Source organism: Mustelus asterias, assembly GCF_964213995.1.
Source record: "Mustelus asterias chromosome 26 unlocalized genomic scaffold, sMusAst1.hap1.1 SUPER_26_unloc_35, whole genome shotgun sequence".
Classification (NCBI taxonomy): Eukaryota; Metazoa; Chordata; class Chondrichthyes; order Carcharhiniformes; family Triakidae; genus Mustelus; species Mustelus asterias.
Window position 1 is genome coordinate 1 of NW_027590104.1, and position 122,107 is coordinate 122,107.

The window sequence follows — 122,107 nt, forward strand, 5'->3', positions numbered from 1 at the left end:
ATCACCTTACATTGATCTAAATTCAACTCCATCTGCGATTTGTCAGCTCACTGGCCCAATTGACCAAGATCCCCTTGCAATCCGAGGTAACCTTTTTCACTGTCCACTATGCCACCAATCTTGGTGTCATCTGCAAACCTACTAACCATGCCTCCCTATCTTCTCATCTAAATCGTTAATATAAATGACAAATAACAGTGGACCCAGCGCCAATCCTGAGGCACACCGCTGGTCACAGGCCTCCAGTTTGAAAACCAAACCTTTACAACCACCCTCTGTCTTCTCTCATGAAGCCAATTTTGTTTCCATTTTGCTAACTCAGCCTGGATCCCGTGAGATTTAACATTACTCAACAACTTACCATGAGGTACCTTGTAAAAGGCCTTGCTAAAGTCCATGTAGACAACATCAACTGCACTGCCCTCATCTACCTCCTTGGTTACCCTTTCAAAAAACTCAATCAAATTTGTGAGACATGATTTTCCACTCGCAAAGCCATGCGAGTCCTTGCGTCTCTAAATGCCTATAGATCCTGTCTCTCAAAATACCTTCCAAAAACTGACCCACCACAGATGTGAGGCTCACCGGCCTGTAGCACCCAGGCTTTTCCCTGCAGCCCTTTTTAAACAAAGGCACAACATTTGCCACCCTCCAATCTTCAGGCATCTCACATGTGATTATCATTGATTCAACTATCTTTGCTCGGGGAACCGCAATTTCCTCCCTAGCCTCCCACAGCGTCCTGGGATATACCTCATCAGGGAATTTATCTACCTTGATGTGCTTTAAGACTTCCAGCACCTCCTTCTCCGTTATAGGTACACTCCTCAAGACATCACTATTTATTTCCCCAAGTTCCCTCACATCCATGTTTTTCTCAACAGTGAATAATGATGAGGAATATTCATTTAGGATCTCCCCAACTCTTGTGGATCCGCACATAGATGACCCTGTTGATCTTAGTGAGACACAACTCTCTTCCTAGTTACTCTTTTGGTCTTTATGTATTTGTAGAAGCTCTTTGGATTCTCCTTTGACTTATCTGCCAAAACAATCTGGTGTACCCTTTTTGCTCCCCTGATTTCTCTCAACTCTACTCCTAAACCCCCTATACTCTTCAAGGGATTCGCTCGATCAAGCTGCCTATGCATGTCATGGTCTCCTTCCTCTTATTGACCAGGACCTCAAGAACCCCAGTCATCCAGGGTTCCCTACTTCTACCAGCCTTGCCCTTCACTCTAAGAGGAATGTGCTTACCCTGAACCCTGGTTAACACACTTTTGAAAGCCTGCCACTTATCAGACATCCCTTTGCCTTCCCACAGACTCCCCCAATTCACTTTTGAAAGTTCCTGCCTGATATCTTCAAAATTGGCCTTGCCCCAATTTAGAATTTTAAACTTTGGGCCAGATCTATCATTCCCCATAGCTATCTTAAAACTAATGGAATTATGGTCACTGGTCCCAAAGTGATCCCTCACTAACACTTCTGTCACCTGCTTTTCCTTATTTCCCAGGGGGTGAGGGAGGGAGAGAGGGAGAGTTGGGGAGAGGGATTGACAGTTGTGGAGACAGGTGTTTGTGGAATCCACGGGAGTTAACAGAATGCAACTGGGGAGAATACAGGTCAGTTTTAATTTAATCTGAATCAATGAAGTGTTAACAGATTATGGGCAGTTTTGAAGACAGTCACAATCGATATACAGTCCACAGTGAGATTGGTAACACATCCCTTTTCTCTCTCCACTCCCTCATGTTGTGGGGACTCGCTGCAAGTATTTTACTGGTATGCATGGCTTTCAGAATTTCAGAAATCGAGGAACACAACCAACAGTGTGTGTGACAGAGAGAGATTGAGAGATTTAGAGAGAGAGAGAAAGAGAGAGGGAGAGATTGAGAGAGACTCAGAGAGTGGGTGAGAGTTCTGCAGTATTTCATGCTTCTCGCTGGGACGGAGATGGACAAATTGAGCAAGTGTGTAACAGAGAGAGTCACAGAGAGACGGGGAGATATTCACCAATTTAAACATGATTGTGGATTTGCAATGGACCGCAGGCTGTTTGAGATTCATAAATAAGTATATTAAGCTGGAACATTACGGCAAATTGGCACTTATTAAAACTTGAACACAAAGAAAACACAGACACAGAGACGCACACACAGACACAGGCATGCAAACATGTAGGCAGAGACACAAAGTGTGACTGATTAACACTTAGATTTCTAACAATAAATGCCCTGATTAAACTGTCACTGGATGGTGGGGTTAACCCAGCAAACCCACACAGCTGGGTCAGGATCAGAACTCACCTTCTGCACTCACTGAAACACTCCTGTATCACCTGCCTTATTGCAATGGGATGCCGCGTTTGGGAGCAGGACAGGGACATGGGGTGTGGACAACTGCACATGTGGAGGATAAGGACGAGGCATCTATCAGAGAATCCACACAAACCAGGGAGAAACAAACAAGGAAACACATGCTGAAACTGAGAGATTGCTGTGTGGAAAGATTTAGAAATTGTTGGGAACATTGACCCAGTGAAATGTTGCCAATGTGATCAGAATAGATATGGTAAAATCTTTCTGCAGCATTAAGGCACGCAGTGTACTGAGTGGAACAATATTGTAGCATTCCAAAATAAACTACATTGGGCTTTGTACTGTCTGAATGCACCTGCTATTAGTCTGTGGTTCTGCAATTTCCTCACTGACAAAAACATGAATACAGTCTGTTTCAATGATTCGAGCTTTCAACATGAGGTGCGCTTTGGATGTCAATGAGAATATAGGACAGGAGAAGGCAAGGAAGGGAAGCTTCTGTTAGATTCTGAAATCTCCCACACAGCACAAGATAGGCACACAATCACACTCACAGCCACAGACTCACACTTAGACTGTGCTGCAGGCAACGGAATATGAAGGGAAATTGCCAAAAGCTTTTGCTGGGGACAATGTGGAGGGAACTTTACTCTGTATCTAACCCTTTGCTGTACCTGTCCAGGGTGTGTTTGATGGGGACAGTGTAGAGGGAGCTTTACTCTGTATCTCACCCCGTGCTGCACCTGTCCTGGGAGTACTTGATGGGGGACAGTGTAGAGGAATAATTACTCTGTATTTAACCCAATGCTGTAGCTGTCCTGGGAGTGTTTGAAGGGGGACAATGTAGAGGGAGCTTTGCTCTATACCTATCCCCATGCTGTACCTTTCAGGGAATGGTTGCTGATCAAAGAGGGCCTGGTGGTTTGAAGTGCATTTGCTTCAATGCGAAAAGTTTTGCAGGTAAGACAGATGAATATCGCAGCTGTAGTGCAGGAGGACAACTCGGAGTGCTCAGACAGGGAAACAATGTGGGAAGAGCTCAGGAATAGGAAGGGTGTAGTTACAATGTTGGGAGTTTCCTACACGCCTCCCAAGGCCTGCGGGAGATAGAGGAACAGATATGGAGGCAGATTTCGGCAAGGTGTAAAAGTAACAGGGTTGTTGTGAGGGGTGATTTTAACTTCACCTATATTACCTGGAACTCACTTCGTCCTGGGGTAATGCGGCAGAGTTTGTAAGGACCATCTAGGAGGGCTTCATCAAACAGGATGTAGATAGTCCAACTGGAGAAGGGGCCATACTAGACCTGCTATTGGGGAATGAGTCCAGCCAGGTGGTCGAGGTTTCAGCAGGGGAGCAGATCAGGAACAGTGACCACAACAGTAAGCTTCAAGGTACTGATGGATAGAGATAAGTGTCGTCCTCAAGTGAAGATGCTAACTTGGAAGAAGTCTAATTACAACACTGTTTGGCAGGAACTGAAGGATGTAGATTGGGGGCAGATGTTTGAGGGCAAATCAACGTCTGGCATGTGGGAGGCATTGAAGTGTAAGTTGATAGGAATTGAGGAACGGCACATTCCTGTAAGGATGAAGGATAAATATGCATTTTTCGGGAACTTTGCGTAATGGGAGACATTTTGAGCCTCGTCAAAGGGGAAAAGGAAGCATTTGTCAAGGTCAGGAGGCTGGAAAAACATGAAGCAAGTGTGGAATACAAGGAAAGCAGAAAGAAACTGAAGCAAGAAGTCAGGAGGGTTTAAACGGATCATGAAAAATCATTGGCCTGCAGGATTCAGGAAAAACCCAAGGTTTATATAATATATATATATATATATATATATATATAAATCCATACGTGGAGCCGGAAGAAATGGGTGAGGTGTTAAATGAGTACTTTGCGTCAGTATCCACCAAAGAAAAGGGCTTGGTGGATGATGAGTCTGGGAAAGGGTGTGTAGGTCGTTGGAGTCATGTTGAGATCAAAAAGGAGGAAATATTGCAGGACTGGAAAACATTAAGGTAGACAAGTCCCCAGGGCCTGATAGGATCTACCCCAGAATACTGAGAGAGGCAAGGGAGGAGGCTGGGGCCTTGAGAGAAATCTTTCTTTCCTCACTGGCTGCAGGGGAAGTCCCAGAAACTTGGAGAATAGCCAATGTTGTTCCTCTGTTTAAGAAGGGTAGCAAGGATAATCCAGGTAATTACAGGCAACCCTTATGTCAGTGGTAGGGAAATTATTGGAGAGGATTCTTCGAGACAGTTTTACTGCCAATTGGAAATAAGTGGACGTATTAGCGACGGGCAAGATTGTTTTCTGAAGGAAAGGTCGAGCCACAAGATCTTGATGTAGTTTTTCGAGCAAGTGACGAAGATGATAGATAAGGCAAAGGCAGTGGATGTTGTGGACATGGACTTCAGTCAAGGCTTTGACAAGATACCTCATGCTGGAATGGCAAAAAAATGGTGAAGTCACACGGAATCGGAGGAGAGCTGGCAAGATGGATACCGAATTGTCTTGGCCTTAGAAGGCAGGGTGTAAGAGTAGGTGGCGGCTTTTCTGATTGGAAGGCTGTGACTAGCGGTGTTACACAGTTCTGGGACCTTTGTTCTTCGTTGTTTATTGCAAATGATTTGGAGGAAAATGCAGCTGGTCTGATTAGTAAGTTCGCAGATGACGCAGAAATTGGTGGAGTTGCAGGAGTGAAGAGGATTGTCAGAGGATACAGCAGGATATTGACTGGTTGGAAACTTTGGCGGAAAAATGGCAGATGGAGTTTAATCCACATAAATGTGAGGTGATGCAATTTGGAAGGTATAATACATGTAGGAATTATACAGTTAACGAAATAACCATTTAGGAGTATTGACAGCAGAGAGACCTGGGCGTATATATCCCCCGATCAATGAAAGTGGTAACACAGGTGGATAAGGTAGTCAAGAAGGCAGACGGCAAGCTCGCCTTCATCGGTCGGGGCATTGAGTTTACAAATTGGCAGGTCATGCTGCAGCTGCACAGAAACTTAGTTCGGACTTATTTAAAATATTGATGTAGAATTCTGGTTGCCACACCACAGAAGGATGTGGATGCTGTGGAGAGGGTGCAGAAGAGGTTTACCTGAATGTTGGCTGCTCTGGATGGTATTAGCTATGAGGAGAGATTGGATGAACTCGGTTTGTTTTCACTGGAACAACGGAGGTTGAGGGGCGACCTGATAGAGGTTTACAAGATTATGAGTGGCATGGATAGAGTGGAGAGTCAGATGCCCTTTCTGAGGGTAGAGAAGGCAAGTACGAGAGGACAGAGGTTTAAGGTGCCTGGGGAAAAGTTTAGAGGAGGTGTGCAAGACAAGTTTTTTACACAGAGGGTGGTGAATGTGTGGAACGCACTGCCCGGGCAGGTGATGGGAGCAGGTACGATAGTGGCATTTTAGGGGCATCTAGATGAATAGATGAATAGGATGGGAATGGAAGGATACGGGCTCTGTAATTCCATACGGCTTTAGTTTAGACAGGCATCATGATCGGCGCTGCTTGGTGGGCTGAAGGGTCTGTTCCTGTGCTGTACTGTTCATTGTTCTTTCTTTGTTCTTTGTGTTTGCGCGTGGGAGATCACAGAATCAAACAGAACCTTCCCTTCCTGACCTGCTCCTGCCCTGTAATCTCCTTCACATCCAAAGGGTGTCTCCAATAAAAAGCTTCAGTTTTTAAATCTGGGAAATCACAGAGAGACAACACTGTATTCACATCTTGTTCAGTGAGAACATATCAAAATCACAGACCATTAACAGTTGTATTGAGACAGGACAAACACCAAAATATAGTCTATTTGGAATGTTACAATATTGTTTCACTCAGCGCACTCCGTGCCTTCATAGAATCCCAACAGTGCAGAAGGAGGCCATTCAGCCCACACAGTCCGCACCGACTACAATCCCACCCAGACCCTATTCCCAAATACCCACACATTTCCCCTGCTAATCCCCCTGACACTAGGGTCAACTTCGCACGGCCAATCAACCTAACCTGCACATCTTTGGACTGTGGGATGAAGCCGCAGCGCCCAGAGGAACCCTTAATGCTGCAAAAAGATGTTGCAATATCTATTCTTATCACCTTGACAACATTTCACTGGGTCAAAATTCTCAACTGTTTCTAAATCTTTCCACAAAGCAATCTCTCAGTTTCAGCATGTGTTTCCTTGTTTGTTTCTCCCTCGCTTGTGTGGATTCTCTGATAGATTCCTCGTCCTTATCCTCCACATGTGCAGTTCTCCACACCCCATGTCTCTGTCCTGCTCCCAAACGCGGCATCCCATTGCAATAAGGCAGGTGATACAGGAGCGTTTCAGTGAGTGCAGAAGGTGAGTTCTGATCCTGACCCAGCTGTGTGGGTTTGCCGAGTTAACCCCACTCTTCAGTGACAGTTTAAACAGCGCGTTTATTGTTAGAAATCTAAGTGTTAATCAGTCACTGTCTGTTTCTCTGCCAACGTGTGTGTGTGTGTGTGTTTTCTATATGTGTGTGTCTCTGTGTGTGTGTGTGTGTCTGTCTGTCCATGTTTAGGTGTGTGTGTGTGTGTGTGTTTTCTATATGTGTGTGTGTGTGTGTGTGTCTGTGTGTGCGTGTGTCTCTGTGTGTGTCTGTGTCTCTGTGTGTGTGTGTGTGTGTTTTCTATATATGTGTGTGTGTGCATTTTCTATATGTGTGTGTATTTTCTATATGCGTGTGTGTGTGTATATGTCTGTGTGTGTGTGTGTCTGTGTGTGTGTCTGTGTGTGCCTGTGTGTTTGTCTGTGTGTGTGTGTTTTCTATATGTGTGTGTGTGTCTGTGTGTGTGTGTCTGTGTGTGTGTGTCTGTGTGTGTGTCTGTGTGCGTGTGTGTCTCTCTGTGTGTGTGTCTGTGTGTCTGTGTCTGTCTATCTGTCCAGGTTTCTGTGTGTGTGAGCTTCTGAGTTCGCAGTGCCAATTTTCCAGAATGTCACTCCATGATGTAATTGGCCATGAATTCTCAAACTTCCTGCGGCCCATTGTAAATCCACAATCATTTTAAAATTGGTGAATCTTTCCCTGCGTCTCTCTGTGTGTCTGTCTCCATTAGACACTTGGTCAATTTGTCCGTCTCTGTCTCTCCCACATTGCCACTCTCTCACATGCAGAGCTCCCGCTCTCTCACACACAGACTAAAATCTCTCTGATACACACACCCTCTCACAAACACATTTTCTCACACTGTCTCACACAATCACACACTGAGTCCGTAAATCTTAAGCTCTCACACTCACAGACAGATACACATTCATACACACATGCATGCAGTCTCACAGTAACAAACTCTGACACACACTCACACATCGCACACTCAATTGGAGTTTAAAAGGGTGAGAGTGGATCTTATATCAATGATAAAGTTCTAACAGGATTAGACAGGGTTGATTCCGAAAGAATGTTCCCGATGGTGGGGGCTTCCAGAACGAGGGTTCAGAGTTTGAGGATAAGGGGTAATCCTTTCAGAACTGAGGTGAGGAGAAATTTCTTCACCCAGAGGGTGATAAATGTGTGGAATTCACGACCACCAACTCTCCGACACATACCCTCATGCATAGACTCACTCACACACGCAATCTCACTGAGAATCTCTCTCTCTCTCTCTCTCTCTCTCTCTCACACACACACACACACACACAAGAGAACACGCAAACATACACACAATCAAAGAACATACAACAAAGAACAAAGAACAGTGCAGCACAGGAACAGGCCGGTCCTCCAAGCCTGCGCTGATCATGTTTACCGATCCAAACCAACCGATTATATCCCTCTATTCCCCGCTTGTTCATATGCCTCTCAAGATAAGTCTTTCATGTGTCTGAAGTAACTGCCTCACTTGGCAGTGCGTTCAAGGCCCCCACCACCCTCTGTGTAAAAAGCTTCCCCTGCAGATCCTAACTGAACCTTTCCCCCCTTATCTTGAACTTGTGCCCCTTGTAATTGTCATTTCCCCCCTGGGAAAAAGCTTCCAACTCTTTACCTTTTCTACACCTCTCATCATTTTATAAACTTCTATCCGGTGGCCCCTCAGCCTCCGCCTTTCCAGGGAGAACAATCCCATTTCATTCAATCTCCCCTCATAGCTAATATCAGGCAACATCCTGGTAAACCTGTTCTGTGCCCTCTCCAAAGCCTCCATGTCCTTCTGGTAGTGCGGTGACCAGAATTGGACACACTATTCCAAATGTGGCCAAACCAATGTTTTATACAACTGGAACATAATTTGCCAAATGTTATACTCGTTGCCCTGCCTGATGAAGACAAGCATTCCACACGCTTTATTCACAACCTTCTCCACCTGTGCTGCCACTTTTATAAATCTGTTGACCTGTGCTCCCAGATCTCTCTCTGTGTCTGTGCTCCTGACGGTTCTGCCATTTATTTTACAGCTCCCACCTGAATTAGATCGACCAAAATGCATCACCTCGCAGTTATCTGGATTAAATTCCATCTGCCATTTCCCCGCGCAATTATCCAGCCTATCAATATCTTGTTGTATTTTCTGACAATCTTCATCACATGTAAACAGATCTGTGTGCGTGTGTACATTCTCACACGAATACACATTCTCATATAGTCACTGACACACACACACACACACACAGGAAACGCACACACATGATCTTTCACACATATGCTGACAGAAAAACAGAAAACCATGAACACACATGCACACACTAACAGACACACAGAACATTTTGCATGCGCGCATGCACACACACACACTCAGACGCACACACACACACACACGCACACGCACACACACTCACACGCACACACACACACAGACAAAAACACACACACATACACACATACACACATACTCACACACACACACGCACACACACTCACACTCACACATACACACACTCACACACACACACTCACACGCACGCACACACACGCACACACTCACACATACACACACACACACACACACACACTCATACACACACACGCTTCGCTCTCCCATGATTATTTACGTCCTCCCTAATTTAAAACACGAGGATGACCTCAGTGAACAGCCGGTCTCTGTAATAAGATGCCCAGTGTTATGAATAAAATTGATGCCCGAAGTAAACATAAAAACATAAGAACATAAGAACTGGGAGCAGGAGTCGGCCATCTGGCCCCTCGAGCCTGCTCCACCATTCAATAAGATCATGGCTGATCTTTTTGTGGACTCAGCTCCACTTACCCGCCCGCTCACCATATCCCTTAATTCCTTTACTGTTCAAAAATCTATCTATCCTTGCCTTAAAAACATTCAATGAGGGAGCCTCAACTGGGCAGGGAATTCCACAGATTCACAACCCTTTGTGTGAAGAAGTTCCCCCTCAGCTCAGTCCTAAATTTGCTCCCCCTTATTTTGGGGACAATCCCCCGACAACAACAGACCAACTGTCAATTCCTAATTTTAGGAGCTAACACACGGACATGTTCAAATCCCCATTCTCTGTACACTCCACACTGTCAGACCCAGAAACAACATTGTGCCTGTTTGATGACAGTTTCTGATTAACTATTATAAACACTGCAACATAAATGATCCAAACTAACTGAGTGTTTCCTGATGACGGCCGCATGGATGGGAGAAAATGAAGAGATTAGCCGCTGTCAGGAGGATAGAGTCAGTCTGGTGAAATGGAGCAACAATCTCACCCACCCTCTCAATCTCACACTCACTCTCTCAATCTCTCACCCACTCTCTCAATCTCTCAACCATTCTCTCAATCTCTCACCCACTCTCTCAATCTCTCACTCACTCTCTCAAAATCTCTCCCTCACACACTCTTCTTTCCCCTGTTGCTCATTTTTCAACAGAAAAACATTTCAATAAAACCTGAGCACCACATAAACCCCGAAAATACTGGCAGCAAGTCCCCACAACACAGGGAGTAGAGAGAGAATGGGGATGTGTTCCTGATTTAAATGGGGATTGCATATTGATTCTGTCTGACTTCCAAACTATCCTCAAGTATCTTAACACTTAATTACTTTCAATTCAATTAAAACTGACCAGCATATTCTCCCCGGTTCCATTCTGTTAACCTCCCCGCGACCTCCCCCGCGTTCAATAAACTCGGCGCATCTGTCAATCCCTCGCCCCAATTCTCACTCCGTCGCTGAGTTTCTCCATTCCTCACAACTCTTCATACTCAGTCATCACCAAACTTCCTCCTTCACCCCGTCTCCCCATCCTTCACTCCACACCTCACTATCACTCCCTCTCTCACCCCGTCTGTCCCTCCCTCACCCCGTCTCCCCATCCTTCATTGCACATCTCACTATCTCTCCCTCCCTCACCCCGTCCCTCCATCCTTCACTCCACATCTCACTATCTCTCCCTCCCTCACCCCGTCTGTCCCTCCCTCACCCCGTCCCACCATCCTTCACCCCACATCTCACTATCTCTCCCTCCCTCACCCCGTCTGTCCCTCCTTCACCCCGTCCCTCCATCCTTCACTCCACATCTCACTATCTCTCCCTCCCTTACCCCGTCTGTCCCTCCTTCACCCCGTCCCTCCATCCTTCACTCCACATCTCACTATCTCTCCCTCCCTCACTCCGTCTGTCCCTCCCTCACCCCGTCCCTCCATCCTTCACTCCACATCTCACTATCTCTCCCTCCCTCACCCCGTCTGTTCCTCCTTCACCCCGTCCCTCCATCCTTCACTCCACATCTCACTATCTCTCCCTCCCTCACCCCGTATCTCCCTCCCTCACCCCGTCTCCCCATCCTTCACTCCACATCCCACTATCTCTCCCTCTCTCACCCCGTCTGTCCCTCCCTCACCCCGTCCCTCTATCCTTCACCCGACATCTCACTATCTCTCCCTCCCTCACCCCATCTTTCCCTCCTTCGCCCTGTCATTCCCTCCCACATCCTGTCTCTCGTCCCTCACCCGGTCCCTCTCTCCCTCATCCTTTCATTCTCCACCTAGAACATGGAACATTACAGCGCAGTACAGGCCCTTCGGCCCTCGATGTTGCGCCGACCAGTGAAACAAATCTAAAGCCCATCTAAATTGCACTGTTCCATGATCACCCATATGTTTATCCAATGACCATTTAAATGCCCTTAATGTTGACGAGTCCACTACTGCTGCAGGCAGGGCATTCCACGCCCTTACTACTCTCTGAGTGAAGAACCTACCTCTAACATCTGTCCTATATCTATCATCCCTCAATTTAAAGCTATGTCCCCTCGTGTTAGCCATCACCATCCGAGGAAAAAGGCTCTCACTATCCACACTATCTAATCCTCTGATCATCTTGTATGCCTCTATTAAGTCACCTCTTAACCTTCTTCTCTCTAACGAAAACAACCTCAAGTCCCTCAGCCTTTCCTCATAAGACCATCCCACCATACCAGGCAACATCCTAGTAAATCTTCTCTGCACTTTTTCCAATGCTTCCAAATCCTTCCTATAATGCGGTGACCAGAACTGTACGCAATACTCCAAATGCGGCCTCACCAGAGATTTGTACAGCTGCATCATGATCTCCTGGCTCAGAAACTCAATCCCTCCACCAATAAAAGCTCACACTCCGTACGCCGTCTTAACAACCCTATCAACCTGGGTGCCAACTTTCAGGGATCTATGCACATGGACACCGAGATCCCTCTGTTCATCCACACTACCAAGTATCTTCCCATTAGCCCAGTACTCTGTAATCCTGTTACTCCTTGCAAAGTGAATCACCTCACACTTTTCCGCATTAAACTCCATTTGCCACCTCTCAGCCCAGCTCTGCAGCTTATCTATGTCCCTCTGTAACCTGCCACTTCCCTCCGCACTGTCTACAACTCCACCGACTTTAGTGTCATCCGCAAATTTACTAACCCATCCTTCTACGCCCTCATCCAAGTCATTTATAAAAATGACAAACAGCAGTGGCCCCAAAACAGATCCTTGCGGTACACCACTAGTAACTGAACTCCAGGATGAATATTTCCCATCAATCACCACCCTCTGTCTTCTGACAGCTAGCCAATTCCTGATCCAAACCGGTAAATCGCCCTCAATCCCATGCCTCCGTATCTTCTGCAATGGCTTACCGTGGGGAACCTTATCAAACGCTTTACTGAAATCCATTATCATCACATCAACTGCTTTACCCTCATCCACCTCTTTGGTCACCTTCTCAAAGAACTCAATAAAGTTTGTGTAATCTAACAATTAATCCAGTTCCCCTGGATTACTGCTCTGTAACATGTCACTTCGTACTCCGACAATTAATCCAGTTCCACTGGATTACTGCTCTATAACATATCACTGTGTAATCTAACAATTAATCCAGTTCCCCTGGATTCCTGCTCTGTCACATTTCACTGTGTAATCTAACAATTAATCCAGTTCCCCTGGATTACTGCTCTGTAACATATCACTGTGTAATCCGACAATTAATCCAGTTCCCCTGGATTACTGCTCTGTAACATATCACTGTGTAATCTAACAATTAATCCAGTTCCCCTGGATTCCTGCTCTGTAACATATCACTGTGTAATCCAACAATTAATCCAGTTCCCCTGGATTACTGCTCTGTAACATATCACTGTGTAATCTAACAATTAATCCAGTTCCCCTGGATTCCTGCTCTGTAACATATCACTGTGTAATCCAACAATTAATCCAGTTCCCCTGGATTCCTGCTCTGTAACATGTCACTGTGTAATCTAACAATTAATCCAGTTCCCCTGGATTACTGCTCTGTAACATATCACTGTGTAATCCAACAATTAATCCAGTTCCCCTGGATTCCTGCTCTGTAACATATCACTGTGTAATCTAACAACTAATCCAGTTCCCCTGGATTCCTGCTCTGTAACATATCACTGTGTAATCTAACAATTAATCCTGTTCCCCTGGATTTCTGTCTCCTCTCACATCCTGCTGCTATCCTCACTGTTTACCAAGTTTCAACTCCCAGCCTGTGATCCTCCACATCCTTATTGTTCATCTCATTACAACAATCTGTCCATGTCCTCTCAGTTACCCCCCTCACTGTCTCCATCTCCTGGTGTCTCTGTCTAACTGCACCCAGTTACCCCCTCACTGTCTCCATCTCCTGGTGTCTCTGTCTAACTGCACCCAGTTACTCCCCTCACTTTCTCCATCTCCTGGTGTCCCTGTCTAACTGCACCCAGTTACCCCCTCACTGTCTCCATCTCCTGGTGTCCCTGTCTAACTGCACCCAGTTACCCCCTCACTGTCTCCATCTCCTGGTGTCTCTGTCAAACTGCACTCAGTTAGAATACTCACTGTCTCCATCTCCTGGTGTCCCTGTCTAACTGCACCCAGTTACCCCCTCACTGTCTCCATCTCCTGGTGTCCCTGTCTAACTGCACCCAGTTACTCCCCTCACTGTCTCCATCTCCTGGTGTCTCTGTCTAACTGCACTCAGTTACCCCCCTCACTGTCTCCATCTCCTGGTGTCTCTGTCTAACTGCACTCAGTTAGAATACTCACTGTCTCCATCTCCTGGTGTCTCTGTCTAACTGCACTCAGTTAGAATACTCACTGTCTCCATCTCCTGGTGTCTCTGTCTAACTGCACTCAGTTACCCCCTCACTGTCTCCATCTCCTGGTGTCCCTGTCTGACTGCACTCAGTTAGAATACTCACTGTCTCCATCTCCTGGTGTCTCTGTCTAACTGCACTCAGTTACCCCCTCACTGTCTCCATCTCCTGGTGTCCGTGTCTGACTGCACTCAGTTAGAATACTCACTGTCTCCATCTCCTGGTGTCTCTGTCTAACTGCACCCAGTTACCCCCCTCACTGTCTCCATCTCCTGGTGTCTCTGTCTAACTGCACCCAGTTACTCCCCTCACGTTCTCCATCTCCTGGTGTCCCTGTCTAACTGCACCCAGTTACCCCCTCACTGTCTCCATCTCCTGGTGTCCCTGTCTAACTGCACCCAGTTACCCCCTCACTGTCTCCATCTCCTGGTGTCTCTGTCAAACTGCACTCAGTTAGAATACTCACTGTCTCCATCTCCTGGTGTCCCTGTCTAACTGCACCCAGTTACCCCCTCACTGTCTCCATCTCCTGGTGTCCCTGTCTAACTGCACCCAGTTACTCCCCTCACTGTCTCCATCTCCTGGTGTCTCTGTCTAACTGCACTCAGTTACCCCCCTCACTGTCTCCATCTCCTGGTGTCTCTGTCTAACTGCACTCAGTTAGAATACTCACTGTCTCCATCTCCTGGTGTCTCTGTCTAACTGCACTCAGTTAGAATACTCACTGTCTCCATCTCCTGGTGTCTCTGTCTAACTGCACTCAGTTAGAATACTCACTGTCTCCATCTCCTGGTGTCTCTGTCTAACTGCACTCAGTTAGAATACTCACTGTCTCCATCTCCTGGTGTCTCTGTCTAACTGCACTCAGTTACCCCCTCACTGTCTCCATCCCCTGGTGTCCCTGTCTGACTGCACTCAGTTAGAATACTCACTGTCTCCATCTCCTGGTGTCTCTGTCTAACTGCACTCAGTTACCCCCTCACTGTCTCCATCTCCTGGTGGCCCTGTCTGACTGCACTCAGTTAGAATACTCACTGTCTCCATCTCCTGGTGTCTCTGTCTAACTGCACTCAGTTACCCCCCTCACTGTCTCCATCTCCTGGTGTCTCTGTCTAACTGCACTCAGTTACCCCCCTCACTGTCTCCATCTCCTGGTGTCTCTGTCTAACTGCACCCAGTTACCCCCTCACTGTCTCCATCTCCTGGTGTCCCTGTCTAACTGCACCCAGTTACCCCCTCACTGTCTCCATCTCCTGGTGTCTCTGTCTAACTGCACTCAGCTACCCCCTCACTGTCTCCATCTCCTGGTGTCCCTGTCTAACTGCACTCAGTTACCCCCCTCACTGTCTCCATCTCCTGGTGTCTCTGTCTGACTGCACTCAGTTTGAATACTCACTGTCTCCATTGGAGAAATGACAGACACGAATAAACACCTAAAAGATCAGCGAACTTTTAAATGCAGTCTGAATCTACAGTTGTGCCAGTCGTATGATTCGAAGTTGTACCCAGTTTGTACAGTCATGTTTTTAAATCTGCTAAATTTACAGCTCTCTGAAATAGTGAGAGAATTTAAAACAACAAATGGATTATTGCTCACGGGTTCACCACTTCAGAACAACCTGCACGAACTCTGGGCTCTGCTCAACTTCCTCCTCCTGGATGTCTTCAATTCGTCTGCAGTAAGTAATGAGAAAAACAGCTTGACAGTGACTGTACCGTTTGTCTAAGGTTCAATTACAGTGTTTCAACCTATTTCTTTTTGGAAGGCATGAGAGAATGCTGCAAAGTTGTGTCTTTTTCATTTTTGAAGCGAGTGTCAGGGGAAGCTGTCCAACTTGCTGGAGGGTGTTGTGTGACACCATTGTTCCTTGCATTGGGAGCAGCCAGGGAGCTAAATGGCCGCAGTCTGTGTATTAATTTGTCCACCTGCCCACATTTTCTGAGCACTATATTCACCATATGTGTGCCGATGCAGTGTCCAATTGGTGATGTCTGCTCCTCGAACCCTTCAAACTGCTATTGACCATTCCTGATGCTCAGTGTCACATCTGCCTTACACTGCGAAGCGGATTTAACATGCTTGATGTTTCCTTCAGCAAAACTGTCACCTTGTGTCACAATTCTAAACTTACATTAAAAGCATGCTGGGGTGAGAGCTTACTTTATCCAGATCTATCTCAATCCACAAATTAGCTGTCAGAAGTATTTTAGTATTTATTTATTTTTGTTAAAGTAAGAAAAGCTATGTTTCTAACTGAATGCCTAACTGCCCATTCTTCCTGTGTGGGTGTCCTGTAGCTTGTTACAGAGATGGGAGTAGGTGGTCCAAGGAAAAAAATGATTTTTTTCCATGTTGAATTGCTCACCTGCCGACCAGCTGAAACTGATTTGCAATTGTTATGAGCAGCTGTGCATCTGTTTTATGAAATCATTTGTGAGCGATCTAATTTGGATGCTACCTTTTTAAATTGCCATTCTTGTTCTTCTCGTGATAAACAATGTAATCATTGAAACCATTGGATGAGGCGTTGATGGAAGTAACACAATATGCTAAAACGTTTGGGGTTGGCATGACTAGAGCCACTTGTTGTTCTTTGCAGGACTTTGATTCTTGGTTTGACACAAAAAACTGCTTCGGGGACCAGAAGCTGGTTGAGCGATTGTACATGGGAAGCTTCTTATCTTATCTGTATTCTGAAACCGGGATGTCATTAAAATGCAAAGTTATTTCGGGCCCATCGCCTTCAGAAATATTATTCACAAAGTTGTATATTTGTGTGATGAAGTGATGTGCCTTGAGAGTGTTTGGGGCTAAATTGAAGAAACAGCAAGGTTTCTTTTCTTCATTTACTGGGTGTGGATGTCGTTGACTAGACCAGCATTTATTGGCCATCCCAAGTTGCCCTACAGAAGGTGCTGGTGAGCTGCCTTCTTGAACCACTGCAGTCCCTGAAGTTCCAGGTACATCCACAGTGCTGTTAGGGAAGGAGTTCCAGGTTTTTGGATCCAATGACGGTGAACAAGCAGCGATATGTTTCCAAAGTCAGGATGAGGAGTGACTTGGAGGGAAACGTCCAGGTGGTGGTGTCCCCAGGTACCTGCTGCTCTTGTCCTTCTAGCTGACAGTGGCTGAGAGTTTGGAAGGTGCAGCCGAAGGAACCCTGGTGAATTCCTGCAGTGCATCTTGTAGATGGTACACACGGCTGTCACTGTTCATCGGTGGTGGAGGGAGTTTGTGGAAGGGGCAGCAATCAAGTGGGCTGCTTTGTCCTGGATGGTGTTGAACTTCATGACTGTTGTTGGAGCTGCACTCATCCAGGCAAATGGAGAGTATCCATCACACCCCTGACTTATGCTTTGTATCTGGTGGAGAAGCTTCGGGGAGTAAGGAGGCGAGTTACTCACCGCAGGATTCCTGGCCTTTGACTTGCCCTGGTAGATTTAGAACTGTTAATTCATTGATTAAAAATGTGATGGCAAAAACTGAGGGTCTATATTCTACTAACTGTTTATCCCGCGCAGTGTTAAATTTTGAGTTACTGCGTGTGAATTACAAATTAATTTGACTTTTATGAAGTGATTAAGAACATAAGAAATAGGAGCAGGAGTAGGCCATCGAGCCCCTCGAGCCTGCCCCACCATTCAATAAGATCATGGCTGATCTGAAGTGGATCAGTTCCACTTACCCACCTGATCCCCATAACCCCTAATTCCCTTACCGATCAGGAATCCATCTATCCGTGATTTAAACATATTCAACGAGGTAGCCTCCACCACTTCAGTGGGCAGAGAATTCCAGAGATTCACCACCCTCTGAGAGAAGAAGTTCCTCCCCAACTCTGTCCTAAACTGACCCCCCTTTATTTTGAGGCTGTGCCCTCTCGTTCGAGTTTCCTTTCGAAGTGGAAAGAATCTCTCCACCTCTACCCTATCCAGCCCCTTCATTATCTTATAGGTCTCTGTAACATCCCCCCTCAGCCTTCTAAATTCCAACGAGTACAAACCCAATCTGCTCAGTCTCACCTCATAATCAACACCCCTCATCTTTGGTATCAACCTGCTGAACCTTCTCTGCACTCCCTCCAAGGCCAATATATCCTTCCGCAAATAAGGGGACCAATACTGCACACAGTATTCCAGCTGCGGCCTCACCAATGCCCTGTACAGATGCAGCAAGAGATCTCTGCGTTTATATTCTATCCCCCTGCGGTATAGGCCAACATCCCAATTGCCTTCTTGATCACCTGTTGCACCTGCAGACTGGGTTTTTGCGTCTCATGCACAAGGACCCCCAGGTCCCTTTGCACAGTAGCAAGTTGTAATTTTTTTCCATTTAGATAATAATCCAATTTGCTATTATTTCCTCCAAAGTGAATAACCTCGCATTTGTCAACGTTATACTCCATCTGCCAGATCCTCGCCCACTAACTCAGCCTGTCCAAATCTCTCTGCAGACCTTCCATGCCCTCCACACGATACGCTTTTGCATTTATCTTTGTGTCGTCAGCAAACTTTGTTACCCTACACTCAGTCCCCTCCTCCAGATCGTCTATATAAATGGTAAATAGTTGAGGCCCCAGTACCGATCCCTGCGGCACGCCACTAGTTACCATCCGCCAACCAGAAAAGTACCCATTTATTCTGACGCTCTGCTTCCTGTCGGATATCCAATCCCCAATCCACGTGAACACCCTACCCACAACTCCGTGTGACCCAATCTTCTTCAGCAACCTTTTGTGAGGCACCTTATCAAACGCCTTTTGGAAATCCAAAAACACCGCATCCACCGGTTCCCCTCCATCAACCGCACCAGTCACATCTTCATAAAAATCCAACAAGTTCGTCAAGCACGACTTTCCCCTCATGAATCCATGCTGCGTGTGCTGAATCGAACCATTCTTACCCAGATGGCCTGCTATTTCTTCTTTAATGATGGATTCCAGCATTTTCTAGTTCCACCACTTCTTGCAGACATGACTTACCTGCGATCCACTGGAATTAAGTGGTGGCTCTATTCGTGTAACGAGAATGGTTTCTGCCCAGTCCAGCTGCATCCCACTTAGAATGGATTAGAAATGTTAAAGGGCACAAAGCTAAATGAACATTTACCAGGTGTTCTTGCATTCAGTAAATAGTGCCTGAAGTAAACATGGCATTTAAGGTGCTGGAATAGGCAACTTAGAAATTGATGAGACGAATAGATAATTATTGCCTTTCACTCGATGTAGGCAACTACCACAGGTGTTTTTAATTAGGGTGGACATTTTACCCAGATCTGAATAATTTGAATCACTTCAGATATTACATAATATGGTGAAGGGGGAGAGATTTCTTCCGCTTCATTTACTCTCAATTATTTATTCTGTGGCCATATATTGAACTCCTCAGTTGACCTTGGTAACAAGGCCCATTCAGCATCCCCACGGGCTGTTCCAATTGCTGATCCCGACCTTGATAAGAACATTTCAATTGATGCTGGATCTCTAGTAGAACTGCTTCCTGATCAGGAAGACTTGCTCAATTAAAGTGTTTTTATCACATTTTGGGAGGTGCAGGGTAAGGGAAATAGAATAATTTTTATTTGCTGAAATGTCTATCCACTATTTGAGAAGCTGAAACGGGTTGGGGGAGAGGAGGAATGGTAGGTTACAATTACTCTGATTTATCTCCTCTTCTGTTCACACTACAAGCTCCATTTCCTAACCATTCACTCCAAACCTCTGTCTGGTTCCTGTCTGTCTGAGGCTGAACTAAACTATTTGCAATTGTGATATCCTAATTGAGCCTGAACTACATTTCCAACCCCATATTCTTAATATTACCAATACCACCACCATAATATCGCCCGCCCTTGTTCAAACCCTTAATTAGCACGAGGTTTTCCTAAACAGCCTCCCACCTTGCACCACGTGGAAGATTCAATTCATCAGAACTGCTGCTGACATGAACCAAGTTCTGTCCACTGCTCCATTTGTGCATCGCTGATGGTCAACCTTCAGCTGTTTAGCCCAAAGCACTGGAATTATTTCCCTAAATCTCTCTGCCTCTCCAGCTCATCCTTATTTAAGACACTGCTTTAAAAACTCCTTGGTCACCTCTCAATGGGTTTTTTGGTAGCTCGGTGTCAAATTTGTGTGATAATTGCCCCTGTGATGATCCTGTAGACATCTTATTATCATAGAATCCCGACAGTGCAGAAGGAGGCCATTTGGCCCATCAAGTTTGCACCAACCCCACATATTTACCCCGCCAATCGCACTGACACCAACGGTTTATTTAGCCTAGCCAATCAACCGAACCCGCACATCTTTGGAATGTGGGAGGAAACCGGAGCAGACACGGGGAGAATGCGCAAACTCCACACAGAGAGTGACCCGAGGCCAGAATCGAACCTGGGTCCCTGGCGCTGTGAGACAGGAGTGCCAAACACTGTGCCACCATGCCACCTATGTTAAAGGCGTTGTAGAAATGTACATTGTTGAGGAATGAGGAAAGTGAATTTAAGGTTACTATCCGCTTAATCCCACTTAGTTACCCCACCAACCTACACATCTTGGGACACTTAAGGGGAAATGTAGCATGGCCAATCCACCTAACCTGCACATCAGACTGAGAGGGTAAACTGGAGCACCCAAAGGAAACCCACGCAGACACGGAGAGAACATGTAAACTCCCCAAAAACAGTCACCCAAGGCCAGAATTGAAGCCGGGTCCCTGGTCTGTGAAGCAGTAGTGCTAACCACAGCCACCATACCGCCCTGATCTAGTATTGTGCAATGAGGTAGGGTTAATTGGTAATCTCATAGTAAAAGATCCACAGGCAAATATTCATATCACAATTGAATTCCATATGATGGTCTGCAAGTGACATATTTCCACAATCATCAACAAGAATCTTGTCCCTATCTAATTGGTTTTAGGTTTGAGAGGAGAGCCTGCTGAGGTTGATCGTGAACATTGAAAATTTTGATTTCTTTCTTTAAATGTTCATCAATGAAATTGGGAAATAAACGCTCTGCAAGAAACATCCATCTGTGGCTTATTGAGAGCATTAACGATTGTGTTAGATTAAGAGAAGAGGCTTATCATATGACAAGGAATAGTAACAAGCTTGAGCATTGGGAGTGTTTTTGAAACCAGTAAAATGCCACAGAAGATTGATTAAAAATGGAATATGAGGGTAAACTATAAGAGCTTTTACAAGTATATACAAAAGAAGATCACCAAGTTACAGGAAGGATTTAAATAAGGTTCAAAGAGTGCAGAGAAGGTTCACAAGGATGTTACCGGGACTTGAGAACCTGAGTTACAGAGCGAGATTGAATAGGTTGGGACTTTATTCCCTGGAGCGTAGAAGATTGAGGGGAGATTTGAGAGAGGTGTATAAGATTTTGATGGGTATAGATAGAGTGAATGCAAGCAGGCTTTTTCCACTGAGGCTCGGGGAGAAAAAAACCAGAGGGCATGGGTTAAGGGTGAAAGGAGAAAAGATTAAAGGGAATATTAGGGGGGGCTTCTTCACGCAGAGAGTGGTGGGAGTGTGGAATGAGCAGCCGGATGAAGTGGGAAACATTTACCATTTAAGAAAAACTTGGACGGGCTGATGGATGAGAGGGGTGTGGAGGGATATGGTCCAAGTGCAGGTCAGTGGGACTAGGCAAAAAATGGTTCGGCACAGACAAGAAGGGCCAAAAGGCCTGTTTCTGAGCTGTAATTTTCTATGGTTCTATGGTTACTGTATTTTCTCATGAAGGGTTGGATTCCAAGGTCTGATCTGTTCTGTTGCAGAATAAAGCTGTTGACAATCTAATCTGAAGTTGCAGGTGTTTTCATCAAGTGAACATTCAGCCCACACCTGTAGATGTGCTTCAACCCATGGCTTGTTCAGCTGTTTTTGTTGAACCTGTGCTTCAGTCCACAGAACTGTTCAGGGCAGCTTTTGTAACATTGCATTATTTTGCTTGACCTTCTTGGGCATCATCAGTGTGTAAAAAGCATGTATTCTCACCTGAATTAGGTATTGAGACCCTTCCTCCTCCCACATATTAAAGCTGAGGTAGAAAAGAGCCTGCCGCCAAAAAAGGAAGTCAAAATGTATGTCGGCCTGAGCAAAATGCAACGGGAATGGTGAGTGCACAACTTGTGAATCTTAATGTGTTGCATTGTGAAGTACGGCATCATCTTGCAAGAACTCATTGAAATTGTCCTGCACTTCAATCAACAATTAGAGCATTTGTAGAACGAAGGGAATAGATTCACCAGTGTAAGCGAGTGTGATTTTACCCAATGCATCAATAATAGGCTGACTCCCTACTATTGACCATCTTGCTTCCGTCTGATCTGTAAGATTTTTGTGTTTGGAATTCTAACTTCCCTCAATCATTTCCATTATTTTTTCCCGAAACAGAAGATCATCATTGAATTCAGATTGGACGATTGCCATTCAAGTGTGATTATTACAGTGCTTTCAAACTACTTTGCTCTCAGCTTTGGGCTTTCTTCTTTCAAACCCCAATGCAGCCCATTATTGATACCCACCTGATCAGGTACTAGTGAGGTGTCCCCTCCAAACTTATTAACCATGTCTATCATGGTTGGTCAAGGAGAACGCTGCAAAGCCCTTCAAAATAAGACTGCACCCGATGTAACACAATGTCATTGCCTCACGATGATGCCAGGATCGCTGCCACAAATATAAAACAGTCACTAATCAAACAGGAATTTAGGAGAAGATTCAAAAAAGAAAGTGGCAGAGTGGTTAGTGTGGAACTCACTACCACATGGAGAGGCATGACATTGATGCATTTTAGGGAAGTTTGTTAAACATAGAATGGAAAAAGAAATCGAAGGTGTGAGGAGACTCTTATCATGAACACTGATCTGGAATTGTTGATCGAAGTGGCCTGTTTCTGCGTTACAAATACTTAATCCCAGAGTACTTCATATTGCTCGCATCCAAGTTAGATGAAAAGGAATATTCCCATCCCTTCAAACCCTGGCCACCTGGAATGAATTGTACTTTATATCAATGAACAAAATGTCGAGTGTGTATTAGTCGTAAGATATGGGTTTCTATATCTGTGAGGCTTAGATGGAGCACCCTGTTCCCTGGTAGGTGAGAGGGGTTGGAATGTGGATCCTAGACTTTGTCCGAGGCACCTATAGAACAAAGCATTCATTTTAGGTTGTAATTGCTTTCTGTTGAGCTCCATTAAAAAAATGAATTTATCTCCAAGTTGGTGTGATGAGTTTTAATTCTGGCCTTGCTGACAGGTACACCAGGATATTAATGAAGGATATTGACATCCTGAACTCCTCAGGGAAAATGGACAAAATGCGTCTATTGAATAGACTGATGCAACTGCGCAAGTGCTGCAACCACCCCTATCTGTTTGACGGAGCTGAACCTGGCCCACCTTACACCACTGACACTCACCTGGTAGTTAACAGTGGCAAAATGGTGGTACTGGACAAACTGCTGCCGAAAGTGAAGGAGCAAGGTCAGCCGCAGGCCTGGTCAAGGCTTTTGTTTCCCTTTCTGTCTTTCAACCTTTCTATAGGAAGGAGACATGGAGTGATTTGATAGTTTCGTGGATACTTGAGTAGCTCGGACGGGGTGGGGGTGGCCAACATAAGGCATAAGGCCCAAATTAACGATTGTCAGACCGTAAAGGGAAATTAATTGAAAATATTCCAAAATGTGTTATAAATTAATATGTAATAAACTCTGGAATCAGCAATGGTTTTAGTTATAGTAGGACAGGCAAAGAAGCTTACTGAGATCTCCTTGAGGAGATAACCAAACTAAAACACAATGCAAATTAGGTTTTAGAATATGTTCAACAAATCTGTGATTAGAGAGTAAATATAGTAATAAAGTTCACGCTTTGTGAAATAGATGACATTGTCTCAATGGATTAAGAATTAGCTTAATGTTAATGTTCCTACTTTGGGAGGATGTAGGTTTGGATTCAGATTCGATTGGAAATTCAAAGAGCATGCCAGTCACTCGAACTCGAATCCATGACCAAATTAGTTGAGACTCTGGAGACCAGGAGGAATTGAACAAAAACTACTGTGTAGTCCAATCCATATAGAAGGAAATCGGGTGGAGTGGAAAATCAAACATCCTGGTATATAGATTGGCTGTAAACAACCGCCTGCATGGTTATTTGTGCATTTCCGAGTGCGATGTCAGACTTTGTCATGCTCTGGAGCACTCCTGTACCTGTGCTGTAGACTGATCAAAAATAGAACAGGATTTTTAGTAAATGAAAGGGGTTTGTGATGTTTAGCCTTCGTAAGCATGCAAGGATTTCCACGACAATGTCTGCAAAAGAATTTGAAAATGATCACTGATGACACCATGGCAGCATTTGACCTGTGCAGCAAGGTACAGCAGATTGCATGCTGTGATGTTATGGGTTACAAATCAGCACAGGTTTTAATGAGTTAAAAACTGCTGAAAATACGCAACTAATCTGGTAGCATCAGCGAAGGGTCAACTCTGACTCTTCAGAACTCCCCTCTCCACAGATGCTGCCTGACCTGCTGAGTATTTCCAGAACTTTGCTTCCATCTATTTAGCTTTTATTTCACAAGTTTTAGTGACTGTTTAAAACAATAGTGTGTCTTGATCTGAAATCGCATCCTGTTTTAGTCATTCTGGCCTGCCACACGCCATCCACTGGGGCTGGGGGCTCCCAAAAACTGGCCGATTTACCATCAAATATTCTTCATGAAGAGAGTTGGATCACAGGCCTCTGTAATGCTTGATGCGCCCCATCCTCCTTCCGAAGGAATAGTTACAGGAGCCAAATATTTTGAAATTACGGGCTAACGTGTTTTAGCAGAAGGTGAATGGAATAATTACATGGTTTGGGATTGCAGCTATTTTTTGATTAGGGTTTAATTTTTGCTGCCCAATCTGCAGCACCGTCTCGAATCCACCTGGAATATAAAACCTTTGAAATCATTCCCATCAATCAAGGCAGCTGGGTCACATGGACAGTTCACATTGTATGAATTATAAAATTGGAGTTGGTTATGTGTGTTCATTTATGCCTCCTGTACTATAACTAGTTTACGAGATTACTCTGCATCCTGCATGTTACCACTGGAATTTGGTTTCCATTATCCACATCAGTAGATGTAGGTTTTTGAAGCATTTGCGTATCTGCGCTGTGTTCTTGGCTACCGATCAACCGATCACCCTGATGAATGATCTTCTTTTCCACAGGTTCTCCGGTGTTGATCTTCAGCCAAATGACCAGGGTGCTGGATATCTTGGAAGATTATTGTATGTGGAGAAACTACGAGGATTGTAGACTGGATGGACAGACACCGCATGAGGAGAGACAAGTATGTTTCTTGCCCTGTGCTTTCAAAACTGAGTTTGTTTGAGGAAAGTTCCAACCTCTTAAATTGATCTGAGGCTCTATTATCTAAGTAAGAATTCTAGACTTAAGGTTACAAAACTGACTCAAGGTTTTCAAACAAGAAATATGAACATTCAATTTGAATCTAGCATCTATTTGTATTTTTAAAAATGAAACTTTCCAACAATTATTAAAAAGATTGGTCCCAATCGCTTGTTCAATTCTGGCATAACTTTTCTCTCTCATCCCTCCACGATTCTAGTTCTGCTTTCAATAGTCCTGGGAGCTCAACGTTTATTTTCATGTTAAGCACATGCGCTGGTGGTCTTGGTATAAATCTAACCACAGAAGATGTAGTAATCCTATACGACTCAGACTGGAACCCTCAGGTAGACCTCCAAGCTGTGGTAAGTTACTGAGCGATTAGTTATTTGTGTTCTGAAAGCCACGTACTGTTGAATATATAACTATTGTTGCTGGTTTTAACATCCAAGTGCACTGATCAAGCGACATTTGGTATTTTACTGCCACTGATAACCCCTCAAATCTTCCGTGTGTTGCTCCCATGGTTTCTTTAAAACTCCGCTCGAATGAACTGGTGGAAATATTTCAGCAGAGGCCTTCAGTTTGCTTCTCTTTATGTGAATGGAGCGTGCGGTTGTTTTCAGAATTGGCGTGGTATGATTTCAGCTGACTGGGCATCTTGTTTCTCCTCACCAATTAACTTCCAAATCCAATTGAGAGTTTGGAAATGAAATCCATTTCAAGTTTCAGTAATGCTGAGGTGTCACTATAAGGATCTGCCTTCCGTGATTCAGTTTTACACAAAACAACTGATGCACGGATTTTAATAAGTGCTTCGTGATTGCCTCGTGTGTCAAGGGCTTATGACTTCAAATCTCACTCATTTGTGAAGTTTGAATTAAAGTTTATAGTGAGCAGCAAAAGGGAGCAGGGCTCCCCAATTGTTCAGCTGGTTCACTAATATGCTTCAGGGAAGAGCATCTGTCAGTACTTGACTCCAATCCACAAACACAGTGGAGATTCTAATTCCCCTCCAGTGTGAAGTGGTAAGTTTCTCAATTGCTTCATTGATCCACCAGCCAGTTACTGGATTGCAATCAATGCATCTGAGATATAATTAAATAGGTCCAGGTGCTTCCTTGGTTTTCCCCTGCTGCAACAATTGTTGATGTTGACTGAGTAATTAGAGAGGGTTAAAACATGCAGGAGATAGCCATCCTGACATCATATCTTTGCGAGCTTATGATCAGCTTGGAGATTTCTCGGAAGTTTATTTATTCCCGATCCCCATGTTAAGGTTTTGATCATCAGAGTTTTTGTTTGAAATTCTTGCATTTCTGATTATAGAAACAATGTTTGCTGGAAAATATATGAATGTGGTGTTTTTACAGCTGAATGTAGAGGAATGTTAATTGAAATTGTTACATGATTGTGTGGATGTGCCATGTAACTTTAATTGTGTTCTTTTTTTAGGATCGCGCCCACAGAATTGGTCAAACAAAAGTAGTCAGAGTATTCCGATTTATAACTGACAACGCTGTGGAGGAAAGGATAGTGGAACATGCTGAAATGAAACTTAGACTGGACTCTATTGTAATTCAGCAAGGTGGCTGTTGAAGTTGGTTGTTTTTTGGGTGGGAACTGCATGGGGAGAACATAAGAACATAAGAAATAGGAGCAGGAGTAGGCCGTCAAGCCCCTCGAGTGTGCCCTGTCATTCAATAAGATCATGGCTGATCTGAAGTGGATCAGTTCCACTTACCCGCCTGATCCCTATAACCCCTAATTCCCCTACCGATCAGGAATCCATCCATCCGTGATTTAAACATATCCAACGACGTAGCCTCCACCACTTCAGTGGGCAGAGAATTCCAAAGATTCACCACCCTCTGAGAGAAGAGGTTCCTCCTCAACTCTGTCCTAAACTGACCACCCTTTATTTTGAGGCTGTGCTCTCTAGTTTAGCTTCCTTTCTAAGTGGAAAGAATCTCTCCACCTCTACCCTATCCAGCCCCTTCATTATCTTATAGGTCTCTATAAGATGCCCCCCACAGCCTTCTAAATTGCAACGAATACAAACCCAAACTGCTCAGTCTCTCCTCATAATCAACACCCCCCATCTCTGGTATCAACCTGGTGAACCTTCTCTGCACTCCCTCCAAGGCCAATATATCCTTCTGCAAATAAGGGGACCAATACTGCACACAGTATTCTAGCTCCGGCCTCACCAATGCCCTATACAGCTGCAGCAAGACATCTCTGCTTTTATATTCTATCCCCCTTGCGATATAGGCCACCATCCCAGTTGCCTTCTTGATCACCTGTTGCACCTGCAGACTGGGTTTTTGCGTCTCATGCACAAGGACCCCGAGGTCCCTTTGCACAGTAGCATGTTGTAATTTTTTTCCATCTGGATAATAATCCAATTTGCTATTATTTCATCCAAAGTGAATAACCTTGCATTTGTCCACCTTCAGTCCCGTTAGTCTACCAAGCACTGCCTCCCTGGTAACATTAATTGTGTTGAGTAACTCTCCTCCTACCAACCCTCTATCGTTCATATTCGGTAAACTATTTGTGTCTTCCACTGTGAAGACCGACACAAAAAACTTATTTAAAGTTTCAGCTATTTCCTCATTTCCCACTATTAAATCCCCCCTCTCGTCCTCCAAGGGTCCAACATTCATTCTAGCCACTCTATTCCTTTTTATATATTTGTAAAAACTTTTACTATCATTTTTTATATTTAGAGCTAGCCTCGCTTCATAACCTATCTTTCCTTTCTTTATCGCTTTCTTAGTCGTTCTTTGTTGTTTCTTAAAGTTTTCCCAGTATATTTCCTCAGTATATTTCGGTGCTTTGAGGTATCAACTTTAAATGGCATCGGTGAAACTTTGGGTACCATGAGCAGTGTCAATCATTCCCAGCCTTCACTCGAGAATTTTATCTTGCATTCTTTTCTCCGACTGAGTTATGGCACGGATGTTAAAACTTTGTGTTGGGGATTGTGAATGCATTGGATACTCCCTCAGTAACCTGTTCTTTTTCAAATACCGCAGAACATTTTAAAATGAAACTTCAATATTTTCACAGGTAACTTCTCTAATCGTCAATGATTTTAAAATGAATTATCATTACAATACATTAGGACCTACCACCTGGAACTATGCAATCTGGCATATGTATTCCTGACTTTTGATGAAATGTTCCTAAAAAATGAACATTAAACCCTCTGCAATCTTCCACAGAGTGTGAACAGCCAGTTAAAGTACGCTGTGCAACAAAGTGGGCTCAATAGTTTCCACTATCGCCCTTGTGTGTCTATTTATTAACATGTGAACCCGTCTCTTGCATTACTACAAGTTTAATGCCCTCCATACCAGGATTTTGCCTGGTATGGAGGGCATTAGCTATGAGGAAAGGTTAGAGAAACTTGGTTTGTTCTCACTGGAACGACGGAGGTTGAGAGCGACTTGATAGAAGTCTACAATATTATGAGGGGCATGGACAGAAGGGATAGTCAGAAGCTTTTTCCCAGGGTGGAAGAATCAATTATTAGGGGGCATAGGTTTAAGGTGTGAGGGACAAGGTTTAAAGGAGATGTATGAGGCAAGTTTTTTACACAGAGGGTGGTGGGTGCCTGGAACTCGCTGCCAGGGAAGGTAGTGGAAGCAGATATGGTCGTGAGTTTTAAGGGGCATCTAGACAAATCCATGAATAGGATGGGAATAGAGGGATATGATCCCCGGAAGGGTAGGGGGTTTTAGTTCAGTCGGGGCAGCATGGTCAGTGCAGGCTTGGAGGGGCCGAAGGGCCTGTTCCTGTGCTGTAATTTTCTTTGTTCTTTACAATTTCTTAACATCGAGACTGAATTCTTTCAGGAAGGTTCAGTCGATCAGAATCTCAATGAGCTGGGGAAAGATGAAATGCTGCAGATGATTCGTCACGGTGCTTCCCACGTCTTTGCTTCTAAAGAGAGTGACATTACAGACGAAGATATTGATGCTATATTAGAGAGGGGTGAAAAAAGGTAAAACTAACATCAGGAACGGGAGTGCCCCTTGCTCTGCGATTCCAATCCTGCAACTTCATGGCTCCCCTGTTCAATACTCTTCTTACAATGCTGCTGCAATATTTTCATCGGCACAATAAGCCTCACTTAATCTGCATCTCAGAAAGTTCTGCAAACTGAGTATCAAAAGATAATTGCATTAAATGCATTGTACTGTCATGGTTTTGTTCAGTCTCTTTTACTTCATACCATTGTCATTGTGCCAAGAGGAGATGATTAAACAATTGGATTCAACCCTTAATTTCAGCTTTGGAATTGTTTGTGTTTCCAGCAAAATGTTTTTGTTTAAAGCCTTTATTGTGGGTTTTGACAAAACGATTGAAATGCGTTCATCTGTCTTGGTGAAGTTAGCGCCATTGACTCAATCTTGCTATGCTCATGTAAAGTGTTTAGCTGGCAGCTAATACCCAAGTACAAATGTATATTCTGAAATGGTTGTCATCGGCTTCACACATCAATATCTTTGGTGCTAAACAAATAATGTTGGTGTTTAAATACATTGCATCACTGGAACTAGTTTTCGATGCAATAGGAATTACACTATCTAAAAGCTAAACTAAAGTCCCATTATTTGAAATCTCCTTGGTTTTAAATACGATGCTATTGCAACTTCTGAAGGCCTGTGGAATATGAACAATTACTTGGAGTCATAGATGTTTACAGCATGGCAACAGGCCCTTCGGCCCAACTTGTCCATGCTGCCCTTTCTTTTTTAAAACCCCTAAGCTAATCCCAATTGCCCGCATTTGGCCCATATCCCTCTAAACCCATCGTACCCATGGAACTGTCTAGTATTTGTGCGGAACACAAGTCGAGACAAAACTTTGTCATAGAAGCATGGAAGGTAAGACAGGAGGAGTCCATTTGGCCCTTCGAGCCTGCTCCGCCATTCATTGTGATTATGGCTGATTGTCCAACTCCATAGCCTTAATCCTGCTTTCTCCCCATAACCTTTTTATCCCATTCGTCCCAAGTGCTAGATCGAGTCACCTCTTGAATGCATTCAATGTTTTGGCATCAACACCTTCCCGCGGTAATGAATTCCACAGGGCTCACCATGCTTTGGCTGAAGAAATGTCTCCTGGTTTCGTCCTAAATGGTCTACCCCAAATCCTCAGACTGTGACCCCTAGTTCTGGACACTCCCACCATCAGGAACATCCTCCCTGCATCCGCCCTGTCTAGTCCTGTTCGAATTTTATAAGTCTCTATGAGATCCCCCCCTCATTCATCTGACCTCCAGTGAAAACAATCCTAACCTGGTCAATCTCTCCTCATACGTCAGTCCATTTTACCCACTGCACTAAGCTTTGATCTCAGTGAGAAGTCCCACAACACCAGGTTAAAGTCCAACAGGTTTATTTGGTATCACGAGCTTTCGGAGCGCTGCTCCTTCCTCAGGTGAGTCACCTGATTAAGGAGCATGATAGCCATGATGTGGAGATGCCGGCGTTGGACCGGGGCGGGAATGGTAAGAAGTCTCACAACGCCAGGTTAATATTAATCAGGTGATGAAGGAGCAGTGCTCCGAAAGCTCATGATTCCAAATAAACCTGTTGGACTTTAACCTGGTGCTGTGAGACTTCTTACTGGATAGTATAGTGTCATCTCTTAAAGAAATCAGTTGCCGTTTTAGTTGAATTTTGAAGTTGCCAAAGTGGAACAAGGTGTGTGGCCCCAGAAAGTTCAGTTCTAAAATATAACCTGCCACCGCACGGTGGCACAGTGGTTAGCACTGCTGCCTCACAGCGCCAGGGACCCAGGTTCGATTCCCGGCTTGGGTTACTGTCTGTACGGAGTCTCCCTGTGTCTGTGTGAGTTTCCTCCAGGTGCTCTGGTTTCCTCCTACAGTCTGAAAGATGTGCTGGTTAGGGTGCATTGGCCATGCTAAATTCTCCCTCAGTGTAACCCGAACAGGTGCCGGAGTGTGGCGACGAGGGGATTTTCACAGTAACTTCATTGCAGTGTTAATGTGAGCCTACTGATGATACTAATAAATAAACTTTAAAACTTGACAAAAAGTGAACGCTAACGTTTTACTCAAACTCTGATTAACTATTTTTTAAAACTGCTGATTAATTTTATTTCTTTCGAATGGGAGATCATGGCCAACTCTGAGTAATGCATTTTCTTCCAGTCAGCTGCAACATTCTTGGCTCGAGGTTCGATGATTATCATAGAAACTCGACAGTGCAGAAGGAGGCCATTCAGCCCATCGAGTCTGCACTGACAGCAATCCCACCCCAGGCCCTATCCCCACAACCCCACACATTTACCCCGCTAATCCCTCTAACCTACACATCCCTGGACACTTTGGGCAATTTAGCATAGCCCATCAACCTGACCCCCACATCTTTGGAGTGTGGGAGGAAACCGGAGCACCCGGAGGAAACCCATGCAGACACAGGGAGAACGCGCAGACTCCACACAGACGGCCACCCAAACCGGGAATCAAACCCGGATCACTGGAGCTGTGAGGCAGCAGTGCTAACCACTGTGCCACCGTGCTGCTCCTATTGATTCAATTCCAAAGTCATACAAAAGGATAATATATAAGCAAGTTTTCTTTTCTTTTAAACTTATTTGTACAAGAGGAGGGATGTTAGTACTTGGGAAATAAGCTGGGCAGTTGTTGCTGTGCCCAGAACTTCCTTTTCAACATTATAATAAGGCATATGTACAGCAAAGCTCTCTCCAATCTGCCTTAAATTAATATCATCCTTCCATTCTCATCCCATGTTCAGTGGCGTGATTAGTTTCCACTTTCAAAACATCTATTATTGTGGACTTCCCAAATAAGATTACAATTTGATGAATGCATTTAGAGACAGTATTCTTGGTGTCATGCCCATTGAAAGTTGATTGGAAACTCAATCAGTTAATTTAGGATTCTCAACGCCCATCAACGGTGATAGATTTTCATCCCATAATCTGGGCTTCAGAAATTAAAGGTCAATGTATTAACAAATGGGACCGCACAATCTCCTTTCCTCTCTAACTTCATCCATTCCCAAACCAGAGCAGTATCTGATCAGATAATGAAACCTTGAGCTGAAATATCAAAGAGCATTTTCAACAACTTACTTCTAGATGATGAAAAATTGAAGGTAGAAGTTCAGGACCATGAATATGGGTTCGAGGCTCTCCGATAACAAATTCTATTCCAGGACCATAACTCACAGCGCAGGGAGAGGCCATTCGTCCAATTGTAGCCATGCTAGCTCTTTGCTAAATCTAATTCCACTTCCCCTGCATTCTCCATTAAGCCTGCACCTTCCTCTGCTTCAAATATTTATCTCATTTTCCTTCAAAGAATGCAGCGATCTCTACCTGAACGGTTCTAGAACATAGAACATAGAACAGTACAGCACAGAACAGGCCCTTCGGCCCACGATGTTGTGCCGAGCTTTATCTGAAACCAAGATCAAGCTATCCCACTCCCTATCATCCTGGTGTGCTCCATGTGCCTATCCAATAACTGCTTAAATGTTCCTCAAGTGTCTGACTCCACTATCACTGCAGGCAGTCCATTCCACACCCCAACCACTCTCTGCGTAAAGAACCTACCTCTGATATCCTTCCTGTATCTCCCACCATGAACCCTATAGTTATGCCCCTTTGTAATAGCTCCATCCACCCCAGGAAATAGTCTTTGAACGTTCACTCTATCTATCCCCTTCATCATTTTATAAACCTCTATTAAGTCTCCCCTCAGCCTACTCCGCTCCGGAGAGAAGAGCCCTAGCTCCCTCAACCTTTCCTCATAAGACCTACCCTGCAAACCAAGCAGCATCCTGGTAAATCTCCTCTGCACTCTTTCCAGCGCTTCTACATCCTTCTTATAGTGAGGTGACCAGAACTGCACACAATATTCCAAATGTGGTCTCACCAAGGTCCTGTACAGTTGCATCATAACCCCACGGCTCTTAAACTCCAACCCCCTGTTAATAAAAGCTAACACACTATAGGCCTTCTTCACAGCTCTATCCACTTGAGTGGCAACCTTTAGAGATCTGTGGATATGAACCCCAAGATCTCTCTGTTCCTCCACAGTCTTCAGAACCCTACCTTTGACCCTGTAATCCACATTTAAATTAGTCCTACCAAAAGGAATCACCTCACATTTATCAGGGTTAAACTCCATTTGCCATTTTTCAGCCCAGCTTTGCATCCTATCTATGTCTCTTTGCAGCCTACAACAGCCCTCCACCTCATCCACTACTCCACCAATCTTGGTGTCATCAGCAAATTTACTGATCCACCCTTCAGCCCCCTCCTCTAAGTCATTAATAAAAATCACAAAGAGCAGAGGACCAAGCACTGATCCCTGCGGCACTCCGCTAGCAACCTGCCTCCAATCCGAAAATTTTCCATCGACCATCACCCTCTGTCTTCGATCAGACAGCCAGTTACCTATCCAATCGGCCAACTTTCCCTCTATCCCACACCTCCTCACTTTCATCATAGGCCGACCATGGGGGACCTTATCAAACGCCTTACTAAAATCCATGTATATGACATCAACTGCCCTACCTTCATCAACACACTTAGTTACCTCCTCAAAAAATTCGATCAAATTTGTGAGGCACGACTTTCCCTTCATGAATCCGTGCTGACTATCCCGGATTAATCCGCATCTTTCTAAATGGTCGTAAATCCCATCTCTAAGGACCTTTTCCATGAATTTACCAACCACCGAAGTAAGACTAACCGGTCTATAATTACCAGGGTCATTTCTATTCCCTTTCTTAAACAGAGGAACAACATTCGCCATTCTCCAGTCCTCTGGCACCATCCCCGTGGACAGCGAGGACCCAAAGATCAAAGCCAAAGGCTCTGCAATCTCATCCCTTGCCTCCCAAAGAATCCTCGGATACATTTCATCAGGCCCAGGGGACTTATCGACCTTCAGTTTATTCAAAACTGCCAGGACATCCTCCCTCCGAACATCTATTTCCTCCAGCCTATTAGCCTGTAACACCTTCTCTTCCTGAAAAACATGGCCCCTCTCCTTGGTGAACACTGAAGAAAAGTATTCATTCATCACCTCGCCTATCTCTACTGACTCCATACACAAGTTCCCACTACTGTTCTTGACAGGCCCTAACCTCACCCTGGTCATTCTTTTATTCCTCACATAAGAGTAAAAAGCCTTGGGGTTTTCCTTGATCCGACCCGCCAAGGACTTCTCGTGTCCCCTCCTAGCTCTCCTAAGCCCCTTTTTCAGCTCATTCCTTGCTAACTTGTAACCCTTAATCCAGCCATCTGAACCTTGTTTCCTCATCCCTCCATAAGCTTCCCTCTTCCTTTTCACAAGACATTACAGCTCTTTCGTGAACCATGGTTCCCTCACTCGGCCATTTCCTCCCTGCCTGACAGGGACATACCTATCAAGGAAACCCAGTATTTGTTCCTTGAAAAAGTTCCACTTTTAATTAGTTCCTTTCTCTGACAGTTTCTGTTCCCAACAGGGTGCTGGGGAGAGGAGGGTTACTGAGTGACAGTCTCAGGGAGCTGGATTAACATCAGTACATATGCAGTCAGTAACACAGGGTGCTGGGGGAGATAGGGGTTACTGAGTGACAGTGTGAGGGTGCTGGATTAACATCAGTACAGATACAGTCAGTAACACAGGGTGCTGGGGGAGAGGGGTTACTGAGTGACAGTGTGAGGGAGCTGGATTAACATCAGTACAGATACAGTCAGTAACACAGGGTGCTGGGGGAGAGGGGTTACTGAGTGACAGTGTGAGGGAGCTGGATTAACATCAGTACAGATACAGTCAGTAACACAGGGTGCTGGGGGAGAGGGGTTACTGAGTGACAGTGTGAGGGTGCTGGATTAACATCAGTACAGATACAGTCAGTAACACAGGGTGCTGGGGGAGAGGGGTTACTGAGTGACAGTGTGAGGGAGCTGGATTAACATCAGTACAGATACAGTCAGTAACACAGGGTGCAGGGGGAGAGAGGGGTTACTGAGTGACAGTGTGAAGGTGCTCGATTAACATCAGTACAGATACAGTAAGTATCACAGGGTGCTGGGGGAGAGGGGTTACTGAGTGACAGTGTGAGGGAGCTGGATTAACATCAGTACAGATACAGTCAGTAACACAGGGTGCTGGGGGAGAGGGGTTACTGAGTTACAGTGTGAGGGAGCTGGATTAACATCAGTACAGATACAGTCAGTAACACAGGGTGCTGGGGGAGAGGGGTTACTGAGTGACAGTGTGAGGGAGCTGGATTAACATCAGTACAGATACAGTCAGTAACACAGGGTGCAGGGGGAGAGAGGGGTTACTGAGTGACAGTGTGAAGGTGCTCGATTAACATCAGTACAGATACAGTCAGTAACACAGGGTGCTGGGGGAGAGGGGTTACTGAGTGACAGTGTGAGGGAGCTGGATTAACATCAGTACAGACACAGTCAGTAACACAGGGTGCTGGGGGAGAGGGGTTACTGAATTACAGTGTGAGGGAGCTGGATTAACATCAGTACAGACACAGTCAGTAACACAGGGTGCTGGGGGGAGAGGGGTTACTGAGTGACAGTGTGAGGGAGCTGGATTAACATCAGTACAGACACAGTCAGTAACACAGGGTGCTGGGGGAGAGGGGTTACTGAGTTACAGTGTGAGGGAGCACCCATCTGCAGCTCCTCCAAAACCGTGTTAGGGAACTGGAGCTGGAGTTGGATGAATTTAGGATCATTAGGGACGCAGAGATGGCCATAGACAGAAGCTTTAGGAATACAGTTACTCCGAGGAATGAAAACAGATGGGTGACGGTGAGAGGGGCTGGGAGGAAGCAGTCCGTGCAGGGATCCCCGGTGGTCGTTCCCCTTAGCAACAAGTATTCCGCTTTGGATACGGTTGAGGGGGATGACATACCAGTGGTGAGCCGCAGTGAGAGGATCTCCAGCACTGTGTCCGTCTCTGTGGCTCGGGAAAAACAGCACCCGAGCTGTCTTCAGCAAAAACAAGTGTAGCTGCATGAGAAAGAACATCTTTTTTTTTAAACGCACCCCGGCTGGGATCTGGAAGTTGGAGCCTGTGGTTATTTCGTTTGTCATTTTGCTCTCATGAGCTGTATTTCCGTTATTCTTGCAAACCCAATAGTTCATCTGAGACTCTACAGTGGAGATTAACTCTTTCATATCTCACATAGATCTCTGAAGATGGGAGGACAGATAGAATCATAGAATTGTACATCTCAGAAGGAGGCCATTTGCCCAATAGTGTCTGCACCAGGTCTGGAAAGAGCTACCCAGCTAGTCCCATTCCCCAGCCCTATCTCTGTAACCCTCTCAATCCATCACTTTCAAACATGTATCCAGCTCTCTTTTGAAACCACCTGTGGAATTCGTCTCCACCCAATTCCCAGGCAGCCCATTGCAAATCCCAGCAACTCTCCGAGTAAAGAGGTTTCTCCTCATCTCACTCCCAGCTCTCTTGCTGACCATCTTGAAATTGTGACCCCCCTCGTCACTGACAAATCACAGAATGGGAACACAATATCCTTCTTCACCCTGTCAACATTGTTCATCATTCTGAACACCTCAATACGGTCACCTCTTAACCTTCTCTTCTCCAAGGAGAAGAAGCCCAATTTCTCCAATCTTTCCTTGTATCTAAAATTCCTCATTCTTGTGTCATTCTAGTGAATCTACTTTGCACTCTCTCTCTCTGTCTCGGGCTTTAACATCCTCCCTTAAATGAGGTGCCCAGAACTGACCACAATATTCCCCATGTGGTCTGACGAATGAATTGCACAGGTGTGGTGTCACTTCCTTGCTTTTATATTCTCTGCCTCTATTCATAAACCCCAGGATCCTATCAGCCTTCTTAACAACTGTTTCATCTTGCCTGGCTACCTTCAGAGAATGAAGCACTTGAGCCCCTCAAAGTTGTACCATTGTGGTTGGTTTGTCTCCCCATGTTTCTTCCACCAAAATCCATTCCCTCACATTTCACGGCATTGAAATTCACCTTCCAGGTGTCTGCCCATTTGGCCAACTGGTCCATGTCCCTCTGAAGTCAAAGAGTCATAGAGGTTTACAGCATGGAAACAGGCCCTTCGGCCCAACTTCTCCATGTCGTCCAGTTTTTAACCACTAAAGTCATCCCAATTGCCCGCATTTGTCCCATTTCCCTCCACACCCATCTTATCCATGGAACTGTCGAAACGCTTTTTAAAAGGCAAAATTGTATCTGCCTCTGGCAGCTCGTTCCAGACTCTCACCACCCTCTGTGTGAACAAAATGCACCCGTGGACCATTTTGTCTCTCTCCATTCTCAGTTCATACATTAACAGTCACAGTCAGAGCATCGAATCAGTGTAACTGTCTTGGTGTGGCAGCAGTTGGATGAACAAGTGAATCCATTCCCCCACACACACCGCAGCTTAATGAATCTCTCTATTGTGAACTCACTGGTGTCTCAGTAGGTTGGATACACCGCTCAGCATCTTCCTCACAATTCACTCTTCTCTCTACCTTAGCATCATCTGCAAATTTAGAGATTGGGCCCTCAACACCCAGCTCTCAGTTGTTTATATAAGTCAGAAAAAGCAAGGGACCCAACGCTGATCCCTGGGGAACACCACTTTCAACTCGTCTCCAGTCTGAGAAGTGCCGATCTCTACACACACTCTGTTTCCTATTTCTTGGTAAGGAGTCTAACAACACCAGGTTAAAGTCCAACAGGTTTATTTGGTCGCAAACGCCACGAGCTTTCGGAGCGCTGCTCCTTCGTCATGTGAGTGGGAGATCTGCTCATAAACAGCAAACCGGGCATATAAAGACACAAACTCAATTGACAGAATAATGAATAATGATTGGAATGCGAGTCTTTATAGCTAATTAAGTCTTAAAAGTACAGACAATGTGAGTGGAGAGAGCATTAGCACAGGTTAAAGAGATGTGTATTGTCTCCAGACAGGACAGCCAGTGAGACTTTGCAAGTCCAGGCAAGTTGTGGAAGTTACAGATAGTGTGACATGAACCCAAGATCCCGGTTGATGCCGTCCTCATGTGTGCAGATCCTGGTTATCAGTCTCTGCTCAGCGACTCTGCGCTGTCGTGTGTTGTGAAGGCCGCCTTTGAGAATGCTTACCTGAAGATCAGAGGCTGAATGCCCGTGACCGCTGAAGTGCTCCCCAACAGGAAGAGAACAGTCTTGCCTGGTGATTGTCGAGCGGTGTTCATTCATCTGTTGTCGTAGCGTCTGCATGGTCCTGTCACTTAGCCAACTTCTAATCCATGCTGCCAAGGATCCATCCATCCAAAGCATTTCTCATTGGCTCATTTGCATGTCAGTGGAGAGGTGAAAAAGACGTGTGGAACACTTCCCTTGATCAATGGTGCAATAGATTTCAAAAGCAGGGAAGCCATGTTGGAGTAGTATAGAACTTGTGTTAGGCCACAGCTAGAGAACTATGTGTAGTTTGGATCGCCACAGTATAGGAAGGGTGTGATTGCACTGGAGGGGGTGCAGAGAACATTCACCAGGATAGGTCTGAGCGTGAGTGTTACAGCTATGAAGAGAACTATCGACAGCACGGTGGCACAGTGGTTGGCACAGCTGCCTCACAGCACCAGGGACCCAGGTTCGATTCCCGGCTTGGGTCACTGTCTGTGTGGAGTCTCCCTGTTCTCCCCGTGTCTGCGTGGGTTTCCTCCGGGTGCTCCGGTTTCCTCTCACAGTCTGAAAGACGTGCTGGTTAGGTGCATTGACCATGCTAAATTCACCCTCCCTACCCGATTTTTACAGATGAACCATAGGAAGCATTCTTTCTGTTTTTATCACAGCTTGCTGTGGCTCCTGCTCTGCCCAAGACTGCAAGAAATTTAAAGGTCATGAATGTAGCCCAGTCCATCACGGAAACCAGCCTCCTGTCCATTGACTCTGTCTACGCTTTCCGCTGCCTCAGACAAGCAGCCAGCATAATCAAGGATCCCATGAACCCTGGACATTCTCTCTTCCACCTTCTTCCACCGGGAAATAAATACAAAAGTCTGAGTTCACATGCCAACCTACTCAAGAACATCTTCTTCCCTGCTGCTGTCAGACTTTTGAATGGACCGATCTCGCACTAAGTTGATCTTTCTCAACACCCCAGCTATGACTATACCATTATATTCTGCACTCTCTCCTTTCTTTCTCTATGAACGGTATGCTTTGCCTGTATACGATGCAAGAAACAATACTTTTCACTGTATGCTAATACATGTGACAATAATAAATCAAATCAAATCAAAACAGGTGCCAGAGTATGGCGACTCGGGGATTTTCGCATTAACTTCATTGCAGTGTTAATGCAAGCTTACCAATAAATAAAACTTCAAAACCAGAGGCTGGTTAGGCTTGGGTTGTTTTTGTTGGAGCAGAGAAGACTGAGGGGCGACCTGATGGAGGTGGACAAGATGATGAGATTGATGGACAGAGTGGATAAGGAGCTGCTGCTGCCCTGAGCTGAAGAGCATCACAAAGGGACATGGGTTCAAGGTGAGGGGCAGGAGGTTTAGGGGGGGAATGTGAGGATGAACATTTTACCCAGAGAGTGGTGACGGTCTGGAATGCGCTGCCTGGGACGGTGGGAGAGACGGGTTGTCCCACATCCTTTAAAAAGTAGCTGGATAAGCACTTGGCACATCATCACATTCAGGGCTATGGGCCAAGTGCTGCTAAACGAGGTGAGGTAGGTATGTTAAGTTTTTCTCATATATCGGTTCAGACTCGATGGGTTGAAGTGTCTCTTCTGCACTGAATGAATCTGTGATTTTGTGATGAAGAAATGATTTTAATGTAGTGACTGCTGGTATCCGGAATGTTCTGCCTGAGCCAGAGGTGGAAGAAGATTCCATCAAGAGGAAATTGAATGGGAAGCCAAAGGGAAAATATTGACAGGGTTACGGGGAGAGAGTGGAGGAATAGGAATAGTGAAACTGCTCTTGCAGCGTGTCCATCTGGCTTGATGGGCTGAGTGGCCTCCTGTGCTGTCCCCATTCTATGATTCACACACAAGTTAACTTCTCAGTGTCTATTGGGCCCCACTCATTCCTCCATTTTCAGTCACAGCATTTCAAGTAAAGTTTATTTATTAGTCACAAGTAGGCTGACATTCACACTGCAGTGAAGTTACTGTGAAAATCTCCGAGTCACCCGCCGCCTGTTCGGGGACACTGATGGGCAGTTTACTATGGCCAATCCACCTAACCTGCTGATCTTTGGAGTGTGAGCAGAAAGCGGAGCACCCGGAGGAAACCCACGCAGACACGGGGAGAACGTGCAGATTTCACACAGACAGTGACCCAAGCCTGGAATCGAACCCGTCTTCCTGGTGCTGTGAGGCAGCAGTGATAACCACTGTGCGAACGTGCCACCCCCATCTCGAGTTCAGATCCCAGTACTTTTTAGTTGGAGCAGTGAGGAGTAAAAAAAAGGAATGAGTGTGTGTGAGCGTCGGTGCGCTTATGTTTCTGTATTTCTGTGTGTCTGTGTGAGAGAGTTTCCAAGTGTGTGCATGTGTTTGTGTGTGTGTGTGTGTGTATTTCAACGTGTTTCTGTGTGTCTGTATTTGTGTGTGACTTTCTGTGTGCACGTGTGTGTGAATGTGTGTCTGTGGGTGAGTGAATGTATGTGACTGTGAGTGTGTGTGTGTGTGTTTATGAATTTGGGTGTCTCTGTGAATGAGTGTCTGTGGGTGAGTGAATGTATGTGACTGTGAGTGTGTGTGTGTGTGTTTATGAATTTGGGTGTCTCTGTGAATGAGTGTCTGTGTGTCCGTGAGTGTGCATCTGTGAATGTGTGTCTATGAATGTGTGCCTGTGAATGTGTGCGTGTGTCTGTGAATGTGTGTCTGTGAATGTGTCTGACTGTGTGTGTCTCTCTGTTGTGTGTGTGTGTCTACATGTGTTTGCGTCTCTGAGAGTGTGTCTATCTGTGAATGTGTGTCTGTGTCTCTGTTGTGTGTGTGTCTACATGTGTTTGCGTCTCTGAGTGTGTGTCTGTGACTGTGTGTGTGTCTCTGTTGTGTGTGTGTCTACGTGCGTTTGCGTCTCTGAGAGTGTGTCTGTCTGTGAATGTGTGTCTGAGTGTGTGTCTGAGTGTCTCAGTGTATGTGAGTGTCTGTCTGTGTGTGTTTATGTCTCTGTGGGTGTGTGTGTCTGCATGAGTGGTGGAGCAGGCTCGATGGGTTGAATGGCCGACAACTACACATATTTGAGATTTTAATATATTGACACAGATGCATGCTATCACCACCCCCCCCACCCCAACCGCCCCCCACCCCCACCCCCCCACACAGGCCTCGAATTCAGGCCTAGTCACACAGGCCTCGAATTCAGGCCTAGTCACACAGGCCTCGAATTCAGGCCTAGTCACACAGGCCTCGAATTCAGGCCTAGTCACACAGGCCTCGAATTCAGGCCTAGTCACACAGGCCTCGAATTCAGGCCTAGTCACACAGGCCTCGAATTCAGGCCTAGTCACACAGGCCTTGAATTGAGGCCAGGTCACACAGGCCTTGAATTGAGGCCAGGTCACACCGGCCATGAATTGAGGCCTTGTCACACAGGCCTCGAATTGAGGCCTAGTCACACAGGCCTTGAATTGAGGCCAGGTCACACAGGCCTTGAATTGAGGCCAGGGCACACCGGCCATGAATTGAGGTCTTGTCACACAGGCCTCGAATTGAGGCCTAGTCACACAGGCCTTGAATTGAGGCCTAGTCACACAGGCCTTGAATTGGTGCCTAGTCACACAGGCCTTGAATTGGTGCCTAGTCACACAGGCCTTGAATTCAGGACTAGTCACACAGACCTTAATTGAGGCTCAGTGAAACAGAACAATCCTTTCCATCCACAAATCCCAGTGCCCTGTCTAGCAACGCAAGTAGGACTCTGGGATGGAGAACAAGCCTTTCATCAGGCTCAGGAATGTGAATTTCAGCTCCCTCTCCCTCCCAAATGCTTCACAGTGAGAGAGGCAGACTGAGAATGTTACAAAGAGAAACTCAGTAAAAGTAGATTGAAGCGCTGCCCTGGGCTCTCACACAGCACCGTGACATTACTGAGAGTAAAACACAGGCACTGTCCAATTGGCCAATTAAACCGGGTCCCAATCGCAGCCTTTTTCATTCCAAGCCCCTGTGAGAACTCGATCAAACATCCTCTCTGCAGCTCTGCCTTACCCTGTTCCTCTCTATATCCCACCCTCCTTTCCCTCAATCTTTTATGTTTAAAATGTGGACACTGATACAGTGTTAGGAGTATGGGGCAGGGAGGAGGCACAGAGCATGAGTGCACAGCAAGATCCCACACACACACACAAACAGTCTGAACATGGCCAGATACAATGTGATATTTAAGTGAGGATTGAGGTGAAGTCAGTGGGAATGAGGGACCACACCTCTCCCTCTCTCCGCCCCTCTTCCTTCCACCCCTCCCCAGTTAAAATAAGGGGACATCACTCCAGGTTTGGTGCTGTTTGTACATTTGATATGAACAGGGAACCTTCCACTTCTAGCACAGTCACTCCTCTCTGTTTCTCTCTCTGATTCCCTCTCTCTTTTACCTCCACCATCTCTGCCCCTATCCACCCCCCTCTTCTCTCTCCTGCACTTGATGATCTATCTCTGTTCTCTCTCTCTCTGCCTGTTTACCTCCCCCTATCTCTGTACGTACCCATCGCCCTCCTCGCTCTCTCGCCTGCTCTGGATAATCTCCCTGTCTCTCTGATGATGAATCTGGATTGAAATGCTCTCTGAAAGGTTTCTGTCTGACCATTTTAAATCATGTCACCCTGTGACCACTGTTTGTGTTGATCACTGATTCACATTGAGAAATTAGGCTGGGGGCAGTGGTGGGAGATGGAAGCAATCACAGTCAGTTGTCAGTACACTGAATTTGGGGAGCGGAACCATGGTCTCCCAGCAGGATAGGCTGCAGGCAAAATACACACAGCAAGATCCCACAAGCAAACTGCTCTGTTACCGTCCCATCCCCCCGCCCCTCACCGTTACCCTCCATTTCCCATTTCTCTCCCTGATAACTCACAATCAAAGGAGAACGATGGGAGACAGAGAGAGCGAGAACAGGAAAACCCACAATCACATCCTGAATTAAATGAATTATTTTGTTTTTAACCATCGAGTTCTCCCACTTCAGCACTGACACTGTTCGGGAATGAAGCAAATACAAAAGGACATTCTGAGGGCCCTCTGAGATTAGGCCTTGAATTGAGGCCTAGTCACAGAGGCTGCATTAAACCTCGGGGACAGAGAACAGTTTTCTCCCCCCTCCCCCAGTGAATAAGGACAATCCTCTCCAGCCCCGAAACTGCTGCAGACACGACTGGAAGGAGTGAGAGGGAAAAGGGAGAGTGGGGATGAGGGTGGAGCCAGTGATCTCCAGACCCTGCCCCTTCCACCCCACCCCCCCATTAAAACAACAAATCACGTTGGGATTTTCCTCGACTTTATTACAAGGTGCAACACAGAAGCAAATAGGTGGAGCAACGGGGAAGGATTGCAGGAAAGTGTGAGTGAAAAAACGCCCTCGCCCTCTCTCCCCCTCCCTCCTCCTCCACCTCATTCTCTCCTCCTACTCTTGCCCTCTCTCGCTCCCCACATTTTAGAACCTTTGATCTCTCCCCCTTGCACAATCTGCCTCCCTCACACTTTCCCCTTTTCCACCCCCTCTCCCACTGATTCTCTTCCCCTCACCCTCTTCTCCTCACTCCCTCCCCCTCAGTCTTCCCCCACTCCCTCCCTCAATTCCTTCCCTTTCACTCTCTTCCCCCTCAGTCTCCGCCCTTTACTTTCCATCCCTTAGTCTCTCTCCCTTCACACTTCCCCACTCGCCCTCCCCTCTCTCTCCTCCTCACTCTCTCCCTTCCCCCTCAGTTTTTTCCATCACACTATTCCACCTCAGACCTTCCACTCTCTTCCCCTATGTCTTTTCCGTCACACTATCCCGCCTCAGACACTCCCCTTCACTATCCGTCCCATCAGCCTCTCCCCTCAGTTGCTCTTCACTTACTCTCCCCCTCACTCTCTCCTCTGACTCTCTCCCCATCAGTTCCCTCCCCGTTCTCTCCCTCCTCTGACTCTCTCCCTCATTCTTCACCTTTCTCCCCCACTCCATCTCCGCTCACTTTCTCCCCTTCACTCTACCTCTCATTCTCTTCTCTCTCTCTCCTCCTCACTTTCATCCCCCACTCTCTCCCCCTCATTCCCTCCCCTCTATCTCTCCGCTTCACCCTTCCCCTCCCCCTGCGTCCCCTGCACTCCCCTCTCATTCTCTTATCCCTCATGCGCTATCTTCCCGTCACTCTCCCTCCCCTCCTCACAATCTCCCTCCCCCTCACTCTCCCCCTCACTTTTCACCTATTCTCTCCCTCATTCTATCTCCCATTGCGCTCTCCCCTCACACCATCTGCCCTCAACCTCACTCCCCCTTCACCTACTCTCCCCCTCACTCTTTCTGCTCACTCATTCTCTCATTGATTGTATTTAAGACAGAGATAGATATGTTCCTGATTGGTCAGGAGATCAAATGTTATGGGGGAACGGTGGGAGAATGGGTTTGGAAACTTATCAGCCGTGATTAAATGGTGGAGGAGACTCGATGATCAGAATAGCTGAATTCTGCTCCTGTATCTTATGGTCTTTTCAGTTTCACGCTCACTGTTAGCTACAGTATTTACACTCGTCCCCCGCTCTTTATTAGCTTGTGTACGTATTAGTTTCAGCATTCCAATGATTCACAATTAGCATTTAACTAATGAACCAATCAGCATTTAATTGTAAATAACTAGTTATACAGATGATAAAATTAGGAATATCCATTACAATTACAGAGCAGCAGCATTAACCCTTTCTCTTCCAAGACTGAATGACATAGATCATGTCACATACTGAGCAGTATTCAGTTAAAACTAGCACAGACCAGACAACACAATAAAGTTAGTTTAAATTGAAATAATAGATGATATGAATAGTTTGTTCTGAAGAAATTATACTAATTTGAAAGTGATTAATTCATAGTCTTTGAAGAATTTCCCCGGTTCAATGTGAAGCTTTTAATGGTATAGAATATCTACCCACTTTTCAGCGCCGGCATCTGCAACTGTAGATGGATGAAAAGCAACCATCTGACAAACACCAGGTAATATCTGTCATGGTAAAATAAACAGTTTGATAAATAATGTTAATATCTGACATCATACATCTGTCCTGAGATCGTTGGGATAATCCAAAATAAATCATACATTCAGAAATTAAATAAAGCTGAGGTGAGTGTGCAGGAACAGAGTGAAATTGTGAATTCTAGCTTTCTATGCTCTCGCTCTGCATCTGCTCAGTGAGATATAAGGAACAAGGAAAGAGGGAATCGCATTTCCGAGGCTCCGATCCTGTGCAATGCTGCGCCAGTGTTCCTTTGCTGCTTTCGTTCTAGGGATGTCTGTTTCAGAGGAAATGTTATCACTTGTTGCCCAACTTAAATGTTATTTGGTTACAGGGCGCTGCAATTTCATTAACCGCTGCAATGCATGGGTTTGTTGCTTGATAGTGGTTTGTGATGTGCGTTTCTGTGGGTTTATGGCTGCGTGTTGAGAGTATTTAAGAGAGATTCTGTGTTTCTCTCTGTGTCAGTACGTGGATAAGAGTGTACAATTGTCTGTGTTTGTGAGTGTGTGGGTGTCAGTTTGGGCCTGTGTGTCTGGAAATAGATGCAGATGTATTATCTTGGAAACAGGAATTACAGAGTGCAGCAGAGTTTACCCACTCCCATTCTGAATGGGATTAGTGTCTGATAACTGCACCAAATGTACATATTACAGTCTGAGATCATCCCCAACTACAATCTCCAGACAATATCTCCCATAGGGAATGAGGGAACAGAGTTCATGTACAGTGACTGGTGATAAAAGGGTTAATTCACCAGCCGGGGTTCCTGCTGCAAACTCCAATCCCTGTCAATATTGTTCAATATTCACGCTGCAGTAACCGGTTCCCAGATGCAGACATGGGACTTACTGAACTTGTCTGAGGCTCACAGAGAGCAGCGCCTGCAGTAGCTGGGTGCCACCAGCAGATGGTGGCATTGTGTCACTTTAATCACCAGATAGTGAAAGGGGTTCTGAGGAGAGGCTGGTGGAGCCTTTAATTCATTCACAGAGACAGAGAGGAAACTCTGACAAGATTGACCAATCTGCCCTCTGCTGGGTACTGTCAGAATCACACACACACTGTTCTCTCTCTGGAGAATGATCTCTGCTGCTCCATTTTGAAAGGAGGTTGAAGACTCTGTTGCTGAGAACACTGACAACACATTGCTGCTTAAACAATGGTTTGCAGCAATCTTTCCTTCAATGTGGAGACTAAAACTACAACAGTTTTCCAGCTGGGAAACCAGGTAAGCAGGGAAATCACTGCCAGGCTGGAGGGGCTGATGGAATAGGGAGGGAGAGGGGCAGGAATGAAGGGTTTGGAAGGAGCTGTCGAAGATTTTCACAATTCAGGATTTCACTGTAACCGGTGGAGCAGCAATGTTTATAGATTGAAATGTTCACAATGTCACTGTCAGTCTCGATCTGGATCCCTGCAGCGACTCCAGCTGTGTATTTCCATTTGGACTGAACTGATTATTGGACAGCCTGAAACAGTAAAGATGAAACAGGAAATAAACAGATTGAACAACAGAGTAAATAACAGGAGACTGGAGTTAATGGGACAAATCTTCTGGTCTCTGGATCGCCAGAGGCCAGACACACATCCGAAGATGAGCATCGGGAACCTGTGGATGTCCTGATGCACTGATCTACCTGGGAATTGTCCCAGAGGTATTAACTACTATTGGGGAACTCCCCTGCTGCAGTTAGAGTCAGATACTTGGGACAGATCCACAAAGTTTACCTGGATAGTTACTCAGGTAATGTTAGACAGCTCAACACCTGGGCTAATAGGGTGATCAGAACAATACACAGTATTCCAAGTGTGGCCTTGCCAATGTCTTGTACAACTTTAACAAGACGTCCCAACTCCTGTATTCAATGTTCTGACCGATGAAACCAAGCATGCTGAATGCCTTCTTCACCACTCTGTCCACGTGTGACTCCACTTTCGAGGAGCTATGAACATGTACCCCGAGATCTTTTTATTCTGTAACTCTCCCCGACGCCCTACCATTAACTGAGTAAGTCCTGCCCTGGTTCAATCTACCAAAATGCATCACCTCGCATTTGTCCAAATTAAACTCCATCTGCCATTCGTCAGCCCATTGGCCCAATTGATCAAGATCCCGCTGCAATTGGAGATAACCTTCCTCACTGTCACGATGTCACCAATCTTGATGTCATCTGCAAACTTACCAACCATGCCCCCTATATTCTGATCCTAATCATTCATATAAATGACAAATAACAGTGTACCCAGCACTGATCCCTGAGGCACAACGCTGGTCACAGGCCTCCAGTTTGAAAAACAACTCTCTACAACCACCCTCTGGCTTCTGCCAAGTAGCCAATTTTGTATCCATGTAGATACCTCACCCTGGATCCCGTGAGATTTAACTTTATGCAACAACCTACCATGCGGTACCTTGTCAAAGGCCTTGCTAAAGTCCATGTAGACAACATCAACTGCACTGCCCTCAATGAAATTTGAGAGACATGATTTTTCACTCACAAAGCCATGCTGACAGTCCCTAATCAGTCCTTGCATCTCTAAATGCCTGTAGATCCTGTCCCTCAAAATACCTTCCAACAACTTACCCACCACAGATGTGAGGCTCACTGGCCTGTGGTTCCCAGGCTTTTCCCTGCAGCCCTTTTTAAACAAAGGCACAACATTTGCCACGCTTCAATCTTCAGGCCGTGACTATAGATGATTCAAATTTACTCCCTCGCCTCCCACAACGTCCTGGGATATACCTCATCAGGTTCCACAGATTTATCTACCTTGATGCACTTTAAGACTTCCAGCACCTCCTTCTCTGTAATATGTACACTCCTCAAGACATCAATATTTATTTCCCCAAGTTCCCTAACATTCATGCTTTTCTCAACAGTAAATACTGATGTGAAATATTCATTTAGGATCTCACCCATCTCTTGTGGATCTGCACATAGATGACCTTGTTGATCTTTCAGAGCCCCTACTCTCCCCTTGTTACTCTTTTGCCCTTTATGTATTTGTAGAAGCTCTTTGGATTCTCCTTTGCCTTATCTGCCAAAACAATCTCATGTCCCCTTTTTGTCCTCCTGATTTCTCTGAACTCTACTCCTACACCCCCCATACTCTCCAAGAGATTCACTTGATCCCAGCTGCCTATGCATGTCATGTGCCTCTTTCTTCTTCTTGACCAGGGCCTCAATATCCCGAGTCATCCAGGGTTCCTGACTTCTGCCAGCCTTGCCCTTCACTCGAAGAGGAATGTGTTTACCCTGAACCCTGGTTAACACACTTTTGAAAGCATGCCACTTACCAGACGTCCCTCTTCCTTCCCACAGACTCCCCCAATTAACTTTTGAAAGTTCCTGCCTGATACCATCAAAATTGGCCTTGCCCCAATTTAGAATATTAACTTTTGGGACAGACCTATCATTCTCCATAGCTATCTTAAAACTAATAGAATTATGGTCACTGGTCCCAAAGTGATCCCTCACTCACACTTCTGTCACCTGCCCTTGCTTATTTCCCAAGAGGAGGTCAAGTTTTGCCCCCTCTCTAGTCGGGCCATCCACATACTGAATGAGAAATTCCTCCTGAATACACTCAACAAATTTTTCTCCATCCAACCCTCTAATACTATGGCTGTCCCAGTCAATGTTGGGAAAATTAAAATTTCCGACTATTACCGCCCTATTTTTCTTGGAGCTATCAGTCATCTCCTTACATATTTGTTCCTCAATTTCCCGCTGACTATTTGGGGGCCTATAGTACAACCCTATCAAAGTGATTTCCCCCTTCTTATTTCTCAGTTCTACCCATAGTTTGTTTGACTGGAGTGAGACTAGGGGAGAGAGTCTTAGCAGGAGTGCTGAGAGTAAGCAAAGAAGTGATTTAATTATTCATTTATGGGTATATTTCGCGGGCTTTTTTCAGGGTTTTGAATTGAGGAAGTGAGGTCAGCTGAAGGGGATTCTGGGAGGTTGAGTCTTAGTATAAAAGGCAGTTACCTGGGGCGTTCGCCGGGAGCATAAAAAGCCGGCTGCACTATACAGCGGGCAGCGTCGGGAGCGGGCAGTGGAGTGAGTGGGAAGCAGAGTGTGCACTATAAGGGCTTTGGCTCACAGGGCTTGAGTGAGTGGGAAGCAGAGTGTGAACTATAAGGGCTTTGGCTCACAGGGCTTGAGTGAGTGGGAAGCAGAGTGTGAACTATAAGGGCTTTGGCTCACAGGGCTTGAGTGAGTGGGAAGCAGAGTGTGAACTATAAGGGCTTTGGCTCACAGGGCTTGAGTGGGAAGCAGAGTGTGAACTATAAGGGCTTTGGCTCACAGGGCTTAGGCAGAAAGGGCGAGGCAAGGCTAGTTATTTTTTATCCAACCCTATAAAGAAAAGGGCAGGTATGAGTGATCGGCCAGTTCAGTGCTTCCGATGTGGGATGTGGGAGTTCCTGCAAACACCTAGCTTCCCAGAGGTTCACATATGTGCCAGGTGCGTGGAACTGCAGCTCTTGAGGGACTGTGTCATGGAACTGGAGCTGCAGATCGCTGACCTTAGTCTAGTCAGGGAAAATGGGAGAAAAATTGACAGGAGTTATAGGCAACTAGTTACACCGGGGCATCGGGAGGAAGACACGTGGGTCACAGTTAGGAGGAGTAAAGGGCAGAAGGGTAAAGTACCAGGGAGTACTCCAGTGGCGGTCTCTCAAAATAGGAAGGGCTTGGTGACAGGTGTGAGAGGGGAGGGGAGTGAACAGTTAGAAGAGGGGTCACCTGTGGTTGTCCCACTCCAAAACAGGTATATTGTTTTGGATAGTGTGGAGGAGTGTGCCTCTCCAGGGGTAAGACACAGTGACCAGGTCACTGGCACACAGTCAGGCTCTGTGGCCCGGAAAGGGAAGAGAGGGGTTAGGAGAGCGATAGTGGTGGGGGATGCATCAGTTAGAGGCACAGACAGGCGATTCTGTGGGTGCGAACGGGACTCCAGGATGGTAGTCTGCCTACCTGGAGCTGGGGTCACGGATGTCTCTGAGCGGATAGGAGGCATATTAAAAGGGGAAGATAAAGAAACGGATGTCATTATACACATTGATGGAAATGACGTAGATAGGAAGAGTAGGGGGATCCTAAGAGAGCAATTCAGGGAGTTGGGAAATAGGTTAAAAAGTAGGGTCACTAGGGTGGCCATCTCTGGGCTGCTCCCAATGCCTTGTGCCAGTGAGGCTAAGAATAGGGAGTTGGTACAAATGAATGCCTGGCTAAAGGACTGGTCCAGGAGGGAGGGCTTCATTTTCATAGATCAATGGGAAGTTTTCAGGAGAGGATGGCACCTGTACAAGAGGGAGGGGTCACAACTAAGTTGGAAGGGCACAAATATCCTGGCTGGGAGCTTTGCTAGTGCAGTTTGGGGGGGGGGGGGGGTTTAAACTAGTATGGCAGGGGGGTGGGGATCAAAATATTAGGTCTACAAGTGTGGAGGCTGGGGACGAGCTTGGGGCTGGGACAAGGCTGGCAAAGAAGAAGAGCACTCTGGGGGAGGACGACCTCACTGGGCCTGGAGGTCTGGAGTGCTTATACTTCAATGCAAGGAGCGTAGCAGGTAAGACAGACGAACTTGGGGCCTTAATGCGCACGAGGAATTTGGATGTGGTTGCGGTGACAGAGACTTGGTTGAAAGAGGGACAGGACTGGCAGCTGAATATTCCAGGGTACAAGTGTTTTAGGTGAGACAGAGGAGGGGCCAAAAGAGGTGGGGGAGTAGCGGTATTGGTTGGAGAGCATATTACAGCGGTGCAGAGGGAGGACAATTCAGAGGGGTCGTGTAACGAGTCACTCTGGGTGGAGCTTAGAAACAGGAAAGGCGCAGTCACTATGTTGGGGGTGTACTACAGGCCCCCCAACAGCCCAAGGGAAGTGGAAGAATGGATATGTCAGGAGATACTGGATAGGTGCAGGAAAAATAGGGTTGTTGTAGTGAGAGACTTTAATTTCCCTGGTATAGACTGGAAATCGCTGAGGGCAGGGTCTCTGGATGGGGAGGAATTTGTAAAATGTGTACAAGAGGGTTCGTTGGAACAATATGTAGACAGCCCGACTAGAGAGGGGGCTATACTGGACCTGGTACTGGGGAATGAGCCCGGTCAGGTCTTCAAAGTTTTGGTAGGGGAACATGTGGCAAATAGTGACCACAATTCTGTTAGCTTTAGGATAGTGATGGAAAAGGATGAGTGGTGTCCCAAGGGTAAGGTGTTGGATTGGGGGAAGGCTAACTTTAGTGGGATCAGGCAGAAATTGGCAGCTCTTGATTGGGAGAGGCTGTTTGAGGGTAAATCCACATCTGGTATGTGGCAGTCTTTTAAGGAACACTTGTTGCGGCTACAGGACAAGCATGTGCCTGTAAAAAAGGATAGGAAGGGTAGGATTAGAGAACCGTGGATAACCAGGGAAATTGAGGGACTGGTCAAAAAGAAAAGAGAGGCGTATGTTAGGTCCAAGCAGCTAAAAACGGAGGGAGCTCTGGAGGAGTACAAAGAAAGTAGGAAAGTACTCAAACGGGGAATTAGAAGAGCAAAAAGGGGTCACGAAATGTTCTTGGCAGACAGGATTAAGGAGAATCCCAAGGCATTTTATTCATACGTTAGGAACAAAAGGGTTGTTAGGGAAAAAATCGGACCGCTCAGGGACAAAAGTGGGGAATTATGCTTGGAGCCCAAAGAAGTAGGGGAGATCCTAAATGAATACTTTGCGTCGGTATTCACAAAGGAGAGGGATGTGTTGACTGGGAGTGTCTCGGAGAGGAGTGTTGAACCGTTGGGGAAAATCTCCATTACAAAGGAGGAAGTGTTAGGTTTGTTAGAGAATATAAAGACTGACAAATCCCCAGGGCCTGATGGAATCTATCCAAGGCTGCTCAGGGAGACGAGAGGTGAAATCGTTGGGCCTCTGACGCAAATCTTTGTCTCGTCACTGGACACAGGTGAGGTGCCAGAGGATTGGAGGATAGCTAATGTGGTCCCGTTATTTAAGAAGGGTAGGAAGGATAACCCGGGTAATTATAGGCCGGTGAGCTTGACGTCCGTGGTGGGGAAGTTGTTGGAGAAGATTCTTAGAGATAGGATGTATGCGCATTTAGAAAGGAATAAACTCATTAACGATAGTCAGCATGGTTTTGTGAGAGGGAGGTCATGCCTCACTAACCTGGTGGTGTTTTTTGAAGAAGTGACCAGAATGGTTGACGAAGGAAGGGCCGTGGATGTGGTCTATATGGACTTTAGTAAAGCGTTTGACAAAGTCCCTCATGGTAGGCTAGTGAAAAAGGTTGGATCTCATGGGATAAAGGGGGAGGTGGCTAGATGGGTGGAGAACTGGCTTGGTCATAGAAGACAGAGGGTGGTAGTGGAAGGGTCTTTTTCCGGCTGGAGGCCTGTGACTAGTGGTGTTCCGCAGGGCTCTGTATTGGGACCTCTGCTGTTTGTGATTTATATAAATGATCTGGAAGAAGGAGTAACTGGGGTGATCAGTAAGTTTGCGGACGACACAAAACTGGCAGGACTTGCAGATAGTGAGGAACATTGTCACAGGCTACAGAAGGATATAGATAGGCTGGAAATTTGGGCAAAGAAATGGCAGATGGAGTTCAATCCTGATAAATGCGAAGTGATGCATTTTGGTGGGAATAATGTAGGGAGGAGCTACACGATAAATGGAAGAACCATAAAGGGTGTAGAGACGCAGAGGGACCTGGGTGTGCAAGTCCACAGATCTTTGAAGGTGGCGTCACAGGTGGAGAAGGTGGTGAAGAAGGCATATGGCATGCTCGCCTTTATAGGACGGGGCATAGAGTATAAAAGTTGGGGTCTGATGTTGCAGATGTATAGAACGTTGGTTTGGCCGCATTTGGAATACTGCGTCCAGTTCTGGTCGCCACACTACCAGAAGGACGTGGAGGCTTTGGAGAGAGTACAGAGGAGGTTTACCAGGATGTTGCCTGGTATGGAGGGGCTTGGTTATGAGGAGAGATTGGGGAAACTGGGGTTGTTCTCCTTGGAAAGACGGAGGATGAGGGGAGACTTAATAGAGGTGTATAAAATTATGAAAGGCATAGATAGGGTGAACGGTGGGAAGCTTTTCCCCGGGTCGGTGGTGACGTTCACGAGGGGTCATAGGTTCAAGGTGAAGGGGGGGAGGTTTAACACAGATATCAGAAGGACATATTTTACACAGAGGGTCGTGGGGGCCTGGAATGTGTTGCCGGGCAAGGTGGTGGAGGCGGACACACTGGGAACGTTTAAGACTTATCTAGACAGCTATATGAACGGAGTGGGAATGGAGGGATACAAAAGAGTGGTCTAGTTTGGACCGGGGAGCGGCGCGGGCGAATTGTTCTTTGTTTCTCGTTTCAAGGCTTCATTCTATGATCATCTTGCTGGTGCCAGTACAGAGCGAGACTGCGGATAGTTGGGAACCTGTCTCGGGGGCAGGGAATTCAGATGGTGTTCGAAAAGCAGAAGTGGAAATGAATAGGGTTGGGAAGCATTTTCTGATCAGGGCCAGTGTGATCTCCTGGACTCGTTTCGATCGCCTCAGGGGGTCGGAGAGGAATTTCCCAGATTTTTTTTCCCCATATTGGCCCTGGGGTTTTCACCTCTCCCTGGAGATCACATGGTCTGGAATGGGGGGGTGGGGGTGAGTAAATAGGTTGTGATGAACAAAGCATTGTAGCTGTGAGGGACAGCTCGGTGGATAGGGTATTAGGATGTAGATAGGCTGGAAAATTGGGCAGGGATCCTGGATTCAGGATTCAATCCTGGACCGGGGAGCGGCACGGGCTTGGAGGGCCGAAGGGCCTGTTCCTGTGCTGTTTTGTTCTTTGTTGTTGTTATATAGACTCAGTGGCCGAACCCTCGGATATATCCCCTCTCAGTACGGCCGTGATGCTTTCCCTAATCAAAAGTGCAACTCCCTCTCCTCTTACCACCTGTTCTATCTTTCCTCGAGCATCTGTACCCTGGAACATTAACCTGCCAGTCCTGTCCCTCCCTTAGCCATGTTTCAGTAATTGCTATAATATCCCAGTCCCACGTACCCATCAATGCCCTGAGTTCATCTGCCTTGCCCGTCAGGCCTCTTGCATTGAAATAAATGCAGTTTAATCTGGACTTCCCTTGTTCTGCTTTGCTTCTGTCTGATGTGTCTGGTACTAGGATTACTGACACTGCCTTTACTAATTTACGTGCTCTCTTTAACTTCCGTGCTGTCCTCAAACTTCTCTTCTGTCTCCCTCCTGCTTTGGATCCCACCCCTCTGCCAAACTAGTTTAAACACTCCCGAGCTGCTCGAGCAAATCTCCCCGCCAGGATGTTAGTCCCCCTCCAGTTCAAATGTAACCCATCCCTCTTGAACAGATCAGCCCTTCCCCAGAAAAGATCCCAATGATCCAAAAATCTAAATCCCTCCCCCCTGCACCAGCTCTCAAGCCAGTCATTCATCTGCCTAATAATCCTATTCCTACTCTCACTAGCACTTGGTACAGAGAGTAGTCATGAAATTACTACCTTCGAGGTTCTACACGTTAGCCTACTGCCTAACTCTCTGTATTCACATTTCAGGACCTCATCCCTTTTCCTACCTATGTCGTTGGTACCAATATGTACAACAATCTCTGGCTGCTCACCCTCCCCCTTAAGAATGTCCTGCAATCGCTCAGAGACATCCTTGGCCCTGGCACCAGGGAGGCAACACAGCATCCTGGAGTCTCGATTGCTGCCACAGAAACGCCTGTCTGTGCCTCTAACTAGCGAGTCCCCTATTACTACTGCTCGCTTGCTCTTTGCCCGACCCTGTCCCACAGCAGAACCAGCTGTGGTGTCACAGGCCTGGCTACTGCTGGTATCTCCCCCTGACAGGCTATCACTCCCGTAAATCATCTCTCCCTCCCGTCCTGCCCGACTACCTCCCACTAGCCCTTGAACAAATCTGACTAAACCTCCCAACTTGGCCTCATCCGTCCCAACCTCTCCTGACCTGACATAGAAACATGGAAGATAGGAGGAGGCCATTTGGCCCTTCGAACCTGCTCCACCATCCATCACAATCATGGCTGATCGTCCAACTCAAAAGCCTAATCCTGCTTTCTCCCCATAACCTTTGATCCTGTTCGCCCCCAAGTGCTATATGCAGCCGCCTCTTGAATACATTCTTGACTATATCTCTGACTTAAACTGATTACTCAAGAAGCAACCCCAACCCACTACTCTCCAAAGCTATTAACCAATCCCAACCTCCGACCACGCAACCAAATCTAACTAGACACCCAACAACATGACCAACTCCCAGCCACCATCCAAACTGCTGATTAACCCTTCAACCCAACACAATACAACTCGACCACCCTCCCGACACCCAGAACTAATCCTTGAACCTCTCCTCAGCTCCCTGACTAACCATTCATCCAGCGACACACCAACCCATTCACTCCCACAATCAACTAACACTTATGGAGCTCCCCAGGGTCACTGTGCTGTAAATAAGGTGTGCTCGCTCGACCGCGACTCCACTCTGCTCTGATGGAGCTCCCCAGGGTCACTGTGCTGTAAATAAGGTGTGCTCGCTCTACCGCGACTCCACTCTGCTCTGATGGAGATCGCCGGGGTCACTGCTGTAAATAGGGTGCGTGCTCTCTCTTCCCCGACTCTGCTCTGCTGTGATGGAGCTCCCCGGGGTCACTGTGCTGTAAATAGGGTGCGTGCTCTCTCTTCCCCGACTCTGCTCTGCTGTGATGGAGCTCCCCGGGGTCACTGTGCTGTAAATAGGGTGCGTGCTCTCTCTTCCCCGACTCTGCTCTGCTGTGATGGAGCTCCCCGGGGTCACTGTGCTGTAAATAGGGTGTGTGCTCTCTATTCCTTGACTCTACTCTGCTCTGATGGAGCTCCCTGGGGTAATTGTTCTGAAAATAGGGTGTGCGCTCTATCTTCCCTGACTCTGCTCTGGTGGAGCTCCCCGAGGTCACTGTGCTGTAAATAGGGTGTGCGCTCTCTCTTCCTCGACTCTACTCTGCTCTGATGGAGCTCCCAGGGTCACTGTGCTGTAAATAGGGTGTGTGCTCTCTCTTCCCCGACTCGTCTGCTCTGATGGAGCTCCCAGGGTCGCAGTGCTGAAGATTCTGGGAGAAATATGCAGCAGTTTCAGGTTGGGAGAATTTTTAAACATAGCGCCAATCTGCTTACCATTGCTGCTGCTTGGAAGATTCAGGCCCATTTATATTTTAAATCCATTTATATTTTAATTGTTACACTAAAAATTAACACAAACACTCACCAGATCCCCTCCAGACTCCTGCAGGTCAGTATGAGGCGGCGGAGAGCAGGGACAGATTGATCTGTGAAGGAGTTTAATTCCAGGTGCAGAATCCTCAGTGACTGTTTTGTACAGAGAGCAGAGGCGAGATCCTCAGCACAAGAATCTGTGAGAGCGTTATGTCTGAGACTGGAGACCAGAGAGAGAAATAACAGGAATCAGGCTCAATCCCCAGTGTTTTAAATAATACTGTTAATAACAATAATAATGTATTGTATCAGACATTCCAAAAACACAACCTGCATTTCTGTAGAATGAGGAAATACTCAATGCTGAAAATGAAATATAAATCAACTGGAAATGCTCAGCAGGTTCGCTAAATACATGTGAAGAGAGAAACAGAGGTAAAGTTTGAGCTTCCATTGGAACTGGGAACGGGCAGTGAATTGACAGGTTTGAAGTGACAGCGGTGGGTGGCTGGGGAAGAAACAAAGAAAGGACAAACTGGAATTACAGGAGTGATTAAATGATAAAAGTGATGATGGGACAGGACCGTAATCACAGGATCCCCATGTCCTTACTCGGAGTGGCTCAGGAGGGACATGGGATGGTCAGTGGTTTGGGAATGCAGTTTGTGGTGAGGTTGAAGATAATGGCTGTGATTGTACCAGAAGCTCTGAAGTCCCAACATGGGGATTGGAAATGGGTGGTGTGTCCGTGTGGGCAGGATAGGCAGACTTATGAAGGAGATATTGTCAGAGGTGGACAATTAAGAGCTGGCAGGCAGGGGGAGCTGCCCACTGAGGCAGCCTGGGCAGGGGGCAGTCCCGGTTCAGGCAATGCTGGCATCATCTCCAAAGTCAGCCAGCAGGACTTTCAAACAGCAGCTCTGGTGGGAGCAGCGAGGGAGCTCTGCTTATTGAATGAAGGACTGAAATGTCAGAAAGCAGAGCAAGGCTTGCCCCCCCCCTCCCTGGAGGGGCTCCTCCCGGCTGCTCAGGCTCAGAGGGAGGTCCTGTTCCCTCAGGATGGAGGGAGATTATCCCATCGGTACAAGCCAGTCTGGATGGAGATTGCTGGGAGGTGAGCAGGTTTCAGACACGTGGTTACAGAGTGGAAAAGGATCAATGTCCTGATGTGTTCTGCCACGGTGAGTGCAGCACAGCCTGATATGTGAATAAGGATGAGAGTGAAATTGTAGAAAGAACATCTCGACCCAGACACTGGCAATGCAAAGGACTTGCAGAATCTCACTGGCTGTCCTGTCTGGAGACAATACACATCTCTGTAACCTGTGCTTAATGCTGCCTTCTCTCACATTATCTGTCTCTTGAAGACCTGGTTGGCTGTAGGGATTCGCATTCTAATCAGTATTCTGTAACTTGATTTTGTGTCTCTGTGTCCTGGTTGAGAGCAGATTTCCACTCCATCTGACGAAGGAGCAGCGCTCGGAAAGCTAATGGTATTGGCTACCAAATAAACCTGTTGGACTTTAACCTGGTGTTAAAACTCTTACAATGCAAAGGCAGCAGCATTGACTGTCAGAGACATGTCCGTTAGGCTGGCATCAGCATAGGCTCGAGCAGGGCTGACCAACATATTCACTGGGCAAACACACATCAATGATTTTCTCACTCAAGGGGCTGATGAGTAAATTTCAGAATGATAAAGTTTGGCACAGCAGAAATTTCAATTAAAAACTAAACTGAGATATGAAAAGAAACAACTTGCTGAGCACAATAATGAGTAATAAATAAAGATGATTATTAGAGTTTAATCCTCATCAATCACAAATTGTTTCTCTCCCACATTTGATGCAGATTGGCTCAAAATCCTATCAGCAGCAAACATGGGAAAGAAACGGGATGTGATTGGAGGAGCAGCTCCATGCAGATTCTTCCATTCAAACTGAACTGTGTGACTGAGATTCTGGAAACTCGCTCCGGGGGCCGCATTGAGGGGCTTCGAGGGTCACATTCGCCCCTTGGTCCACACGTTGGACAACCCTGGGCTACTGCGTGTGTTTGATGAGTGAGTAATAATTTATGTGTTTGGAAAGAGAGCAAACATCATCAGGGAACGAGTGAAGAAGAGTGGAGACATCCAGGTCTTGCCATCCTTACACCAATGGAAGATGAAGTGCTGGATCAGGAAGGCCTGGGGGCAGAGTGGGTAATTACTGCTGGTGAGATGGGTTGAGTGGGTGGCCTAATGAATGGGCACAGGAGAGCGTCTGGTGAGGACAAAACATACAGCTCGTTTATCCTTCACTGGTCACAGAGAGCAGTCTGAAGGACGTATTGGGATAAGAACAAAATACCTCGGAGCAGCAGAAGGTCATTCAGCCCCTCAAGCATACTCCATCACGGCTGATCTAATTATAGTCTCAACTCTTTTCCCCGTAACCCTTGATTCGCTTCTCAATCCAAAATCATTCTTAACTCAGCCTTGAATATATTCAATGATTCTGCCGCCACTAGTCTCCAGGGAAGAGAATTCCACTGACCAGCCACCATCTAAAAAAATAAATTTCTCCTCATCTCAGTCTTAAGGGACTGACAATTACATTTTAAAATCTGTCCCCTTGTTCTGGTCTCTCGGACAAGAAGAAACAGCCTCTCAGCAACCACCCTGTCTCATCCCCTCAATGCGATCACCTTTTAATCTTCTGAACATTCATAGATATTGCTCCAATCTGCTCAAATTTCCCTCGTAAAATAAACCTCTCCATCCCAGGAATCAGCCAAGTGAACTTTCTCTGAACTGGTTCCAATACAATTCTATCCTTTTTTAAGTAAAGAGCTCAACACTGGACACATTACTCCAGTTGTGGAGCCTCCCTGAGCCTCTCCACATCCCCTTGAAACATCTTTGCATCCTCCTCACAATTCAGATTTTCACCTCGTTTTCCATTATTCACAAATTTGGAAATATTATATTTGATCCCCACACCCATATCATTCATATAGATTCTCAATAGCTGAAAGCCAAACGCTGATCCCTGCCGTACTCCACTAGTTAGAGGCTGTGAACCCAAAAGTAACCCATTTATTCCAACTCCTTGTTTCTGTCCATTGATCAGTTCTCAATCCATGCTGGTATATTCCACCCAATCCCACGTGCTCCTATTTTATTTAATAACCTCTTGTGTGTGAATCATGCAACTATAGAATCCCTAGTGTAGGAATCGTCATTCGGCCCATCGAGACACACTGACAGAGTAACTTACCAAGGTCCGCTCCCCATAAACTCACACATTTACTCGGGCTAATCTACCTAACCTACATATCTTGGGACACGAAGGGCAATTTTACCATGGCCAATCCATCTACCATGCATCTCTTTGGAGTGTGGGAGGAAACTGGAGCACCCAGAGGAAACACACACAGACACGGGGAGAATGTAGAAACTCCACACAGTCACCCAAGGCTGGAATTGAACCCGGGCCCCTGGCTGGGATGCAACAATGTTAACCACTGTGTCACCGTGCCAGCCTTTCATGAATCCATGTTGGCCCTGTCTAATCCTGCCATTAATTTCGAAGTGTTCTGTTATCTCTTCCTTTATTATAGATTACTATAGGATTTCCATACCATCAATGTCAGACTAGATCTGCAGTTGCCCGGTTTCCCGTAACCCCCCATATTTACGCCGCTAATCCATCTAACCTACACATCTTGGACACTAATGGGCAATTTAGCATGGCCAATCCACCTAACCTACACAGTTTGTTTGGACTATGGGAGGAAACAGGCGCAGCCGAAGGAAACCCACACAGACACGGGGAGAACGTGAAAACTCCACAGACAGTCGTCCAAAGCTGGAATGAATCCGGGTCCCTGACGCTGTGAGGCAGCAGTGCCAACCCCAGTGCCATGTCTTCACTTAATCTAATACAGTCCTTGAATTAGCAACGGTTGGAACACTTCTGCTGCTCTTCTCCAAATGAAAGGAATCTATTATTGTTGGAAACGCCACACATTTGCACATCATGTCTAAAACAGCTTGTTGTGTGATTGGCACTGGAACGTGCTTCTCCAAGAAATTGCTTGAATACATTCTGTGAACGAATCTTCTTTTCAACTTTTGACAATCCGAGCGATTTATACAGTAAATGGAAGAAACCACAGGAGCATTGACCTACAGAGGGATCTGTCTGTACAAGTCTACAGGTCCCTGAAAGTGGCAACACAGGTGGATGAGGTGGTCAAGAATGCAGACAGCATGCTTGTCTTCATCGACCGGGGCATCGAGTATAAAAGTTGTCAAGTTATGTTACAGCTGTATGAAACTTCAGTTGGCCACATTTGAATATTGCTTGCAGTTCCGTTCGCGACACTCCCAGAATGATGTGGATGCTTTGGAGAGGGTGCAAGGAAGGTTTACCAGAATGTTGCCTGGTCAAGGACGGTTAGGTTATGAGGAGACGATGTATAAACACAGATTGTTTCACTACAAAAAGGGAGGCTGAGGGGTGACCTGATGGAGGTATCCACAATTATGAGAAGCACCAATATGGTGGATAGTCAGAGACTTTTATCCAGGGTGGAATGGTCAACTACAAGAGGGTACAGGTTGAAGGTGAGAGGAGCAAAGTTTGGAGGGAGGTGTGTGGGTTAGGTTTTCACCCAGAGGGTGGTGGGTGCCTGGAAGGCACTGCCAATGGAGGTGGCAGAAGCAGGCACGTTTGCAATGTCCAAGGTGCATCTTGGTAGACACATGAACAAGAGACAAACAGAGGAATAGAAAACGCAAATTGGCAGTAAGTTCTGGGTCTGAATAAACGTTAGGAGGCGCCACAGGCTTGGTGGGCTGAAGGGCCTGTTACTGTGCTGTGCGGTTCTTTGTTCTTCTTTGTATATGTAGATTAAAGTCACCCGTGGTTATTGCAATATGTTTTTACAAGGCCCCGTTATTTTTCCTGTGTATTGTGTCGGAGATTGTGACTGTTGTTAGGAGCCTATAAATGATTCCCACAAGTGAACTTTTAACTTTGTTAAATCTTATCTCTATCCAAACTGATTCTGCATCTTGAACTAAGTTCAGCTCTCGCTGCTGTACTGACATCTGTTACTAACAGCGAGACTCCACCACCATGTCCTGTCCTCCATTTACTGTCATCTATTCACTCTCCCCCTTTTCACAGATCAATGGATGCTGTGCCCGGGGAGAGCTGTGCACATCTGAGGAGGAGGAGAGGACCTCAGAGTGTGAACCATAACATTATTCCCCCACTCCCTCAACATAAGGATCTGTGGGACTAACATCCCATTGCTCAGGGATCAGAGAGAAGCAACAGGAGTCAGAGGAAAAGCAGTTTTCCTTCTTCATAACTGACGCCAATAGTAATGGGCAGTGTTTTTTGTACAAATACCAGTGGTGAAATTATATTGTTGAATATTCAGTTATTATAAACACAATCTCACACAGTCTGCTACTTACTGCAGTTGCTGTATTTTACAGTCCGGATTCCTCAGAGCCACAGACAGCAGTTTCACTCCTGAATCTCCCAGTTTATTGTCACCCAGATTCAGATCTATCAGTGAGCGGTTTGTACTGAGAGCAGAGGCCAGGTCCTCAGCACAAGAATCTGAGAGATCGTTACCATAGAGACTGGAGATCAGAGAAAGAAAAATAACAGAAATCAGGGTAAATCCACAGTGTATTTAAGAATAAGATCATTAACAATAATAATGTACAGCGTGGGACATTCAAGAAACACAACTTCAGTTGATACAGAAAGCAAAATTATATTGATGCTGTAAATCTGAAATATGAATAAAATATGTGGAAAATCTCAGCAGGACAGGCAGCATCTGTGAAGAGAGAAACAGATTTAGTTTCAGTTCAATGAGCTAAAATTAAAACTTGGGAGTAGCAGTGAATTAAACTGTTTTAAGTGACAGGGAGCTGGGGATGGGCGGGTGACAAGGAAATAACAAAATGGAAGGGCCGGAGTGATTAAATGACAAAAAGGATGATGGTGAAAGGGAAGAACACAGGATTCCCATGTCCTTCCCCTGAGTCACAGGGAGGGACACGGGATGGTCAGTGGCTCAGGAATGGAGTGTGTGGTGGGGTTGAAGATGAAGAGAGAGAAACCTTTTTCACGATGCCAGTGGTACGGGTCTGGAATGTACAGTCTGGAAGTGTGGTGGAGACAGGCTGATTCGAGGCATCACAGAGGGCAGTCGATGAACAATCGAATGAAACAATGTGCAAAGATACGAGGAGAAGGCAGTCGAATGAGACAATTCCTAATCCTAGTTTGGTGAGCCGGTGCAGACTCATTTTGCCTCGTGGTGCTCCGCAATAATTCTGTGAAGATAATGGTTGGAAATGTATCAAGATTTTAACTGGAAGCTGGTGATGTTGCAGTGTAAACAGGGTTAGGTAATTTAGCCAGTGTCCACAAAGGGCCATTGGTATCTCTCTCAGATAGAATCAGAGAATTGTTACAGAGCAGAAGGAGACCTTTTGGCCCATGCTCTCTGCACTGACTCTCTGAATGAGCAATTTACTCAGTGTCATTCCCCCAAATTCTCCCCGTAACCCTGCACAATCTTCCTTTTCAGATCATAATCCAATTCACTTTGGAAATTTTCAACTGAACGTGTCTCCACCACACTCCCAGACAGTGAACTCCAGCCCTTAACCACTCGCTGCAGGGGAAGTCCCGGTTCAGGCAATGCTGGCACGGGCAGCACTTTGATAGGCAGCAGCTCTGGAGAGACCAGTGAGGAAGACCTGGTTAAGAACACAGGGCTGGAATGGGAGGAGAAAGGTTAAACTCAATTCAATGATGCACTTGGCAACACTTGGTACTCTTCCCCAAGGCTACCTGAGTTTGGAGCAAATTTCTGTTCTCTCAGGACTGGACAGTATCTGCCACATCAATCCAAGTATATCGGGGTGGAGATTACTGGAGACCTGAGTAGGCTTGGGTAATATGGTTGCAATGAGGCAAAAGGATGAATAACTTGCCAAGTTCTGACAAGGTGGTGAAGCATCTTATAGCATATAATCTGAGGCATATGGGGTCAAATGAGAATGAAAGTCAAATGGTAGAAAGGCCATCCCCACACAGACACAGGCAATGCCCAGAAAGCAGCATCGACTGTCAGAGACATGTCAGCCTCTCTCTGCAGAGTTCTAATTAATCAGATAACTCTAGCACTGAGAGAATGGGATGGTCACAGGCAAGAGGCTATCCTTGCGTAGACATGATGGTGAGTCGGGTTCTCACCAGCATAGGCCTGTGTTTTTGATGGGAGAGTAACAATGGAACTTTATGTGCCTGTAGAAGAGAGCACGAAACGTCAGGGAATGAAGTAAAAATGCTGACAGCGTCCAGATCTTGTAATCCTTACACGTAGAATTAGCAGCGCTGGAGCTGGGAGAACAGCAGATAGTGTGGGAAATCGCTGATTGTGATACTGGTTGTGGAGCTGAGAGTGTGCGGTCGAATGGATGGACACAGGAGACTCTCTGGTGCCTGCAACACATAGAGCTTGTGTGCCCATCACCGGTCACATGGAACCGGCTGAAGGACGTGTTGGAATGTACATTTTGTTACAAACTATGTCTTGAAGAAATATACTGAACATTGAAGGATATTGAATTCGATGATCAGCCATGAACAAAATGAATGGTGGAGCAGGCTCGAAGGGCCGAATGGCCAACTCCTGCTTCTAGTTTCTATTTTAATCATGTCTCTCTGCAGGTTATGTTGTCGGCACCGTGCTATCTGTAGCCGGTTTCCTTTATTGTTACTGAAGCAGTATAATTGACATCATGTTGATTTTAATCTGAACTAATGCAGTGTTCTGTTGTTTCAGTGTTTTCCCTGGGATGGCAGAGGAGAGCTCGATTGCGAGTGATTGACAGGTTATGTCATGTGACTGAGGGACAGCTATTTTTCACAGAACATTCTAGCTTTAATTCTGCTTTCAGAAGCTGCTTGAAGTTAAGACAAACGGCAGTGCTGTTTCCCTCTCTGAAGTTGGAGTTTTTGCTGTTTAAGTGTTGCTGTGTTGGAAGCTGTCAGAGACTGGGGTTACCTCTCTGCGGTTGGGCTGCTCGGAGCGACATCCTTCTCTGAAAACAATTGTCTGTTGGCTCTCCGGAAGTGGTTAAAAAGCTGGAAATCGGCAACACGTGAGCTTACTTGTTTTTTGTGCTAACTAATGTTGGAGAAGGGTGTATGTCTGTGGGTATTGCTTTATATTGGAACAACAGAGATAGCTAGCTGTTAAGAGTTATACTGTGTCATGTTTAAGTCTTGCAATTGGTAAAGGTTATGCTAATTCTTGTTGTTATATTCTAACTGCATTCTTAAATAAACTGTGTTTGATAAAAGCATCCTAGTGGGTCACTTGATTCATACCTGGAGTGAAACACCTCATGCTCATCAATGCCAAAATCAAATGTAAAACCAAGGATCAAGGCTAACTTCACAAAACACCTTGGAGTTTCTGGTCTGCATCTTAACAATTGCCTCCATTCACTCTTTACTCTTCCTCACAAATCAAGGGCTGTGTGACTGGGTGATGTGTGTCCCCCTGTAAGCATGTGAACGGGTCCTCAGAGTCACCGTCACATTATTCCCCTCCACCCAGGGCACAGAAATCAATGTGATTGACATTCCACTGCATTGGGATCAGAGAGAGAGAAATCACAGGAATCAGTGAAAATTCAGGTTCTGGTTCATAACTTCCAACCCCTGGGCCTTTACAGAGTTTTTCAGCACAGAAAGAGGCCCTTCGGCCCATCGTGTCTGTGTCAGCCATCAAGCAGCAATCTATTCTAATCCATTTCCAGCACTTGCTCCATAGCCTTGTCTGCTGCGGCATTTCAAGTGCTTGTCTGAATGCTTCTTAAATGTTGCGAGTGTTCCTGACTCCACCACCCTTTCAGACAGTGAGATCCAGATTCCCACCACCCTCTGGGTGAAAAAACTTTTCCACAGAACAATCGGCCCATCGACTCTACACTGACTGTCCGAAAAAGCCAGGCCCACACAACTGCTTATCACTGGACATTTATCAGGGCAAATCCACTGAAACTACATATCTTTGGACACAAAATGATAATTTAGCATGGTCGATCCACCTAACCAACACATCTTTGGACTGTGGGAGGAAACCAGAGTACCTGACGGAAACACGCACACACGGGGGGAACATGCAAGCTCCACACAGGCAGTCACCCGAGGCCAGAATTAAACCAAGGTCCCTGACGTTGTGAGGCAGCAATGCTAACCACTGTGTCATCTTCAATTCTCCTCTGAAAATCCTCCCCAACGCCTTAAATCTATGCCCCTGGTTATTGTCTCCTAAAACAAAGGGGAAAGGTTTATTTCTATAATTTGATCGAACGCCACATGGTCGTCCCCCAGACTTCCCTGTCTGAAAAAAATAACAGGAGCATTGACATACAGATGGATCTGTGCGTACTTGTCCACTGATCCCTGAAAGTGGTAACACAGGTGGATAACTTGGTCAACAAGGCATGCAGCATGCTTGCTTCATTGGCCAGGGCATCAAGTATAAAAGTTGGCAAGTTATGTTACAGCTGTATTAAACTTTAGTTAGGCCCAACATGGAATATTGCGTGCAGTGCTGATCGCCAGACAAGCAGAAGGATGTGGCTGCTTTGGAAAAGGTGCAAAGAAGGTTTACAAGGATGTTGCCTGGTCTGGTTAAGGTATGAAGAGAAGTTGAATAAACTCGGAGATTGTTTTCACTGGAAAGACGGAGGCTGAGGGGCGACCTGATAGAGGCAGATATATGGTTGATAGTTGGGAGTCTTTTCCCCAGGGTGGAAAGATCAAGTGTAAGACAGGACAGTTTGAAGACAAGAGGGGGAAAGTTTAGAGGAGACGTGCGGGGAACATTTTCACAGAGAGAGTGGTGGGTGCCTCGAATGCACAGCCAGTGAAGTTGACGGAAGCAGGCACGTTCCCAATGTTCAAGGTTTATCTTGATAGAAACATGAACGGGAAATGAACAGAGGAATAGAAACTGCATATGAGCAATAAGTACGGGGTCTGAATAAGAATGAGGAGTCGCTGCAGGCTTGGTGGGCCGAAGGGCCTGTTACTGTGCTGCATGGCTCTTTGTTCTTCTTTGTACATGAATGTTAAAATCACCCGTGATTATTGCAGTATGTTTTTACAAGACCCCATTAATATTCCTGTGTACTGTGTCGAAGATTCTGAATATTGTTAGGAGCCTATAAATGATTCCCACAAGTGATCTTTGAACTTTGTTAATTCTTATCTCTACCCAAGCGGATTCTGCATCTTGATCATTGCAACTAAATTCACCTCTCTCTACTTACTGTCATCTGTTACTAACAGCGAAACTCCACCACCATGTCCTGTCCTCCATTTACTGTCATCTATTCACTCTCCCCCCTTTCACTAATCAATGGATGCTGTGTCCGGGGAGAGCTGTGCACATCTGAGGAGGAGGACAACCTCAGAGGGTGAACCATAACATTATTCCCCCACTCTCTCAACATAAGGATTTGTGGGACTAACATCCCATTGCTCAGAGATCAGAGAGAGAAGCAACAGGAGTCAGAGGAAAAGCAGTTTTCCTTATTCATAACTGACGCCAATAGTAATGGGCAGTGTTTTTTATACAAATACCAGTGGTGAAATTATATTGTTGAATATTCAGTTATTATAAACACAATCTCACACAGTCTGCTACTTACTTCAGTTTCTGTATTTTACATTCCGAATTCCTCAGAGCCACAGACAGCAGTTTCACTCCGGAATCTCCCAGTTTATTCAAACTTAGATTCAGATCTATCAGTGAGCGGTTTGTACTGAGAGCAGAGGCCAGGTCCTCGGCACAAGAATCTGTGAGACTATTAACATTCAGACTGGAGATCAGAGAGAGAAAAATAACAGGAATCAGGGTAAATCCACAGTGTTTTTAAGAATAAGATCATTAACAATAATAATGTACAGCGCGGGACACTCAAGAAACACAACTTCAGTTCATACAGAAGGCAAAATTCTATTGATGCTCTAAATCTGAAATATGAAAAAAATATGTTGCAGACTCTCATCAGGTCAGGCAGCATCTGTGAAGATAGAAACAGGTTTAGTTTCAGTTCAATTCGCGAAACTTAGAAATTGGAAATAGCGGCGAATTAAATTGTTTTAAGTGACGGGAGCTGGGGATGGGCGGGTGACAAGGAAAGAACAAAATGGAAGTGCCGGAGTGATTAAATGACAAAAAGGATGATGGTGAAAGGGAAGAGCACAGGATTCCCATGTCCTTACCCTGAGTCACAGGGAGGGACATGGGATGGTCAGTGGCTCAGGAATGGAGTGTGTGGTGGGGTTGAAGATGATGAGAGAGAACGTTTTTCACACTGCCAGTGGTTCGGGTCTGGAATTCACAGCCGGGAAGTGTGGTGGAGGCCGGCTGCATCGAAGCAGTCAAAAAGGAATGAGATGATTATTTGAATATAAAGAATGAGCTAGGATACGAGAAAAACGCTGGAGAATGACACAAATTCCTAATGCTAATTTGGTGAGCTGGTGCAGACACGATGGGCCAAATGGCCTCATTGTGCACCGTAAGAATTCTGTGAAGACAATAGTTGGAAATGTATCGATATTTCAACTGGAAGTTGGTGATGTTGCCGTGTGGACAGTGTCAGTAGCCATAGTCCTCAATAAAATGTTAATACTGATAGGCAAAGGAATCTGGGTGTACAGGTCCACAGATCACTGAAAGTGGCAACGCAAGTGGAGAAGGTAGTCAAGAAAGCATACGGCATGCTTGCCTTCATCGGCCGGGGTATTGAGTTTAAAAATTGGCAAATCATGTTGCAGCTTTATAGAACCTTCGTTCGGCCGCACTTAGAATATAGTGTTCAATTCTGGTCGCCACTCTACCAGAAAGATGTGGAGGCTTTGGAGAGGGTTTACCCCTTTTACAGAAAAGATTTACCTGGATGTTGCCCTGTTATGGAGGGCATTAGCTCTGAGGCGAGGTTGGAGAAACTTGGTTTGTTCTCACTGGAGCGACGGAGGTTAAGGGGAGACCTGATATAGGTCTACAAGATTATGAGAGGCATGAACAGAGTGGATAGTCAGAAGCTTTTTCACAGGGTGGAAGCGTCAATTGCTGGGGGGCACAGGTTTAAGGTGCGAGGGGCAACGTTTAAAGGAGATGTGCAAGGCAGATTTTTTTACACAGAGTAGTGGGCGCCTGGAACACGTTGTCGGGGGAGGTAGTAGAAGCGGATATGGTGGTGACGTTTCAGGGGCGTCTTGACAAGTACATGAATAGGATGGGAATAGAGGGATATGGTCCCCGGAAGGGTACGGTGTATTAGTTAAGTCGGGCAGCATGGTCGGTGCAGTCTTGGAGGGCCGAAGAGCCTGTTCCTGTGCTGTAATTTTCTTTGTTCTTTGTATTTCTCTCCAATAGAGAGAGACAATTTGTTACATGTAGCTTCAGGGATACAACTTAATAAACGTGCGGCAATGGGAGGAGATGGGATTCCATGAACCCCACAGCCGGTAAGAGGACCAAACCCTCAAATTTAGCATCATTCTACATCACACTCTAAACACCAAACCAAATGAACGAACCAACTCCACGTATAACCAAACAGGCACATTAATATCTGACAGGTTCGGGGAATCCGTCCACTCAGGCAGCACAGGCAGAATCACTGAATTGTTACAGAGCAGAAGGAGGCCATTCGGCCCATTGTGTCTGCACTGACTCTCCGAATGAGCAACTCACTAAGTGTCATTCCCCCACCTTCCCCCAAAACCCTGTGCATTCCAGAGCTTAACCACTGGCTGCAGGGGAAGGCCCCATTCAGGCAAGGCTGGCACCAGATTAAAAGGCAGCCAGCAGCACTTTTAAAGGCTCTGAAGGGAGCAGTGAGGGAGCCCTGGTGAATGAACAAAGAGCTGAAATGGCAGAAGACAGATTAAACCCAATTCGCTGACACTACCCTGGAAATTCTCAAGGCTATTTCGGTTTGGTGGGAGGTTCTGTTCCCTCAGGAGTGGAGGTGTCCTGTAACATCAACCCAAGCAAGGCTGGATAGAAACTGCCAAGGGCCCGAGCAGGCAGCACGTGGCTGCAGTGAGACAAAAGGATCAATAACCTGATATGTTCTGACAAGGAGAGTGTTAAACTTACAGGCTGATATGTGAATAAGGATGAAGGAGAAATTGTTGAAAGAACATCTCCGCCCAGACACTGGCAATGTCCAGACAGCAGCATCAATCTTCAGGAACATGTCAGCCTCTGTGAAGGGTTCCGGTCAGTCAGAGATGACTGCTACACTGCCGACACTGAGTGACCATCCTGGTAGTCCCATGATGGGCAGTCTGACAGCACCATAGGCTATGTGTGTGTCTTTGATGGGTGAGTAACAATGGAAATTTATGTGCTTGTGGAAGAGGGCACTCAGCGTCAGAGAAGGAGCCAAGAGTGACAGTGTCTGGATTGTGTCATCCTTATGCCAATGGAAGATGAAGTGCTGGAGCTGGGAGACCTGGAGGCTGGGTGGGCAATCGCTGATGGTGAGATGGGTTGTGGATTCAGAGAGAGAGTGAGTGAGTGAATGGATGGGCACAGGAGAGACTCTGCTGTTGAGTCCATAACTTGGAGCTTGTGTGTTCATCATTGGTCACATGGAGCTCTGGGTTAGGAACAGTCAGAAGTTTAACAGCACCAGGTTAAAGTCCAACAGATTTATTTGGTAGCAAATGCCACTAGCTTTCGGAGCGCTGCCCCTTCGTCAGGTGGAGTGTAGAAATGCTCACAAACAGGGCGTACAGAGACACAAACTCAATTTACAGAAAAATGATTGGAATGCAGTCTTTACAGATAATCAAGTCTTAAAGGTACAAACAGTGTGAATGGAGGAAGCATTAAGCACAGGTTAAACAGATGTGTATCGTCTCCAGACAGGACAGCCAGTGAGATTCTGCAAGCCCAGACAAGCTGTGGGAGTTACAAATAGTGTGACATGAACCCAAGATCCCGGTTGAGGCCGTCCTCATCTGTGCGGAACTTGGCTATAAGAACATAAGAAATAGCAGGAGTTGGCCATCTTGCCCCTCGAGCCTGCCCCGCCATTCAATAAGATCATGGCTGATCTGATAGTGGTTTAGTTCCACTTACCCGCCCGCTCTCCATAACCCTTAATTTCCTTATTGATCAGAAATCTATCTCCCTGTGACTTAAACATATTTAACGAGGTAGCCTCCACTGCTTCAATGGGCAGAGAATTCCAGAGATTCATTACGCTCCAAGAGAAGAGGTTCCTCCTCAACTATGTCCTAAACTGACTCCCTCTTATTTTGAGGCTGTGTCCTCTAGTTCTTGTTTCCTTTCTAAGTGGAAAGAATCTCTCTGCCCCTACCCTGTCCAGCCCCTTCATTATCTTATATGTCTCTATAAGATCTCCCTTCAGCCTTCTAAACTCCAACGAGTACAGGCCCAATCTACTCAATTCTCCTCATAAGCCAACCCCCTCATCTCCAGTATCAACCTGGTGAACCTTCTCTGTACTCCCTCCAAGGCCAATACATCCTTCCGCAAATAAGGGGACCAAAACTGTACACAGTACTCTAGGTGCGGCCTCACCAGTACCTTGTACAGTTGCAGCAAGACCTCCCTGCTTTTATACTCCATCCCTTCGCGATAAAGGCCAACATTCCATTTGCCTTCTTGATCACCTGCTGCACCTGCAGACTGAGTTTTTGCGATTCATGCACAAGGTTCTGTTCTCTCAGTTTCTGCTCAACGACTCTGCGCTGTTGTGTCTTGTGAAGGCCGCCTTGGAGAACACTTACGCGAATATCAGAGGCCGAATACCCGTGACCGCTGAAGTGCTCCCCAACAGGAAGAGAACAGTCTTGCCTGGTGATTGTCGAGCGGTGTTCATTCATCCGTTGTCGCAGCGTCTGCATAGTTTCCCCAATGTGCCATGCTTCGGGACATTGGTGAAACCAAAGGGGAAACTTTAAACTCAGACTTTAACCTGGTGCTGTTAAACCTCTTACTGTGTTTACCCCAGTCCAACGCCGGCATCTCCACATTAGGACCAGTCTGCAGGACATGCTGAAATGTGCATTACCCTCTAACATTCTTCACTCTCTCACACAAAACAACAGCTGCGGTGAGCGGGAGACGGGCGTGTAGCTCTGAGGATGAGGAAGGTACTTCAGAAGATGGACTGTCATATTATTCCCCATGACCTCCACCAGAGCAGATACTGTCTCACGCGATTAGCAAAGGGGTTACAATCTGGCAGCACAGGAGAGCACACACAAACCCGAGCAGCTGATGGAGGCAGGACTAGCTGAGTTCACTCACACTCTCGAGGGGACAGGTCATTGTCAGCTTCAGGTAGATTAAATGTGACTGGAGTCTTTAACAATGCAGCAGATACTGGAGCTGCAGCCTAAGGTATTTTAACATCCGGTGGAGTTTCCAAAGGCTGTGTGTATCCATACACAAAGGATGGAGGAGTCAATCCAGGCCAGCAGTGTTACCATGTCTCAGGTATGAGCACAAATAGCATCATCCACAGAGAGATTGGTGACCTTCGTGGAGAGTCACATCCAGCCTATCACCCACAGGAAATACACATGAACCTGCATGTTCTCACCATCTCCATGAGCTCTGTGGAACACGGGCTGTGGGAGGGGTGGGAAAATGTGGCTGGAGTCACTGTCAGGCCCTCCCCAGCTGAGCAGGGAGGGTCCAGTTTGCCCTGGATGGATAGAGGAGCGGCTGCCTGCAGCATTTGGGAGCTCCTCTCAGGATGCCCCTGGTGTGGTCAGTGGGTCCTCTTCTGCTCTGACTGTGACACCAGCACCTCACAAAGCTATGATGACAGAGACAACTCCAGCATCTGTGCAGAGGACCCGCAGTTGGCCGGATCCTTCCAGGATCCAGGAAATCCGAGGACAAAGGCCACGGTCATCGAAATTCTCACAGGAGAGGTGAAGATGCTGCCTGCAGCTCGGCGGAAAGTGCCGGGATGGGGGTGGTTGTCATGGTGGGGTTGCTTCCTTGGGCTTCACAGGGTTATACTTTGTTGTTACTGGTCACTTTGTTACGTATGTATTTTCAGTAAATTCAGAGATGGAGCACTACCAGAAAAATCCTTCACCATATTACTGGGTCAATACAATTCCAATGCCTTTGTTGCATGTAGTGACGGCTCCAGGGAAATTATAAAACATTCACAGAAACAGCAACAGGGCTGGAGATGGTGGAAGATTTATTACACTGAATGGCTGTGTGAGAGACTCATGCAAAACATGTCTGTATCACTGAATCTCGATCCTCCCTGACACATATCCCATGGTCCCTGGCGTGTGGTCCATAGGGTTCCTCATCATGAAGCATCTGGTCAACATTGTATTGCATCACACTTTCTTCAAAGCTTCTCCACACTAGATTCTAGATCCAGGTTGTATGGAACACAGCACAACACCTGGACATTTGAGACCCTTGCTGGGTACATTGAAGGGCTCCATCAGATCCATCTTTAGAAATCTTATGGCCTGCTCAATGGTCACTCAAGTTGCCCTGCAGCAGCTGTGTGTCTCTCATCTGTAACTATGTTTGGGCACAATTACCCATCCCTTCAGTGGGTAGCACTGGTCTTTCTTAAATCTTTCATGGGATGATGGTGTCATAGGCAATGCCAACACTTGTTCCCATCCACAATTGTCCTTGAGAAGGGGATGGTGAACTATCTTGTTAAATTCTGAACACCCTCTGGTACAATGCCGCTAGGAAGGGACATTCAGGATTATGATCCCACATCAGTGATGGAAAAGCAATATATTCCAAGTCAGGTTGGTGTCTGGCTTGGGAGGGAATCTGAAGGTGGTTGGTGTTCCATTCTTCTGATATTCTTGCCCATCGAGGTGATAGAAAAGTCTTCCTATTTTCTATCACCTCACCAGCATAGGCTTGTGTCTTTGATGGGAGAGTAACAATGGAACTTTATCTGCCTGTAGAAGACAGCACGAAACATCAGGAAATGAACTACAAATGGTGCCATCCTTACACTGAGAAGCAGCTGCACTGGAGCTGGGAGATCAACAGGCAGGGTGGGAAATCGCTGATTGTGATACTGGTTGTGGAGCTGAGAGCGAGCGATTGAATGGATGAGCACAGGAGACCCTCTGGGACATGCAACACAGAGAGCTTGTGTGCCCATCACTGGTCACATGGAACGGGCTGAAGAACATGTTGGAATGTACATTTTGTTACAAACTGTGTCTTGAAGAAATATCCTGAATATTGAAGGATATTGAATATGATCAGCCATGAACAAAATGAATGGTGGAGCAGGCTCAAAGGGCCGAATCCTGCTTCTAGTTTCTATTTTAATCATGTTTCTCTGCAGGTTATGCTGTCGGCACCGTGCTGTCTGTAGCCAGTTTCCTTTATTGTTACTGAAGCAGTATAATTGACATCATGTTGATTTTAATCTGAACTAATGCAGTGTTCTGTTGTTTCAGTGTTTTCCCTGGGATGGCAGAGGAGAGCTCGATTGCGAGTGATTGACAGGTTATGTCATGTGACTGAAGGACAGCTATTTTTCACAGAACATTCTAGTTTTAATTCTGCTTTCAGAAGCTGCTTGAAGTTAAGACAAACAGCAGTGCTGTTTCCCTCTCTGAAGTTGGAGTTTTTGCTGTTTACGTGTTGCTGTGTTGGAAGCTGTCAGAGACTGGGGTTACCTCTCTGCGGTTGGGCTGTTCGGAGGCGACATCCTTCTCTGAAAACAATTGTCTGTTGGCTCTCCGGAAGTGGTAAAAAGATGGAAATCGGCAACACGTGAGCTTACTTGTTTTTTGTGCTAACTAATGTTGGAGAAGGGTGTATGTCTGTGGGTATTGCTTTATATTGGAACAACAGAGATAGCTAGCTGTTAAGAGTTATACTGTGTCATGTCTAAGTCTTGCAATTGGTAAAGGTTATGCTAATTCTTGTTGTTATATTCTAACTGCATTCTTAAATAAACTGTGTTTGATAAAAACATCCAAGTGCGTCACTTGATTCATACCTGGAGTGAAACACCTCATGCTCATCAATGCCAAAATCAAATGTAAAATCAAGGGTCCAGGCTAACTTCACAAAACACCTTGGAGTTTCTGGTCTGCATCTTAACAATTGCCTCCATTCACTCTTTACTCTTCCTCACAAATCAAGGGCTGTGTGACTGGGTGACGTGTGCCCCCTGTAAGCATGTGAACGGGTCCTCAGAGTCACCGTCACATTATTCCCCTCCACCCAGGGCACAAAAATCAACGTGATCGACATTCCACTGCATTGGGATCACAGAGAGAGAAATCACAGGAATCAGTGAAAATTCAGGTTCTGGTTCATAACTTCCAACCCCTGGGCCTTTACAGAGTTTTTCAGCACAGAAAGAGGCCCTTCGGCCCATCGTGTCTGTGTCAGCCATCAAGCAGCAATCTATTCTAATCCATTTCCAGCACTTGCTCCATGGCCTTGTCTGCTGCGGCATTTCAAGCGCTTGTCTGAATGCTTCTTAAATGTTGCGAGTGTTCCTGACTCCACCACCCTTTCAGACAGTGAGATCCAGATTCCCACCACCCTCTGGGTGAAAAAACTTTTCCACAGAACCATAGAATCCCCACTGTGCAGAAGGTGCCCAATCGCGCCATCGACTCTGCACTGACTGTCCGAAAAAGCCAGGCCCACACAACTGCTCATCACTGGACATTTATCATGGCAAATCCACTGAAACTACATATCTTTGGACATGAAATGATAATTTCGCATGGTCGATCCACCTAACCTACACATCTTTGGACTGTGGGAGGAAACTAGAGTACCTGACGGAAACACGCACACATGGGGGGAACATGCAAGCTCCACACAGGCAGTCACCCGAGTCAAGAATTAAACAAAGGTCCCTGACGTTGTGAGGCAGCAATGCTAACCACTGTGCCATCTTCAATTCTCCTCTGAAACTCCTGTCCAATGCCTTAAATCTATGCCTCTGGTTATTGTCTCCTAAAACAAAGGGGAAAGGTTTATTTCTATAATTTGATACAACTCCACATGGTCGTCCCCCAGCCTTCCCTATCTGAAAAAAATAACAGGAGCATTGACATACAGATGGATCTGTGCGTACTTGTCCACTGATCCCTGAAAGTGGTAACACAGGTGGATAACATGGTCAACAAGGCATGCAGCATGCTTGCTTCATTGGCCAGGGCATCAAGTATAAAAGTTGGCAAGTTATGTTACAGCTGTATTAAACTTTAGGTAGGCCCAACATGGAATATTGCGTGCAGTGCTGATCGCCAGACAAGCAGAAGCATGTGGCTGCTTTGGAGAAGGTGTAAAGAAGGTTTACAAGGATGTTGCCTGGTCTGGTTAAGGTATGAAGAGAAGTTGAATAAACTCGGATTGTTTTCACTGGAAAGACGGAGGCTGAGGGGCAACCTGATAGAGGCAGATATATGGTTGATAGTTGGAGTCTTTTCCCCAGGGTGGAAAAATCAACTACAAGACGGGACAGTTTGAAGGCAAGAGGGGGAAAGTTTAGAGGAGACGTGTGGGGAAAGTTTTCACAGAGAGAGTGGTGGGTGCCTCGAATGCACAGCCAGTGAAGTTGACGGAAGCAGGCACGTGCCCAATGTTCAAGGTTTATCTTGATAGAAACATGAACTGGAGATGAACAGAGGAATAGAAACTGCGTATGAGCAATAAGTACTGGGTCTGAATAAGAATTAGGAGTCGCCGCAGGCTTGGTGGGCCGAAGGGCCTGTTACTGTGCTGCATGGCTCTTTGTTCTTCTTTGTACATGAATGTTAAAATCACCCGTGATTATTGCAGAATGTTTTTTACAAGACCCCATTAATATTCCTGTGTACTGTGTCGAAGATTCTGAATATTGTTAGGGGCCTAGAAATGATTCCCACAAGTGATCTTTTAACTTTGTTACTTCTCATCTCTACCCAAGCTGATTCTGCTTCTTGATCATTTGAATCAAGTTCACCTCTCGCTACTGTACTGACATCTGGTACGAACAGTGAGACTCCACCACCATGTTCTGTCCTCCATTTACTGTCATCTATTCACTCTCCCCCTTTTCACAAATCAATGGATGCTGTGTCTGGGGAGAGCTGTGCACATCTGAGGAGGAGGAGAGAACCTCAGAGGGTGAACCGTAACATTATTCCCCCACTCCCTCGACATAAGGATTTGTGGGACTGACATCCCATTGCTCAGGGATCAGAGAGAGAAGCAACAGGAGTCAGAGGAAAAGCGGTTTTCCTCATTCATAACTGACGCCAGTAGTAATGGGCAGTGTTTTTTATACAAATACCAGTGGTGAAATTATATTGTTGAATATTCAATTATGATAAACACAATTTCACACACAGTCTGCTACTTACTGCAGTTTCTGTATTTTACAGTCCGGATTCCTCAGAGCCACAGACAGCAGTTTCACTCCAGAATCTCCCAGTTTATTGTAACCCAGATTCAGATCTATCAGTGAGCGGTTTGTACTGAGAGCAGAGGCCAGGTCCTTGGCACAAGAATCTGTGAGATCATTCTCATGGAGACTGGAGATCAGAGAGAGAAAAATAACAGGAATCAGGGTAAATCCACAGTGTTTGTAAGAATAAGATCATTAACAATAATAATGTATAGCGCGGGACATTCAAGAAACACAAATTCAGTTGATACAGAAGGCAAAATTCTATTGATGCTCTAAATCTGAAATATGAATAAAATGTGGAAAATCTCACAGAACAAGCAGCATCTGTGAAGATAGAAACAGATTTAGTTTCAGTTCAATTCGCGAAACTTAGAAATTGGAAGTAGCAGTGAATTAAATTATTTTAAGTGACAGGGTGCTGGGGATGGGCGGGTGACAAGGAAAGAACAAAATGGAAGTGCCGGAGTGATTAAATGACAAAAAGGATGATGGTGAAAGGGAAGAGCACAGGATTCCCATGTCCTTATCCTGAGTCACAGGGAGGGACATGGGATGGTCAGTGGCTCAGGAATGGAGTGTGTGGTGGGGTTGATGATGATGAGAGAGAAACCCTTTTTCACACTGCCAGTGGTTCGGGTCTGGAATTCACAGCCGGGAAGTCTAGTGGAGGTCGGCTGCATCGAAGCAGTCAAAAAGGAATTAGACGATTATTTGAATATAAACAATGAGCTGGGATACGAGGAAAAGGCTGGAGAATGACACAAATTCCGAATGCTAATTTGGTGAGCTGGTGCAGACACGATGGGCCAAATGGCCTCATTGTGCACCGTAAGAATTCTGTGGAGTTAATGGTTGTAAATGTACGGATATCTCAGCTGGAAGTTGGTGATGTTGCAGTGTGGACAGTGTTAGTCGCCATAGCTCTCAATTGAAATATTAATATTTCTCTCCAATAGAGAGAGACAATTAGTTACATGTAGCTTCAGGGACACAACTTAGTAAACGTAAGGCAATGGGAGGAGGTGGGACTCCATGAATCCCACAGCCGGTACGAAGACCAAACACTCAACATTAGCGTCATTCTACATCACACTCGAGACATGAACCAACTGAACTAACCAACTCCACACTATTGCCAGAACGGGCACATAAATATCTGACAGGTTCGGGGAATCCGTCCACTCAGGCAGCACAGGCAGAATCACTGAATTGTTACAGAGCAGAAGGAGGCCATTCGGCCAACAGTGTCTGCACTGACTCTCCGATTGAGAAAAGCACGAAGTGTCATTCCCCCACCTTCCCCCCAAAACCCTGTGCATTCCAGAGCTTAACCACTGACTGCAGGGGAAGGCCCCATTCAGGCAATGCTGGCACCAGATTTAAAGGCAGCCAGCAGCACTTTTAAAGGCTCTGAAAGGAGCAGTGAGGGAGTCCTGGTTAATGAACAAAGGCCTGAAATGGCAGAAGGCAGATTAAACTCAATTCGCTGACACTTCCCTGGAAATCTCAAGGATATATCTGTTTGGAGGGAGGTTTTGCTCCCTCAGGGCTGGAGGACGAGACCTGTCACATCAACCGAAACAAGGCTGGATAGAAACTGCCGAGGGCCAGGGCAGGCAGCACGTGGCTGCAGTGAGGCAAAAGGATCAATAACCTGATATGTTCTGACAAGGTGAGTGTTAAACTTACAGGCTGATATGTGAATAAGGATGAAAGAGAAATTGTGGAAAGAACATCTCCACCCAGACACTGGCAATGTCCAACCAGCAGCATCAGTCTTCAGGAACATGTCAGCCTCTCTGTGAAGGGGTCCGGTCAGTCAGCGATGACTGCTGCACTGCCGACACCGAGTGACCATCCTGGTGGTCCCATGATGGGCAGTCTGGCAGCACCATAGGCTTGTGTGTGTCTTTGTTGGGTGAGTAACAATGGAAATTTATGTGCTTGTAGAAGAGGGCACACAGCGTCAGAGAAGGAGCCAAGAGTGACAGTGTCTGGATTGTGTCATCCTTATGCCAATGGAAGATGCAGTGCTGGAGCTGGGAGACCTGGAGGCTGGGTGGGCAATCGCTGATGGGGAGATGGGTTGTGGATCCAGAGAGACTGAGTGAGTGAATGGATGGGCACAGGAGAGGCTCTGCTGCTGAGTCCAAAACCTGGTGCTTGTGTGTCTTCCATTGATCACATGGAGCTCTGGGTTAGGGACAGTCTGCAGGACATGTTGGAATGTGCATTACCCTCTAACATTCTTCACTCTCACACAAATCCACAGCTGCTGCGAGAGGGAGACAAGCGTCCACCTCAGAAGAAGAGGAGGGGTTCACAGAGGGTGCTCTGTCACATTATTCCCCATAACCTCCACCAGAGCAGATACGGTCTCACACAATTAGCAAAGGGGTTACAATCTGGCAGCACAGGACAGCACACACAAACCCGAGCAGCTGATGGAGGCAGGAATAGCTGAGTTCGCTCTCACTCTCGAGAGGACAGGTCATTGTCAGCTTCAGGAAGATGAAATGTGACTGGAGTCTTTAACAAGGTGGCAGATACTGGAGCTGCAGTGTAAGGTATTTTAACATCCAGTGGAGTTTCCAAAGGCTGCGTGTATCCATACACAAAGGATGGAGGAGTCAATCCAGGCCAGCAGTGTTACCATGTCTCAGGTATGAGGACAAATAGCATCCTCCACAGAGAGATTGGTGACCTTCATGGAGAGTCACATCCAGCCGATCACCCACAGGAAATACACATGAACCTGCATGTTTTCACCACCTCCATGAGCACTATGGAACACGGGCTGCGGGAGGGGTGGGAAAATGTGCCTGGAGTAACTGTCAGGCCCTCCCCAGCTAAGCAGGGAGGGTCCAGTTTGCCCTGGATGGATAGAGGAGCGGCTGCCTGCAGCATTTGGTAGCTCCTCTCAGGATGCCCCTGGTGTGGGCAGTGGGTCCTCTTCTGCTCCGACTGTGACACAAGCATCTTACGAAGCTATGATGACAGAGACAACTCCAGCATCTGTGCAGAGGACCCGCAGTCGGCCGGATTCTTCTAGGACTCAGGAAATCCGAGGACAAAGGCCACGGTCATTGAAATTCTGAGAGGAGAGGTGAAGATGCTGCCTGCAGCTCGGCGGAAAGTGCAGGGATGGGGGTGGTTGTCATGGTGGGGTTGCTTCCTTGGGTTTCACAGGGTTATACTTTGTTATTACTGGTCACTTTGTTATGTATGTATTTTCAGTAAATTCAGAGATGGAACACCACTAAAAAAATCCCTCACCATATTACTGGGTCTTTAACAGTTCACTGGGAATGTGAGATGGGAAATGCAGCACTGAATGAGGTCAATACAATTCCAATGCCTTTGTTTCATGTAGTGACGGCTCCAGGGAAATTATAAAACATTCACAGAAACAGCAACAGCGCTGGAGATGGTGGAAGATTTATTACACTGAATGGCTGTGTGAGTTCAGGTTCATGGAAAACATGTCTGCATTACTGAATCTCCATCCTCCCTGACACATATCCCATGTCCCTGGCCTGTGGTCCATGGGGTTCCTCATCATGAAGCATCTGGTCAACATTGTATTGCATCACACTTTCTTCAAAGCTTCTCCACTCTAGATCCAGGTTGTATGGAACACAGCACAACACCAGGACATTTGAGACCCTCGCTGAGTATATTGAATAGTTCCACCAGATCTATCTTTAGAATTCCTCTGGCCTGTGCAATGGTCCCACTATTCTCTCTTCTGTGACTGAGTTTGGGTTACACACAGGCACAATTACCGATCCCTACAGTGGGTAGCGCTTGTTTTTATTAATTCTTTCAAGGGATGATGGTATCACTGGCAATGCCAACACTTGCAGCCCATCCCCAATTGCCTTTGAGAAGGAGGTGGTGAGCCATCTTCTTAAATTCTGCAGAGCATCTGGTACAAAACCGCTAGGAAGAGACATCCGGGATTATGATCCCGCATCAGTGATGGAAAAGCAATATATTCCAAGTCAGAATGGTGTGGGGTTTGGAAAGAAATCTGAAGCTGGTTGGTGTTCCATCCTTTTCATATCCTTGGCCATCTCGGTGATGGATAGTGCCTGTTTGGATGATGCTGGCTCAGGAACCTTGGTGGGCTGCTACATTCCACCTTGTATGTGGTAAAATACTGCCACTGTGCGTCAGTGGTAGAGACAGTCAATGTTTAATTTGGTGAATGGCCAGCTGATCCAGTGGGCTCCTTTTCCATGGATGAGCTTCTTCAGTGTTTTTGAAGCTGCAGTCAATCCAGCAAGATGAGCGGATTCCATCACACTGCTGACTTGTGCCTTGGAGATGGTGGGCAAAAATCTGGGAGACAGGGGGCGAGTTTCTCATTTCCGAATTCCCAGGCTGTGATCTACCCTTGGAGCTGTAGTGTTTACAGTTCAGTGACTGTTCAATGGTCCCAGTGCGCCCCCACCACTCAGGATGTTGATGGTCGAGGATTCAGCGATGGTGCTGCCATTCAATGTAAAGGGAATATGGTTAGATTCCCGTCTGTTGGAGATGATCCTTGCCTGGCATTTGTGTCGTGAAACATTACTTGCCATTTTTCAGGTTAAGCCTGAACGTTCTTCAGACCTTAAGACGCTAGCTCTGTTGAAAAGTCATCCAGACTCGAAGGCTTAGCTGTTCTCTCTCCACAGAAGCGGTCAGACATGCTGAGCCTTTCCAGCATTTTCTGTTTTGTTCAGCTCTTGCTGTTTATGGACATGGACTGCTTCAGTCTCTGAGGAATTGTGAACAGTACTGAGCACTGTGCAATCATTAGTGAGCATCCTCATTTCTGACATTATAATGGAAGGCAGGACATTGATAAAGCAATTGAAGGTGGTTGGGCTTTGGACATCACCCTCAGGAACTCCTGCAGTGATGTTCATGAGGCACTGGAAGGATGACACTTTTCTGACGTTCAAGAGCAGACTGATGGAGCAACAATTCATCAGATTGGATTTGCCCTGCTTTTTTCCACATTGTCCGGTAGATCCAGTGTTGTAGCTGTACTGGAACAGCTTGGCCAGGGGAATGGCTAGTTATGGAGCACAATTCTTCAGTACCATTGCTGGGGTACAGCCAGGCTGACAGATTTTGCAGTATGCAGCGCCTTCAGTCATTTCTTTACCTCACATGCAGTGAATCAAATTGTCATCTGTAATGTTGGGGACCTCAGGAGGAGGCTGAGATTAATCATTCTACTCAGCACTTCTGGCTGAAGATGACACTGATGCTCTGGCCTCCCTCATCAGTAATGATGGAATTCTTGTGGCATGTTTATTGAATCATAGAATTCCCACAGTGTAGGAGGAGTACCTTTGGCCCATCGAGGCTTCACCAATTCTTTGAAAGAATATCATATCCAGGCCTATCTCTGGAACTCCACATATATGGCCCACTCATCCCCGTAGCCTACACACCCTGAGACACCTCGGGACAACTTAGTATAGCCAAGCAACCGAACCTGCACATCTTTGGACTGTGGGAGAAAATTGGAGTACCCAGAGGAAACCCACACAGACACTGGGAGAACGTGCAAACTCTACACATAAAGTCACCCAAGGCCGGAATTGAACCCTGGTCCCTGGCGCTGTGAGGCAGCAGTGCTGACCACTGTGCCACTGTGTCGCCTAATGTAACCGGCATGTCCAACATTTGTGGCATGTCCAGCACTTTTTATGACCGTATATGGCAAGAGAGCAGATCTCGGATTGATCCATTGGTTTTGGTGTGATTCAGCTCGGTCTATCATATGGTCCGCTCTGTTGTCTGGTGGCCGTGTGCTGGAGCTTTACCAGGTTCACATCTCATTTTTAGGTAAACCCAAGTCTCATTTGGTAGTATATGCAAAGAAAATGAGTCGTTATAACACAGTACTGGTTACTGGGGAAAGCCACTGTCAGCTTCCTATAAATGAAAGGTACAGTCCTATGCATTCTATTTTAAGATGCTCCTTAAGCGCCGTTGAACATAAATTTGAGAGTGGATCCCTCGGGATAAAACTCATCAGAATTCCATGTAATTTGTAATCTGCCTTACCAATATACAGCAGTTTTCTACGTTTGATCAAACTGAGAAGCCGACAGACATAAACATCTATAATCTGAATGATAAATTAAACTAAACTGAACACATGACCAGCCATATCTGATAATTCTATAAACATTTAATTGATTTGTCCATCTTTTTTATTCTCATGAATGGTTTTGAAAATAATTCTAAATGATTAGTTAATTCTTTCACTCCTGAATCTCGCAGGTTATTGTAACTCAGGTTCAGACACATCACTGACTGGTTTGTACTGAGAGCAGAGGTGAGAATATCGGAGGCTGTTACTCTCCAAACTGGAGATCAGAGAGAGAAAGATTACAGGAATCAGAGTAAATCTGTGGTGTTTAACACGAATACTGACAGGAATGACGTGGAATGGTTATTAATGTCACTATTACTGACACCGATAATAATTTACAGTGTCAGACATCCACTGATTATTAACACAATCTCACACAGTCTGATACTTACTGCAGTTTCTGTATTTTACATTCTGGATTCCTCAGAGGCGCAGACAGTAGTTTAACTCCTGAATCTCCCACTTTATTGCCATCCAGACTAAATAGAGGAAGTGAAAAACACATTAAATTCAGATTAATGTTCAGCAGAAAAATAGCTGGATCTATTTTTGTGTCAGAAACTTAGCATGAGTGGTGAACTGATTCAAGTTATGATATTATATCTCATCCAAGTTGATCTTTCTCTACACCCCAGCTGTGACTGTAACACTGCATTCTGGACTCTTTCTTTTCCTTCCCTATGTACGTTATGCTTTGGCACTAATAAATGTGACAATATTAAATCAAACATCAAACCCTTTCTGTTGAATGGAAAAGGCAATAGTCAGCATTGAAACAATTCAACAATTCACTCTCACTGGTTTGCCTACTGGGGGAAACCAGTTTTACACCTCTCAAAATGTATATTTTGTTTAATTGTCCATGGGATATGGGTGTTGCTGGCTAGACCAGCATTTATTTCCCACTGCTAATGGCCCCTAGAGGAGGTGATGCCCACATCCTGTGAACAAGCAAGTCATTTTTAAACATGTCCCACATTCTGGTCTCATTTCCTGATCATCAGAATTACCCTCCTGAATCTCACTGACCCTGCTAAGTTTCCAAAAATTCAAATCATTTCTGCTGTTACATAAATCCAGAATTTTATGAGAATTGTACATTTTACTGAGGGTTAAATGATAAAGCTGTGAGAGTGGATCGCTCGGGATTCCCTGTGCTTCTTAACTACTGACATTGTAACATCTGTATAATATCTCAGGGTGAGTTAAAGTGTGAAACTGTGCTAACTGTTGCTTTAAGATCCATCCCCGAGATTTGATACAACAAGGAAAGATTATTCTCCCATTAGAAAGTTGAAATATTTCTGTTTGATTAGTTTATAGGGGAGGGGTGTCTCCCACTACATTCCACAGTAAACAGGCTCTACATTTTCTGCAGGTCTGGCTCGTGTTCTATCTCCGGGAATTACCATGAGTTCCTACTTCCCAGTAGATCCTCACATAGGAAAAGGATTATCCGAAAATCCTGTTTCATATCACTGACAGTTTGACTGGAGATTTTCCAGCAGCAGGTTTCCTCATTCAGGAAATTCTGGTTTCCTCGGCTCAGATGCAAGCTCTGCAGTCCTGCCACATTTAGTTGTGAATGATGGTGGACGATGAAACAACAGAAGGAGGCGGCTCCACAAATATCCCATCCTCATGATGGAGGAGACTAGCACATCAGTGCAAAAGATATGGCTCAATTATTAGTAACTAACTTCAGTGGCTGAACCATCCAGAGGGCCACAACATCACAGATATCAGCTCATTCCATTCACTCCACATGATGTCAAGAAATAGTTAAAGATAATGGATACTGCAAAGACCACAGATCTTGACAATATTCCAGTAACTGTACTGAAGATTACTGCTCCAGAAGTTGCTCTGTTCCTCGCCAAGCTGTTCCAGTGAAGCTACAACACTGATGTTTACCCAAAATAGTGGGAAATTGTCCAGATCTGACCGTACACAAAAAGGAAAGAACAAATCCAATCTGTCCATTTACCACCCCATCAGTCTCCTCTCGATCATCAGCACAGTAATGGAAGGCTAACGAGACTAACAAGTGACACTTAATTAGCAATGACCTGCTATCTGACTTGAAGCTTGTGCTTACTCAGGGTCACTCAGCCCCCTACCTCATTACAGCCTTGATGCAAACACGGACAACAGAGCTGAACTCAGGATGAGAGGGGAGAGTGTCTGCCCTTGACATCAAGGCAGCATATGGCTACATGTAGCAAAAAGGAGCCAGAGAAAAACTGAAGTCAATGGAAATGAGAGAAAAAAAAACTATCTGCTGTTTGGAGCAATACCAGCACAAAGGAAGATAGTTATGGTTGTTGGACCATCTACAAGATGCAGTGCAACAACTCACCATGGCTCGTTGCTCAGCACTGTCCAGTCTTGTGATTTCTATCCCTGAAAGGACAAGGGCAGCAGATGAATAGAAACATCATCACCCGGAAGTTCCCTTCCAAGATACACACCATCCTGACTTGGAAACATATCACCGTTCCTTCACAGTGACTGGGTCAAAATCCTGGGACTCTCTTTCTCACAGCACTGTGGGTGCACCTACACCACATGAGTCCCTAAATGCAATTCCAGAGATATAATAGTGAGCATAGTTGCTTTCCAAGCAGTTGATACGGGTTTAATTCCCAGCTATCTCAGTTTATTGGAGAGGGTGAAGAGAGGGTCATCTCATCTCCAGGAAATCACAGCAGGAATTTCTCAGGGGAATGTCCTCGGCCCAATCATCTTCAGCTGCTTCATCAATTACATTTCCTCCATCATCAGGTCAGAAGTGGAGATGTTTGCTGATGTCTGCACAACGTTCAGCACCATTCTCGGCTCTGCAAGACAGTGATGCAGGAGCTGTCCATATTTAGCCAGGCTTGAACAATATTCAAGGAAGGCTGACAAGTGCCAGGCGATGACCATCTCCACCAAGAATGAATACAATCATCTCCCTTCACATTCAATGGGATTATCATCATCTGAATCCTGACTATCAGCACATTGGATGCTACCATTGGCCAGGAACAGACTTGACATATCAATACTCTGGATTTTAGAGACGATTAAAGGCCAGGAACTCTGCACAGAGTAACTCATCTCCTGACTTCCAAATACATTTCCACCATCTACAAGACACGTCAGGAATTTGATTGAATACCATCCACTTGTCTGCATGAGTGCAGCTCAAGATTCAGAAAGCTCGCCACCATCCATGATAACTCTGCTTGTTGACTGGTTCTCCACCCATCACCTTCAACATTCATTCCATCCACCAGAGGTACAGTGCTAGCAGTGTGTACCATCTACAAGATGCAACAACTCCCAATGGCTAATTACACAGCACCGTCCAAACTTGTGATTACTATCTTTGGAAGGATAAGGACAGCAGATGAATGGAAACATCACCACCTGGAAGTTTCCTTCAAAAATGCACACCATCCTGACTTGGAAGTATCTCGCCATTCCTTCACAGTGACTGGGTCAAAGTCCTGGGACTCTCTTTCTCACAGCATGGTGGGTGCACCTACAGCACAGGAGTACCTAAATTCAATGATGGTGATATAATAGTGAGCATAGTTGCTTTCCAAGCAGTTGATACGGGTTCAATTCCCAGCTATCTCAGTTTGTTGGAGTGGATGAAGAGAAGGCCAGGAGATAGGAACCACAACCTAAAAGAGTGGGTTAATTCATTTTCGTCAAATCTGTGGCTCCAGCCTGGAGCAGTAGTGTTAAACTTAGCCGAGGGTCGGAGGGGAGTTGATCATTCAGCTACTCTGAGCCGGCCCACGTTTCGTTCAAAAAGGAAATGGTAAATCTAATAGTGACACAGAGGAAAACTAAATTCATTGGTTGGTAAAAAAAATTGCCGTTTGCGACTGGATTTATATTATGGTGAATTGGAAGATGCAACAGAAAGGGTCAGTGGTGGTTCTGCTGTTGATGTGGTGGACATGGATATTCCAGAGTCATCTGATGCAATCTGAGTCATATGAGCAAGCAATATAAAATAATCGGTAGAATTGTTAACGGATTGCAGGAGCAGAGGGACTGGATGTAGATGTACATCGATCATTGCCGTTAGCAGGGCAAGTGTAGGTAGCAGTTAATAAAGAGTACAGCATCTTGGGCTTTACTGTTATGTCATAGTTTATGCTTGTGGGCATTAGACAATAATTCATGAGTTTAAGTTTAATTTGTGTTTCTGTGCTTGTGAGCTCAGAAAGGGCCAAAACTTTAATTTCACTTCATGTTAAACAAAGCTGCCTGCAGGTTTTTGGTTTCACTTTAAACTGTCCCTGCATTTTAATTTAACGTTTACGATGTTGTAAGAGTGAGAGGTTAAAGAAATGGTTGCTTCTATTTAGAGGCCCACAATGAATGATAGAAGCACCAAGTTTCAGTTACAACCAGTTAATCCAGGAAGCAAGACGGAGTTCACAGAGGCTGCCAGTAGAGGCAGCGCAATGCAGGGATTCAGAAAGGAACCCGAACTGATGATGTCACCAGTGATCACGTGACTGATAAAGGGACATTGTCCCAATATAACACACACCTACTGTAATACATAACAGAGGTAGAGCGCAGTAAAATAATCCTGATAATAATTAACACACTGTAAGCTGTACCGAACAAGAGAAACTAATTTCTGAATAGCATCGTACAGAATCAGATGGTTTCTGTTGGGCGGGGGAAAGATCCTTTTTCAGATTTTGGAGGGAGGCTTTTGCAGCTCTAATCATTTAAAATTCATCCCAACAATGTTTTTATTCATTCAAGGAATGTGGGCATCGCTGGTTATGCCAACATTTATTGCCAATGCCTATTTGCCCACAAAAATCTGCCTTCTTGTAATGATGTAGTTTTATCAGAGAATCTAGATTTATTACAGGTTCAGAAGGAGGCCAATCGGCCCATCATATCTGCATCTGCTCTCAAATGAGCATTATTACTTTGCGCCATTGTCCCACACTTTGTGACCATTGGACATTGTTCTCATAAAACAGAGGCATGTTCATTCAAGGACGTCAAGAGAGAAACAAAGGAAATGGCTTCTCAACAATGAAAATATCCGCTCTGAGACCAAACAGTTACCTCAACTCCTGACATTTGTGTAGAACGGGTCCCAGCCGCCGGAGCTCTTCACACTGAATGTAGCATCGCCGTAGATCGAGGTGTTTAATTGTATCACAGAGTCCAATGACATGAGACAGGACCGCACAGTCAATCGGGGTCAGTCGCAATCCGCTAAATGAAAGTGTTTCCACCGATCCCACTGTGTTCCGAGCCAGTGCTTTATTCTGAGACTCAAACAGGTAGTGGAATGTGTTCAGGAGCTTCCTCTTCCCAGTTTCAGTCTGTGTGTCTCCAATCTGCCCTTCAACCTTCTCCTTCACCCAGTCAATCACTCGGCAGGTTGTTTGATGAAGAAATGGACCCAGAAACTTCTCCAGGGGTCGAGCTGACTGTGGGGAGGAGAGACCAGCAACAAAACGGAGAAATATCTCAAATCGCCCATCTTTCTCGCTGTGGGCTTTACGGGGGAGTTTCCCGATATCCCTGGGATCTGGAGTCAGGAATTGTGTGAGTGCAGCTACAAACTCCTGGATGGTGAGGTGTGGGAATGTATAAACCACACTCTGGGCAGAATCATCTCTCTCCAAAAGTTCCATCAGGAACCCAGACAGGAACTGGGAAGGTTGTAGATTGTACTCAATCAAATCTGCATCTCTAAACACAATCTTCTTCTCGGAGACTCCTGTGTAGGCCATCTCACCAAGCTTCAGTAACACATCACGACGGTTTTCAATCTCTCGGCCATGGTTTTTCAGAATGTTGTAAATATAGTAGGAATATAGTTGGGTGATGGTCTTGGGAACTTGCTGCCGTTTCCTGTCTCTTTGTATAAAGAAGGGACCCAGTGACAGAGCGAGGATCCAGCAGTAGGAAGGGTTGTAACACATGGTGTACAGGATCTCGTTCTCCTCCACGTGTTTGAAAACAGCTGTTGCCACCGCCTGATCTCCAAAAAACTTGTTGAAATATTCCTTCCGTTCATCACCAACAAATCCCAGGATTTCAGCCCAGACACTGATCTCAGCCTTTTCCAATAAATGTAATGCAGTGGGGCGGCTGGTCACTAACACTGAACATCCTGGGAGCAGCTTGTGCTGTATTAAACTGTACACAATGTCAGACACTTCACACCAGCATTCAGGATCTGTGCACATGTACTGAGGTTCTGTATTTCTCCGATTGTCGGCAAAATCAATACTGTCCTTGAATTCATCCAAACCATCGAATATAAACAGCAATCCCTCTGGGTTCTTCCAGAGCTCTCCAAGAATATTTCCAAAGTAAGGATACTGATCCAATATCAGATTCTTCAGGTTTATTCTACAGTTAATAGTGTTCAAATCCCGGAATTTAAAACTGAAAACAAATTGATAGTGTGGGTATATTTTCCCAGTGGCCCAGTCATAAACAATCTTTTGTACCATTGTTGTTTTTCCAATTCCCGGGACTCCGCTCACTGCTGCTGAATTCCCAGATTTGGATTCAGAATGGGATTGGTGGAATAATCTCCTAATTTTCTGCAGCAAACTGCCCGTCTGGGAAAAGCTGCTCTGAAACAATTGATCAGTTCGGATTTTTTCCAGTTCTTTCCGGAGATGTTTCTCTCTCCATTCTTCATGGTCTCGGCCCCTTGCCAGCAGTTCATGTTCGACAAGTGTCCGATCTCGAACAGTAGAAATAACCGTTAGCTCAGCGTATCGATCAACCAGCTGGAAAATCTTAACCTTCTCCTTTATGAGGATAGTGTTCACTCTCAGTGTTTCAGTTTGTACCCGGAGTGACTCCTTGTGTTTCTGTTGAACATCTTCAATCAGAACAGAGAGAAAATGTTTATTATTGTTATTGGCGTTAATAAGTAAATTCTCAAGACCACTTTGCTGAAAATAGATTTAATTCATTAAAAGTTAATGGAAATCTCATTTGAAATTGAACAAAAGCCGAGAAAATTTTCATATCCTCACTTGATTCTATATTTACTGAATGCAGATTTCTTTGCAGGTAATATTTTCTCTCTAATGGTGAATACTATCCAAACTGCCGTGTATTGTAGACAGTACAAACCCCCACGTAATCCTGATTGCACAACAATGGAGATTCGAGTCGTTCAACGTTTGAATCCTTCAGTGATGTTTCTGCAGCAGAGTTCTGGATATTGCTGGAGTTGGGGCACAGATTGCTCAGCAGCTGAATGCGATCATAGCAGATTTTTACTATTTTTACCTGTGGTGCTGTGCACACTCGGAGGGAGAAAACTGTATGCCACATGCGACCGTATGGAAATGCATCTCCATCTCGGCACACAGCCAGGTGGGCACAGCGCCTCAGGACACAGCCAGGTGGGCACAGCGCCTCAGGACACAGCCAGGTGGGCACAGCGCCTCAGGACACAGCCAGGTGGGCACAGCGCCTCAGGACACAGCCAGGTGGGCACAGCGCCTCAGGACACAGCCAGGTGGGCACAGCGCCTCAGGACACAGCCAGGTGGGCACAGCGCCTCAGGACACAGCCAGGTGGGCACAGCGCCTCAGGACACAGCCAGGTGGGCACAGCGCCTCAGGACACAGCCAGGTGGGCACAGCGCCTCAGGACACAGCCAGGTGGGCACAGCGCCTCAGGACACAGCCAGGTGGGCACAGCGCCTCAGGACACAGCCAGGTGGGCACAGCGCCTCAGGACACAGCCAGGTGGGCACAGCGCCTCAGGACACAGCCAGGTGGGCACAGCGCCTCAGGACACAGCCAGGTGGGCACAGCGCCTCAGGACACAGCCAGGTGGGCACAGCGCCTCAGGACACAGCCAGGTGGGCACAGCGTGTGCAGATCCTGCCAAGTGTCTACAACGTATCGGGATTCTGCCAGGTGTCTACAGCATTTCAGTGTATCAGGCTCTGCCCAGGTATGTGCAGGATTTCTCAGTGAACCAGGATCCTAGAAACCCTACAGTGCAGAAGGAGGCCATTCGGCCCATCGAGTCTGCACCGACCACAATCCCACCCAGGCCCCACCCCCACACATTTTACCCACTAATCCCTCTAACCTACACATCTCAGGACACTAAGGGACAATTTTTAACCTGGCCAATCAACCTAACCCGCACATCTTTGGACTGTGGGAGGAAACCGGAGCACCCGGAGGAAACCCACGCAGACGCGAGGAGAATGTGCAAACTCCACACAGACAGTGACCCGAGCCGGGAATCGAACCCGGGACCCTGGAGCTGTGAAGCAGCAGTGCTAACCACTGTGCTACCGTGCCGCCCCACTGTGCTACCGTGCCGCCCCAGGTGTGTACAGAGTTTCTCAGTGAATCAGGATCCTTCCAGGTGTGTACAGAGTTTCTCAGTGAATCAGGATCCTTCCAGGTGTGTACAGAGTTTCTCAGTGAATCAGGATCCTTCCAGGTGAGTACAGGGTTTCTCAGTGAATCAGGATCCTGCCAAGTGAGTACAGGGTTTCTCAGTGAATCAGGATCCTGCCAGGTGAGTACAGTGTTTAAAACTGTATCAGGGCCCTGCCAAGCATGTATGCGGTTTTGTGAATTTAAGGAAGTGAAGCAATATCCCTATAATTACAAGAAATGTCAGAAGTCACATGGATTGAATCTTACATCGATGCTGAATTCACAAGAATTGATGATTTCCAAACAAGTTTTAGTCCTGCTTCTCGACCCTATGAATTTCTGTATCTCTAATTCTGATAACCTCGAGGCAAAGATGTATTTTCAAATACCCAGCTTCTCACAAGTCAAATGAATTGTCTGAAATCCCCATTCCCTCCCTTACCTTTCAGGTGGCTGGGTATTTCTGATAATTCCTCTCCAACTTTCATATAATTAATTGGATCAGAACCTGTTGAAAAGAATTAACTTCCATGAAATCAGGTCTGTGTAATATTGTAGTAACGTTTGCAGTGTTTGGGTCTGAAACTGAATTCAGTGTGATTTTACCATACCAAGTTCCCGTATTTCTCTCAGTATTGTGCCCAATTTCCGTAAACTGTGGTGCATTTTCACAAAGGATTCCCACATCATCCTTCGAGCCCGAGGTCCTTTCTCCATAACCAGATTGAGGAGAAGTTTGGAACTGCCCGCTCTGTTTCCGTTCTGCACGAGCTCACTGACTTTCTGTGAAGAATAATAATGAATATATTGATGAGAGGTGTGAAAGGTAAACACTGGGAAAGGGAAGGAAAGGACTTGCTCAGGGATGGGATTTCCCAGATGTTTTGAGGACAGGAAGCAGCGACTTCTTGAGGTGAAATGTCATTCTGAAAATTGATGAGTATTCTCCACACATCTCGATTCCATCATTCCTTCAAATGAATGTGAATAAACTAAATTTAATGGCTGGAATACCGCTCTCAGTTTGGCACACAAGTAATCCCGTGCTGTAGCTGTCTCAGGAATTACCACAGATGAATCAAAACATTGTTGATTTATCAATCACCAAAATCAACCAACGATAACAATTCAATCATTTTCACATAATTAACTGAAATATCTCAATCCATTATTTTGCATGTTTACAGTTAGTGTGAAATGTCACTAACCATGTTCACAAAGTTTTAACATTCATCACCAGTTTACATTCAGAGTTTACAACACACAAAAAGAGGAGAAATCGGACCATGAACCTAATACAAAGCAGGGTGTACAGAAATGTCTTCAGGAGGTGAGGAAAGTCGAGAGGCAGAAGGGACAGTAAGACATCTGCAGTCTCAGCCGTGAGTGGTGGTCTGAATGAGGTAGTGCACATAGAAGGCTGCACGAACCTCAAAGGGAAGCTTGAAACAGCTGCCAAAATGTTTTTTTTAATTTTTCTATTCTGCAAAGATTTTCTGAAAAAGTAGCTCAGGCCAATTGTGATGGTGCTGCATTAAGGTTAACAAATGATTCAAATAAGGGAAAGAATACACTTAATAGAACTGTTAAACATCCCCTGAAGATCTTTGCTTGAATGAACTCAGAGCAAAATCCCCTTTTGGTGACAACAGTCCTTATAGATGTGATTCATAACATTCCAGTAACTTTATCACACAATGTCCTCTGGCTTTAGGGTGTTCTTCAGCAGTTTAAAGATACACTACAGAGTAGATGTGCTCAAGATGCTGATGTTTCCCTGGGGAGGAGTGCCATCCAAACCCAGAGCACAGGGTCAGAGTTCCACTCAGTTACGGATTATTTCGGACCCTCCATTATAGGAAAATAAAAGCAATTAGAAAACTGTCCTGAGAATATATCTGGATGTTACTGAAGATGAATGGATTGATGTTATAACAGAGATTTGAGAATTTCGGACTCATTAGACGAGAGTTGTGAAGATTAAAGGGCAAATCAATTGTGGCCTTACGCTGAAGTACATGTTCACGGATTGTTTCCAACATTCAGTCAGAGGTCACACATTTACAGTCTTATGGGTCAGACTGGATATTTTTTTAGTGTAAAGTGGTTAAAATATGTTGTGATGTAGAAGTTAATTTTATTTTGTTGATATATTGGATAATAAATTAATAGCAAAGGAGAGCAAGAAGCAGGACTGGTCCAACTGGATGGGATATTAACTAACAGATAGTAAGTATCAGGTTCAGGTTAGAATAAGTGATTGCTGGAGGAGAAAGTAAACCCAGGATCAACCTTGGAATGGTGGCAAAATGGCAGAGGAAGGCATTTGATGGCATTCCAGATGGTGGCCTCAAAATCGATTCTCGGGGAAGGCCTCTTTATTGGACACTATTTGGTGCACAGATGGGCCTATCCTTTGGGGCAATAGATATGCCAAGGCATCGGTGCTGCCTGCCCTCAAAGAAACCCGATCTTTCTGGGGTCTGGTTTCTCTCTGGCCCCCAGACCTAACTTGTCTGAATTTCAGGGCTCATGGCCATTGATCTGCACTCACCCTCCAGATGCAGCTTATGGCGTTGCTGCTGAGGTACCGGCTGTCTGACTGGGCTGACAGGTTTGTGTAGAAGCTGCCACCTTTAATAAGGACAGCAGGTTCCTGGATCCCCACCACCTGCTGAAGCAAGGTTCCTGTCAGTGTGATCATGTCACTTCCAAAATAATTCTGGCCTTTTTATGGCTCCAAAAGTTCTAAAACACTGGGGTTTGTCTCATTCCAAACATGGGACTGCTGTAGACCTATTGATTGGTATGATTAGTCAACAATTCAATTTTCAGTGCATCATGCAAACGACAACATGTAGGAAGATGTAGTAGACAGACTGAGGTATTTATTCCACATTATTTCTTTGTTTCTATTCTGTAGGTTCTGTGATGTGTGAAGAGATGGAATTCAATCTACATCTTACCTGATATTCTTGTCCACTGAAATGGTCCTCGCCAATTAACATGAGAGCCAAACCTTCCACCCCTTCTTCAATCGCCTGTTCCAGTCTATCCCGGTAAAATTTAGTTAATTGAAGCAACAGGTAATCGTCGCAATTTGTGAAGAACTCAGTGAGTGTAGAGTTTGGATCTGTGAAAGCAAAGAAATACCAACACATTATCAATTTTCTACCCAGACGGTCACATTCCTCTCATTCCGAACAACCGAATCCTCCTGTGAACCAGGTTATTAAAGCTGTGTTTATTTGCTTTGCTACAACACCTGGGGGAACACGTCCTGCACATGCTCAGATGTGGTATCAGAGCCTGTGACATCATAGTGAGTGACATCCCTGGGAGATCCTGTATCAAACACTTTAATTCCAAGTTAATCTGGAGAATCCCAATGCAGACACGGTCCCAGCTCAATGCTGCATTAAGAACTGGTAATTGGTAAACATATGAAAAACTAACAGTTTCATTGGAATTTCCAAGTGGTTTCCTGACAGCCGCTTCCCCCACTCGCCTTTGCACTTCCCCCACCATCCTTACCATTTCCCCACTTCATTCAAACTTTTCCTCACATCTCTCTGCCACTCTCCATGCAGGTCCTCGCTGCTGGGTCACTTCCATAGAGGGGAAGAGAGGAGAATGGCAGAACCAGAAACAATGTGTGGAAAGGCAGATACAACACATGTGCTACTTTCCATTAATCTGTATAATCAATTCATTAAAAATGTACAATTTGTCACACAACCTAGCTTCAGTTTATTGGCTTCAGATAGATTTCGATTTTGATGTAACACGGGAATTTTTTGTCTTAGCATTGCTGCCTCACAGCGCCAGGGACCCAGGTTCAATTCGGGCCTCAAGTAACTGTCTGTGTGGCGTTTGCATGTTCTCCCCGTGTCTGTGTGGGTTTCCTCCGGGTGCTCCGGTTCCCTCCCACAGTCCGATAGATTTGCAGGTTAGATGGATTGGACATGATCATTTACCCAATGGTGTCCAAATATGTGTAGGTTAGGTGGATTAGCCATGTTAAACGTGCAAGGTTATGAGCACAGGGTGGTGGAGTGGGCCTGGGAAAGATGCTCTTTGAGAGTCGGTGCAGACTCGATGGGGTGAATGGCCTCCTTCTGCACTCTGGGGATTCAATGGTTTCTATTGTTGTTTAATTTCAGTGTTCCTGAAATTTCTTGCTTTCCTGAAAAGGTCAAGAGGGCTCTTTTAATCCAATCCATTTGAAAACTAGCCGCCCCCGAGTTAACAGATCCAACTATCCAGGACAAGTGGGAAAAATATGGGAACACTATCATCTCCAATTAAGTGACAGAGCTTCCAAATAGTGATATATATCATCGTTTCTTTTGTGCTACAGGGCCACAGTCATGTGGTAAATTAGTACTCATTAGTTTCTATTCCAATTGGATGGTTAATGCTGCTTATCGTCTCAAACCTGGATATTTCTCATTGTCCAGTCACATCAGCTGATACCCTTCACACTGTTCTATCCACCTTATCGGTAAATGAGTTGTTGATGGTAGATTCAGACCATGGTGGCCGTCCCCTCCCTTCCCCCGACCTCACTTCAATAATGTGGAGATGCCAGCATTGGACTGGGGTAAACACAGTGAGAAGTCTCACAACACCAAGTTAAAGTCCAACAGGTTTATTTGGTAGCAAAATCCACTAACTTTCAGAGCGCTGCCCCTTCGTCAGGTGAGTGGGAGTTCTGTTCACAAACAGGGCACAAAGCCACAAACTCAATTTACAAAATAATGGTTGGAATGCGAGTCTTTACAGGAAATCAAGTCTTAAAGGTACAGACAATGTGAGTAGAGAGAGCATTAAGCACAGGTTAAAGAGATGTGTATTGTCTCCAGACAGGACAGTTAGTGAGATTTTGCAAGCCCAGGCAAGTCATGGGGGTTACAGATAGTGTGACATGAACCCAAGATCCCGGTTGAGGCCGTCCTCATGTGTGCGGAACTTGGCCTCACGAAGATACAAAAGGAAACCACACCCGGCCGTCCCATCGTATCGGGCAATGGGACCCTGTGCGAGAACCTCTCCGGCTATGTCGAGGGCATCCTGAAACCCATTGTACAAAGAACCCCCAGCTTTTGTCACGACACGACGGACTTCCTACAGAAACTCAGCACACATGGAGCAGTTGAACCAGGAGCACTCCTGATCACAATGGATGTCTCAGCACTCGACACCAGCATCGCCCACGACGATGGCATTGCTGCAACTGCCTCTGTACTCAACGCTGACAACTGCCAGTCTCCAGATTTTACAACTCATCCGCTTCATCCACTTCATTCAGTGGGGAATTATGCTTCGAGCCCAAATAAGTAGGGGAGGTCCTAAATGAATACTTTGCGTCGGTATTCACAAAGGAGAGGGATGTGTTGACTGGGAGTGTCTCGGAGGGGAGTGTTGACCCGTTATAGAAAATCTCCATTACAAGGGAGGAAGTGTTAGGTTTTTTAGGGAATATACAGACTGACAAATCCCCAGGGCTTGATGGAATCTATCCCAGGCTGCTCAGGGAGACGAGAGATGAAATCGCTGGGCCTCTGACGCAAATCTTTGTCTCATCACTGGACACAGGTGAGGTCCCAGAGGATTGGAGGATAGCTAATGTGGTCCCGTTATTTAAGAAGGGTAGGAAGGATAACCCGGATAATTATAGGACGGGGAGCTTGACGTCCGTGGTCGGGAAGTTGTTGGAGAGGATTCTTAGAGATAGGATGTATGCGCATTTAGAAAGGAATAAACTCATTAACGATAGTCAGCATGGTTTTGTGAGAGGGAGGTCATGCCTCACTAACCTGGTGGAGTTTTTTGAAGAAGTGACGAGAATGGTTGACGAGGGAAGGGCCGTGGATGTCGTCCATATGGACTTTAGCAAAGCGTTTGACAAAGTCCCTCATGGTAGGCTGGTGAAAAAGGTTGGATCTCATGGGATAAAGGGGGAGGTGGCTAGATGGGTGGAGAACTGGCTTGGTCACAGAAGACAGAGGGTGGTAGTGGAAGGGTCTTTTTCCGGCTGGATGCCTGTGACTAGTGGTGTTCCACAGGGCTCTGTATTGGGACCTCTGCTGTTTGTGATTTATATAAATGGTCATGGAAGAAGGTGTAACTGGGATGATCAGTAAGTTTGCGGACGACACGGAAATGGCTGGACTTTCAGATAGTGAGGAGCATTGTCAGAGGCTACAGAAGGATATAGATAGGCTGAAAATTTGGGCAAAGAAATGGCAGATGGAGTTCAATCCAGATAAATGCGAAGTGATGCATTTTGGCAGAACTAATGTAAGGGGGAGCGAAACGATAAATGGCAGAACCAGAAAGGGTGTAGATACGCAGAGGGACCTGGGTGTGCAAGTCCACAGATCCTTGAAAGTGACGTCACAGGTGGAGACAGTAGTGAATAAGGCATATGGCATGCTTGCCTTTATAGGACGGGGCATAGAGTATAAAAGTTGGGGTCTGATGTTGCAGTTGTATAGAACGTTGGTTCGGCCGCATTTGGAATACTGCGCCCAGTTCTGGTCGCCACACTACCAGAAGGACGTGGAGGCTTTGGAGAGAATACAGAGGAGGTTTACCAGGATGTTGCCTGGTATGGAGGGGCTTAGATATGAGGAGAGATTGGGTAAACTGGGGTTGTTCTCACTGTAAAGACGGAGGATGAGGGGTGACCTAATAGAGGTGTATAAAATTATGAAAGGCATAGATAGGGTGAACGGTGGGAAGCTTTTCCCCAGGTTGGTGGTGACGTTCACGAGGAGTCATAGGTTCAAGGTGAGGGACGGGGGGGGGGCGCGCGGCGGAGGTTTAACACGGATATCAGAAGGACGTATTTTACACAGAGGGTGGTGGGGGCCTGGAATGCGCTGCCGGGCAAGGTGGTGGAGGCGGAAACACTGGGAACGTTTAAGACTTATCTAGATAGCCACATGAACGGAATGGGAATGGAGGGATACAAAAGAATGGTCTAGTTTGGACCAGGGAGCAGCACGGGCTTGGAGGGCTGAAGGGCCTGTTCCTGTGCTGTGTTTTTCTTTTCTTTGTTCCTGGACCACAATGTCTTCACCTTCAACAACCAGTTCTTCATCCAGACACACGGAACAGCCATGGGGACCAAATTCGCACCTCAATATGCCAACATCTTCATGCACAGGTTCGAACAAGACTTCTTCACCACACAGGACCTTCAACCGATGGTATACACTAGATATATCGATGACATTTTCTTCCTTTGGAGTCATGGTGAACAATCATTGAAACAACTCTATGACGACATCAACAAGTTCCATCCCACCATCAGATTCACCATGGACTACTCTCCGGAATCAGTTGCATTCTTGGACACACACATCTCCATCAAGGACGGTCACCTCAGCACTTCACTGTACCCGCAAGCGCACGGATAACCTCACGATGCTCCACTTCTCCAGCTTCCACCGTAAACACATTAAAGAATCCATCCCCTATGGACAAGCCCTCCATATACACAGGATTTGCTCGGATGGAGGAGGATCGCAACAGACGCCTCCAGATGCTGAAATATGCCCTCATAAGAACAGGATATGGCGCTCGACTTATCGATCAACAGTTCCGACGCGCCACAGCACCGACCTCCTCAGAAGTCAAACACGGGACACGGTGGACAGAGTACCCTTCGTCGTCCAGTACTTCCCTGGAGCGGAAAAGCTACGACATCTTCTCCGGAGCCTTCAACATGTCATTGATGAAGACGAACATCTCGCCAAGGCCATCCCCACACCCCCACTTCTTGCCTTCAAACAACTGCACAAACTCAAACAGACCATTGTCTGCAGCAAACTACCCAGCCTTCAGGAGAACAGTGACAACACCACACAACCCTGCCACAGCAACCTCTGCAAGACGTGCCGGATCATCGACACGGATGCCATCATCCTACGTGAGAACACCATCCACCAGGTACATGGTACATACTCTTGCAACTCGGACAACGCTGTCTACCTGATGTGCTGCAGGAAAGGATGTCCCGAGGCATGGCACATGGGGGAGACCATGCAGACGCTACGACAGCGGATAAATGAACACCGGTCGACAATCACCAGGCAAGAGTGTTCTCTTCCTGTTGGGGAGCACTTCAGTGGTCACGGGCATTCGGCCTCTGATCTTCGGGTAAGCGCTCTCCAAGGCGGCCTTCACGACAACGCAGAGTCGCTGAGCAGAGACTGATAGCCAAGTTCCGCACACGAGGACGGCCTCAACCGGGATCTTGGGTTCATGTCACACTACCTGTAACCCCCACGACTTGCCTGGGCTTGCAAAATCTCACTAACTGTCCTGTCTGGAGATAATACACATCTCTTTAACCTGTGCTTAACGCTCTCTCCACTCACACTGTCTGTACGTTTGAGACTTGATTACCTGTAAAGACTCACATTCCAACCATTATTTTGTAAATTGAGTTTGTGTCTTTGTGCCCTGTTTGTGATCAGAACTCCCACTCACCTGACGAAGGAGTAGCAAGCGCTCTGAAAGCTGGTGGATTTTGCTACCAAATAAACCTGTTGGACTTTAACCTGGTGTTGTGAGACTTCTCACTGTGCTCACTTCAATAACCCATGAACATTGGCCAGAATTTTACGTTGAGCAGGTGGGGACGTGCCTGACTCAGACGTGTGTGAAATCATGGGAGAAGACATTGGGCACGTGTTTCAACATGATTGCTCATGCAATATTCCAGTGGCAGACACACCTCTGACTCTCGCCACAAATCAACCTGTCAATTTAGCCCATTAAGGGGCCAATTAAATGCAGTTTTCCATGGCTCATCTGCCTTTACATTTACTGGGCAAGCTGATTGGCCAGGCAGCCTTTAGGTTTTGGCTATAACCTGGGTCTCAGGCGGGATGAACTGTTCGAGCTGAAATAAAATGAACAGGAGTTATAGGCAACTAGCCACACCGGGGCATCGGGAGGAAGACACGTGGGTCACAGTTAGGAGGAGTAAAGGGCAGAAGGGTAAAGTACCAGAGAGTACTCCAGTGGCGGTCTCTCAAAATAGGAAGGGCTTGGTGACAGGTGTGAGAGGGGAGGGGAGTGAACAGTTAGAAGAGGGGTCACCTGTGGTTGTCCCACTCCAAAACAGGTATATTGTTTTGGATAGTGTGGAGGAGTGTGCCTCTCCAGTGGTAAGACACAGTGACCAGGTCACTGGCACACAGTCAGGCTCTGTGGCCCGGAAAGGGAAGAGAGGGGTTAGGAGAGCGATAGTGGTGGGGGATGCATCAGTTGGAGGCACAGACAGGCGATTCTGTGGATGGGAACGGGACTCCAGGATGGTAGTCTGCCTACCTGGTGCTGGGGTCACGGATGTCTCCGAGCGGATAGGAGGCATATTAAAAGGGGAAGATAAAGAAACGGATGTCATTATACACATTGGTGGAAATGACGTAGATAGGAAGAGTAGGGGGATCCTAAGAGAGCAATTCAGGGAGTTGGGAAATAGGTTAAAAAGTAGGGTCACTAGGGTGGCCATCTCTGGGCTGCTCCCAATGCCTCGTGCCAGTGAGGCTAAGAATAGGGAGTTGGTACAAATGAATGCCTGGCTAAAGGACTGGTCCAGGAGGGAGGGCTTCATTTTCATAGATCAATGGGAAGTTTTCAGGAGAGGATGGCACCTGTACAAGAGGGAGGGGTCACAACTAAGTTGGAAGGGCACAAATATCCTGGCTGGGAGCTTTGCTAGTGCAGTTCGGGGGGGGGGTTTAAACTAGTATGGCAGGGGGGTGGGGATCAAAATATTAGGTCTACAAGTGTGGAGGCTGGGGACGAGCTTGGGGCTGGGACAAGGCTGGCAAAGAAGAAGAGCACTCTGGGGGAGGACGACCTCACTGGGCCTGGAGGTCTGGAGTGCTTATACTTCAATGCAAGGAGCGTAGCAGGTAAGACAGACGAACTTGGGGCCTTAATGCGCACGAGGAATTTGGATGTGGTTGCGGTGACAGAGACTTGGTTGAAAGAGGGACAGGACTGGCAGCTGAATATTCCAGGGTACAAGTGTTTTAGGTGAGACAGAGGAGGGGCCAAAAGAGGTGGGGGAAGTAGCGGTATTAGTTGGAGAGCATATTACAGCGGTGCAGAGGGAGGACAATTCAGAGGGGTCGTGTAACGAGTCACTCTGGGTGGAGCTTAGAAACAGGAAAGGCGCAGTCACTATGTTGGGGGTGTACTACAGGCCCCCCAACAGCCCAAGGGAAGTGGAAGAATGGATATGTCAGGAGATACTGGATAGGTGCAGGAAAAATAGGTTGGTTGGAGTGGGAGACTTCAATTTCCCTGGTATAGACTGGAAATCGCTGAGGGCAGGGACTCTGGATGGGGAGGAATTTGTAAAATGTGTACAGGAGGGTTCGTTGGAACAATATGTGGACAGCCCGACTAGAGAGGGGGCTATACTGGACCTGGTACTGGGGAATGAGCCCGGTCAGGTCTTCAAAGTTTTGGTAGGGGAACATGTGGCAAATAGTGACCACAATTCTGTTAGCTTTAGGATAGTGATGGAAAAGGATGAGTGGTGTCCCAAGGGTAAGGTGTTGGATTGGGGGAAGGCTAACTTTAGTGGGATCAGGCAGAAATTGGCAGCTCTTGATTGGGAGAGGCTGTTTGAGGGTAAATCCACATCTGGTATAAGAACATAAGAACATAAGAAATAGGAGCAGGAGTAGGCCATCTCGCCCCTCGAGCCTGCCCCGCCATTCAATAAGATCATGGCTGATCTGACGTGGATCAGTACCACTTACCCGCCTGATCCCCATAACCCTTAATTCCCTTACCGATCAGGAATCCATCCATCCGCGCTTTAAACATATTCAGCGAGGTAGCCTCCACCACCTCAGTGGGCAGAGAATTCCAGAGATTCACCACCCTCTGGGAGAAGAAGTTCCTCCTCAACTCTGTCTTAAACCGACCCCCCTTTATTTTGAGGCTGTGTCCTCTAGTTTTAACTTCCTTACTAAGTGGAAAGAATCTCTCCGCCTCCACCCTATCCAGCCCCCGCATTATCTTATAAGTCTCCATAAGATCCCCCCTCATCCTTCTAAACTCCAACGAGTACAAACCCAATCTCCTCAGCCTCTCCTCATAATCCAAACCCCTCATCTCCGGTATCAACCTGGTGAACCTTCTCTGCACTCCCTCCAATGCCAATATATCCTTCCTCATATAAGGGGACCAATACTGCACACAGTATTCCAGCTGCGGCCTCACCAATGCCCTGTACAGGTGCATCAAGACATCCCTGCTTTTGTATTCTCTGCCCTTCGCAATATAGGCCAACATCCCATTTGCCTTCTTGATCACCTGTTGTACCTGCAGACTGGGCTTTTGCGTCTCATGCACAAGGACCCCCAGGTCCCTTTGCACGGTAGCATGTTTTAATTTGTTTCCATTGAGATAGTAATCCCATTTGTTATTATTTCCTCCAAAGTGTATAACCTCGCATTTATCAACGTTATACTCCATTTGCCATATCCTCGCCCACTCACTCAGCCTGTCCAAATCTCTCTGCAGATCTTCTCCGTCCTCCACACGATTCACTTTTCCACTTATCTTTGTGTCGTCTGCAAACTTCGTTACCCTTCACTCCATCCCCTCCTCCAGATCATCTATATAAATGGTAAACAGTTGCGGCCCGAGTACCGATCCCTGCGGCACGCCACTAGTTACCTTCCTCCAACCAGAAAAACACCCATTTATTCCGACTCTTTGCTTCCTGTCGGATAGCCAGTCCCCAATCCACTTTAACACACTACCCCCAACTCCGTGTGCCCTCATCTTCTTCAGCAGTCTTTTATGGGGCACCTTATCAAACGCCTTTTGGAAATCCAAAAACACCGCATCCACCGGTTCTCCTCCATCAACCGCCCTAGTCACATCTTCATAAAAATCCAACATGTTCGTCAAGCACGACTTTCCCCTCATGAATCCATGCTGCGTCTGATTGATCGAACCATTTCTATCCAGATGCCCTGCTATCTCTTCTTTAATAATGGATTCCAGCATTTTCCCTCCTACAGACGTTAAGCTGACCGGCCTATAGTTACCCGCCTTTTGTCTCCTTCCTTTTTTAAACAGCGGCGTAACATTAGCCGTTTTCCAATCAAACGGCACTACCCCAGAATGCAACGAGTTTTGATAAATAATCACTAACGCATCCACTATTACCTCTGACATTTCTTTCAATACCCTGGGATGCATTCCATCCGGACCCGGGGACTTGTCCACCTTCAGTCTCATTAGTCTACCCAGCACTGCCTCTCTGGTAACATTAATTGTATTAAGTATTTCTCCTGCTGCCAACCCTCTATCGTTAATATTTGGCAAACTATTTGTGTCCTCCACCGTGAAGACCGACACAAAAAACTTATTTAAAGACTCAGCCATATCCTCATTTCCCACTATTAACTCCCCCCTCTCGTCCTCCAAGGGTCCAACATTCACTCTAGCCACTCTATTCCTTTTTATATATTTATAAAAACTTTTACTATCATTTTTTATATTAATTGCTAGCCTAGCTTCATAGTCTATCCTTCCTTTCTTTATCGCTTTCTTAGTCTCTCTTTGTTGTTTCTTAAATTTTTCCCAATCACTTGTTTCTCCACTATTTTTGGCCACTCTGGACGCAGCTGTTTTTATTTTAATACTCTCCTTTATTTCCTTCGTTATCCACGGCTGGTTCTCCCTTTTCTTACAATCCTTGTTTTTTGCTGGAATATATTTTTGCTGAGAACTGAAAAGGATCTCCTTAAAAATCCTCCACTGTTCCTCAGCTATCCTACCTGCCAGCCTGCTCTCCCAGTCTACCTGAGCCAATTCATCCCTCATCCTATCATATTTCCCTCTGTTCAAACAGAGGACACTGGTTTGGGACCAAACTTTCTCCTCTTCCATCTGAATCAGAAATTCGACCATATTGTGGTCACTAGACCCAAGAGGGTCCTTCACAATAAGATCCTTAATTCTACCTACCTCGTTACACAATACCAGATCCAAAATAGCTCGTTCCCTCGTCGGTTCCGTAACATGCTGTTCAAGGAAACTATCCCGACAGCATTCTAAGAACTCTTCCTCCATTCCACCCTTACCGACTTGAGTCTGCCAGTCAATGTGCATGTTGAAGTCCCCCATGATAATTGCCGTTCCGTTTTTACACGCATCCCTTATCTGCTTGTTTATAGGCCTCCCTACCTCAACATTATTATTTGGGGGCCTATATACCACACCTACTAGTGTCTTTCTCCCTCTACTATTCCTCATCTCTACCCATAATGATTCCACGTTTTGTTCCTCAGAGCCTGTCATCCCTCAGTACTACCCTGATATTATCTCTTATTAATAGCGCGACCCCACCACCTTTTCCTTCCTGTCTATTCTTCCTAAACGCCTGATACCCCTGGATATTCATCTCCCAGTCCTGGTCACCTTTCAGCCACGTTTCTGTAATGTATGTGGCAGTCTTTTAAGGAACAGTTGTTAGGGCTACAGGACAAGCATGTGCCTGTAAAAAAGAAGGATAGGAAGGGTAGGATTAGAGAACCGTGGATAACCAGGGAAATTGAGGGACTGGTCAAAAAGAAAAGAGAGGCGTATGTGAGGTCCAAGCAGCTAAAAACGGAGGGAGCTCTGGAGGAGTACAAAGAAAGTAGGAAAGTACTCAAACGGGGAATTAGAAGAGCAAAAAGGGGTCACGAAATGTTCTTGGCAGACAGGATTAAGGAGAATCCCAAGGCATTTTATTCATACGTTAGGAACAAAAGGGTTGTTAGGGAAAAAATCGGTCCTCTCAGGGACAAAAGTGGGGACTTATGCTTGGAGCCCAAAGAAGTAGGGGAGATCCTAAATGAATACTTTGCATCGGTATTCACAAAGGAGAGGGATGTGTTGACTGGGAGTGTCTCGGAGGGGAGTGTTGAACCGTTGGAGAAAATCTCCATTACAAAAGGAGGAAGTGTTAGGTTTGTTAGAGAATATAAAGACTGACAAATCCCCAGGGCCTGATGGAATCTATCCAAGGCTGCTCAGGGAGACGAGAGGTGAAATCGTTGGGCCTCTGACGCAAATCTTTGTCTCGTCACTGGACACAGGTGAGGTGCCAGAGGATTGGAGGATAGCTAATGTGGTCCCGTTATTTAAGAAGGGTAGGAAGGATAACCCGGGTAATTATAGGCCGGTGAGCTTGACGTCCGTGGTGGGGAAGTTGTTGGAGAAGATTCTTAGAGATAGGATGTATGCGCATTTAGAAAGGAATAAACTCATTAACGATAGTCAGCATGGTTTTGTGAGAGGGAGGTCATGCCTCACTAACTTGGTGGTGTTTTTTGTAGAAGTGACCAGAATGGTTGACGAAGGAAGGGCCGTGGATGTTGTCTATATGGACTTTAGTAAAGCGTTTGACAAAGTCCCTCATGGTAGGCTAGTGAAAAAGGTTGGATCTCATGGGATAAAGGGGGAGGTGGCTAGATGGGTGGAGAACTGGCTTGGTCATAGAAGACAGAGGGTGGTAGTGGAAGGGTCTTTTTCCGGCTGGAGGCCTGTGACTAGTGGTGTTCCGCAGGGCTCTGTATTGGGACCTCTGCTGTTTGTGATTTATATAAATGATCTGGAAGGAGTAACTGGGGTGATCAGTAAGTTTGCGGACGACACAAAACTGGCAGGACTTGCAGATAGTGAGGAACATTGTCACAGGCTACAGAAGGATATAGATAGGCTGGAAATTTGGGCAAAGAAATGGCAGATGGAGTTCAATCCTGATAAATGCGAAGCGATGCATTTTGGTGGGAATAATGTAGGGAGGAGCTACACGATAAATGGAAGAACCATAAAGGGTGTAGAGACGCATAGGGACCTGGGTGTGCAAGTCCACAGATCTTTGAAGGTGACGTCACAGGTGGAGAAGGTGGTGAAGAAGGCATATGGCATGCTTGCCTTTATAGGACGGGGCATAGAGTATAAAAGTTGGGGTCTGATGTTGCAGATGTATAGAACGTTGGTTCGGCCGCATTTGGAATACTGCGTCCAGTTCTGGTCGCCACACTACCAGAAGGACGTGGAGGCTTTGGAGAGAGTACAGAGGAGGTTTACCAGGATGTTGCCTGGTATGGAGGGGCTTGGTTATGAGAAGAGATTGGGGAAACTGGGGTTGTTCTCGTTGGAAAGACGGAGGATGAGGGGAGACTTAATAGAGGTGTATAAAATTATGAAAGGCATAGATAGGGTGAACGGTGGGAAGCTTTTCCCCGGGTCGGTGGTGACGTTCACGAGGGGTCATAGGTTCAAGGTGAAGGGGGGGAGGTTTAACACAGATATCAGAAGGACATATTTTACACAGAGGGTCGTGGGGGCCTGGAATGTGTTGCCAGGCAAGGTGGTGGAGGCGGACACACTGGGAACGTTTAAGACTTATCCAGACAGCTATATGAACGGAGTGGGAATGGAGGGATACAAAAGAGTGGTCTAGTTTGGACCAGGGAGCGGCGCGGGCTAATTGTTCTTTGTTTCTCGTTTCAAGGCTTCATTCTATGATCATCTTGCTGGTGCCAGTACAGAGCGAGACTGCGGATAGTTGGGAACCTGTCTCGGGGGCAGGGAATTCAGATGGTGTTCGTAAAGCAGAAGTGGAAATGAATAGGGTTGGGAAGTATTTTCTGATCATGGCCAGTGTGATCTCCTGGACTCGTTTCGATCGCCTCAGGGGGTCGGAGAGGAATTTCCCAAATTTTTTTTTTCCCATATTGGCCCTGGGGTTTTCGCCTCTCCCTGGAGATCACATGGTCTGGAATGGGGGGGTGGGGGTGAGTTAATAGGTTGTGATGAACAAAGCATTGTAGCTGTGAGGGACAGCTCGGTGGATAGGATATTGGTATGTAGATAGGCTGGAAAATTGGGCGGGGATCCTGGATTCAGGATTCAATCCTGGACCGGGGAGCGGCGCGGGCTTGGAGGGCCGAAGGGCCTGTTCCTGTGCTGTATTGTTCTTTGTTTGTTCTTTGAACAAAACGTGGCTGGGGATAGAGAGAGGTCTGAGTTTGATTGTGCTGCCTACTCATGGGCATAGATTTGACAATAAAATTTATTTTTCACGGGTCAGCAGCTTTCAAGTAAACTGCTAGGACAGGGAAACATGAATAGGGATTGCAGGGTGGCTGGTCCCAAGAAGAAGAAAAAATGTTCTTTGGAAACCAGGGAATAGAACAAAGGAAAGTTCCAGGAAGATTGTAGTCTCAAAAGAAAGAAAGAATCATAGAATTCCTACAGTGTAGGAGGTCATTCACCCCTGCATATCCTTCGGGGAAAATTTAGCATGGCCAGTGCACCTAACATGCACATCTTTGGAGTGAGAGAGGAACCGGAGTATCCGGAGGAAACCCATGCAGACTGGGGAGATTGTGCAGACTCCACACAGACACCCAAGGCTGGAATCGATTCCTGGGTCCCTGACACTGTGATGCAGCAGTGCCAACTACTGTGCCACCGAACAGTGGGAATCTGAACAAGGTCATGTTCAGTGTTGTTAAAGAAAGGAGCAGTGAAAGTCCCAAGAGGTACAGACAACTGCAAGAAGCCGATTTTAAATTCATTTTACAGGAAGCCAGACCTCGGATATAATCAGAAGTTGGTGACAACTTATTGAGGCCGATAGGATTCAATAAGCTATCACCAACTTCTGATTACATTGTGTTCTGTTGACATGGCTACGTGCCATAGCGAGTTTGTGGCAAGTGAAGCTTGAATCTATGTGGTGATCCAGGGCAGATGGATGCAATAAAGAGAGGCTGAAATCCTGGCAGTGTATTCTTGATGAAGACATTCAATAGAATCATCAATTGGAGAAGATTCCAAAGCGTGCACTTCAACAGCAAAGATTGCATCACTCATATGGAAAACAGAGTCCAAATGAAGCAATGGCCTAGTTTTATTATTGCTAGACTATTCATCCAGAAACTCAGCTAATGTTTCGGGGACCGGGTTCGAATCCCGCCATGGCAGCTTGCGAAATTTGAATTTTAAAAAAAATCTGGAATTAAGAATCTACCGATGACCATGGAAACAGTGTTGATGGTCAGCATTGTTGATGCTTCGCTGATGTCCTTTAGGGAAGGAAGTCTGCTGTCCTTACATGGTCTGGCCTACATGTGACTCCAGAGCGACAGCTCTGTGGTTGACTCTCAATTGCCCTCTGAAATGTCTTAGCAACTCACTAAGGGCAACTAGGAATGAACAATAAATGCTGGCCAGCCAGCAACGCCCAAGTCTCATGAATGATTAAAAAAAAGTTGGCTCAGTGAGATCAGCATTGAGAATGAAGGATTGATAAAAGAAAATTCACAGAGGGTGCTTGGGAGACATCTGTCACATGGCCACAGAGAGTAGTGTATCTGCCCACAGTTTGCCTACTGATTTACATGTACTGTTTACTCATCGAGAACATCAAAGCGTTAAATAGATTTCAGAACATGTTACCTTGTAAATTTTTATATACCTAGAAAGCAGTTTATTACAGTTTCTCTTTCCTTGTTTAATAAATATTTTATTATTTTGTTGAAACTTCATCAGTGAGATCAGACAGTGTGTAACCCGGGAGGATGGAGTCAGTGAGATCAGACAGTGTGTAACCCGGGGAGGATGGAGTCAGTGGCTCAGTTCAGTAGTTGCCATCCAAAGTAAACATCCAAACACTACATAAATAATAAAAGTTAGGATCAATTAAGCCAGGTTCGATCCTGAGATTTGACTTGTCCAGTGGTATCAGCTGGAATCTTAACTCACTGTTTAAACCATGCTGCAGTTTGTTGGGGTGTATTTTACCGTCACACATGGCAGGAGAATCAGAGCGGGGGAGGGGCAGATCATGGAAAGGTCCGTTGATCTCGAGTGGGATTTTCCGGTTTCGTCCCTGTCTAGATTCACCTTATAGCCCCCAGCTATCTATTGGACAGTACCAGAGCTCATGAGCTCCCTACATCTGTGACTGGGATGAACCTCTAGATGGTCACTCAATTCCTCTTCCTGCTCAGACCCTGTTCTCTTTTAACTTTGTATTTGAACCATTGATTCTTGCTCAAAATCTGGAACTTTGTCCTGTAAGAAATTACGATTTTAATTATTTTCTGAACCTACCCGCATCCATTTTCACTCTTGTTGAAGATGTTGGATCTGATCCTTCAGCCATGGTGGTGTTAGACGATCCCGTATTCTGACACCCTGCAACAAATACAATTTTCCATGTAAAATTCCACCGAGAAACACCTCATAACAGCCATACATTTTACATGTAATATTTCAGGAAATTTATTTGTGACGTGGAGTCACTGCTAATTCTGTTCAATTCTTGAAATATAAAGAGAAGGTGCTGGAAAATCCCAGCAGGTCTGGCAGCATCTGAATGAAAGAAAACAGAGTAAACATGTTGAGTCCACGATGGCTCTTGGTTCGAACCCCAATGTTATCTCTGTTTCTCTCTCCACGATGCTGCCACAGCGACTGAGTTTTTCCAGCATTTTCTGTTTTTGTTCCAGATCTCCAGTAGTTCATTTTTACTCGACCTGTGTATTCTGATTTGAAACGCGTCCAGGCAAGCCCAGGCAATCTGCAAATGTTCTTTCTCCTTTGGGCTTGGCTTTCTTTCAGCAGCATCACAGGTAGAGACCGCTGACATTCCCTGTCAGTCCTCAATAACCTGTTATTAATAATTATAGTTTAAATTATGCTCAGTTCCAGACAAGATGCTGAGTTGTTTGAGCTCAATATAGGCAGTTCCCAATACCAGCTATCTATAGGGCAATTCCAGTACTCAGGAACTCCCTCACCTGTGACGCTGATGTCTCTCCAGATGGTCACTCACTTCCCTCTTTCTACCAAGCCACTAGAAATATTTACCTCACAAAATGCAGCATCTCTCCTGGAACCAAACATAGTTTTACTTCCAATTATTAATAAGTAGTTTCAGTTTCCTCAGGACTTCTTTGTCTGGTAAACTAACAGTCCAGGCTCAATTCCCTATCAAATCTATCCATTGTGTCATCTGGAGAAGAGCTTTTTGCTTCATTCAGACACTCGCACGTGCAAAGACCTCTGTGCGTCGGATAGATTCTAATTATCAGATTAGCAAAGTATCTGTTGCGCAATTAATAACCGGTCTCAGTTTCCAAAGGACCTCTGTTTGGTAAACTCACAGTGCGGGTGCAATTCCCTCTCTATCAAATCTATCCATTGTGTCATCTGGAGAAGAGCTCATTGATTATAACTGACACTGCACGCTTCCAGGTGCAAAGATCGGTGTCTATCTGACACCTGCACCAGTCTGCCATGAGGGACCCTGTCAAAGGATCATTAAGATCATTGAAAGAATGTGTCCGCTTTGCTATGGGTACGATTGTGCAAAGTCCGACTGTGATTTACTTCAAGGTGAAAGTGAATGGAAAATTTGGGTTTGAGGGTATAAAGCTACAGGAGGATGGAGTCAGTGAGATCAGACAGTGTGTAACCCGGGGAGGATGGAGTCAGTGAGATCAGACAGTGTGTAACCCGGGGAGGATGGAGTCAGTGAGGTCAGGCAGTGTGTAACCCGGGGAGGATGGAGTCAGTGAGGTCAGGCAGTGTGTAACCCGGGGAGGATGGAGTCAGTGAGGTCAGGCAGTGTGTAACCCGGGGAGGATGGAGTCAGTGAGGTCAGGCAGTGTGTAACCCGGGGAGGATGGAGTCAGTGAGGTCAGGCAGTGTGTAACCCGGGGAGGATGGAGTCAGTGAGGTCAGGCAGTGTGTAACCCGGGGAGGATGGAGTCAGTGAGATCAGACAGTGTGCAATCCGGGGAGGATGGAGTCAGTGAGATCAGACAGTGTGTAACCCGGGGAGGATGGAGTCAGTGAGATCAGGCAATGTGTAACCCGGGGAGGATGGAGTCAGTGAGATCAGACAGTGTGTAATCCGGGGAGAATGGAGTCAGTGAGATCAGACAGTGTGTAACCCGGGGAGGATGGAGTCAGTGAGGTCAGGCAGTGTGTAACTCGGGGAGGATGGAGTCAGTGAGGTCAGGCAGTGTGTAACCCGGGGAGGATGGAGTCAGTGAGGTCAGGCAGTGTGTCACCCGGGGAGGATGGAGTCAGTGAGATCAGACAGTGTGCAATCCGGGGAGGATGGAGTCAGTGAGATCAGACAGTGTGTAACCCGGGGAGGATGGAGTCAGTGAGATCAGGCAATGTGTAACCCGGGGAGGATGGAGTCAGTGAGATCAGGCAGTGTGTAACCCGGGGAGGATGGAGTCAGTGAGATCAGACAGTGTGTAACCCGGGGAGGATGGAGTCAGTGAGATCAGGCAGTGTGTAACCCGGGGAGGATGGAGTCAGTGAGATCAGGCAGTGTGTAACCCAGGGAGGATGGAGTCAGTGAGATCAGATAAAAGTTATAAGGAGAGGCTGAATAGACTGGGACTTTTTTCTCTGGAGGCTGAGGGGTGACCTTATAGAGGTCTATAAAATAATGAGGGGAATAGACAAGGTAGATAGTCAATATCTTTCCCCAAGGGTAGGGGAGTATAAAATTAGAGGGCATAAGTTTAAGGTGAGAGATACAAAAGTGTCCAGAGGGGCAATTTTTTCAGAGGGTGGAGAGTGTCTGGAACAAGCTGCCAGAGGTAGTGGTGGAAGCGGGTACAATTTTATCTTTTAAAAAGCATTTAGATAGTTACATGGGAACAATGGGTGTAGAGGGATATGGGCCAAATGCGGGCAATTGGGATTAGCTTAGGAGTTTAAAACAAAAAGTGCGGCATGGACAAGTTGGGCCGAAGGGCCTGTTTCCACGCTGTAAACCTCTATGACTATGGGAATAGATAACATAGAAGCAGGGAAGTTGGTTCCACCGGTAGGTGAAACTAGAACGGGGTGGCATGGCCTGAAAATAAGGGGTGCAGATTTAGGACTGAGTTGAGGAGGAACTTCTTCACACAAAGCGTTGTGAATCTGTGGAATTCCCTGCCCGGTGAAGCAGTTGAGGCTGCCTTATTGAATGTTTTTAAGGCAAGGATAGATAAATTTGGAGGCCATTTGGTCCATCCAGTCTGCACCGACCACAATCCCACCCAGACCCTATCCCCGTGTTTACCCTGCTAATCCCCCTGACACCGAGGAGCAACTTAGCATGGCCAATGCACCTATCCTGCTCATCTCTGGAGAGTCGGAGGAAATCCCCGCAGACACGGGGAGAATGTGCAGACTCCACACAGACAGTGAACCAAGGCCGGCAAAGTCAGCGAGGTGAAAGTTGTGCAGTAGAAGCCCAGACAGGGCAAAGAGGTGGGGAGGGGATTTCCATGAGACACAAACATTGTGGGTTCCAGTTCTTCTCTCTCTCTCTATAGAGTTTGGGATTTGGGGCTGCTGTGGCAATACACGTGTTGCACTGTGAATGTGCACATATCCTCGTATTCAATCAAGCTCTCAGTTTCCTTGCATTTGTTGATTTACAGCCGCACAAAACAATTTAGTTTCATGTGCTGCAAATGCTCATACAGGGCCCAGACTGAAATAAGAGATCCGTTGCTGTGTTTACTCAGACAAGCGCTTGATTGCAGTAATTTAGATGGTGCAGCAGTGTTTACACAGACACGGCCTAGATTGAAATAACTGATCTTTCTGTGAAACATTGAATCATCCAATTGCTGCAGTGCAGGAGGAGGCCATTTGGTCCATCCAGTCTGTACCGCCCACAATCCCCCCCAGACCCTATCCCCGTGTTTACCCTGCTAATCCCCCTGACACTGAGCAGCAACTCAGCCTGGCCAGTGCCCCTGATGTTTGGAGAGAACATAGAACATAGAACATAGAAAGCCACAGCACAAACAGGCTCTTCGGCCCACAGGTTGCGCCGATCACATCCCCACCTCTAGGCCTATCTATAGCCCTCAATCCCATTAAATCCCATGTACTCATCCAGAAGTCTCTTAAAAGACCCCAACGAGTTTGCCTCCACCACCACCGACGTCAGCCGATTCCACTCACCCACCACCCTCTGAGTGAAAAACTTACCCCTGACATCTCCTCTGTACCTACCCCCCAGCACCTTAAACCTGTGTCCTCTCGTAGCAACCATTTCAGCCCTTGGAAATAGCCTCTGAGAGTCTACCCTATCCAGACCTCTCAACATCTTGTAAACCTCTATCAGGTCACCTCTCATCCTTCGTCTCTCCAGGGAGAAGAGACCAAGCTCCCTCAACCTATCCTCATAAGGCATGCCCCCCAATCCAGGCAACATCCTTGTAAATCTCCTCTGCACCCTTTCAATGGCTTCAACATCTTTCCTGTAATGAGGTGACCAGAACTGCGCGCAGTACTCCAAGTGGGGTCTAACCAGGGTCCTATAAAGCTGCAGCATTATCTCCCGACTCCTAAACTCAATCCCTCGATTAATGAAGGCCAGTACGCCGTACGCCTTCTTGACCGCATCCTCCACCTGCGAGGCCGATTTAAGAGTCCTATGGACCCGGACCCCAAGGTCCTTCTGATCCTCTACACTGCTAAGAATGGTACCCTTCATATTATATTGCTGCTTCATCCCATTGGATCTGCCAAAATGGATCACCACACACTTATCCGGGTTGAAGTCCATCTGCCACTTCTCCGCCCAGTCTTGCATTCTATCTATGTCTCGCTGCAACTTCTGACATCCCTCCAAACTATCCACAACACCACCTACCTTGGTGTCGTCAGCAAACTTACCAACCCATCCCTCCACTTCCTCATCCAGGTCATTTATGAAAATGACAAACAGCAAGGGTCCCAGAACAGATCCCTGGGACACTCCACTGGTCACTGACCGCCATGCAGAGAAAGACCCCTCCACAGCCACTCTCTGCCTTCTGCAGGCAAGCCAGTTCTGGATCCACAAGGCAACAGCCCCTTGGATCCCATGCCCTCTCACTTTCTCAAGAAGTCTTGCATGGGGGACCTTATCGAACGCCTTGCTGAAGTCCATATAGACCACATCCACCGCTCTTCCTTCGTCAATGTGTTTGGTCACATTTTCAAAGAACACAACCAGGCTCGTAAGGCACGACCTGCCCTTGACAAAGCCGTGCTGACTACTTTTGATCATACTAAACTTCTCTAGATGATCATAAATCCTGTCTCTCAGGATCCTCTCCATCAACTTACCAACCACTGAGGTTAGACTCACCGGTCGGTAATTTCCCGGGCTGTCCCTGTTCCCTTTCTTGAATATAGGGACCACATCTGCAATCCTCCAATCCTCCGGAACCTCTCCCGTCTCCATCGACGATGCAAAGATCATCGCCAAAGGCTCCGCAATCTGCTCCCTCGCCTCCCACAGTAACCTGGGGTACATCCCATCCGGTCCCGGCGACTTACCAACCTTGATGCCATTCAATAGTTCCAACACATCCTCTTTCTTTATGTCCACATGCTCGATCCTTTCTGTCCACCGCAAACCAGCAGTACAACCACCCAGATCCCTTTCCACCGTGAATACCGAGGTAAAGTATTCATTAAGCAGCTCCGCCATTTCTAACGGTTCCGCACAAACTTTTCCCCCTTCACCTTTTAAGGGTCCTATGCCTTCACATCTCATCCTTTTACTCTTGACATATTTGTAGAAAGCCTTGGGGTTCTCCTTAATCTTACCCGCCAAGGCCTTCTCATGACCCCTTCTCGCTCTCCTAATTTCCTTCTTAAGCTCCTTCCTACATCCCGTATACTCCTCTAAATCCTTAACACCTCCTAGCTCTCTGAACCTTCTGTACGCCTCTCTTTTCTTATTCACCAGGTTCATCACAACCTTCGTGCACCACGGTTCCCGTACCCTACCAACACCCCCCTGTCTCATCGGAACGTTGTCATGCAGAGCTCCAGACAAACATTCCTTGAAAATCCTCCACTTTCCTTCGGTACTTTTCCCCAAGAATGCCTCCTTCCAATTTACCCGTCTAATTTCCTCCCTGATGACACTGTATTTCCCTTTACTCCAGAGAAACACTTTCCTAGCCTGCCTGATCCTATCTCTTTCCAATGCTATCGTGAAGGAGATAGAATTATGATCGCTATCCCCAAGATGCTCACCCTTCGAGAGATCCTCCACCTGTCCAGGTTCATTAGCCAGCACCAGATCAAGTACAGCCTCTCCTCTAGTAGGCTTATCCACATACTGTGTCAGGAAACTCTCCTGGACACACCTAACAAACTCCTCTCCATCCAAACCCCTAGCCCTAGGGATATTCCAAACTATGTTTGGGAAATTAAAATCTCCCATCACGACAACTCTGTTATTCCTACATCTCTCCAGGATCTGTTTCCCCATCTGCTCCTCAACATCTCTGTTACTACTGGGCGGCCTAGAGAAAACACCCAGCAACGTTACCGACCCCTTCCTGTTCCTAACCTCCACCCACAGAGACTCCGTTGTCAATCCCTCCACGGCGTCCACCTTCTCTACAGCCGTGACACTATCCCTGATCAACAGTGCCACTCCCCCCCCTCTCTTGCCTCCCTCCCTGTCCTTCCTGAAACATCTAAAACCCGGCACCTGAAGCACCCAGTCCTGTCCCTGAGACATCCAAGTCTCCGTAATGGCCACCACATCACAATTCGAAGCAGCAATCCACGCTCTAAGCTCATCCACTTTATTCACTACACTCCTGGCATTAAAATAGACACATCTCAGACCTTCAGCCTGAGCACTTCCCTTCTCCATCACTCGTCTAACCTCCCTCTTACCCTGTTTACATTCCTTATCTATTTGCGAGCTAACCTCCTCGCTCTCAGTCCCCTCATTTCGATTCCCTCCCCCCAACCTTTCTAGTTTAAAGTCTCTCCAGTAGCCTTAGCCAACCTTCTCGCCAGGATATTGGTCCCCCTGGGATTCAAGTGCCACCCGTCTTTTTTAAACAGGTCACACCTGCCCCAAAAGAGGTCCCAATGATCCAAGTACCCAAATCCTTGTCCCTTGCTCCAGTCCCTCAGCCACGCATTCATTCTCCACCAATTCCTGTTCTCACTCTCCCGCGGCACAGGCAGCAATCCCGAGATTACTACCTTTGCATTCCTCTTTCTCAGCTGTCTACCTAACTCCCTATATTCTCTTTTCATGACCCCTTCCCTCTTCCTACCTATGTCAGCAGTACCTATATGCATCACGACCTTCGGCTCCTCTCCCTCCCCCTTCAGGATTTCTGGGACTCGACCAGAGACATCCCGGACCCCTGCACCAGGGAGGCAAACCACCATCCGAGAGTCCCGTCTTTGTCCGCAAAAACGCCTATCTGACCCCCTCACCGTAGAGTCCCCAATTAGCACTACCCTCCTTTCCTTACCCTTTTGCACAACTGGGCCAGGCTCAGCTCCAGAGACACTGCCACCGCTGCTTCCCCCAGGTGGGCTGTCCACCCCAGTAGTACTCAGACAGGAGTACTTATTATTAAGGGGCACATCCACCGGGGTGCTCACCATCAACTGAGTTTTCTCCTTCCTCACTGTTACCCAGTTACCCTCCTCCCGTGGTCCCGGTGTGACCACCTGCCGATAGCTCCTGTCAATGACCTCCTCACTATCCCTAACCCGGCGAAGAGTGTGAGGAAAGGGCCGCAGACACGGGGAGAATGTGCAGACTCCACACAGACAGTGAGCCAAGGCCGGGAATTGAAGCCGGCTCCCTGGCGCTGTGAGACCGCAGCACCAACCACTGAGCCACCGCGCCGCCCACAATGTAACTGACCGTCCCCGCTCTGTTAATATGATACAAAGACAGGCTGTATTTACACAGGAAACCGACATTTTAATCCTCAAGCTGAATGTTGTTGAAGTTGAAGCTTTTTCTGGGCCGTTAATTCCTCCCCGTGATTCACAAACCCGGAAATACCCGGATACGCAGCAACAAACGGCAGTGCGCCTGCGCGCAGTAAGAAGCGGGCCGCACCCGCCCGGAGTGAAGTTCGCGCAGGCGCACTCGGGGCGGCGGCGGCTGGTTTCCGGCTCGCGGATTGGTCAGCTCCTGTCACGTGCTGTGAGCAGGCAGTGACTTCAGACCGCCCCCCTCCAACCTCGCGCAGAAACCGTTCACGGCCGCGCCACGTGACCGCGAGCCGCTCTCAGAGTGGGCGGGACCTCTGCACCCTCATTCCCCATTGGTGCATTCTGCTGTCCTTCAAATAAACACAGCCAATAGGAACCCGCTCCAGCAGAATGATTGGCAGCCAGTGCGGGCGCACTCGGGCAGCTTGTGATGAAGCAGCGACTCGCTGCCACTGGGGACAATCCCAGTCAGCGAGAGTCGGCGCCGCTGAAATGGAGACTTTTTCTCTTATTTAATTCCTTACCGTTATTCAAAAATTCGGTGTGAACGCCGCTGGGAAAGCCCCGCACACGCAGTGAGAAACGCCGCTGGGAAAGCCCCGCACACGCAGTGAGAAACGCCGCTGGGAAAGCCCCGCACACGCAGTGAGAAACGGCGCGGCGCCTGAACTCCGCACTCGAGACGGCGGCGGCTGTTTGTCCGCTCGCCGATTGGCCAGATCCAGATCACGTGCTGTGCGTCGGCAGTGGCGTCAGAACGCCCCCTCCAGCCGCGCGCTGAAACCGTTTAACGGCCGCTTCCAGCCACGTCACTGAGTGGGCGGCACCTCATTGCGTCATCATTCAGATTTACATACAGCATGGAAACAGGCCCTTCAGCCCAACTTGTCCAGGCTGCCCCTGTTTTTAAACCCCGAAACTCGTCCCAATTGCCCACATTTGGCCCATATCCCTCTATATCCATCTAACTAAATGCTTTTTAAAAGACAAAATTGTCCCCACCTCTACTACTCCCTCTGGCAGCTCGTTCCAGACACTCACCACCCTCTGTGTGAAATAATTGCCCCTCTCACCTTCAACCTCTGCCCTCTAAGGTTCAGACTCCCCGACCTTTGGGAAAATACATGAACTATCCAGCTGATCTGTGCCCTCATTATTTTATAGACCTCGATAAGATCACCCCTCAGCCTCCTACGCTCCAAAGAAAAATGTCCCAGTCTATCCAACTCCTTATAACTCAATCCATCAAGTCCCGGTAGCATCCAAGTAAATCTTTTCTGCACCTTTCTAGTTTAATAATATCCTTTCTATAATAGGGTGACCAGAACTGTACACAGTATCCCAAGTGTGGTCTTACCAATGTCTTGTATAACTTCAACAAGACGTCCCAACTCCTGTATTCAATGTTCTGACCAATGAAACCAGGCATGCCGAATGCTTTCTTCACCACTCTGACCACCTGTGACTCCACTTTCAAGGAGCCATGAACCTGTACCCGAGATCTCTTTGTTCTGTAACTCTCCCCAACACCCTACCATTAACTGAGTAAGTCCTGCCCTGGACCAATCTACCAAAATGCATCACCTCGCATTTGTCCAAATTAAACTCCATCTGCCATTCGTCAGCCCACTGGCCCAATTGATCAAGATCCCATTGCAATCCGAGATATCCTTATTCACTGTCCACTATGCGACCAATCTTGGTGTCATCTGCAAACTTACCAACCATGCCTCCTATATTCTCATCCAAATCATTAATATAAATGACAAATAACAGTGGACCCAGCACTGCTCCCAGAGGACACCGCTGGTCACAGGCCTCCAGTTTGAAAAACAACCCTCGACAACCATCCACTGGCTTCTGTCATCAAGGCAATTTTGTATCCATTTAACTACCTCACCCTGGGTCCCATGATGTAGGTTGTGCAACAACCTGCCATGTGGTACCTTGTCAAAAGCCTCATTGATTCATTGCACAATCCATCACTGCACCCTCATTCTCCATTGGTGCATTCTGCTGTCCATCAGCTGAACACAGCCAATAGGAAGCCGCTCCAGCAGAATGATTGACAGCCAGTGTGGGTGGAGTCGGGCAGATTGTGATGAAGCAGCGACTCGCTGTGGATTCGCTGCCATTGGGGACAATCCCAGCCAGCAAGAGGCAGCAAGGGCGGCACCTTCCATCCCCAAGCGCAGCATTCACAACATCCCACTTTCATCCCCAGCACCACATACAGCTCCTTGTTGTTTCTTCCATTGGCAGCACCCCCGGGTGCTCTTGGTGCTCCCGTTCCAGCACCTTTCCTCTTAATGATGGGGGAATGAGGCTCTCATAGCCCAGAATAAACATCCAGCAACACCGCCAACTCCCAGCTTCCGCACACTTACCGCCGTAACTCCAGGTGCTTTCTACTCGTCCTCCCTCTCTGGACAAGTTCCACTCCCTGCCTCATAACCGGATCATTCCGGGTGGCTTTCCGTAACTGGTTAGCGGTTTCCGGAACTTTATCTTCTTGTGTGAAATGCATTATCTGCACATTCCAGCGGGAACATCTTTATCTCCAGGCAAAGGCAGCCTTGACAGAGCATCCGCATTGCCGTGTTTCTCACTGACAGCACCAACACCCACCTCTGCAATCAAACTGCTGCCATGGACGGTATCCCAGTGAATGGTCCAAGGATGGAAGATAAAATATCGGAATTATGAATGGGAGTCAGTAATTCAGCCCTTCGAGCTCAGTCACAACATCATCATGGCAGAGCTTTTAGTTTCTTGATGCAAAGAAGATGCCTAAGCCTTCTTTTTCCACCCGAGCAAACTTTTCCTCCGCTTTCGTCAATGATCTAGAAGCGAATACTATGGATCTTCCTCTCCGTTTGACATAACGTTAGACAGGACAACCTCAATCCCATTGGGCGAGGCTTCGCATGTAAGCTGCAGCGGTAACTTTGGGTTAAATTGAACTCGCATTTCCAATCTCTTCAAAGCCTGCTTTACCGCCAGGGAGGCCTCCTTTTGTTCACTTCCACGGCTCTCCTTTCACCAGCAGCTGGAGCATCAGTTTCAATGCTGCCGCCCGATCCGGATTGAGCTTGTTGTCATAGTAATTGATTTGACCCAAAAACAACCTGAATTGGGACACATTGTCTGGTCTTGGGGCCTTCATGATGACCTCCATCTTAGGCTTTGTGCAATCCATTTCATGACCCAGGCATTCAATGGAGTCCTTGAAGAACTCATATTTCTCTCTTGATTTGCAGGCCGTGCTCCTGCAACCTCTAAGGTATTCTCCAAGTACTGGGAAAATAGTCGAATCCATGAGCAAGATATCATCCAGGTAACTCTGGACTCCTGTCATTCCACTCAGGATTTGGTCCATGGCCCTCTAATCGAGATAAGGGCGCATGTAATCAAGATGGGGGCACTCCAAACCGAAATTGGGGGCACTTGTAATTCACCTGGGCACTCCTCATTGACAGGAGCACTGCGAGCTGATATGCGGGCACTCAGAATTGAAACTGTCACTGCTCTAAATCTAAATGGGAGCACACCTAATCAGGATAGAAGTCTCTCTTATTCGAGATACGGCGTGCTCCCAATCGAGACAGGGGGGCACTGCGAACGGCGACGGTGGCGGGGGGGGGGGGGGTGGTGGTGGGGGGGGGATGACTGCCAACGGCGATGGGGGGGAGGTCACTGCTAACGGCGATGGAGGGGGGCACTGCTAAATGAATTAGTCGCTGCTCCAAATCTAAATAGGGGGCACCCCGAACTGATATAGAAGGCTCCATTATTCGAGATATGGGACACTCCTAATCGAGGGAGGGACAGACCTAATCGAGGTAGGTAGCGTTCCTAATTGACCGGGGACACTCAGAAATGACGGGGGGGCACTCCTCACTGAAATAGTCACTGGTCCAAATCTAAACAGGGGGGCATTCCTAATCGAGATAGAAGGCTCTTATTGCAGATAGGGACACTCCAAATCAAGATGGGACACTCCTAATCGTTAGAGGGTCACTCGCAATCGAGATAGGGGGCACTCCAAATTGAGATAGTTGGGACTTCAAATCAAGCTAGAGGGAACTACTAATTGACACGGACACTCCTGTGAACCTGGCACTGAACCCAGCCAGGCCTGTGACACTGAATCCTAAAGGACAGAGTGAATCCAGCCAGCCCTGTGGGACTGTATCTCAAGCGACAGACAGAACCCAGCAATGCCTGTGACACTGAATCTCTAAGGATAGAGTGATCCCAGCCAGGCTTGTGACACTGAATCTCAAAGGACACAGTGAACACAGCCAGGCCTGTGAGACTGAATCTGAAAGGACAGAGTGAATC

At 46.4% G+C, this 122,107-nt stretch overlaps 2 protein-coding genes across 3 annotated transcripts; one reads left to right on the forward strand and one right to left on the reverse strand.

Annotated features, from left to right (window-relative positions):
* Positions 1-21,911: 21,911 nt before the first annotated feature.
* LOC144482147 (SWI/SNF-related matrix-associated actin-dependent regulator of chromatin subfamily A member 5-like) lies at positions 21,912-29,330 on the forward strand (the record flags this gene model as incomplete). The annotated part of the gene is made up of 6 exons (XM_078201368.1): positions 21,912-22,021; positions 23,168-23,394; positions 25,134-25,287; positions 25,535-25,679; positions 26,770-26,905; positions 29,182-29,330. Coding segments are annotated over 6 exons (921 nt in total), but the record flags the coding sequence as incomplete, so codon positions are not given.
* A 15,657-nt stretch (positions 29,331-44,987) lies between these two features.
* Positions 44,988-118,440, reverse strand: LOC144482143 (NACHT, LRR and PYD domains-containing protein 3-like). 2 transcript variants are annotated; one of them, XM_078201365.1, is made up of 12 exons: positions 118,288-118,440; positions 110,084-110,167; positions 94,879-95,045; positions 92,524-92,695; positions 92,355-92,420; positions 88,593-90,378; positions 83,888-83,974; positions 77,289-77,459; positions 67,553-67,723; positions 62,273-62,443; positions 56,852-57,019; positions 44,988-47,026 (listed from the first exon to the last, which is right to left on the reverse strand). In XM_078201365.1, exons 2-12 carry the CDS (start codon positions 110,133-110,135, stop codon positions 46,939-46,941), a joined length of 3,099 nt encoding a protein of 1,032 aa, XP_078057491.1. In that variant the 5' UTR covers positions 110,136-110,167; positions 118,288-118,440; the 3' UTR covers positions 44,988-46,938. The 2 variants fall into 2 exon arrangements, with proteins under 2 accessions (XP_078057491.1, XP_078057492.1); XM_078201366.1 differs by lacking the exon at positions 118,288-118,440 and adding an exon at positions 117,744-117,808.
* Between the last annotated feature and the right edge of the window lie 3,667 nt (positions 118,441-122,107).

Bases quoted from the DNA above. Each gene is read 5' to 3' on its own strand.
- LOC144482143 (XM_078201365.1), bottom strand. From the start codon at position 110,135: ATGGCTGAAGGATCAGATCCAACATCTTCAACAAGAGTGAAAATGGAT. The intron at 92,421-92,523 runs GTATGGTAAAAT...TCTTTTCAACAG, and splicing joins GAGAGAAATACGGGAACTTG to GTTCTGATCCAATTAATTAT. The intron at 77,460-83,887 runs GTAAGTATCAGA...TCTGATCTCCAG, and splicing joins TGTAAAATACAGAAACTGCA to TCTCCATGAGAATGATCTCA.